The sequence below is a fragment of the Micromys minutus genome, assembly GCF_963924665.1.
Source record: "Micromys minutus genome assembly, chromosome: 6".
Lineage (NCBI taxonomy): Eukaryota > Metazoa > Chordata > Mammalia > Rodentia > Muridae > Micromys > Micromys minutus.
In genome coordinates, this window is record NC_137975.1 from 24,255,139 (window position 1) to 24,398,049 (window position 142,911).

The following is a 142,911-nucleotide window of genomic DNA, read 5'->3' on the forward strand; positions in this document are numbered from 1 at the left end:
GACAAAGATTGTCTTCCTTCTTCTAATGTCCCAATGGCTTCCAGCAGGAAGTATGGTGTACTACCATGCCTGGATTTGGAACTTGCTCTGTCCCAGGCTGGTCTTGAACTCAGGGATCTTTTGCTTGCCTCAGTCTCCTTGGATATGTACTACTTTGCTTGGGCCTAAGCTTTTCATGGTCACTATGCCTCAAGACCTGAATCAAAGGCATGTGTCATCCCATGTCGAGATCTGTGTCAGAAACATGTGTCTTCCAGCCTCAAAAGCTGGATCATAGGTGTGTCCTCCAATTCTGGATTGTAGTTCATTCTAGAGGTAGTTACATTGACAACCAGGAAAAGCCATAACAATGTCTAAGGTGTGAAACACATCCACAGGTCTTCTGTGTGTTTCATAAAGTCCTCTTTGTTTTCCTTCTTTTCAGGGTGAGCTACTGGGACTTGAACCCACATTTCACACATATTAAGCACATGTTCTACCACTAAACTATACCTCCATTTCTAAATCATGTCCAAGTTTCCTAGTTATTTGGAAATTGGGGTAATGGCTATCTGAGAGCATTGGGTGATATATATAATGTGTTTAGACACTGACTGGCACAGGGTTATAGGCCATGATCTCTATCACTGACGTCATGCATAGGATTCAGATAGGTCTCAGCCATTTCTGAATTTCACAAAGGGACATACTACATAAAAAATAATTGCTACTTCAAAGTAAGTTTAGGAATGACTTCATTGGAGAGAGACCTAAATAAAGCCAGCAGCAGGTTCTCATTGGCCACAGAACACAAGTAAGTACCTGAGATCTATACAACTTGAAAGTATTTTGGCCGACTGAAATTCTTTAAAGGATTGGATTGATGATCACTCTATTGTTCTATGTTGCTTTGAGAAAGCACAAGCACAAATTATATGTTTATATTTAAGGTAGGACAAGTTCTTGCAGACTTACAAAGAGGCTATGTTTGGGATATAGGAGTAGAATGTCTCCTTCTGTTTTGGCATATCTACTTATTATAACTAAATATGGTATAGTGCAAAGACTGCTAGTCATGTCAAATTTATCATTATTATTATTATTATTATTATTATTATTTTACTTATTCACTTTACATCGTGCTCACTGCCTCCTCTTGGTTACCCCCCCCCACAATTCTCCCTACCCCTCCCTTTTTTCTCTGAGCATGTAGGAGCCCCCTGGGTATTCCCTCACCATGGTCCATCAAGTCTCAGTAAGGGTAGGTGCATCCTCTCCCACTGAAGCCAGACAAGGCAGCACAGCTAGAAAAATATGTCCCACACCAATAACTTTCAGAATAGTCTCTGCTCCAGTTGTTAGGGACTCACAAGAAGGCCAAGCTACACATGTTATACATGTGCAGGGAGGCCTAGGTCCAAACTGTATATGTTCTTTGGTTGGTGGTTCAGTCTCTGAGAGCCTGTTGATCTTCCTGTGGAGTTCCTATCCCCTGAAGGGCATGTCAAAAGTTGTGTGTGAGAATTGTGATTCTGTTTGGCACAATAAAATCAATGAACCGATGTTCTCAACGGTAATTGAACAGGGGCAACAATATCCCTGGCTCTTCACATTGCTATTGTGAGGAGTCAGATGAATGAACATGCCTATGAAAGGCCTGTAATGAACATATTACTGGTGTCAGTAAATATGAATGAAGCAAGCAGCTTGTCCATTATCCTACATTGTAGGAGAAAGACAGACTTGACCTACTAAACATGATTTTTGAATAGAAATCTCAATTAGAATAATGAACAGTCAGTCCTCACTAGTATTACGTTTGTTAGCCTGATGAATTTGTATAAACATAAAGATAAGAGTGTGACAGTATCCTGTACCCTTGTTAACACCCAGGTCAGCTTGATGAACTGATTTTTTTTCCCTTTAGAGGTGAAAGTGCCAAGATGGACAGGTAAGTCCAGCATGCATGAGCTTTCCTCTTTGCTATAAAAGCAGTTAGGTCTGAGAAATAAAAAGGTTTCTTTTTCTTTTCTTTTAGAATTTTCAAGACAGAGTTTCTCTGTATAGCACTGGCTGTCCTAGAACATGCTCTATAGACCAGGCTGGATTCGAACTCAGAGATTCACTCTGCCACCTTAGTGCTGGGATTAAAGGCCTGCGCCACCACTGCCCCAGCAGTCCACTATTTGTAGTCAAGGATACCCAGACCTTCTTCTGATCCTCTTGCCACCACCTCCCTAGAAATACATTTCTAAAGCAACATTTAAGCATCAAAGGAATAATGTGTTACCAAGTTGTTGGAGAGCCATTCTAAGGTTTAGCATTCCAAGTGGAACATTTAGAAGGGAAAAGCACTCTCAGGACTAGCTATAATTTTGATCACTGTGTTTTTATTTCAGTGTCCTTGCAAATGTTACTTTGTTAATGCGGTTTTCTTCTCCCCTTTCCATTGGAGAATAACACTTCCACTCAGTGCTATCATGAGAAGACATCAAGCTCTTTCGGATTAGGAGTAAACTATGCAAACAACCACCAAAGGGATTGGCTGGAGTGTTGATGATGTCACCATCCCACCACCTAAGCCTAAGGTTCTTATTGGCTCTTGTAAGAGCCAGGGAGCACCGGGAAGGTTCTGAATCATTTCACAATTGCTGGAAGCCCTGAACCAATCTAAATTCACTTTTTTTCTGGTTTTCGTGAAATGTACCCAGAGCCTTTTACAGGTAAGTCTGTGTAGGCCTTTAGAACAATTCCTTTACAATCCGTCAAATAAAGGCCTCATGTTTTAACCACTAGCCATTTTATCCTTAGACCTCAAGAATTGTCTCAGTTTTCTTGCTCTTAGCTGAAATGCCTACAGAAATTCTGTGTGTGTGTGTGTGTGTGTGTGTGTGTGTGTGTGTGTACATTATACAGTTTCCTCCATGGCACAGACCAAGGACTAGGCAGATTCAGTGCTCTCGAAGTAGCCCCAAGATCCTAAGTCTGCCTCACTCCTAGGGGCTGGAGTATTTCCTATCTACAGCACAAAGCTGAAAGTTCATATATCTTCATTCAGGTGGGATTCATATTCTTTATTTAGGAAACTGGATGTTTTTCAGCAATGGGAGAAAAGTCACAATAATCACATGACCAGAGGAGATCTGTGGAGCAATAAGATCTTGGTTGTACTGTTCTATGGAAGTTAGGATAGTAAATGGCTTTCTCACCTCTAAAGAGAACCCAGATACATTTTTGGACAACCGGATTTCTAAGGCTTAAAATTCTAGACCTCAGAACAAAGGGAAAGGGAGCTGAGGAGTTCATGTGCTTGGCATACGAACACGAGGGCACCTACATCAAAAGGCAGATATGATAGCACACGCTGAGGAGGCAGAGCTAGGAGGATCCCTGCCCGCAGCTTGCTGGCCAGGCCAGCCTAGCTAAGTCGGTGAGCTCCAGATTCAGTGAGAGACCCTGTTTCAAAAACAAGGTGAAGAGTCAAGTCACCAAGGCCTGTGAAAGGCCCATGCTGGTCACATGACTAGTGCTGGTAAACCCTGGGTGAAGCAAGCTAAATGAACAAGTCCTTACACCTGCTGCCAAGCCTGATGACCCGTGTTCAACTTCCCAGAACTCACACGGTGGTAGGAGATAACAAATTCCCACAAGTTGTCCTCTGACCTTTACACATGTGCCCCACACATGTTTGAGTACACACGCACACGCACACACACACACACACACACACACACACACACACACCCAAGTGCGTGTGCTCATGAAACACACACAAATAGAAAAACACCCATTTTGCTCAGAAATAACCAGTTGTCTTAGGGTTTTACTGCTGTAAAGAGACACCATGGCCAAGGCAGCTCTTATAAAGGACAACATTTAATTGGGGCTGGCTTACAGGTTCAGAAGTTCAGTCCATTCTCATCTAGGCAGGAACATGGCAGCATCCAGGAAGACATGAAGCAGGAGAAGCTGAGGGCTCTACATCGTGTTCCAAAGGCAAACAGAAGACTGATTTCCAGGCAGCTAGGATGAGGGTGTTAAAGCCCATGTCCGCAGTGACACATCTTCTCCAACAAGGCCACATCTCTGAATATTGCCACTCCCTGGGACAAGCATAAACAAACCATCGAGTCAGTTATTGACTTTGCATCAAGAGATGGGTGTTTAAAACAGCTCTGGATACTCTCTCTGTCCTTTCAGGGGTAGTAAGAAGAGCCAGTGTCAGTCACTTAAACTTAACCATGGTGTTAGGCATTTTGCTAGAAACCCTGTAAACATTTTCTTATTCAATCCTCCCAACAGCCCTATGAAGTAAGAATTATTCCTAGGGAGGAAGCAGCTTGTGAGGTTATATAGCATTTACTCACTTTTTCCAGAGCTCAGGACTTCAACTGGTCATGACTGCATCTGTGCTACCTGTATGTCAAAGGATTTGCCTATGACTATTGGTCAGCAGTTCAATATGCGTGTGTGTGTGTGTGTGTGTGTGTGTGTGTGTGTGTATACCCATTAAAATATGTATTTGAAAAAGGCTTATCATTGCAAAAGATTTCCATGATGTTCATTGTGTTAGTCAGGGTTCTCTAGAGTCACAAAACTTATGAATAGTCTCTATATAGCAAGGTATTTGGTGGTGACTTACAATCTGTAGTCCAATTCCTTAACAATGGCCGGCAGCAGCCGTGAAGTCCGAGGATCTAGCTCAGTCCCACAGGGCAAGCAGGCAAAATCCCACGAGGCAGGCAGGCGAGGAGAGAGAGAGAGAAAGCCTTACTTGTTCCAATGTCCTTACGTAGGTCTCCAACGGAAGGTGTGTCCAAGATTAAAGATATGTGCCACCACACCTGGATCAGGACACTACCTGCAGTGTCTTGAAAATAAAAATCACTCACTATTTGGATACTACCAACGTTTTGTATCTTATTAGTGTTAGAAAAAGGTTTTTCTTCATTCTCGTTAAGAGAATGTTTCTCAAAGTGTGGTTTATGAACTAATAGCATAAACACACTGGAATTTGGTTATGTTTGTAGAGTCCCAGGCTTCATCCTTTTATTCCATAGAACTGGAATTTCTAGAAATGGAATCTGAAAATCTGCTTTTTTTTGGAGATATTATTAATATGCAATCTTCAATAACCTTCCACCCATTTGGAGAAAAAAAAAAACTTTCTCCTATTTTATATCTTCCCGTAGATCCTGAAGACATTTCTAGCTCTGCCAGGACTTTCTTTAATTGATACAGTTTATCCCAACTCCTCTGCACCCAGTTTGGAATGGAAGAACCACACATTAAAGTATAGGCTTTATTTCTAACAGACACCACACTTATTCCCCTTGATAGTGGGGAGATTCTATCCAAAGAAGATGATTTCAGTTTCTTGGGGAGGGGTGAAGAACTTCCGTTGATCTTATGACTTAATCAACTTAATCAAGGAATCTGTCTTGGGAATTGGGATCACACCGTCCCCTGTGAGATCTTATTCTGGAGTATGCATACTTGTGTCATAAAGCATCTTCAGGGAACATTGTAAAGCCCCAGGGCACGCCCATGCAGCAGAGGGATTCCACCCTGGCTTGCTTCAGAGCTCCCAGGAGGGTTTGCTGAGGGAAGATAGTACTGGATTTTGAGATACAGTGACAGTGTGGTCTTTTTGGAGGATGAGTTGATAATTATAGCTAGAGTCTTGTTGATTCTTGTAACCTTTTGCCTAGTGATGCCTCCAGGGAATTTATCTCGGGGAAATAATGCAAAAGAAGAAAATCAGGTATGGGAGCAACAATAAAACTATTTATAGAAGCATTATTTACTATAATAAAAATTATGAAACAAACTAAAAGGACCAGGAAGATAAGTAGCTATGGCAATGGTGTGGCAGAATGCTTTGCTGCTGTTAAGGTAAAAATATTAAGTGTATGGGGGTGGTGCGGGAGTAGGGGAATTGCCCAGTCTGGATGGTGGGACACAGTTTCTGATTCTGGAGCAGCGCCAGCAGGGCATAAACCTCCATAAGTATTGACCACAGCTCTGAGAGTATGGCTTGTTTATGTAATAATGTGCACAATTTACTTTATGTTTCTCCTTCAGGAAATGTTTTATCTGCCAAGGTTAATGGCTCCATAATAATTAGAAACAGTAAAAGTTCTGGAGTCGAGGATGTGTCTAATGTCCTTAGCAAAATGGGAAATGATGCTGTGATCTTAAAGCTATGGGAAAGAACTCAGAAAACATGAGTTTAAAAATATATAATTTCTCAATATGTAAAATATAAGGGGGCAATCTGAATTAAATGAGGAGTTTTGCAGACCTAGAAGAACAGAGGCAGCTTTGCTATGAGACAGCTTGTCAGAAAGATCCTGAGGAAGGAGATAAAGATATTTGGAGAGTGGCAATCACAGGGTAAGATCCCACTCAGCTGAGTTTATTGTTTGTGCCTACAAAGGCAGGCAGATCTCTGAACCCATTTGCCTTTTTTTTTTTTTTTTTTTTTTTAATGTATTTGTCTTTTTCTAAGAATCGAGGGGCTAATTCTGATTTATGGGATAATCAAAAAGGAACCTAGAGTAAATGACTGAATGGATATGTAAATAAAATACTGTCCAGTCTTTGGTCTGCAGGAGAGCTACCCAGAGAGAACTGCTTGGAGAGCTAACACAGCTCCTTTGGAAATTTTTAGCAGTATTTTTGACTTTAGTCAGAAAATTCAAGAATTTTTTTTTCTAGCAGCTTTTCTGACTTTGGTAGGAAAACCCATGAGATATCCAGAGAACTTTTAGAACTTTTTCTAGCATGAGAGAGCTGTGTCTAGTAGAGAACTGTCTCAAGCAGAAAGCTATCTCTAGCAGACCACAGAACCAAGAGTTATCTGTAGAAAGCTGTCTAGGGAACCATCTAGAACAGACTACAAGGCCGTCATCTTGCACCTCATCATGTGACTTCAAGTAATTTCTTTCACTGCTCCCAAACACACCTTCCTCAGGACCCCCTCTCCAAGCTGAGGCTGGTTCTTGGCAAGAAATCTACCTTTAGGGCCTCTCAAAATGGTTCAGTGTTTGCTCCTCTTGAAGAGGATCTAAGTTCAGTTTCCAGCATCTACACTGTGGTTCACTATCATCTGTAACTTCAATCCAAGTGGATCTTCCCTCTTCTGGCCTCTATGGGCACAAAGAACACACATTGTGCACATACAAACAGGGAAGACATATGCATGGTATAGTATTACATCCCTTTATTACCAGAACTTGGGAGGCAAAGGCAGGTAGATTTCATGAGTTTGCGGCCAGCTTGGTCTACATAGGGAGTTCCAGATTAGCCAGACCTACATAGTGAGGCCCTATCTCTAAAACAAAAACAAAACCAACCAACCAAACAAACAAAAACAAAGAAGGCAGGCATAAAAATAATAAAATTAAAATAAAAAGCAACCTTTAAGTAATGTAAAGTAACAGCATTAAAATAAAACATTGTATTGAGTTGGAAGAAGGGCTTTGGGACCAGACAAACCTATATTATTAGCTATGGTGTGTTTAGACCAATAATTAATGTGAATCTCAATTTTCTCAAACAGGGCTAAAAATATCCAGGGTCATTGTAAGAATAAATGACATAAACTATGTGGATAAAATTTGGGTAAACCATAGATAAGAACAGAGAGTTCTAAGAAATAATCATGGTTTATGCTCAAATATGTGACTGTTGAAAATGTATTTGTGGTATTGTTTTCTCTGATGTGTTAAACATATACTATATTTTCCCCCTTTATTCATTCACCATTAGACATCCTCATCCGCCTTGTTTAAAAGTGCATTCATATGATCTGGATACTTACCTGTAGGGATCAGTAAGTAGTGTTCTGAAAAGGTACTAGATCAGTCTTGAGCGTGATATGGTGATACAGGCATAGGTGAACATGGCTTTAGGTGGTATGTTCTGGCTTTTAGTGGCTTGTCAGTTGGAAGTTGCCTTGAGATTTGGGGGTAAGAGTGTCCTCAGACCAGGCACCATACACTAGCCGGTATGAGGCCCCAACACATATATAGCATAGAACTGCCTGGTCTAGCATCAGTGAGAGAAGATATGCCTAACCCTCAAGAGATTTGAGACTCCAGGGAGTGAGGAGGCCTGGAGGGGGTTGGGGGAGGCATGGGGGCATCTTCTTGGAGACAGGGGCAGGAGAAATGAGATGAGGAACCATGGAGGGTAGAGCAGGAGGGAGTAATGACTGGGCTGTAAAACAATAAAAGTAAATTAAAAGAAGAAGAATGTCCTTGTGACCATGTCTCTCTCATCTCTTTGCTTCAGAATCCGAACTCTCTTCTCCATCAAAACATCTCCTTATAGGACTAAGGTTATGAGAAATGGAAACTGGGAGAGAAAACAAAACACTGAATCAAATTTATATTGAGTATGCTGTTTGTGTCAACAATATGTTTCTCAACTGTGGATAGATACCTGTTTGAAATATGTTTCAGAAGTCAGGTTTCAAGATCTTCTAGAAACCTTCAGTATGATAATATTGACCTTGAAAAGATTGCTAATAGATCTGGCAAAATGATGCACACATTCAAGGAAGCTGAGACATTTGAATTTGAGGCCATCTTAGTAAGACTCTGTTTTTTTAAAGAAAAACTGTAGAGAAAATTTAATACAGCAATATAGCTGCTTTGACAAAAGATCATATTCAAAGACCTTATATGTTTGTGTGATCTGTCTGGAACATAACCATATGTTTAAGCCCAGAAGACAGAGGCAAGCAGATCTCTAAGTTCAAGGCTAGGCTAGTATAGAGCAAATTTCAGATAAAGAAAAGCTTAGGTCCAGGTGTGGTGGGATATGCCTTTAATACCAGCACTCAGGAGACACAGGCATACAGATCTCTGAGTTCTAGTGGGTCAGTTAGGTTCACTCAACTGAGTTCAGTTAGGTCAGTTGGCACATGTGGGAGTGCAGTAGAATTGAGTTTATGAAGTTCAGACAGATTGCAGAGAGAATACACTAGACACAGGTGAAGACAGAAAGAGCCAGAGAATGAGAAGGAACCAGAAGATTAGAACAGATTGCCCCAGTTAGTTTGAGGCCAAGCAGAGCAATTTACTCAGAAGCTGAGAGAAACCAGTTTGAATCAGTCAGCTTGGAGAGGAGTTTGGGCCAGAACAGCCGAATTCAGAAAGAACTAGAAAGGGTGAGCTTAATCAGCAGTAAGCCTTTGAGACAACAATTACTTCTGACAAATAAAAGATACTTTTACAAAAAAAAAATTAAAGATAAGAAAGGAAGAAAGGAAGAAGGAGCATGGCTAGGTTTTCATTTATCCATCTTTCTCTATTCAGGAGTAACTTAGAGAGTATATAACTTAGATAGCATTTGCATTTACCTTAGATGTCTTAGGTAGGGTTTTACTGCTGTGAACAGAAACCGTGACCAAGGCACCTCTTGGTTTTTTATTTTTTTTATTCATTTTTATTTATTTGAGTACACTGTAGCTGTCTTCAGACACACCAGAAGAGGGCATCAGATCTTATTACAGATGGTTGTAAGCTACCATATGGTTGCTGGGAATTGAACTCAGGACCTCTAGAAGAGCAGCTAGTGCTCTTAACTGTTGAGTCATTTCTCCACCTCTTGTAAAGACAACATTTAATTGGGGCTGGCTTGCAGGTTCAGATGTTCAGTCCATTATCATCAAGGCAGGAGCATGACGGCACCTAGGGAGACATAGCACAGGAGGAGTTCAACATGTTGTCCTGAAGGCAAACAGGAGAGGACTGGCTTCCAAACAACTAGGACATGGGTGTTAAAGCCCATGCCCACAGTGACACACTTCCTTCAATAAGACCACACCTACTTGAATAAGGTCACACACCCTAATAGTACCTTTCTCTGGGCCAAGCATATTCAAACCAGCACATTAGCTAGAGAAATAAAAACAATGTATTGGCTACTTTCTTGTTGCTGTGGTAAAATACCATGACCAAAAGCAACTCCAGGAAGAAACAGTTTATTTTAGCTTGTGGTTCCAGAGGGATGGGGTTCATAATGGTAGGCAGGCATGGCAACAGGGAGTCAGAAGCTTTGGAATCACACCTCCATCCACACTGGGGAAGCAGAAAGGGATCAAGTGGGAGGTGGGATGAAAGTGCTAATCCCTCAAGGCTTGCCTCCATGAGGCGATTGCTCCAGCAAAAAAGCCCCACTCCTTAGCACAGTGAACAACAGTGCTTCCAACAACAGTGAAAGAAGTGTTCAAAGACATGAGCGTACAGGAAGCATTTCCCATTCAGACAGATGGATTCCACTGAACTGTCAAGTAACACCGTAAAGAAAGATATAACAGTTTATGCTCATTTATTTTAAAAATGTATATGAATGTGTGTCTATGTGAGTTTATATGTAGTCACATGTAAATGCCCTCAGAGGCCAAAGGGAGGTAGAATGCTTGGAACTGGATTTACAGGCAGTCGTCAGCCCCTTGATATAGGTACTGGGAACCACTTGGTGGGTGGGGTGCTCCTACCCACCAAGCATCTCCTCAGCACCAGTATATAACCAGTGAGACTGGGAAAGATAGTGTTAGTGTACTGATGCTGCTGATGGAAAATCAATCATGGCCAAGCTTTGTGCAGGGCTTTTTCTAAAAAATTAGGGTCATCAGTTATTCTAGTTGGAATAAAAGAAAAAAAAAAAAGCTTTTAGAAACCCCTGTTCTTCCACTTGGCAGTAAAATAAAAGTGATCCCTGTTTAAGGTTATACCAAATTCTCTTTAATTGATTGCCTTCCTTCCCCAGGCTCTGCAGTCTCACAGCCAGGGAAGCCACTGATGAAATATTCAGCATTGAGATGATACTTGATGTATAATTAAGTGGGATGCATTTAGAAGTTCAATGTTATAGATCTTTCATCCTCAGGCTAATAAATATTCATGTCGACAATTTCATAAGCAAAACCAAAATATTCTTGGAAATACTATCCTCTTTGAAAAGAGTATATAATCCTGAATGAGTATAGTTCTTGTAAACATTGAGCATGCCAGGAAAGGGCTGACTGCCTTGCACATTATGACATCTAACTTTAACAAGGCTAAGGATTCAGTACTACTGCAGAAAAGAATTTAAATGGCAAGCAGGAGTCTTGGACTGTTGTAAGACCCCGAGCAGGTCTTAGTTAAGGAGCGAGACCCACAGAACACAATTAGATGGCAGACCGATGCAATAGGCAAGAGGTTTAATTGATAAATAATTGGTAAGTCCAGTATATGAGGTTGTTCTATAAGCAGGACAGAGATGAAGGATTCCGAGGTTTCAAAGTACACAATTTTTATATAGTTCTGAGGGCAGATTTCAGCAACAGCATTGGGTGGTGACGTTGCATTGGTGGGTTACAGTGACTCTTGGGTTCATTGGACATGGGGGTTGAGGCTGATGATGATGTATATTGAGTCTTTTCCATGAGACCTTGTGGCTGTCAGCCAGCAAATTCTGTGGGTTTTCTTCCTTGTTTTGTTTCTCAGAATTGGGTGATTAGAACATGAGCTAATTATGACATGTGTCAGGACCCTATCTAGGGCTTTCTAGAGGGCCAGGTGGCTATCAGTCAGTATATTCTGTGGTTTTTCTGAGAATTACTCTGGTCTATTGTTTTTATTTGTCAGGCACAGGTGGGATCTCACAGCCTTGGGATGACTGGAAAGTCTCTGAGCCTGACTTCAGCCATTTCTGTTTCTTTAGGGTCCCACAGGACAATTTGCCAATAAATTTGATCAGAAAAATATTGTTGGGGTTGGAGAGATGGCTCAGCAGTTAAGAGCACCGACTGCTCTTCCAGAGGTCCTGACTTCAAATCCCAGCAACCACATGGTGGCTCACAGCCATCTGTAATGGGATCCGATGCTTTCGTATGTGTCTGAAGACAGCCTCAGACATAACTCTAAGAAGCAGCATCATACTAGGGAAACTTCTTAGAAGCCATGGGGAGAAGGAAAGTGAAGAGTGGTACTTCTGAGATAAGTAGAATTTAGTTTCACTGAGTATATGTTTCTTTACAGCTTGATTGTTCAGGGATGCTTGCTCTTGAGGATCCCTTTTCTCATCAGAATGAAGGACAAACGGAGGATGCCCTTACCTGCCAGCTGCCCAGAGGAGAAACCTGGCTGGTTTAACAGAAAGCTGCAGCAAGTGCTTCTCAGCCCAGCGAGCGTAACCAAAACTGCACCTTCTTTCTGTCTCTGGAAAACCCACCCAATTGCCCAGAAAATGTAACTTGGGGCAGGAACCTAAAGAGCCACCTACAGATGAAAGCATGTGTTAAAGCTCAACTTATATAAGCTATGGAAGATTGCTCTTTGTGGCCGGATTCCCATAAGCGTTAGCCAGGATCAGGATGTGTGCTTTTATTTACAGGATTTTAATTTTTTTAAGATTTGTTTATTTTAGTTATATGAGTATACTGTTGCTATCTTCAGACACACCAGAAAAGGACATCTGATCCAAGTATAGATGATTGTGAGCCACCATGTGGTTGTTGGGAATTGAACTCAGGACCTCTGGAAGAGCAGTCAGTGCTCTTAACCACTGAGCCATCTCTCCAGCCCTGGACTTTTATTTTTAAACAGTAAAGTATACTATGGCTCACTTCATCCTCCCCAAACCCTGTGAAGTTGAATACTGTTCAAGCAACCCCCCTTCTGTTTTTCAAAATATTTATTTATTAGTTATATGTATATGAGTACACTGTGGCTGTTTTCAGACACACCAGAGGAGGGCATCGGATCCCATCATAGATGGTTGTGAGCCACCATGTGGTTGCTGGGAATTGAACTCATGACCTCTGAAAGCAAAGTCAGTGCTCTTAACCACAGAACCATCTCCCCAGTCCCTCCCTTCCATTTTTAAAAGGAGGCTAGGAGGTACTTTGATCGACACTCTCAGAGGTCTCAGTCATGGTTTTATGTACATGAAGCAAATGCTCTTGGAACTGAGCTACCTCTCCAGCCAGGTCCCATTGCCTCCAGTTTTCCTTAGTAAACACTCCATGTTTCTGGGTTCTCCAACTCCCTTGGGTATCCACTGCAACGTAGGCCTCACTCTCACAGCATTACAGGCCACCTACTATGGGGCTGCCTGCAGGGATCCTGACCTTTTCACTATTCCCAGCTTCTCAAGCCTTCCTTTGAAAAGAAAGGAAGTCATTATTGGATCTTAGAAGCCTCCATGACCTTATAATTATATTATGCCTGCACAACCAGCATCATGTGAATGATGCTTCAGCCTGTTACTGAATCTAACTGTAGCTGAGCTCCTTAGCCCATAGCTGCATTTGCCCTTGAGAGCCTGGTCAGCTGAGCATCATGGAAAGAATCTGGAGAAACAGCATATTAGGTGGGTTTGTTGGTGCTGGGCACTCTGAAGGCATTATCGTCCATACAAAGTTGTTTAAATGCCTTGGCTTTTTTTCGGCCCGTCAACCTGAAATGGGTAGGGCCAGTTCCTGAGAAATCTTCATGGCATCTTTCTCGATGCAAAGTTTGTGGCTTTTCTTCCCATGACATTATTTTTCTTTCTTTTAGAAGGCATGCCTTCCTTAACTTTATGTAACCGTAAGTTTTCCTGCCTTTCCCCCCCCCCCCAGTGGATCACATGTGTCCTACATCTTTGAAGCTGCCAGGTGGCTGTGGATGACCTTAAACTTCTGACATCCCTGTCTCCACCTCCTGTGTTCTAGGATTACAGGCATGCACCACCACGCCAGTTTTTAGAGCAGTATCAAGGATGGAACTTGAGTTTCATGCACGCTATACAAGCATCTCTTCGACTAAACTACACCCCCAAACTGCTGTCCTGCTTATTGCTCCGATTCTTACTGTAAATCATCAAAAAGGAACCATCAGTAATAATGTGCATGTCAAATGCTCCACTGCCTTGTCATTTTCTCTGCCAGGCTAATTAACCAATCACCTTTTAGAATGTAACTTTTAATGGAATCTAGTCCTTAGCTCTACATGGTACCTCATAAGCAAGTCTCTGTTGCTCAAATTCCTATCAGTCTTCTGATTTTATGAGGTCTGACCTGAATCATCTAAAGCTTAGTGTCACAGTTACTGTTGTACTGCTGTGAGGGGACACCCTGAGCAAGGCAACTTATGAAAGGAAGCATTTACTTAGCAGCTTGCTTACAATTCCAGAGGGTTAGTCTGTGACCATCATGGTGGAAAACATGGTGGCAGGGAGGCAGGCATGGTGGAATAGCAACTAAAAGCTGACATACTGATCTGCAGGTAGCAGCAAGCAAGTAGACAGGGAGAGTTGAAGAGAGTGAGGGAGGGAGAAGAAGGGGAAGGAGGGAGGGAGAGAGAGAGAAAGAGAGAGAGACTCATTCCTAGTTGGACTCTTGAAACCTTAAGACCCACCCTAGTGACACACCTCCTCCAACAAAACCACACCCTCTAATCCTTCCTAAACAGTCCGTCAAGTCAACTGGAATCCAAATACTCAAATGTATGAGCCTATGGGAGTCACTCTCATTCAAGTCACCACACTGAGCTTAGGCATTCCAGGCTTTCTTTAGCCCACGTCTCCAAACTTTTGCAAGTCTTGCCCACAAATCCCTTCCACAGTGTTCAAATCTAGTCACAGCAATGATCCTACTTCTCTGGTACTAATTTTCTGTTGGTATTTTCAGCTGTGCTCAACATAGTCAAGGCAAGACTTATTTCTGAAATCCGTAAGAGTTTCAACAGTTTCAGTTGACATCCCTAGCTCTGAAGGCTCTGGCTGCTTCGTGAGAATGGGCAGGAGCTTGAGGTAGAGGTTACTCATGGTAGATAGAGGAAATCCTTTTATTCTCTTTCTTTTTTATGTTTACTGTGTGTGTGTGTGTGTGTATGAGTGTTTGTATGTGTACCATATGTGTTCCAGGTGCCCATGGAGGTCAGAAGGTGTCCAGTCTCCTGGAACTGGAGTTATAAGAAATTGTCAGCTTCTATGTGGGTGCTAGGAATCAAACCCAGGTCTTCTACATGAGCAGCCAGTGCCCTTAACCACTAGGCTTAGATTTCCCCTTTCGATGGAAGTTATCACAAAACTAGCATTCGTTCCTAGGTTTATCATCACCGTCATCTGAGTTACTGTGGTGGTTGGTTTGAAGTCTGTTTGCCATAGATTAGAGTCACCTAAGTAGGGAATGTCACCCGAGGAATTGTCCTGATTGTCTTAGAAGATGTGGGATGATCCTCCATACTGTGGGTGGCATCTTCAGGTGGCAGCCCAGATAAATAGGCCACAGCAGAAGGCTGGTCTGTCTGTTGCTTCCTCTACCTTCTCTTTGGACACTGAGCTGGATGACTTGGCAGCAGCTGCTGCTGATTCCTCCAGTGATATCAGAACCAGCATTTCCAGGCATCCAGGCACCTCTGGGCTTTTGGTGTCAGATTGGTGTCAGATTGGGACTGCTGAGTCACTCACCCTCCCAGACAGAGTGACTACTTCTGGGTTTTTAGCCTTCAGGTGTGAGACAGCTTTTGCCACTATTCCAGTGTGAGCTGATTCAATAAATTATAAGTACACACACACACACACACACACACCAGTTTTGTTTCTCTAAAAGACAGTTACCTTTATTGAGTGCCTCCTACATGTAAGGCTCTGAGCTAGGCAATAAATGAGAACCCATGTGTGGAGGTCTGACTAGGAAAGGCCCCCATAAACTCAAATATTTGAATGCTTGGTCATTAGGGGGTGGCACTACTTGATGAGGATTAGGAGGTGTGACCTTGCTGGAGGAAATGTATGACTGGGGGTGGACTTTGGGGTTAAAATTACTCAAGCTAGGCCCAGTGTCTCTCTCTTCCTGCTGCCTCTCAGTTCAGAAGTAGAAATCTCAGCTACCTCTCCAGTACCATGTCTGCCTCTTTCTGTCATGCTTCCTACCATGACAAAAATGGACTGAACCTCTGAACTTATAGGCCAGCCCCAACTAATTGTTTTCCTTTATAAAGGTTGCCATGGTCATGGTGTCTGTACACAGCAAAAGAACGTTGACTAAAGCGCCAGTCGATAAAAATGGCTATCCTTCCTGGGAGTGGTGGCACATGCCTTTAGTCCCAGCACTCTGGAGGCAGAAAGCAGCTGTATCTCTGTGAGTTCCAGCCAGCCAGGTAATCTAGCTCCTGTCAGCCAGAATTACCTAGTGAGACCCTGTCTCTGGAGGAAAAGAGCAACTGTGTTTGTTTGTTTGTTTGTTTGTTTTTCTGAAGATAGGGTTTCTCCGAATAACCCTGGCTGTCCTAGTATTTTCTCTGTGGACCAGGTTGGCCTTAAATTCACAGAGATCTGCCTGTCCCTGCCTCCCAAGTGCTGGGATTTATGATGTGCCCCACCACTATGTGGCTGAAACTATTCCTTTAAACACATACTTGGATCTACTTTGAGAGTCTTGTTGCCCTTTTAAATACAATTATTTTATAAATAAAGTGTTATCGTTCCCATTTTACATATAAGAACTAGGACTAAAAAGTTAGTGGCATCTTGGGGGGAATATAACTTGGAGAATATAAGTGGAGAGCTAGGATTTTAATGCAAATGTCTGTCAGACTCATTTCCTTAACCCTGAGTCCTGTAAAGTACCTTTGTATCCTGGTTGCCCAAGCAACCATAAGGCAGTGACATTGGCACCACCTGGCAGGTCGTTATAATGCAAAATCTAAAGCATCTCATAGGCTATGACCCTAGTTAGCTTCAACTGTCAACTTGACATAGCCTAGGGTCATTTGAGAAAGTCTCAACTTGGGGATTGCCCAGATCAGGCAGTCCGTGGCTCTTCTCTGAGCGACTGTCTGGACGAATGACTGACATAGGAGGAACCAGCCCAGTATGGGCGGCCCCATTCATAGGTAGTTAAGCCTAGGCTATATAAGAAAGTTAGCTGAGCAAGTCAAGAGAGCAGATCAGCAAGCAGTGCTCCTCCATCGCTTCTGTTCCAAGTTTCTGCCAAGTTCCTGCTCTGATATTTTCCTCAGTGCTGGAGTGTGACCTTTCTTCTTCTAAGTTGATCTTGGTCATGGGGATTATTATCACAGCCATGGAAAGCATTCTAGAATGCTCACTGAGTTAGAAATCTCCACATGGAGGCTGGTGAGGTGATTCGATGAGTAAAAGCATTGTCATCAAGCCTGAAGACCTGAGTTCAATCCCTGAGCCCCACCAGGTAGAAGAAAAGAACTGTTTTCTGCTCTCTGATCTACACATACACATTCAGCTATAAATCCAGTTCCAGGAGATCTGATGTTTTTTTCCTGGCCTTCCGAGGCACTAAAAATGCGTATTGTTCACAGTCATACTTGCAGGCAAAACACTTCACATAAAAAAATCCTTTTAATTAAACATATTATCTAAGCAAAAACTTATACTAGAAAAGTAAAGTTAGGAAGACATATTTCTAAGTCTGTTGTGGTAGTACATGTCCAAAATCTAAGCACTTGATAGAAAGAAGCAGGAAGATCAGGAGTTCAAGGACAGCCTGGAATACAGAGTAAGACTGTGCCTCAAAACAACAAAAAGCCAGGAGCAGAGTTGCACACCATTAATTTATTCAAGAGGCAGAGACAGGAGGATCAGGAGTTCAATGCCATTCTTGGTTACATGTTGAGTTTGAGACCAGCCTGAGCTACATGAGACGATAAAAGATATATTAGCCAGGCATGATGGTAGACACCTGTAAATTCACCTCTGGGGAGATGGAACCAGGTCAATTGCAAGTTCAAGAATACCTTTGACCATGTAGTGAAACTTTGTCTCAAAAAAACAAATTGTCGGGGCTGGAGAGATGGCTCAGGGGTTGAGAGCACTGACTGCTCTTCCAGAGGTCCTGAGTTCAATTCCCTGCAACTACATGGTGGCTCACAACCATCTGTAATGGGATCTGATGTCCTCTTCTGGTGTGTCCAAAGACAGCTACAGTGTATTCATATAAAATAAAATAAATAATTCTTAAAAAAAAAAAAAAAACAAATTGTCAGGCTTGGTGGCACAGGCCTATACTTTCAGCTACTCAGAATGTTGATATAGAAGTTCAAAACAAAAGGTAAAGAGGTCTAGGGATGTAGCCCAGTGGTAGAGTGCTTCTTTTGCATGTGTGAGGCAGCAGGCTCAAATTCTAGTACCACAAATAAACAAAATCCCAAATCTATATGTACAACCTACTGGTTCTTTCTAGGTTGTAAGAGTCTTAATGGTTTTGTTTGTTTGTTTGTTTTACCTCTTCCTGATTTCCCGAATATCCAGAAACGTCAACAGCAATCACTCCCTTTAAAATGAATATCCAATGGCTGCCTAGAGAGCAAGCGTTGTTCTAGGTGCTTCAGGTATAGCAGTGAACAAGCCAAACAACCCTCCCCACACTTCTGTTCTGCTGTGTTGTGGGTCTTTCCTCACGAGCTGGTGTCAGACCCTTAACGAAAGCATCTCTACATTCCTATTTGCTGAGTTAAAACCTGGAGCCAAAGACCTGGCTGCTGGGTAGAGAGGGAGGACATGCAGCTCCTGTTTACTCACGTATGCCTCTTGCAGAGATGGAGAACTCCTTAAATCCTCTCTGGAGGATAACTCCTTTGGTCTTCTTTGGGCTGAAAACTTTAAGAAGATCCAAGGCTTCAATGGCTCTTATACAACTTTCAAAATCCTTTAAATAAAATGTTCATTCATGTATTTGTGTGCCTCTGTGAATGTATGTGCATGCTCACATGAGTGCCACAGTAAGGGTGTAGAAAACATAAGACAACTTATGGGAGTCTCTGTTCTCCTATTGTGTAGGTTCCAGGGATCGAACTTAAGCTTTCAGCCTTGCAGGCAGGTGTCTTTACCTGTCTGCTTCCTCATTGGTGCTTTAAAACCCGGGTCCTCTGAAAGAGCAGGCAGTGCTCTTAACCACCAAGTCATTCAGACCCTTGTTTAATTTCTGTTTCTGGCTTCTGAACAGCTGACACATCTAGAATTGGCATGAAAGTACCGATCTCTACCAACTTTTGACACTCGGTGGGCAGAGTGGTACTGACTGAATGCCGGGCCAGCCTGGAATATCTTGGAAACAACCTTGAGAGCTTGTTTAAAGAAATTGAAAAAAAAAATCTATTTTCATTTTAATGGCATTCTAGGAGGAAATCCAAGTAGACCTGAGTTCACGTTTACGGATCATTTAACTCATCTGTTCCATATATTAACTCAGATTCTTTCTTCTCATTCAATGTATACATATACATACATACATACATATATACATACATACATACATACATACATACATACATATAAAGGAAATATCTATCTATATCTATTTATATCTACATATAAAGATAATTTATTTAAATAATGTATCGGCTGCATTCCAACACCAAGGGGCATCTATGAATGGAAAGATCAAGCATCTAGTATTTGTACACACACACACACACACACACACACACACACACAGACTTAGGCACATTCGCACACATGCATGCAGCTTCCAGGAAGCTGGGTGCCTCAACTGGTCTTCTGTAAAATCTGGCATCCCAAAGAAGTAGGCTCCAGCGGATGTGCTGGCAAAGGGAGTGCAAGCAGACAAAGGTGACCTGGACTAAAGGCCTGTGTCATATGGCCTCAAGGTCTGGATCAAAAGCCTGCGCCTTCCAGCTTTAAGATCAGGATCACAGACATGCCCTCCATTTCTGGATTGTAGTTCATTTCAGATACAGTCAAGTTGACAGCTGAGAGTAGCCACCACGGTTGTTATATTTAAGAAGGGTTTGAAGTGCAGGCTCACTTGAGTGGGTGAACTTTTGAAAAGTGCAACAAGCTACAAGTTAAAATCACATTGAACTAATCCTAAATTGACATCATTTAGTTAAGAGCCCAAGTTACTCAAAATACAATCAGTGTGTGTGTGTGTGTGTGTGTGTGTGTGTGTGTGTGTGTGTGTAAAAGGTGAAGAGGTGACTGGTGTCAAGTTCTGTCCTGTTTGTGACTTGTGTGTCTTGGGGGTCCGTGGCAGTCTTGAGTCGATGGGAATTTGACCCACCGGTAGAAGCCTAGTTAAGACAATCAGCTTTAGAAGGCTACTGACTTCAACTTCACCTTACCCCTGCCGGCTCTACAAGAAACCAATTGCCCTTTCTTTTAGGTCTCACCCACCCTTTCACACACCCACCCCCTTTCCACATCCAGAGCGGGAGGGGGGTGGGGAGGGAGAAAAAAATAGACTGTAGCACAAAACAGGAGAGTTTTCACTATTCTCAGGGTATTTTCAACCAAGTCTCTATTATCTGTTGTGTCCATTTGGGGTAACCACAGAGATATTCTGGCCTCTTGTTTTCTCCTTCAACTATTAAAATCTTTCTCCTAGATTTGAAGTACCCCATTTCTGCCGGCATTAAGACTCCGCGGGCTCTGCCTTCCCTTAGGAATTCGTGTACAGAACAAGATACATCTTAAACGAGGCGAGTGTAAGCACAGGGATCAATCAGTCTGTCCACCCGCTGGTGCCCTTCCCCGTGGGCAGTGTGGCATTCCACATAGCCCAGACTACAAGTCCCAGGAGCCCGTGCAGCGACGGTGCCTCGGTGAGCTCTTCCCTCGCTCCACAGGGGAGCGGAGAAAGGTTCTGGCCGGAGCCGGGCGCTCTGGCTGTTCGGCCGAGGCAGTGACGAGGCTGGAGGCCGCACGGAGCGCCCGCAGGGGCGTCAGGAGGTGGATTCCGCCTTCTCTGAGCGCTAGGGGGCGGAGGAGGGGGCCGGGCCAGCGGCGCAGCCAGCCGCGAAGACTGCGGGCTGAGCGATGGAGGCCGACGGGCAGCCGTGGGCCGGCGAGTCCTTGTCAGGCCCGGGCCCGGGGGGCGGCGGAATGATCCGTGAGCTATGCCGGGGCTTCGGCCGCTACCGCCGCTACCTGGGACGGCTGCGGCAGAACCTGCTCGAGACCCAGAAGTTCTTCCGCGACATCAAGTGCTCCCACAGTCACAGTTGTCCCTCCTCCCCCGCGGGCGGCGGCGCGGCCGAGCTTGGCCCTGCCGGCGACGTCGCCGAAGCCCTGCTGCCAGCGGGTAAGGACAGGCCCGAAGGAGAGAGGAAAACTGGAGGGTGGCATCTCCGTCAGCAAAACAACCACAGGAGGCGGCGGCCAGTGGGAGAGGCCCGCGAGGTGGCGCGGGGCCTGGGCCTCGGGGATCTGAGATGAAGTGGGAGGATACCCTCGGGGAGAGGTGGCAAGGGCTGGAGGCCGGGAGGCAGAATCCGAAATGGCTAGGCGGAGAGTGGGAAAGTTGCTTTGAATTGGGGTGCTTAGTTTGGGGACTGAGCCCTCCCAGTTAGGCATTAGGCTCGAGTCCCTGGGCGCCTTCGGACTGCAGTGTTGTGTGTGTGTGTGTGTGTGTGTGTGTGTGTGTGTGTGTGTGTGTGTGAGCTCACAGGGTTTGAGTGTGTAAAGTGCTTGTAGTCCAGTCAAGAGGCAGCCCTGCAAAGATGTCCTCTAAGTAGGATTTGGAGTTGCCAAAGAAAAAGGTATCTAATGGGTGTCAGAAATTAACTGGTCAGACATGTTACTATACTTATGGTGAAGGAGTTAAGGAATGCTTTGTTGTTGTTGTGGAGTGGAGCGGCCCTGAGCCCATGAAGAACTTGCCCTTCTAAAAATGACCACTCCCCACACCCCCATGTGTCAAAGGCCCCAGATCCCTTTAAATACTGCAAGATCCTTGATCCTCTTTAATTACTTTTAAACTGCAGTTGGTGGGGAACTAAAGGGTTTAACTTTTACTGCTGTCTCCTTAGGAAGTTGATGGGAGAAGCCACTGTCATTCCATGTGGATAGGTATATGGGGACAACCGAACAGCAGATATGTCCTTGGTTTTTAATTAGTGATTCTCAAGCTGCAGTGTAGATTAAAATAACCTCAGAAGTGTATTAAAAATGCCATGTTCCAGGCTCTGTCTCATGGAATCCGGTTGTGTAACATCTAATTTAGCAGTCAGAAATGCTGGAATCTGATATAGGTGTTTTATTACCACTTAAGGTGAACTTTTGAGTTGGACCCTATACTCTTTGGTGCATGTTTAATATTTTAACTTTGTCTGAGACTACAGAAGGGCAGGTTTAAAGACATGCTGGTAAGTCCTGGCAATGATCCTATTCTGGGCATTGTTTTGGCACTCGAGCACTGGAGAACACACACACACACACAAAGTATAGGTTTTTTTTTTTTTAAGATTCTTATTTTTATTTGTTTTTAATTTTATTTTTGGAGACAGGGTTTCTCTGTGTAGCCTTGGCTCTCCTGGAACTAGTTCTGTAGACCAGGCTGGCCTCAGAGATCTGCTTGCCTCTGCCTCCCGAGTGCAGGGATTACAGGTGTTTGCCACCACCACCAGGCAAAAGATCTTATTTTACTTCAGGAGATAAAAAGCACTAGGGTGATAACTACTTTTCTGAAGTTGTGCTTTTGACACTTCCAGAAACGTGCTGTCTAGAGGTGAGCCTGAGGAACTGACCTGTGAGGCCATCAGAGAGCAGTTAGTGAGTCAGCTCGTGCTTTTAGGTGGACCCAGAGGGTATGCCCAACAGTGTTTGGCAGTGACTTCTTCCATCAGAAGAAGATTCGCTTTAAAAGCCCTCTGTTTATGCCCTTACTTTAAAATGAGTATTTCAGAGTTACTATTTAAAAAAAACAACTCAGAATATATTTAATTTAGAGTGATAGAGATTTTCAAAATTTGAAGCATCTTAGTTGGCTTTTGTTTTCTTTCAAGGCAAACCTAAGACATACAAAAACACCTTTGTATTTTGCTTAATTGGCTTTTCTGGTTGACTGCATCGTGATCTAATTTTTGCATGTTTAAACTTTCTTCACCCTGTGGAATGTGCCCATCTCTATAAAATCCCAGAGGACACAGATGAGAGGCTAGGGAACAATTTGATTTTGTTTCATACTAGCCTTTCCAGTCACCGTGGAGGGTTTTACATTTGGGGGTGAGGCTGTACCAGAGTTTTAAAGTATCTCTTTCTGTGTCTAATTGAAGGATGCTGTTGTCCTGGTTATTTCAGTAAAGGTGTTAGAAAGTAGAACCAGTCCTTCCTTAAAGGACAATTAGATCTTTGTCCTGGCTGGAGCTTTTTGGTAAAGTCAAAGTCACTTGGAGGTTGTCTCAACTTTCTTCTGTGAGTGTTGGTTTCTGATTAATAGGGACTCAGAACATGACAGAAAGAGGCACTCAGTTCTTAACCTAACAAGCCCTCCTCTGCTTGATGCCTTGTAGTATTTGGGCAATTAACGACCAGAGACTATAATTTGAAGTCGCAAAAAGATGGCAACCTTAGAAAGCAATTTATTATATTTCTTTGTATACCATTTGTCATAATATATAATGCCATTTTTTAAAATGTCACTTTCAACCACAGAGACCTGGGAAGAACTGCAAACTTCTTTCTTATTTTGATAGGTTTATATTCGCTCAAGTCAGTGGCTGAGATAGGTGGATTGTGTGTTCCAGCCTGGGCTGTGTAGTGGTGGTGATGGTAGTGGTTATAGATTAAATAGAACCCTTAAAATGTTGTTTTTGAGAGGAGTTTTGATTGTTCAAAGAAAACTGAACCATAAAAGAAGATTCCTTGGTTTGGTTCTCCCTTTGTTGTCCAAGTCCTTTTATGTAGCTGTGGATTAGAAACCCCTTGGTCTGTTTAGTTTTGCTTTGCTTTGTTGTTTCTTTCTTCTCCTGCTATAGCATTCAGAAGCAATGGGATAAAGGCTCTGAACCCTTTTAGGAGAGGCAGGGGAGAGTATGAAGGAAGTAGAAGGAAAAGTATTTGTCTTACTTTATGATCCAGTGGAGGTCCAGGCTATTGCAGTTTGTCTTAATCTTCTCCATTTTAAGACGTTGCAATGACTCATACGTGTCTGGTAGGAACCCTGTTTTTTGTGTTGCCTCCCTTTGGTCTTAACTGATCATAACTATGTTGTGTCACAGCTTCCTCATCTGGAGATGGAGGTTGTAATCGTCCTCACCTCTAGGATCATCAGAGTTAATATGGCACAGATTTAGAGCAGCCCTGCTAAGGTGCTAGTAAGTAGCAGCTGCCTTTTGCTTTTGATACAGCCTCACTGTGTTCTTCTGGGCTGGTCTTAAGTTCCTCTGTTAAATGATCCCTCTGCCACTGCATTCATTGCTAGCCTCACAGTAGCCATTGTTAAATAAACGTGTAAGTGCCTGGGATGTGCTGCTTAGTGTGCTCCATATGGGCGATAAAGAGTCAAGAAATTGGCCTTTTGTTGGGTGAGTGGATGTCAGTCCTTCCCTCGTTCTCTTCCTTCTCCCTCTCCTTTTCCTTTCGATGGAGTTTCAAAATGTAGCTCAGGCTGATCTCTAACTTGTAATCCTGCCACCTCCCGAGTGCAGAGATTGTAGGGTGCAGCACTACTTTTGGCCTACATGTTTCTCTTGAGAAAGACTAATTATAATTGTCATTACAGAGCACCTATGTATGTGTATTGGATAGTGGACAGAAAGAAGTTGGAGGCCTGAACTTGACCCTCTTCAGGGGTATAATCTCATACAGAATTTATGCACAGGCAGCAGATAAAGCTGAGAGGAAAACAGGAAGGTAGAGTGGCTAGGTTATAGGCCTATTTATTTTCAAGACGGGGTTTCACTACATAGCTCTGACTGTCCTGGAAAACTCTCTGTAGATTGAACTCATAGCAATCTGCCAGCCTTAGCCTCCCAAGTGCTGGATCTAAAGGTATGTGCCACCACATCCTCTTGGTTATGGGCCTTTTAAAATGAACTTTAATCCTAATATTTTTATAGCTGTTTGCTTCTTGTTTCCCATGAATGTGTTTCTCAGTATTCTGTGGCCTCTTGTATAGACTGGTTGTTGAAATTTTAGAAGCAATGCACTAACACTGAAATGCATGTCCTGGCCATCTGTATCAAAGTTTAGTCTGTAGTGGCACTGTGCCTGTGACCCCAGCACTCCAGGAAGCTGAGTCAGGAAGATCTTGAGTTCAATCAGTCTGAGCTGTGCATAGAGTTCCAGGTTAGCCTGGGCTTCATAATGAGACTGTTGCAAAAGTCAAAACAACAAACAAAAAAGGATCACTTGTATCTTATGTCTTACTGTGTGATGTGGTAGTTATAATGCTCACCTTACAAGGTTGGGACACTTAAAGGAAGTGTAGACACCTCAGCTTGGATCTAGATCTTTTTTTTTTTTTTTTTTTTAAGATTTATTATTTATTTCATGTATGTGAGCACACTGTCACTGTCTTCGGACATACCAGAAGAGGGCATCAGATCCCATTACAGATGGTTGTGAGCCACCATGTGGTTGCTGGGAATTGAACTCAGGAAGTCTGGAAGAGCAGTTGGTGTTTTTAACTGCTGATCCATCTCTCCAGCCCTTGGATCTAGGTCTTAATAGATGTGGCTCTAGTCTGCGGTGAGAGGTGGCGAGCAGTGGGTTAGCAATAGGAGCATGTTCTTGGAGGGGAGGGAGAGAATAAGGCAGAGAGATGTAGTGCGGGATGATCCAGCGCTGTGCTAGAGACTTCAGGCAGGCCCGGGTCTCAGGCTTCAGTTCCAGCTGTGCTTCCGTGGCTCCTGTGCTTTCCTACCTGGCTGGGGAATACAGTGAGTCCTCCTTCAGAGCCCACATTACTGCAGTAGGAGACCTTATTTAGTGAAGAAGTGGTACAGCCTCCTCAGGCCTCCTGAGAGCTGAGATTATAGATTTGACATGTCCAGCTTCATTATTTTTTTTTATTAAATCTCCTAATATAATGCTGGATACACTATTTCTAAAAATCTGTGGACCATGTTGAAAATATCATTTCCTATGTGAGTACACTATATTTACATTATTTCAACCCTTCCCTCTTCTTCTAGTACCTTTATGCTTCCCCCACATCCTCCTCTCAAATTCAAATTCATCTCTTCTTCTAGGCACCACACACACACACACACACACACACACACACACACCCTACTATAGTAATTAGTGTTATATGTATGTTTATGGGTTTAGGGCTGGCCACCTAGGCTTGGGCAACCTACCTATCCTGCTTGTCTCTGAAGAAACTGACTTATTAGCAGTGAGGCTGGGGTCTTGTAAACCTTTCCCCGTGTTGACATGTGTAGGTCTTATGCAGGCAGCCATATTGTTGAGGGTTCATAGGTGCAACCATGCCTAGCATCTGCAAGTACTTTGTGAAGAAAATGTGTATTCAGGTGCTGAAGAGATGGTTCAACAGCTAAGAATACCGGCTGCTCTTTCAGAGCACCCAGGTCTGAGTCCTAGCACCCATACAACGATGGCTCATAATCTTCTGTATCTCCAGTTCCATGGGATCTGATGCTCTCTTCTGGCCTCCTCAAGTACTGCACACAGGTGGTATACATACTTACACACATACGTGTATATCTACATACATACACTCATATAGCAATTAAAATTAAATAAAACATTTAAAAAGAAACCATGAAGTTAAATGAAAATCCAGTGTGTTATTAATGTTTGCTTGTGAACTCAGTCTTTCCCATATTCTGTTTGAGTAGACTGAGAGAACGTGTCAGTGCACTTTAAGAGCAGTCTTTTGGGGCTGAGAATGTTATACAGCAGTAGACACTTGCTTAGTATGTGCAGGGCCCCAGGATTGAGCATTAACACTATAAAAACGACATAACTATCTTTTAAAACTAAAACCTCAGAAATGTGTTATTGAAGTAAAGGAAAGCGGAAGTTTCACATTGTGCTCACTGTTTAATTCCTACAGACCTTGGTTGTAATTCTTTTTCCGTATGACAGCTATGAGAATGTTCATCATCCTCTGCCGACTGGACTGTGAGTTTCTAAGGAGAAAGACGGTTTTTGTGTCTGTCCTGGTCTAGTAGTGCTTATGGAATTGCTTTGTATATAATGGGCAAATTCCTATTAAATTGTTTCCATTTCAGATAGATACTACAATGATGCTATGACATCAAAATGCAATTTAATTTTCATTTCAGAAGAACATTTCCATACACTTGGAGATTTGGAGTTTTGCAGAATCATCTGTATTTTACTATTTGGATCCTATGTGTTTTGGATAGATGGTTATACTTGAGGCCCCCCTCCCCTCTTTTTTTTCCAGCTTCAACTTTTTATTGAACACGTTAGCAAAAGAGCTTTATTCAAAAAACTCAACAGGACCATGTCATCACCAGGCTCCTACATTTCTGCTTCCTTTGCTTCCACTTTCTCAGCTGTGGCAGCAGTACAGAGGGCGGGCCTGCCTGCTGGCCACAGTAGCTGCTGGGGCAGACCCACCAGTCCCTACTTACAGAGACTGTCTCCACTGTTCCTTGTTTGCTTTTGCTGAGGTGGATTCTCATTCTGTTGCGTGCTGGGATGGTCTTACACTAAGCTTGTGTGATCCTGCTTCTCCATTCTCCTGGATGGCTGGGACAATAGACATGAGCCACAATATCAAGTTGGGCTGAAGTTAGAGTTCATGCCCTATGCAAAACCAGAGTGCCAGAAGTAAATTCTTAATATTTATGCACTCAGCATCCCTTTATGGAAGCCATTTGACCTGGGGTCTGAGACTAGTCATTTGAGACTGCAGTTAGAAAAGGAAGGTTAATAACATTTCACCAGGCCCCTGTAGAGGATCTACAGATGTGCTGCCTACTTAACAATTACCTATCTCTCAAGGAATAGGGTACAGTATACAAACCTGAAGACCTAAACCAGGCATGGTGGCACATACCTTTAATCCCAGTACTTGGGAGGCAGAGGAAGGTATATCTCTGTGAGTTTGAGATCAGCCTAGTCTCCACAGAGAGCTTCAGAATGGCCAGGGCTATGCAGAGAGACTTTGTCTCAAAACCAAACCAAACAGAAGACTGAAGACCCAGACTCCATATGGCAGAAGGAAAAAACAATTCCTCCTACGCATGATGCATAAATAAATATTCTTATATTCTCTCTCTCTCTCTCTCTCTCTCTCTCTCTCTCTCTCTCTCTCTCTCTCTCTCTCTCTCTCTCTGTGTGTGTGTGTGTGTGTGTATGTTTCACTTACCCGATTGCAGAGCCAAGATCACTTTAAAAGGAGTTGAGGTACTTTGACACTCTGTGGGTAATGACTGTATCGTCCAGTGCAAAATGCATCCCATTCCATTCCCATTAGTGAGTCCATCTTTCTTAGAAGAACGAGGCTTCTTTGGAAATGTGGATTCCCTGCCATAAGGGTTACAAGACCCAATGTGAATTTACCCTGCATGTGGGGAAATAGTGTTCAGGACAGTGTACAGTTCCCATGGTACGGGGAGTGGGTACTGTATGTGTGGAAGGTGTCTTTCTTATGTCCCAGGACTGGCTGGAGTTCTTTGTGGGGATGCCCAGGCTCAGTACAGGCCCTTTCTGGGCATGAAGACTTAATTCTTTGGTGGTCTTTGGTTCATGGAAATTAAGACCTGACAGAGACCAAGCAGTGGTTGTACTCTTGTTTTGACCTGTATTAAAAGCGGTTTTTGTGAAAATCCCCTTATGTATAATGTTCCTCTGAAGTTTAGATGAAAACACTGAAGGAAAGTTAGCTACAGCATGTAGAACCATTGGCATCCCCTCTCCTCATCTGAAGGGCCAATCTTATGCAGCACACTTCCTGCCCTCCTGAGTAATGTGAATGGTGTGAGTGTACTCCCCAGCCCTGAGCCACGCGGCTGTGGGAATCTTTGGGCCAGGCTCATTTTGGAGCTGTGATTCTGCTCCCTGAGGCACTGTTCTCTGGGCAGAAGATGGAACGTAAGAACTGACTTGATTTTCACATGTCTAGCTAATTGATGGATCAGAATTGTTCTGAAGAACAATGTCTTGGTTATGTATTCATAAAAGCCTTTGATTTTACAATACATTTCCTTTTTTAAAGTGCCTTTTATCTCTTTACTTGGATGGATGTGAAATGTCTAAATTTAGATTAATCAGATTAAGAGCTTTAATGCCTTACTTATGTCAGATTGATTCCACTTTGGTGGCTTTTATCCAGTCCAGAGAGTAAAGAGAATTTCCCAAGATTCCCCTAGCCCTCTCCTCTCTTTTTCTCTCCTCTCTTTCTCTCTTTCCCTCTGTCTCCCCACCCCCACTCAGATGCAACTAGGTTGCAAGACTTGTTTCTGTGAGAACTCTTTCTGTTCAGATTAGAGAGATCATACCTTGACTTTTTTGAGCTTTCTCCTTAGGAATACTCTGTTGTGAAGATAGGAAGGAAAAGGAAGGCTGTGGAGAACAGTAGCTGGTAGGAGCACAGTCAGTCTCAGTTTTTGACATTCAAGACCCCTCTGAGAAAATGATTTTACTTTCTCTTGAAAGAACAACTGGCCTGCTCTCTTGTGCTTATTCCATTGAGAGACATAGACATTCCTACTAGTCTAACCTGGAAAAGCTGCCTTATAAAGTGTGGGAGGGAGGATACCTGTACTCCCCAGGGAACAGAGGGGCCACTTGCAGGCACTGTAAAGTCAAGTTTCTCTGCAGGCTTCTTTACAAATGAACTTATAAGTAGATCTGTTGGAGTACTGTTGACTTGGATCAGGAATCTAAGTTTCATTCTGAACAACTTAGATTAGTGCGCTGGAAACACCTTTTGCCTCCAAGAGGGAACAGTAAACCAAAGGAAGATCCCAGAGGGCAGGAGTGAGAACAAGGAAGGAACTTGGTTTATTGGTTTGTTTGAGACAGGGTTCCTCTGTGTAACAGCCCTGGCTCTCCTGGAACTAATTTTGTAGACCAGGCTGGCCTCAAACTCACAAAGATCCACCTGCTTCTCCCTCCCTAATGCATTAAAGTTGTGTTCCACCACCACTTGACTAACTAAGGCACTGTTATTAAGTTGTTTAAAAATATACCAAAACCTGTTGTTACTGTATTTGATGATTTTTTTTTTTCTGTAGAGTTAAAGTATGTCTCTTAATCTCTTATTTCTGGAGATTTAGACCTGTGTCTGAACTAGATGTTCTTTTGGGCATTTTTTGAAATAATTCCAATGCACATAAACACTTTAAGAACCATGAAAAGGACTCATATATTTGCTTCATACGGTTATCCAGTTGTTGAATTTCCCAGCTGACAAATGTTTCCACATTGTGTCTTCTCTTTTCAGAGCTTTTTCAGAGCGAGATGCAGATAGGTTGTGTCATCTCTAAACACTCAGTGTGCATTTCACCCCATCAAGGACATGCTCCCACACACCACCACACAGGAGTCACTGCCATCCAGTCTTTCCGCATCTGAGCTCTCTGACTCCCAACACATGTCCCTGCCATTTCCTTTGACCACATGGGGCTTTTAGTTGTCACTTCTCTTCAGACCCCCTTAGTGAGGAGCATATTTTTTGCCCTGCCCTTGATATCCGTGTCTTTGACAAGGTAAGAGAACAGGCTTTACATTGTGTAGATGACTTTAATCTCTGTCTTGAGCCCCCATCAAAATTTTCAGGGAAATGACTGGACAGTTCTACTCACAGAGCACACAATGCTGAGTCTGCTCTAGAGATGCTAAGCTTGCTCACAAGTTAGGAAAGTACCCTCTGGACACCTACCCTTTAACTTCATCTCTCCCTGGGCTCTTGATTAATCCTTTGTGGGGATGATCTTAGATATCACTGAAAGCCTGTTCCTCAAAACCCTTCTTTTCTCTAGGCCCACATTTCTCAAGGTCATAAGCCCTTTGGGGTAGAACAACCCATTCTCAGGGTCTATTGGAAAACACAGATATTTACATTATGATTCACAACAGTAGGAGGATTACAGTTATGAAGTAGCAACAGAATGATTTTATGGTTGGGGGTCAGCACAGCATGAATGGTATTAAAGAGCTGCAGCGTTAGGAAGGTTGAGAAACACTGAGGATATTCACTACCCAGTGGTAGTTTTCATGCTCATCATTCTTTCTGTATTTATTTGTGGCTGTTCTGCTGTGAAGAGGAACTTTCCTTTCTTTATATCAGTGTGGGCTTAGAGTTGGGATTTTTTTTTTTTTTTTTTGGGCAGGTTACAACTTTCAGTTCTTTTTATTTATGCATAAATTATCCTGTTTGGTTAGTGACTCCTCTTTCAGGCTGGTTCCAGTGTCCTTTTGGTATGTCCTCACCTTTGAATTGTTCCCAGTGGTTAATATGCTTTCTCACAGATTGCAGAATCTAAGACCTCTGTGAAGCATGCACCTGGCTTCCTTCGAGGAATTGGTTCCATTTCTGCATCCATAACAGCCTCTGTTTCTGTCTTTATCTTTTCACAGGGCCCCCTGGGTACCAGCTGCTAAAGAGGTCTCCTTTTTCTTTCCAGTCCAGGACAACCTCTGAGTTCAGAGGTCTTCCCATAGTATAACTTTAGTCATTCATTCTTCAGCAGCTGGGCGGGAGCTTTCAGTGGGAGCACAGGCTGTGTGCTTGCATTTCAGCTTTTCTTTTCCAAACACCATTCCTTCCATCACAGTTCTTGTGCCACTTGATCTCAAAGATTCTGAAACTTGGGCTCCGTAAACATGTGTTTCTGTAAGTCAGGTGTCTGCTGTATCATTCAGAATCTTTTGTGTTTAGTGGATACTCAGAGAGTTCCCTAGAAATGATAAATATGTTTCTTGTCTAGAATTTTTTCTTTAAGCTCCTGAGAATTTGTTTCAGATTTTAATACTTTGAAGACTCTTTTTCAACTTAGGATTGATCCTTTACTCTTGGCACTTATAGCTAATGTAATGTAAAATATCATTACTCATTTTGGAAATGTATGTTTGTGTCATAGATTCTTTTAGATAATTATATAATCTATTTAATTTGCATTTAGATAGGACATATGGTAGCTTGCCATAAAAGCACATATTATATATAGAAGTTAAGTTAAAATGAGATAAATAGATAAACAAAAAGAAGGAAAGAAAGATAAAAGAAAACAAAACAAAAACCCTGAAGTATGGTTGTGGTGGCGTACACTTACAACCCCAACAGTAGGAATGTAGAGGTAGAAGGATTGTTGTTAAGTTGGAGGCCAGCCTAAGATATGGAATGATATGGATATGGAGACCTGTCTCAACCAACTAACTAACCAACCAACCAACCAAACAAACAAACAAATGAAGTGAGGGAAGGAAGGTGTGCTTGGGTAGCAGCTGAATTATGACTTGAAAGACCCTGAAGTCTCCGTTAGTCAGTGACGCCTTTCCTTCTTCATCTCAAGGGTCACATAACCCAGTAGCAAAACCAGGTTAAATCAAGGTATAGTGGTGGATTGAATTAAGAGTTTTATGTGTACAGAGCTTCATAAATGATGGTCCCAAATCTAGGGAATGTGATTGTAGTGCTCAGGTTTGGTGAAGAGGGGACAGTTGTGTAGAAGAAGACTAGCTGGGGTATTATGTAATAGTATAGAGAATAGGAGGCCCAGCATGGCATGTCTATTCAGTTTTTATGTAGGCCTGTTTCCTCTTAGCATACAGCAAGACACTGCTGAAATCAAAAGAAAAATGAAGTATGGCAGCTCACATCGGTAATCCCAACACTCAGGGGTGAGGCAGGAAGATTGCCATAAATTCACGGCCAACCTGGGCTACTATTTGAAAGCTTGGCTCAAGAAAAGAAAAAAAAAGTGATTTTCTATCTTTTATGACTGGCTTGAGATAAAGGATTTTCCAATTTCCATGTCCAACTTGGGGAAGAAAATAGCGAATCCTATGAATTACTTTTGAAAAGGGTAGAAAACTGGGAGGCAGAAGAATCAGGAGAGGGACTTTATTTCAGGCCTTTCAGTCTTTAAATGGAAGCATTCAGCATGACAAAGTGCCATATTGTTTTGGAGTCTATTCTGGGTCTCAATAGTGTAAAAAGGTGAAGACAAGAGTCATGTTATACTAGATAGTGCCCTGAGCTGACGTTCTCTGTCCTTCGCTCACCATGAGTATATTTGATTGATTGTGGTGGAAAACAAGCAGGAAGGGGTGTGTGTGGGTACAGCCCATTTGCCATTTCTGCAAATATAACCCAGCATGCCCTAACAGGCATAAATTGCCACTTCTCTTTTTAGGCTCCGTACTTTAAATCCAAACAGTAATAAACTCTGGCTGATGGAAAGACAATTCAAAACTTCTTAGAAAAGCATTTGCAGCTTCTTTTTAGAAAAGGGATTCCAGAAATCTATAGAAATTACTAGTATTTTTGAGTGTGTATTAGTCAAAAGTAACTGCATATTTGTTTGTTTATTTATTTATAAGATTTACCAAGTGTAGTGGCACATGCCTTTTATCCTAACACTCAGAGACCAAGGCAGGTGGATTTTTGTGAGCTTGAGGCCAGCTTGGTCTACATAATGAGTTCCAGGACAGCCAGGGCTACAAAGTGAGACCCTGTCTTGAATCTTGCTCCCCCTCCCCCCCAAGGATTTACTTTCATTCCTGTACATTCGGTGTGTGCCATGAGTCTCAGATACCTGTGAAGCCAAGAAAGCTTGGATATCCTGGAGCTAGAGTTGCCTGCATTGCTTGTTATGAGTGGTGTGACAGGAGGGATTGTGAGATTGTAAATTGTCTGACAGGGGATGGGACCTGACCTCATGTCCTCTGGAAGGGTAGTAAGTGCTTTTGACTACCAGAGCCATCTCCCCAGCTGCTGTTTGTTTTTATACAGCTTCTTCTCATTACAGCCCAAGATGGCCCAGACTCCCGTCCTTACTGCCTCCACTTTCCTAGTGCTGAGATTACAGCATGAGCTACCATGCCGTGCCCTCGGCCTTATTCCTCATGGCCTGGAGAAGCATTCATAGGGGCTAAATCAGTTTGTTTTAAACTGAAGTTTTGTAATTACCAAATTTTGTTTGTTTAGCCCTGGCTTGGGAAATGGCCAAGGTTGGGATATTGCCTTGTGTTGTTGCTGAGACCAAGGTATAGCTCTGACAGCCTTTCTAGTTCCTCAGATAAGTGTAGAAGCCTCGCTGCCTTTTTTTTTTTTTTAAAGCCTGTTTTCTAATTTATAAATGAGGACAAAAATTATCTGGTAGAATCAAGTACATTGAGACTAGGCAAATAGAGATCAGTGTATAGAAAGAGCTGAGAAATACTATCTAGAACAAATAAACACGACGGCTTACTCCTTTGTACTTCTTCCTCCTCGTGTGCAACCTTTGTTACAAGGAAATTCAAGGTAGCTCTGTATTTAAGAACAACCACCACGAAGAAAAGCAGAGAGATGAAAGCCTTGGTTTGCACTTAGGACAATTTGATTTGAATTTTCCTGCAGTTAGAGTTGGCAGGGTTAATGTGTACCAGCTGAAAAACCTGCTGCTACCTTCTGGCAGCCCATATGCAGATGCTGCTGTATTAATTACCAGAGAAAACCCAATTAACTCACAAGTCCTGTAACTGTCTGCCATGTGGTTGCTGCAACACAGAAGCAGGTTGTCTTCCTCCCTCCAGTGTCAGCCACAGCTTTTGATCTGTTCTTTAGAGATATGCTAAGACTATTATAGGTCCTTAGAGCCCCTGGCTAGTCTAGTCACCTTTGATGTGTATTTAATAGTTCAGGAGGAGCTTTCATAATTAAATTTATGTACAATTTAAAAATAAAAACAGCCGGGCATGGTGACACAGGATGAATCAGAGGCAGGTGGATCTCTGAGTTCCAGGCCAGCCTTAACTACTCAGTGCCCAGGCTAGCCAGAGCTACATACATATTCTGAGACTGTAATAGCAACAATAACCAGACCAGTTAAAACTAGAATTTAAAACTGGAAAGAGTGAAAGATGGTCCAACTCTCTCTCAGTTCATAGATGAGCAGTGTGAGGATCAGAAAATCGCTGCAGGGCTGCTCCCAGTGCCAGCTGTGCTCTTTGCCTCAGAGGTACCAGGGAAGCCAGATCATCGCATCTGCTCAGCTTCGTTTCTCTCATGCACTTGCTCACATCTTACTGACAGAGAGCAGTGGAAAAGCTAAAGCTTCATGGGAGAAAGGGGAGGGCTTGCAGAGAGTTATGTTGAAAACCAAGACACAGCAGTGCCCATGATAAAGGCCTTCCCAGCTTAGTGGGTTGCACATGGAATCCTGGCAGAGTGCCTGGAGATGGGAGGCAGAACTGGGCTCAACCTCAGCCCCCTTGCCATTGCACTAATCTTGGGTGTTTTGACTGTGGCAGTTTGTTTCTGCAGACTATTTTTATAGGAGAGATGGAGCACAGGAAGGTGATGATTTGGGTCAGATGAATAATGGTGTGTGTCTCTGTGGTTTTGGCCGATGCCTCTTGCTTTATTGGCTTTTCTGTTGCTGATAGTTTGTGTCAGGGGTGTTCTCCTAAAAGAGGCTCCGTTGGCTTTATGATCGATCCACTCTGCTAGAGGGAGCAGCAGTGTTAGAACTGAGGGCTGTTGGTTTGCTTTACTTATAAAACAGCTTCTGTGATAGGGACCCAAGGCTGTCAGTCGGAACAGACACTTGTCACTTAAATGAGAGTCTGGCAAGGGCTAGGAGAAGAAGAGACTTGTGATCTGTAGGTGAGAGTGAAGGCAGGCTAGCTGACATCTTCTTTCCAAATTCTGCAGTTGTTTTCTTCACAGCTACTCTCTGTGGAAAGATGGAACATTTTAGGAGTGATGGTTCACTTGAAACTGTTCATCATGATGCTGTCTTTGCAAATGTGCTAGAGTCACTTTTGTAGATAACTCTTTACAACCAATGAATTCTGACACAGAACAAATATATAACTTTCAACACGGTTAGTCATTGTGTTGGGCATTGAGGATGCAGAGATTGGGAAATTTCTTCATGGTTTGATTCTTAGAAGCAGTAATAGAAGAACCTCTGCTCTGCACAGTAGACATTATGATATATAGTGAACAAAGGTACATGGGCCTCAAGACTTGCCCATTGTTCTTTCCCAAGTAATCACTCAGAGAAGTGTTTGTGCCTTCCTGCTTTTGAGTGTATGCCAGAGACTAGACCAGTAATTAGATTGGCATTCACTCTATACCTTACGAAATACTTTGCACAGAAATGGGCACTAGGAAATGCTCTCTACATTTCTAGAGGAGCCTGTCTCTTTCCCAAGGGAGTAGGTTTCTGTTTTAGTGTTGCTGATAGATGTACTGAGGCCAGGGTGCTGCATTCTTAGTAGGCATGAAACAGAAGACCATAATGCATGTAGAGAGGGACTTAGGGAGGACAAACCTCTTTTCTGGTGATGTCACTTGTGGAAGATAAGGAAGTATGAGACAGGTATGCTCTGAAGTAGAACTACCTTTGCAGTGGGTCATACCTCTTGCTTGTTGCTTCAGGAACAAAACAGCCCACAAATGATTTGATATAATATATTGTTAGGTGACTAAGACAAACAGTATCTCAGTATTACTGCCTTAAACTTAGATGCTGGCAGATCCCACTGCTGAAGCAATTTGAGAGTGGTGAGTACTTGCTTGAGCATTTCCAGGAACTGATTCCATATTCTTTCCCAAACAGGGTTTCAAGCTTTTGGTCTCTGTAATACTACCAAAATCTATTTGAGGAAATGAGTCCTTTAGATTAATGGTGGGATCCTCAAAGGAGATTAATTTTGAGATAGCATCTCTTAGATTTGCCTAGATTTTATCCTGCTGGGCAGTTTTGTCCCTCTGTTTTACTCATGGTCTTTTAGCCATCAACAGAAAGAGTATGGCTTCATTAGGGAGTATAGATCTCAATTAAGCATCCAGTGTCCTGAGAAAACTTGGCAGCTGGGAGCTGTCGGCAGCTGCCAGGGTAATGAGCTGCAAACGAGTTAGAGCTCAACCCATCTCGGAGAGGTTTCCACTGCCCCTCCTCCCATGTGTATTTATTAGCATTTGGGTATAAAGTAAGTTAATAAGCAGCATAAGCTAAAACTGCGAAGGGTGGGGATTTAAAAGGACTGTGCATTAAAACATTCTGCCTTCTATCAGAAGGAAGGTTTTGATTTTTATGCATTTGTTTCTATTTGGATTCAGACCCTAGTTATTGCCCAAGTTAATGATCTTGCATTTGTGATGGAATCTTTGTAAACTTCTTAAGATGTCTTTCCTCTGTACAAAAGAGGAGGTGCTATCAAGCCACTGCCCCCTTTTGTAGTATGCAGCTTGTTTTCTATGATGAGCTGGCCAGGTAACTCTCTGACATTTGAAGAACATTTCTAACTAGTGAATTTTCCCAATACCTCCTTTAACCTAGTCTCCTAGAAGTGTTCCCTCTAGGGCTCTGCCATTTTAGGTGAATTTCTGTCTTAGTTTCTCTATCCCCCTCACTCTATTTCTTTTTCCTCCACTTTCCCCATCCCCCAACCAGGCCAGCTGAGCTGCATTTCCTTCCCACCTACGGAAGAGAAGTATCTCCAGCAGATTGTGGATCGCCTTCCCTGTATACTGATCCTCGGCCAGGACTGTAATGCCAAGTGCCAGCTGTTGAACCTGCTGTTGGGGGTGCGGGTGCTTCCCACCCTCAAGCTGGACAGTGACGAGAGCTGTAAGCTTCGGCGCCTCCGCTTCACCTATGGGACTCGGACTCGGGTCAGCCTGGCGCTCCCTGGTCAGTATGAGCTAGTGCACACACTAGCTTCGCATCAGGACAACTGGGAGACTATCCCTGAGGAGGACCTGGAGGTTCAAGAAGACAGTGAGGATGCTGCTCATGTGTTAGCTGACCTCGAGGTGACAATGCATCATGCTCTTCTACAGGTACTAACTCGAACATGCCTGAACCTGCTGCTTTTCTGACCTGTTAGAAAAGTGCCTGGTGATGGATTCTGGGCTCTGACAGGAACATAGGATGAGAGGACTGTGATCTCTGAAGCTGGAGGAGGATGGGGTGGCAGTTTCATGCCTCTCTCTGCTCATCAACTTCAGAGCCCTAGGGAACATCTATCTCCACCAGACAGGAGAGGATATGTGATTGCTGCACCTTGACAAGGTCTTACGGGGTAGTTATTATCAAGTTAGGGGGCCCCTTTTGCTTTAGTAAGAAGAGATTGCTAGAACTGTCTGCAGCCATCTCTTTCTAAAGGGACAGCAAGTTGATGACTAGTTAATATTCCTCGTAGAACTGAGGCTACGTGAAAGATTACATTGCCTTCTCAGCAGTGCTAGCTGTCTTTGAGCGGGGCAGCTCATTTCCCCTGACCTGACAAGGAACCCACAGCTGATTCCATAGAAGGGAGCAGAGCTGCCCTTTTATTGAAGAATACCTTGGCTTCTTTTTTATGCAAACTCTTAAAGAAAGTACAGGTGCTGTCATCTAAGCTGTCGTTGTCTCTCTGTCATGCCTGCCTTCCTACAAAAAGGCCTCCCCTCTTTTTTCTTTTCTTTTTCTTTCTTTTTTTTTTTTTTTTGGCCTTCCGTTCCTACAAGATAGCTAGGAATAGGTCATGGCTAGAGCAGAATTGGGGTTGAAGAGGGATGTGATGGTTGGGCCACCATGGGTAGGATTAAAAGAGCATGACGCGCTCAAGATTGAGAGTCTGTCACCTTGTCTGGCTGTGATACTGTATGGGAAGTTTGGCTGGCTAGCTTGGGAGAGTGCTTCTGCCTTGTTTGTCCCTCTCTGCTTCTGTTCCGAGACACTTGGTCTCCTGTCAGTGAGTCTTTGGTGGAGACTGTTCTCATGGTTCTTCTATCTTTATGTGCTGGAGAGGAGTGTGTACAATCTCCGTGTTCTCAGCTCAGTTTTGGTGCTGGGTTTTCTCTGTTTTCAGGCACGCTGCTGCTGAGTTACACACCAGCTCTTTTGATTTATATTTCTGGGGTTTTATTTCTATCTGCTGTCTATGTATCTATGTATATGTATATGTATATATGTGTATGTGTGTATGTATGTGTGTGTATCTGTGTATGTGTGTATGTATGTATATATGTGTATGTGTGTCTATCTCATCTGTGTATAAGCCAGATGTCAGGTGCCTTCCTCAGTCACTTTCCACCTTATTTTTTTAAAGATCTATTTTTATTTTATGTGTATTCATGTTTTTCCTGTATGTATGTCTGTGCTTCACAAGTGTATAGTGCCTGTGGAGGCTAGAAGAGAGCATTGGATCCCATGGAAGTGGAGTTATATAGGGTTGTTAGCTGCTATGTGGTGCTGTGTAGCGATTGCCTATCTTGCCGGCAAGGAAGACGCGCCACAACAGGATCCTTCTACAGGCGTTTATTGCGGGCTTGATTGAAGTAGCGAAAGACCCCGAGCCCAGAAACCAGCCCTCCTTATATATGCTTAGGAGGACTGTGCCGCCACCTGATTGGTGCATTCTGTGCGCCCTAATTAGCATACTCAGAGTCACCATGATTCAGCAAAAACAGGCAGGCGTGCATGCGCACTTAGGTTGTTTATCTCAAAACTGGCCACTCTCCCTTCGGGCTGGGCGCCATCTTGTAATGGCGAATACAGTGGCTTCCCACAGTGCTGGGACTCAAGACTGGGTCTTCTGGAAGAGCAACTAGTGTACTTATTTCCTGGGCCATCTTTCCAGTCCTTCCTCCTTAGTTTAGAGACAGGGTCTCATTGTACCTGAAGGTTACTGTTCCAACTGGGCTGGCCAGCCAGCAAACTCCTGGGATGCCTGTGTCTCTACTTCCCATCACTGGGATTATAAGCCCTCCCCACCATGCCTGGCTTTACAGGAAGACCAGGGATTTGAACTCAGGTCTTGTGGCTTTCTCAGCAAGTACTCTTACCCACTGAGCTGTCTCCACAGACCCTTGGTTTTGGCTTCTAATGTTAACTTACTTTTCTTCCATGAATTGAATTATTATAACAAAGTCACTACAAGGAGAGCACAAATTGTTCCATGAGTGTATATACCTTAGTACTGAGAGCTCTCCCTCTCCCTCCCCCACCGTGTGTGTGTGTGTGTGTGTGTGTGTGTGTGTGTGTGTATGTGTGTGTGAGATACAGGATTACGATACCAGAACAGCATTTTCTTGTTATGGTTAAAATGAAAGTTCTCACTCCTGGGAACTTCTCTGGTTTCTCATGCTCTTTCCTGTGGTTGAGGCTTCCCTTAAGCAGTTTCTCCAGATTTACTTTCTTTTACAATGATTTTGATGTGGATCTGGGAGCAGACTCCAGGGATTCTAAATTTAGCCTCTTATGATGCTAACCCTGTGGGGGTGGAAGGTGGGAGGGGGTTGTGGCCTCTGTGGATTTGGCCACCACTCTTTTACCACAGGCTTTCATCTGTTGAATAATCAGAGATGTTTAGCTCAATTCTTGGAGCAGAGCACAGCTACCTGAAGAATGTGCATGCCCGTGAAGAGAATATTTTGTTCAGCTCCAGTTATATTTAGAATCAGTGAGTTCATGGCTTCTATTTGATTTGGAGAGGAGGTAGCAAAGAAAGGAAACATTTAGCTAAAGGAAACCAAAATTGAATTAGGGGAAATGGATGTCCCTTTGAGCTGCCAAACTATCAAAGCAGAATTTCCCCCTGCCTCTTATACAATGGTCATTCTTCTGACACGTTAAAATCCTCATAACCACCATTTTCAGCATATTTCATAATAGACCAACTTCAACTCACAGGGCATGGGCATTGCCAACCTGTTAGTTCATGATTTCCCCTGAGAAATCATGGCTTGTATTTCAATAAGAGGAACATTGTTAAGCCATTAGTATTTGAGTCCTTACCTAGTGTTCAAATGTGACATTTTTTTCAGTTGGCAGCACATTTTATAATTCCTCATACAAACTATTTTATATGCATAAGTACTTTGCCTTCCCTACCCCCACCAACTTTCTGGCATCTGCATCTACCCACCTCCTTTTAAAATGAGTTCTTATAGGGCTAATGGAATGCTTGTCTGCCTCATACTTGCAAAGTCTGCTGGTAGCAGTGAGTGAGTGACTGTGAGTGTGAGTGTGTGTGTATGTGTGTGTTTCTTTTGTAAAGATTCAATTTGCTCAACCTAGGATTCCCACACCCTCAGCAGTGCTTCCTTTATTGTGGCTGTTACATAATTTCATTTGCTCTGAAGTTGTTCTTCCTCTTTTTTCCTTCTCCCCTCTCTTCCTCTCTTCCTTGTCCTCCTCCTCCATCATCATCATCAGGTCTTGTTATTTATTTTGCACAAGCTGGCCTCGAACTTAGAATTCTTCTGTCTCAGCCTCCCACACTCTGGGATTCTAGATACGAGCCACTACAGACAGCTTGTTGTTCTGCCCTTATCAGTAGCTTGTCTTTCCCACCAAAGGTTTCTGGACCTTTGGGACATGCACTTGTCACGTGGCAGCCACCCCACCAGTATCGATGTTATTGTTTCACCATGATGTCCAGTGATATGTTTGAGAGAACTGAGGAACACTAATACTTCCAGACAAAGTCTTATTTACTTTGCAGCTATTTGTAACTAACCAGTTATAGCTACAAAATCTTTATAAACCTCAACTGTCAGTGGGAATAATTGTTTTTAATACATACACTGATTTTTATTATAATTTAGCAGTAATGCTTTCAAAGTCCATTTACCGCAAAGCAGCACAAAAATTTTATACAAAAATTTAACTCTGAAATTGCTTAAGATTTTTTTTCTAGGAAGCTAGCTTTTCTCAGGTTCTAGTTAGTTATTGGCATTTATTCTTGTGCCTAATAAAACAATTATTGTATGTTACCTTTCTTAGTTAGGGCTTGTATTGTTGTGATGAAACAGCATGACCAAAAGAGCAAGGTGGGGAGGGAAGGATTATTTGGTTTATACTTCCATATTGATGTTCATCATTGAAGAAAATCAGGACAGGAACCTAGAAGCAGGAGCTGATGCAGAGGCCATCAAGAGTGCATCTTACGGTCTTGTTCCTCATGACTTTCTCAGCCTGCTTTCTTATAGGACCCAGGACTAGCCAGTGCAGTGCCTTTAATAAAATGCTGCTTTGTCTGCAGACTGTAGTAGCTAGATGAGAAGATGAGTTGGTGGGTAAGCAGTAGAATAGAAGACTGTGGCAAGGTGCTGTTGGAGGAAGGAGTGCATGGAATTAGGTCCAGGTGGTTATCCTAAGAGAAAGATAGGGTAGTTAGACTATTCAAAGCAGAGATGTAAAGAGTGAAATTTCACACTTGATCTTAGCCAAAAGGCTGAGAAGCTATCAATACAAGTGGTATTTTAGATAATTGAAGAAATTATTTTATGGGTCACTAAAGGATAAACTGAAATGATATGTCAGATAGGATATAGGAAGTTCAGACTAACATTAAGCCATAAATACCTTGGAGACAGTAAGCTTGTGCCCTTTGCTTATCATTCTTACCTCCCTCCAGTACAGACCACGTATATAATGAAATGCAGCCATTCTGCTTACACTGTGTGCCAAGAAAACCAGGAACACCTATCATAGGTTAATGCACATATTACAATGAGTGGTTTAAAGGAGAATGGGTTTGATGTTCGTTTGTTTGTTTGTTTTCTTGTTTTGGGGGGGATGTTGGGGATTGAACCTAGTGCCTTGTGTATACCAAGTATGAGTCCTATCAGTAAACCTCCAGGAAGATTTTTGGTTTTTAAATTCCTTAACCAGGAGCAGGGATACAGTTTGTTTAGTAAATGTCCTAGCAAGTTTTTGTCAGTTTGACACAAGCTAGAGTCATTAGAGAGGAGGAACCTCAGTTGAGGAAATGCCTCCTTAAGATCTGCTCTAGGTAAGCCTGTTGGCATTTTCTTAATTAGTGATCAATGTGATCAATGCTGGGGGTTGTGGGAGGGCAGGCCACTGTGGGTGGTGCTACTCTTGGGCTGGTGGTCCTGGATTCTATAAGAAAGCAGGCTGAACAAGCGTCTAAGCAGCACTCCTTTATGGTCTCTGCATCAGCTCTTGCCTCCAGGTTCCTGTCCTGTTTGTCGTTCCTGTTCTGACTTGCTTTGATGATGAACAGTGATATAGAAGTTTGAGCCAAACAAACCCTTTCCTCCACATGCTTTTGGCTATGGTGTTTTATCACAGTAATAGTAATCCTAACAAAGACAGTAAAACACTTGCCTAGTATGCACAAAGCCCTGGATTCTACTCCAGCACAGCATAAATAAGGCATACCTGTAATTCTAGCACTCCGAAGGTAGAGGCAGGAAGATCAGATATAAAGGGCTGTCTTTGGCTGCACAGAGTTTGAGGCCACCTGGAATATATGAAATCCTGCCTCAAGAAAGTAATCCAAGTGCGGTGTCACACTCACTTAGTGCCATTAGGAGGCAGAGGCAGGTGGGTCACTGTGAGTTTGAAGCCAGCCTAGTCTACATATGAGCATATCTACAGCTATGTAGAGAAACTCTATCTCACAAAACAAAGTTTTACTGGTGCCCTAATGGCCTTGCTATCCCTTAAAAGAACACTTGCTACTGAAGCTGTCTTTTCTCAGCTCACTATTCATTTGCCTTTGGCCCTCCAAGTTAGCTCTTGGGGGTTATCTGACAGTTTGATGTCACAGTCTTCGTCTTTGATTGTCTCCCTTTACCACCACTATCATGCAACATACATTTTTCTTTTTCCGTTCAGAACCTCAGTTATGTCTCCCTCTGAGGAAGAGCTGGTGTAGGAGGAGAGTCTTCTCTAGTCAGCCTCAGGAGATGGAAGGGATTGTCAATAGGCATACACTTGAAAGTATTTTCTCTGTGAGTCTTTAGTGATACCTCAGCCATTCTTGGAGGATGCTATCTTGTTTTATATCTTGTTTTTGTTTTTGTTTTTTTTCAGACGGTATACTTTCTAAGCATAGAGTTAGATCTCTGCTTGGCATATTATGCCCTCTTTAATTCTTTCAGAACTTTCCTTACATCAAATCTGACAGTTTCTAATACATAGTAGGTCATCAGTATTGGATTAAACACAGCTTTAGTTGCTAGGTGATTGAGGAACTGTGTAGCAATCTGGGTTTATTACTTAGCTGTGTAAGTGTGTAAAATGGGCCTAGTAATCCCCATCTTTTGGGACTGACACTAAAATGAGACAAATTGTGTGAAGAACCAATGTTTGGCACATAATAAATCAGCTCCTTCTTCCATTTAGATATATAAATTAGTGGTTTGTTGCTTTTTGTTTTTTGTCTTCTTTTTTTTTTTTTAAGATTTATTTATTTACATATAAGAGTCCATTGTCGCTGTCTTCAGACACACCAGAAGAGAGCATCAGATCTCATTACAAATGGTTGAGAGCCACCACGTAGTTGCTGGGATTTGAACTCAGGACCTCTAGAGGAACAGTCAGTGCTCTTAACCACTGAGCCATCTATCTCTCTAGCCCTGTTTTTTGTTTTCAAGACAGGGTTTCTCTGTATAGCCCTGTGTAAACCAGGCTGCTCTCAGACTCACAAATATCCACCTGTTTCTGCCTCCCCAGTGCTGAGATTAAAGGCCTATGTCACTATGCCTGGCTTAAATCAGTATTCTTAAGAAGAGTTCCTTGGGCTGGAGAGGTGGCTCAGTGGTTAAGGGTACACACTGTTCTCGGCTTGGATCTGAATTCACTTCCCATTGTGCAGCTCATGACTGCCTGGAACTGTAGTGGAGGGGACCGGACGCCCTCCTCTGGCCTCTACAGGCACTGCACTCACATGTGCACACTCAAACAAGTATCTCCTCAGTCCTTTGTCTCTTCCCTGATAAGCAGCCAAATATGGACTTTTCTTTTCTTAAAGACTAAAGTCCTTGTGCCACCTAACTTCTAGTTATCCAGCTTGATTAGAGATAAAATTCTTCATAATTCATTATAACTTGCTTTTTAAAATAAAATGGAAGGAAACGTTAAGAAAATAAATAGTACAGAGGTGTATAAAAATTTAAGTCAGAACTTTTCCATCTGTTTCTCTTTGTCTGTGAACCTCAGAAGTGCTAGAATAAAGCTTTAGGTTCCTGTTGAGATGAGCTTCTAACCATTCTGTGTGCTTCTGGGACAAAGCTCTAGGGTAGCCTCCGCTTCTTAGGAGCTATCTCATGGCCTAGAAACCCATTTACTTGAAGCAACCCCCTTGGAGAATATTTGTACCAACCAGAATCAATATATTGCCCACAAACAACAAGAGTGAGCAGTATTTTCTTCAATATGTAGCTAACATTTAAAGTGAAGGGCAGGTGAGATGGCTCGGTGGAGGAGAGTGTCAGCTGAGCCAGCCTGAAGACCTGAAGTCGCTCCCTAGAACCCATAGTGGAGGGAGAGGACCAGTTCCCAGTTTTCCTCTGACCTCCATATGTGAGCTACAGCACATGGCCACCTGCACTCTCTCATACACATCACACAATAATAAGTAAGGCTAAATTTTAAGATAGTGGAAGTGAATTCAGCATCAGTCCTGAAAAATAATATATAAGAAAACTTTTCAAGTGCCGAGGAGAGGGGAAAAGGAGAACAATGGAGGTAAAGATGGGTAGGATTCTCTTAGTGACAGAGAGACCTTGAAGATCTGCCCTGTGGAGGACACCAGACATAGATCTCTCCAGTCCTTCCCCAAGCCACACTGTGTAAGCCGCTCTGGGAGGTGGGGCTACTACTAGATTAGTATGTTGCTTTCCAAAACTAAGACAGTGCCACTTCCCAACTTGACCCTCAATACACAATTGTTCCAGTCACAAAATAATTGCCTGTCTTAGTTAGGGTTGCTGTTGCTATGGTAAACACTATGACCAGAAGCTACTTTGGGAGGAAAGGATGTATTTCAGTTTGCAGTTCTCAAGTTGCACTCTATCACGTAGTGAAGTCAGGGCAGGAACCTGGAGGTAAGAGCTGAAGCAGGAACCATGGGCAAGTACTGCTTCCTGGCTTGTTCCTCATGGCTTGCTCAGACTGTTGTCTTATAGCACCTAGACCACCTGATCAGGAGTGACACCACCCACAGTGGGCTGGGCCCTCTCACATCAGTCACTAATGATGAACATGCCTCCCAGGCTTGCCTTTAGCCTCTTCTTAAGGAGACATTTTCTCAGTTGTGGTTCCCTCCCCTTAGATAGCTCTGGCTTGTGTCGGGTTGACAAGAACAAACAAGGACAGGCAACCAGGACACCATCCTTCATGTGACTGAGCTTCAGCAGTGTGCTGTGAGAGCCCCATCCAATAAGAAGAGGAATTTTAAGGACATGGTCAGTCTTTTTCAGTGATTGAGAGATTGCTGCTTGACATTTGTCTCTTTATGTGGAAAACAAAACCAAAGAGCTGTTATTCTGGTGTTTGAGAGTAACAAGCACCCTTCTTTTTCATTCTCTTAATCTGGTCAGAAAATTTCTGTGGGATCCATGTCTCTGTGCAGAATGTATTCTATGAGAGAGCTCTCCTGTTGTGATTCAGGTGGAGACTAAGAGATTCCATCATTCCCTGAGCTCTTTTCCTTGATTAAAGAGTAAAATGCTTACTTATTGCTCCCAGCAGCAGTTTCAGATAAATGTGTGTGGTGTGACCTGGAAGAAGATTTTATATGATGATGGCTTGTGGTTTTGATCAAGGCATGTGTTCCCTCATCACTTCATCACAGTTTCCTATTATGTGCCTTCTAAGTTATGGGCCCTGTTCTAGGTGCTAGGAAGTGTATAACCTTCATGGAATAGACAGAAGGGGTCAGACTTTGGACTCGGGACAGCTTTGGTTCATCCAACTCAGTATTAATTATTATTTTTTTACTCTCTGCCTTGAGAAGCCAGCACTGGCTTCCCCTTTTGTTTATACCCATCGAATATGAGTCATTCCTTAACGTTAGTCATATTACAGAATCACAAAGCACATTGCAGTCTCGGTGGTATTGATTGTTGCTTGAGTGGGAGCCTGCAGCTCGTTCTGCCGTCTGACACAACACGTGTAGGAGAGCTGAGACCAGCCGCACAGTGACCTGACTGGGGACGGGAGAAGAGAGCACTAGTTTGGTTTTCTGTCCAGTTTTGTTTAGTACAACATATATTTACAAATAGCCAGACATAGTAGTAGTACTTTTAACACTGAGGAAGTTAAAACTTTTTCCCTAAAATGAAACAAAACAACAACACAGAGGTTTAGGAAGGAGTAAACAGCATTTCTCAAAGGTGCCAGTATATCTTTCAAAACTTGTAGTCTGCCAGGTGTGGTGGGGTATGGATTATAGGTGGGGACGCTGGGCTTTTGGCTTAGAATAGCAGCTATGAATTCCTTCAAGTGAAAAATTTCTAAATAATACTTTGGTTTTGAAGTTTTGCCTTTTTCCTATAATAAAATGGATTGATTTGTACGTTTTCACTATATATCTAGGGGCTGGAATATAGCTCAGTTGGTAGAGTGCTTGCCTATCACGTAGGAAGCCCTGGGCTCACTTCAGCACTGCAGTAGGAAAGCATGGCAGCCCATGCCTGTATTGTAGCACTCAGGAGGTGGAAGAGGGAGGATCAGGAGTTCAAGGGTATCCTTGACAACATAGCAAGTTTGAGGCCAAACTGGGATACATGAGACCCTGTCTCAAAAGCTGGGGGGAGTTGTATAATTGAGGAGCTGTGGTTAAAAAACAAAACAAACAAACCACTACACATAACTTATCTAGCTTATGATCTAGAGATATTTCTCAGTGGGTGAAAGGAAGTCTAAATTAAATTCTGGAGCCCATGTGGCAAGCCAGGTAGGCTAGCAAGCATCCATAATCCCAGTGCTCCCATAGTGAGATGGGAGACACAGACAGAATGGAGCAGGTCATTTAGTCTACAGTATGTAGCACAGCATCAGAAACTAGAGATCTTGCCTCAGGATAATGAGGAAGGCACCAACTGACCCCATCATACAAACATCCTGGTATATATCCCCCCTCCCTTGTCCTTAGGATTCTTTTTAGTCTTTTTCTCATAGTTTTGCTGCTGGTATTTATGCAGTGTGTGTTCCAATCTAAAACTGGAAATTTCTTATCTATTAGCATTTCTGAAAATGCTTCCTGAGGTGAACACTCTCATTCCAGTGTGAGTAAGCCAGGGTAGTAAGGGCTGTTCTAGACCGCAAGATGACAGCCAGGCATGTTTCCAATTGGAACACACTCCCTGCATTGGAGGCGGAGATGAAACAGGATTCTTTTTGGCTTGGATTTGGGTAAGGAGTGGATGGATTTATGTAATATGCTCAAATTGCAAATGACGAGAGGCTAAAAGGCTCTTAGATTTCTTGGAATTCAAGTGACTAACTAGATGAGCATCTTACGACTTACCTGAAAATGGTTTAGTTCTTGGTTGGTAAGAAGGTGAAACCTTTGTGCTTTGCATAAAATAGAAAAGATGAACAGAGCAAAAATAGAGTTCAGGCTCACTGGTGTCACTAGAAGATGGGGAAGAGAGATGAATAGGCAGGCTTTCCTGGGCTTCTCATATCTAGAGAAGGAAAGACTCGGGCTTTCATTTTAAAATAGATTTTGGCAAACACAGATACCTCAGGGGTAGGCAAAATGCTTGGTGTGTGTGCAACTTGACCTGTGGTAAAATGCACAGCTCCTGTTAGTTGTCCTCTGATCCCACGAGCACACACAGTAAAATGTAAACAGAAGAAAGTTGATCCAGCCCAGAATAGTTATACAAGCCTGTAAACCAGCACTTGGGAAGTCGAAGGAAGATCAGGAATTCAAGGTAAATCATTGGCCACATAGCAAGTCTGAGAACCTAAGTGATAATATTGTTAATGCTATTACCGCAATTTAACTTGTCTGAGCCTTTGCAATATCTGAAGAATCTTGGAGTAGGATAGAAATGTTTGGTGACCTTAACTTTTAATTTGCAGATTGATTTCTTGGTTTGACAACTGATTTTATTGAGGATTTAGTTGTGTTAAATATTGGAATTCTAATAGTGAGTAAATATGGGCTCTGCCTTCAAAGGCTTTATGGACTAACAAGGAACAAAATCTCTTTTCTTCCTCTCCTTTCCCCTTCTGTTTCTTCTGTTCGTCTCATCAGTTTTCTTTGTTACTCTCCTTTTTTCTTTCTTCCCTTTCCCTTTTGAGATAGGGACTCTCAGTTCTAGCCCATGTGGGCCTGGATGGAACTCACTGTGTCTCAGGCTGGCCTAAACTTATGATCTCTTTGTAGCTCCCAAGTGCTAGCACTACAGGTATGTACCATCATGCCTGTCTGAACAAGACTGTTAACGTGTTGAATGTAGATCAGGAGAATAGAGTTCCGGCCATTCTATAACAGGAGGGACTGTAGGGAGTGACGTGCTTTACATGTGAACAGTGAAAGGATGCTGGAGTTAGCCAGGCCAGCAGGTGGGGATGGAGGTGAGAGGAGGGCAGGAGGGCCGGTATAGGATGAACCCCTGCTCCTAGTTGCCTTAAGGACCCATTTTCTTCCATTGTTTGTCTCCTTTCTATAAGGGAACCAATAGGGATTTACAAGCATCAAAGGAAGGCAGGAATTCTTTTCATCTGAAATGGCTGAAGTGACTGTTATCTATTTCTGCTGATTTTTTTGATATCTAGATGAATGCTTGCCTTTGTATGTCACAGAAGTGAGTATTAGGAACCAAGGAAGGAGGTGGACAAGTGACTGGGATACCTGTAAGTCCAGTTGCTTCATTATGCATCTGGATTTTGGTCTCAGGGTAGGTGAGGCTTAAGGAAGGCAAATATGGGTTCTGATTGTGAAGTGCTGATCTCCTTCCCTTCTAGGAAGTGGACATTGTGGTGGCACCGTGCCACAGCCACCGGCCTGCGGTAGATGTTCTGAGTGACTTGGCAAATGATTTCTTGCCTGTGGTAACCTATGCACTTCACAAAGATGAACTCTCTGAGAGGGATGAGCAAGAGCTTCAAGAAATTAGGAAGTATTTCTCCTTTCCCATGTTCTTTTTCAAAGTACCCAAGCTGGAGATAATCAGCTCTTCCAGTGGGAGGGCGGAGAATGAAAGATCACCACTGTATGGACAGCTAATGGATCTGGGCTATCTGAGCAGCAGTCACAGGAACTGTGTCGCCTCTGACCAGGACTGTAAAGCTCAGAGCATGTTGGTGGAACAAAGTGAGAAGCTGAGACAATTGAGTACCTTTTCTCACCAGCTACTACAGACCAACCTAGTGGATGCAGCCAAGGCCCTGAATGTGGTGCACAGCCACTGCCTTGACATCTTTATTAACCAGGCTTTCGACATGCAGCGGGACCTGCAGATCACTCCCAAACGCTTAGAATATACTAGAAAAAAGGAGAATGAATTGTATGAATCATTGATGAATATCGCCAACCGAAAGCAAGAGGAAATGAAGGATATGATTGTTGAGACACTTAACACCATGAAAGAGGAACTTCTGGATGATGCTGCCAACATGGAGTTTAAAGGTAGGCGCCGGTGAGCTTCTGGAGTGCTCAGACTGCAGAGCTCTCTGGTTCTTTAGGCTAGAAGTTGAATGTACTGATTCTTCAGGTCCAGCAAGAGAGCATTTTCAGTCACTTAGATGAAAGATCTTAGAAGATCTTTCACTTTCATAGATCTTAAGATTCACTTTCCTTCATTCCCAGGCCATCAGCTTAGCTTTTGGTAAATTCATCCTTCTAGCTGTCCACTCTCCACTGCCTTCCTGTATCCCTCCATCCTGAGAAGCTGTTGTACTTTCTTACCTTTGCTCTGTCAGCATGGCCCAGGGTGCCTCACTGTTGCTTTTTGTCCCACGATCTTATTTTTATCTTCAGGCTGCTCCTGAAACCTAGCTGGGGAAAAATCTCCCATAGCATGATTAGCTTTCCTGGCCAGTCTCATTCCTCACAAATGACTCCTAACAAACGTGGGGAAGCCAGGGCTTTGGTGTTTGAAGGTTCAATGCTGCTGGCTTTTATGCTAATGACTGTTCTACCTTACAGTAACTAAAATGACATATCAGACTTTCAGTCCTGAGTACACAGGGTACTCAAACCATCCATGACAGACTACTTTAGACTCTGTCAGTGCTGTTCTTTACTAGATGGAGACGGCTTATTTTCATTGTTCCTCATTTAGATGAGGAACAAAAGGCTTCAAAGGTCAAGGAATTTACCCGAGGTTCCACAGCTAGTAAATAGTAGAGGCAGGATATGAACTGAGACAGCCTAATTCTTGAGTGCATATATGTAAATACATATTGTATGTGTATTTGTTTGGCATGGTATCACTGTGTAGTTCCTGGATGGAACTTACTATGTAGGCCAGGCTGCTCTCAGACTCAGAAAGATCAACCTACCTTGACTTCCTAAGTACTAGGATTAAAGGAATGTGCCACCATACCTAACCCTTGAGCCCATATTTTATAGTTCAGTGTTTACTGCTTAAACCAGCTGTTCTCAACATGTGGTCATGGCCCTTTTGGGTGATCTAAGACCATCAGAAATATCAGATATTTACATTGCAATTCATAAAAGTAGCAACATTATAGATATGAAGTAGCAATAAAATAAGTTATGGCTGGGGTCAGCACAGCATGAGGACTGTATTTAAGGGTTACAGCAGTAAGACGGTTGAGAGCCTCTGCTCTTAGTTACTATGACCCCTTCTTCCTGGTACCCAACTTCTAAGCGTCAGCAGATCCTTTATTGTCTTCTCTCTAATTTTCTTGTTTAACTAGTTGCCAAGTACCTTATGAGTCTTCCACAATTTTATATCTACCCATACATTTGTTTTCTGTACACTTTTTTGAGACAGGATTTCATTGTATAACCCAGGCTAGCTGTGAACTTACAATCCATTTGTCTCAGCCTCTTTGAGTGTTGGGATATAAGCATTCAAAACACTCCTGACTCTAGTCTGTCTAAAGTATTTTGACCTAATCAGTCTCCCTGACTTGTTTCTTTTCTGTCTCTATTTCATCTTTATTGGCTTCATGTTCCTATAACTAGTATGGAGTACCTCAGTCTAGTGTTGAAATCCCTAAGTCTTTATCAACTTTGCCAACCTTATTTTCCATTCCTCACCTTCCTGCAGTTTTTGTTTTGCTTGAAATGGGTGTTTTTTCTTTTTTCTTTTCGTTTCTTTTTTTCTTTTTTCTTTTCTTTTTTCTTTTTTTTTTTTTTTTTTTTTTTTTTTGAGTAGCCTTTGCTGTCTCTGTAGACCAGGCTGGCCTCAAACTCACAGAAATCTGAGTGTTGGGATTAAAGATATGTACCACCCCCACCCAGTAGTTTTAATTGGTTTAGTTTTAACTGTTTCCTATCCTTCATACACTCCCTTAACCTTTTCTTTGCATGAGTCATGCCTCAGAGCTGTAATATCTCTTTTATTTTTCTGTGGAGTTTTCCAAATTCTACCTGCCCCTCAAATGCCACTTTTGGTTAGGTTCTGCCATCTGTCAGCTTTACTCAATAATGTCTCCCCTTCATTACCCACCCCCATTTCACCTGTAACTCTGACATTTCTCACTTTCTTTTAGTGTCATGTTAATGCCAGAGTTGAAGAATATGAACTTGGGGCTATTCATCATTTTATACCTTAGAGCAAAACCCCCAAAGAATCTCCTTCCATCTTCCCTTTCTCCCTCCTTCTTCTTCCTTCTCTTCTTTCCTTTCTTAGTAAAAATGAATGAGTACATCTTTAGTGGCTGAGAAATGCTCATTACTAGGAAGTTCTAGGGAGTCCTCTAACATAACACTAAGCACTCTAGAGCATCTTACCCATATGATGACAGGCAGGGTCAGGTGACAGTGTAATGTTGGATTGTCCTGTGGCAGGTGTACCAAGTTTAGCTTAAACAGATAAGGGAGTAACTGGAGCAAGCAGATCAAATGTCTGGCTACACTGCAGGTTTGTGTATCTACACACTTAGATAGGTACATTTTAGGTTCAATTTAATACCTGATTCTAGTCTTGTTCTGAGTCCTTTTGAGGTACCTTTGAAGCAATAATTGATTTAAAAGAGAGCTTGCATATAATCTGGTAGAACCAGATTTCTATTACTGTCTGTCTTTGTAAATTAAGGTAACATACTTTAGAAATATCTATGTTTTAATCTAGGTGTCGTGGCATATGTTTGTATTCTCAGCTCTCAGGAGACAGAGGCAGAAGAATCGTAAGTTTGAGGTCAGCATGGGCTATGTAGGGAGTTATGTGTCAAAAAACTTTTTTTCTTGTTTTATAGTAGTGGGAATTCAGCTTAGGGCTTATGCATGCTAGGCAAGCACCCTGCCACTGAGCTCTATTTCTCCCATACAGTAACAGCATACATACGCTACTTAATTCAAACTTATGAAAATGCTGTTTCCTAAACTTGTAGTTCCTCTCCTGAGGTTTTTTTGCATTTCCCCTTTCCACTTTTCTAATATAAAGCTCAGAGAGCTTTTTTGCAAATGTGCATTTAAATCTATCTCCTAATGGACATACCTTGCATCACTTTCAGCATATTGCTAAATACTTAGATCTTTTGTGATTTTCTTTTTGTTGTTACAAATGACTGAATTGGTACCATTGTGCACACAGTCTGATATTTGAGATCAGAGTTTTAGAAAAAGAATTTCCAGAGGCATAGCTATTCAGAGAGTGTACATAGTTGTAATTGTTGGTTGGTTTAATATGTCAGCAGTGTGAGATTTAACTAAGATTCTAGATTTGGAACCAGTGAGGCTTGTGCTTAAATTCTAGCCACATTGCTTCCTGACTGCACATCTTTTCTCCCAGTGTCCACTTTGTCTTATCCCCAGGCTGTTTCCTGGTATACAGACTAGATCCATTAATATCCACCTATAAAGTTATTGTAAAGGTGAAGTTACATACTATATAATGCTTACTATTGTACCTTTCAAATAGTTTCACTAAGGGAATGGAGTTCTTCTCCTCCTGTAACTGTGACCTAAAAGCTAATAAGATCAACAGACTTGTTTTAGACATAACTGCTCATTTTCAGGATCTTATATAACTTAAGTTACTGAACGTTGCCTGGCCCTTGATCATCCTAAGATTCAGAATTTGACAACCACCCATATCTTTTCATAGCCACCATCATGGTATGTCACTGGTGATAACTTGGAGGTGCCCTTATTTGGCATGTCTGCCCCTTTCTTTCATAGCTAACTAGCATAGTCTCTACCTCTGTAGATGTCATCATCCCTGAGAATGGAGAAACAGTTGGGACCAGAGAGATCAAATCCTGCATCCGGCAGATCCAGGAGCTCATCATCTCCAGGCTTAACCAGGCGGTGGCCAACAAGCTCATCAGCTCAGTGGACTACCTACGGGAAAGCTTTGTCGGGACCCTGGAGCGGTGTCTTCAGAGCCTTGAAAAATCACAGGATGTCTCAGTTCATATAACCAGCAATTATCTCAAACAGGTGTGAAAAGAATGGTTGTATGACACTGTATCACAGATAACATCTGGGATAATTCACAGACAACCCCAACATCAAATTAACCAAGGATTTCCCTTTGAGACAGTCTAGTTAAAACTTCATTTTGTTTTCCTACTACATGGCTACTGCCTGGGGGAGGTATTAATGAGTTGTAAACTTACAGATGATAAAAATGAATAGAAAGTAAAAGAGCCTATTTAGTCACAAAATGGGGGTGCGATGAGCTTGAGTTGATGTGTATGTGTGTGTGTTCATACACACACATACATATATGTGTACATACACATATTATATATACAATAAATCTGGAAACATTTGGACTACATTGTAATTCCTTGTTTGGGCAGGAAGAAGGAATGGGGCACATGAAAGCCAAGACTGGGGTAGCCTTGAACTTGCTGTTATGTTCAGGGCTAGCCTTGAACTAATTCTCCTGCTTCCACCTCTGAAGTGATGGAAATACTGACATGTGCTGTGTCTGGTTAGATTGTGGTTCTTTGTCTTTGTTTTTTGAGACAGGGTTTCACTCTGTCTGTCTGGGAACTTGCTATATAGAACAGACCGGCCTCAGCATGCAGGATTGGTTAAAGGTGTGCACAGCCACATCCAACTTGGACTTGTTCTTGAAGTTGTTTGGAAATGGCTGTTTGCATGTGCTCCTTCATGTGCTTTCTTTCAGATCTTAAATGCTGCTTACCATGTTGAAGTCACTTTTCATTCAGGATCCTCAGTTACACGGATGCTCTGGGAACAAATCAAGCAGGTGAGTGCTCCCCAGAGGAGTCATTTCAGTCCATGTTTGGCTTACTTACATTGTAGACTCTCCAACAGGACAGATTCTTAGAACATGCTGTTAAATTAGGGTGGTCCTTTTACTGGTTTGTCTCTGAGAGAATTGTTATATGCCTAGTTTGAATTAATTACTACCAATGTTCCTTTAAATCTTTAAAAAGTCGTGCATTTATATAACACTTGATGAAGCCACAAAATTCTACATTGTTAGGTTTCTTCATCTGTCTTATTCAGCCTAAATGTTTCCTCAAAACTAGGTATTGTTGGGGCTGGGGATGTAGCTTGGTGGTAGATGGTTTACCTCACATATGCAAGGCTATAGGTTTGATTTCCCAGCACCACAAGAGTGAACAAGTAAACAAACAACAAAAATGTAGACACTGAGTTGATGGTGGTGGCGCATGCACCTTTAATCCCAGCACTGATGGAGGCAGAGGCAGGTGGATCTCTGAATTCAAGGCCAGCCTGATCTACATAGAAAGTTTCAGGATGTCTGAAACAAACACACAAAAATCTAAACATTGCTGTTAGGGGCCAAGAGTGTGGGTCCTCCCCTGCCCTGTCCCTGAAGATAGTACACTGAAGGCTGTGAGCATTTATATCAGGTTTACTGTTCTTTGGTGCCTACTTTTGGCTGGACTGTGGGTTTGAGGTAGGCAGCGTTAGAGTTGAGGTTGGATTTCATAGACTCCTGGGCTTAAAGCTGTTCTTGGTAAGAGAGAACTCAGAGAAGGAAGGGCATTGTTGGAGCTGCCTGGGAGTTCCTTCTCCTTCCTTCAATGATCTTACTGTCCTCATCTTGGCAGATCATCCAGCGTATCACGTGGGTGAACCCACCCACCATCACTCTAGAGTGGAAGAGGAAGGTGGCCCAGGAAGCCATCGACAGCCTCAGCGCCTCCAAGTTGGCCAAGAGCATTTGCAGCCAGTTTCGTACTCGGCTCAATAGTTCTCACGAGGCTTTTGCAGCCTCCTTGAGGCAGGTGGGTATGTAAGAAAGGAGCAAAGGCTGGAATAATAAGAAAAGAGCCTCTTACTCTGTGCTGTCCTGTCCTTATAGTTTCAAAAAATTAGGTTTTTTTACTCTGTTAAAGAATAATTTGTTACAGTAAGTTTCATCAAATTTTTTATGTGAATCTTTTTCTAACCCTAGGAAAGTTAGAGGGAGGGCTGTTAATTTTTGTCCACATAACTGAGTGAGAAAGGAGCAGGAGGAGTACACACTTTATATACGTTCATGCAGTAGTTTAAGGATGAAGAAAGAGGAATGACTTGTCCGCTCTATTCTAGTTCACAGTTATGTGCACCGCCCCCACCCCGTGTGGAGTGTGTGTGTGTGTGTGTGTGTGTGTGTATGTATGTGAGAGAGAGAGAGTCATTCTAAACATGTCATGTCCATGCCTCTAGCAGTTGTCAGCATGAGAGGGATGCTATTATTTCTAGGTAATGGGTGGGAGGCTGAGGTGAGGGATGTGAGAAGTCTTGCATTGTCTTTTTCTGTTTCCCTCCTAGCTGGAAGCTGGCCATTCTGGCCGTCTAGAGAAAACTGAGGATCTGTGGCTAAAGGTTCGAAAAGACCATGCCCCCCGTCTGGCCCGCCTTTCACTGGAGAGCCGGTCTTTACAGGACGTCTTGCTTCACCGTGAGTTCCTGCTTCTTTTCAAGTATATTGGAAGTGTCCAGGAATCCCAGTGTCTCAGGCTACTACTTCTTTGCAAAGCTGCCTCAGTACTTAGTGATGGTTTTGAATTCCTGTTTGGTTCTGCTGCTTATGTAATGTGAATAACATGATCAAAATTTATTCAGAGTCATCCAGCTCAGTTAGGATACACTTGAATTTCTTCCTTTGCATGACTGCATAATTACAACTTCTGGCCTCTAGGCAAGGTTGCATCTAAGAATTTAAAGAGGATGCTTGGTAAGTCCCTATTCCACCTGTCTTTATATCTTATAGGTAAACCTAAACTAGGACAGGAACTAGGCCGGGGCCAATATGGTGTGGTGTACCTGTGTGACAACTGGGGGGGACACTTCCCTTGTGCCCTCAAGTCAGTTGTTCCTCCAGATGAGAAGCACTGGAACGATCTGGCATTGGAGTTTCACTACATGAGGTAGGCCTTGGTTTCCTTAATCTCTCCGGAGAAGGCTTAGAGAAGCTAAGAGGCTAGGATGTTTCCTACCACAGCTGCAGCGTCCTACCCCTCTATACACAGATTCCAAAATGTTCTCACTAACAGGTGATTTGGCCCAGATATGGTATCTTTCCCTAGTCTTTTCCCACCATAGTTGTCAATGTTTGATGCTGTTCTCTTTCGTTGTCACTAAGGACTGTCATATAGATAGTCCATGGGCTGTTCAGCCTTCGTGGAGAAGCAGCTCTCCTTCCCCTCTGTCTGGAGTCAGACCAAGTGTGGCCCTGAGAGTCTTTCTACATCCTGGGGTCTCATGAAGAATTAGAGCTAAAGTGTAGTTGCCGAAACCTCTTTTTCTCATAGGTCTTTGCCAAAGCATGAGCGGCTGGTAGATCTCCATGGGTCAGTCATTGACTACAACTACGGTGGCGGCTCCAGTGTTGCTGTACTGCTTATTATGGAACGGCTGCACCGGGACCTCTACACAGGGCTGAAGGTGACTGAGGCACCAGGGACAAGATCATGCTGGAGCCAGGCTCAGCCCTTCCTTCCTGGACTTCATCCTTTCCTGTTTATTCAGAACTTCTCACTCTCAGAGAAGTTAGAGTAATCTGGCTTTACTGCATTATGTATATGTGTGTATATATTTTATTATATGTTATATACATATATACTATATAGATGACACACACACATATAGTAAATATGGAGAGATTCCATACCCACACTGTCCATTACATGACATATACAACGTTTAAAAAATTCAAAGGAATTCAGATGGAGTTGGTTGTAGATACTGAGAGGCTCTGCATTCTAAACATTCTAACACAAGTTCCAGTAAAATTTAAAGTGAAATTATTTATATGGGACTGGAGATGTAGCTTAGTGATAAAAGAACTTGCTTGGCATGTGTGGTCTTGAGTTCAGACTATCACCAAAAACAGAGGATGGGGAAAAACAGAGACAGTCAGAGACAGAGAGGTACACAGTAGGGGCAGGCACAAAGTCACTTATTAGATCTTGTTATATGGCCTTGACTTTTAAAAATGATTGGGGCATACCTCTGAAAAATTTTGTTTGAGTAAAGTTGAAACTCTCAGTTGGCTGAGTTTAAGCTGTCATTTAACAAATTAATCAATAGGTAGTTAGGTTTCTCTTGTCTGTCCCCTGCATTGGATCTGGGTAGGAAGAAAGTGAGGCTGACCTCGGAGTGTCTGGCCTCCCCTGTATGAACTTACATGGAGACTTTCAGAAGTAAGGCAGAGAAAACTTAGAAGTGTTCCCAGGAGTCACAAGAATTAGTGACATGAAAAAGAGACTCCAGGTAGTTCCCTGTTACCTCAGGAACACACCTGAGGTTTTTCTGTAAGTGGGCTACAAAATCCCATTTGAGTTTTTGGAAAAAATTAATAGGACATTTTTAAGAATCCCAAAGGCCCTTAAGTAATCAGAATGACTTTGGAATTGGAACCCATAAACTCAAACCTAGGCTAACCAAGCCTATAAAAGCAGTGAAAGCAAATCTTTCATGAGGCTGTGCCAGAGTCATTTTGATTCTGGGAGTGAGATGCTGTTAGTCCTCAAACCTCTTCTGTTCGGGTCTGGGTGTGGTCCTGCTGACCAGTGCAACCTGCCAAAGACTTCCTTCTGCTTTGCATCCTGTGCAGCATGTTCTTCCTAGTACCTCCCACTCACTGTTCTCCCTTCTGGTGCCACCAGAAGTCATCTAGTTAATCACAATTGGAAGTCTCTGTTGGGTTAAGGAGTTGAGTTCTAATGACATCTAGGCTCTTTTGTTTTCCAGGCTGGGCTGGCCCTGGAGACACGTTTGCAAATAGCTCTAGATGTGGTGGAAGGAATCCGTTTTTTGCACAGCCAGGGGCTTGTTCATCGGGATATCAAACTGAAAAATGTGTTGGTAAGATAGAGCTATATTCAGAGAGGACTTCCTGCCTCCCTGGAGGGTTTGTGTAAAAAGCACGTTGATTCTAGGAAATGTCTACATGGGAAGTAGGAGAGTTAACACCATGGTGAGTGCATGGGGCCCTGGGCTTAAGGACCAATTTCATCAGACTACTTGTGTCAGATACTTTCCCTCCACTGTTGAGAAATTCTAACTTCACAGAAAGGTTAAGAGTGGCACATTGAAGATCCAGATACACTTGTATCCTCTGTTCCAGCAAGGGTGCCCACACAGTCATATTTTCTATTTATTTTCGTACTTCATATGAAGGTAAATATGTCAATGCGTTTCTCCTAAGAAAGAAGTCTCCTACATAATTAGAATGCCATTTGCACCCTCAAGAAGTCTAACATTGATATAGTAGTGTTATCAACATATATTCTGTTGTTGTCTCTTATATCCAGTTGCTCCAAATATGGTTTTTTTGGTATTTTGTTGTTGTTTTAAATTTTATTTATTTATTCATTTAAGTGGGTACACTGTCATGGTCAGACACACAGAAGAGGGCATCAGATCCCATTACAGATGGCTGTGAGCCACCGTGTGGTGGCTGGAAATTGAACTCAGGACCTCTGGAAGAGCAGCTAGTGCTCTTAACCCCTGAGCCATCTTTCCAGCCCGTTGTTGTTTTTCTTATCTAGGATCTAATCCAAGAGCTCTACTATATTTTGTTGTCGTGCTATTTCTGCTGTCTTTAATATAGAATAGTCTTTGCCCTTTTGTTGGTCTTTGTCACTGGTATTTTTTCAGTTCAGGTGTCTTACAATTTAGTGCTTTGTCAGAGATGCTAGATGAGAGCTGACATGCATAATGCACCTTACAAAGTTACATCACATAAATCATAAAGAATCGTTTGGCAGAGTCCTCTCGAAAACATCTATTAGGGTCAGTGACGTGGCTCAACTATGATAACATAACATAGCAGGCTATGGTCCTGTTGTAGTGGAAGGAGAGAACAGACTCCTACAAGTATCCTCTGACCTACACACACACAAAGGAAATAAGTAAACCGTAATAATTTAGGAAAAAATACCTTCCAATATCACATGGTAACATTCCATGAAGTTGCAATTTGGGGGAGAGAAAGATAGCCTGGAAATTGTAGACAGAAAGATAATAGACCATCAGGAACCAGAAGGGACACATTTTTTGTCTAGGATAGATTTTTGCATGTTTGTTTTTATATCATTGTTGTTCTTTCTACTGTATTAGGGTAGAGCCAAGGTCTTACTTACATGCTGGTCCAGGTCTCTTACACCGTAACCCTTGATGAGCGAGCAGTTCTTAATTCTTTACAATTAAAGAATTGCTTTGACTGATGAAAAAGAAAATCAAGCACCAACATGTTTCCCTTATTTTACAGACCTTCATTACTCATTCTTCCAAGATTATAGTGATCCCAGTATATGTCAGGGCCATAAAGAGGCCTTATAGGGAAGAGGACAGTGACAGGAGAGATTCTGGGCTAGTGAGGCTGGAGGCAGGACTTTCTAAGGATTGCTTTGAGGCTGAGTGTGCAGACAAAAGGTGACTCAGACCTGCTTTTTTCGGCAGTTGGACAAACAAAACCGTGCCAAGATCACTGACTTAGGATTCTGCAAACCAGAAGCTATGATGTCAGGCAGCATTGTGGGGACACCAATCCATATGGCCCCTGAACTTTTCACAGGTAAGGTTAGAGGGCAGAGTGGGTTTTAGCAGACTTCAGAAGTCTGACATGGAGCGCTTCCCCCAAGGGTAAGAAATAAATTCAGACAATGAAGAAACCAGAACAGAGGGAGAGTAAAGAGGGGGAGAAGACAGAAAGAAGAGTGTGAATGTGAATGGAAGTTATCAAGTATTCTTTGGATATGTCTCTGGGTTATTAGCATTCTATCTGCCATACTTAGAATTTACTTAATCACAAAGTATTGGTTGTATAACTTCTAAATGATGGAACCTGTCATTAAAGAATGTATCATCAACATGGAGGTATATCGAGAGGTACGATGATTTGGAAGTGCTGTAAGGCAACACTAAATGATAAAGGTGTTATGTTGATGCAGAGTGAAAGAATGAATGAAGGTTGAAATGCTGGATGGTTTTATGGTAGAAGTGAGATCTGGGTAACACTTGAGGCCTATCTGGAAAGACTGGCAGTGGAAAGGGAACCCGATTCAAAAGTACCCTCTGCAGTGGGCAGGACAGTTTATTTCTGGCCAGCCTGTCTTAATTGTACCTGGTTTTGCTACTTTGTGGGTCCTCCATTATCTCACCCCTTCTCCCCCTGGTTTCACTCCCTATCACTAGATAAGAGTGAAAAGGAGGAGAGAGAGATCCCCGAATCTAATTTCTTTCCTTTTGTTTCTTTGAGCTCCATTACTAACTGCAACCAACCCCCATGGACAACCAACAACCTCCGACCCTGCCTCTCAGAGTCCTGCCATTTATATACCCTCCGTAAAGTTCCCAGGATTTCAAACCACACAATTGCTGAAACTGTCTGCAGCTGGCAAACCATGCCTCTGCTAGAGCACAGGGAAAACCAGTCTGCCGCCTCGAAAAGCACAAAGCAGCTCCATATCCATAACCTGGGATTAAAATGAAAGCACATTCTTAAAATATTTGTGTGTGTGTGTGTGTGTGTGTGTGTGTGTGTGTGTGTGTGTGTGTGTGTGTGTGTTTAATTCTTGGGCTGGAAAGAAGGCTCAGTAGAGCACTGGCTGCTCTTCCAGATGTCCTAAGTTCAATTCCCAGCAACCACATGGTGGCTCACAACCATCTGTAATGCAGATGTTCATGCAGAAAGAACATTCATACATAAAATAAATAAATCTTTTTTTAAAATAACCCAAAACCAAAATTCTAGAGTTCTCACTATACTCGATTTTTACAGCAATCCTGATTGTGTTGCTATATTTTAATGTCAGGATTAGTAGATAAAATTGGGGCCAGATTGAAGAAGCAATTGACCCCCAAAACACTGAAGTGGAAGGTGATGGACCTGTGATTTGGACCTAGGCCTTCCTTTCTCTACTGTCCAATCATGTATCATGAGAACAGAAATATCTGAAGTCTGAAGAAGGGGAAATACTAAGGGAAATTGCAAAACAGCAAATAGTGAAAGATAAGGCCAGAGAAATCCAGAGATTGAAACCCTTGTGGAGGGTGAGGGTTCTTGTGCAAGTAAGGAGATGCCGCTTTTAAACATGGAGAACAGCAAAGTGTGTGTGTGTGTGTGTGTGTATATATATATATAATATGTGTGTGTGTCTATGTGTGTGTGTGTGTGTCTATATATGTGTGTGTGTGTGTATATGTAGGTAGGTAGGTATGTATGCCTGAACCAGCTTTGCAGCCATTGGTAGAGTGGATATGAGGGAGAAGAATCAGAGTGGTTAAGCCAAGGTTTGTATACAGCTGAGATAGACAGGGCTAGAGATTTCGGATGAATCCGGAAAACAATGGAGAAGCTTTTTTTTTTTTTTTTACTGCCCTGAAGTGGGTGTTGCATAGAGAAGAATGGCTGTCATGGAGACTGAAGCTGAGCCATAGCTGGGGGAGAGTGATGGCCCTGTGCCAAGAAAGATGGGAGGAAACCACAGGTCACTCACTAGTGTTGACATGAGAAAAATTTGCAATGCATTTCAACTGCTGTGCTTTATTTGGGTTTATTTATGTATATGAATATTTTACCAGCATGTATGTGTGTGTACCACAAGTGTGCATGGTGCCCGAGGTCAAAAGAGGTTATTGAATCCTCTGCAACTGGAGTTGCCAGTGTCTGTGAGCCATGTGGCTGCTGAGAATCAAACCCTGGTCCTCTGTAGGAGCTCCTGGTGCTCTAAACCACTGAGTCATCATCTCTCCAGCCTGTGAATTTCATTTGTTTCATAGAAGTTATCACCAGGCTCTTCATCGTTCCATAAGCAGAAAGACTAGGGATTAGTACATAGCTGTTGGCTAATCCTCATTAGAGCCAAATAGGAGAGCTGTTCTTTTCCTATGTTTACTTTGTTCTGGTTGCTTATTTAAATTCCTTTTTCTGTTTTCTACCCTATTGCTTCCAGAATAATATTTCTACAATATCTTGTTTTCCTTTCTGTACCCCTGCTAAGACCTTCTACTGCCCACCAACTCTAGATTCTTCTCTGCCTTTAAGATCTTTGTATGAGAGATGAGATCTTCCTGTGTATCCTAGACTGGCCTTAAATGATCCTTCTGCCTCAGTCTCTTGAGTGCTGGGATTACAGGTGTGCACCACCATACCTGCTAATCTTTATAATCTTTATTTTCTGGTTCCCACCCATAGTTCTCTAATATGGCCCCTTATAGAACTGGCCTTGCAGACTGTTCCAATAAAATGAAAGGCCTGCTTTTCACTCTGTTTTGACAAATTTTTATCTTAGATATCTTTGCATATAGCTTTTCATATTATAAAAAGGACACTACAGATAAGTTGTGAAGAACAGTAGATATTAAAAGCTTTTTGAAATTGTGTAAGACTCATAGAAGAAAGGTAGTAGCTGATGATGATGTCATTATGCAGCTAGGCGAGTCCAGCCTATCATTGGATGAGAAGGAACAGTAGCTCACTGTTGCTCGTTTGTCTTTACTGTAGGAAAGTATGATAATTCTGTGGATGTCTATGCTTTTGGAATCCTTTTCTGGTATATCTGCTCTGGCTCTATCAAGCTCCCTGAGGCATTTGAGAGGTGTGCTAGCAAGGACCATCTCTGGAATAATGTGCGCAGAGGTAAGACTCACCAAACCACTTTGCTTTAACTATCTGAGAACAGACAGCTTGTGCACCCTCATCTTCTGGCCACTCCATAGCAGGGCCACATCAGACAGACCATCACATAATGCTGAAAGGGCTCTATAAACCAGGCCTTTGCTACTGGATAGCACTATACCAAACTATTACAAAAATAGTTTGCTGCAATTTTTAGTGTTCAGTTTTCTAAGCCAATGTGTTCCAGTTTCCACCATTCCTGTTACTTTATAGCTGAAGTGTCTGCGGTGGAAACCTAAACCCTTTGCTTTCCCAGCTCTCTCTGACTGGCTTCACTTCCTTGCTCTTCTATCTAGGGACCCGTCCAGAGCGCCTTCCTGTGTTCGATGAGGAGTGCTGGCAGTTGATGGAGGCGTGTTGGGATGGCGACCCCTCCAAGAGGCCTCTCTTGGGCATCGTCCAGCCTATGCTCCGAAGCATCATGGACCGGCTCTGCAAGTGTGATTCTGAGAGACCCAACAGAGGACTAGACGACTCTACTTGAAGACAACACCCTTCTCTTCCACTGTTCCTTCCCTCTCACCTTTTGGTCAAGGGGAGAATTTGTCATTTGTTCATTAAGGGAGCTCCCAAGGAGACTGGTGCTTGTTGACAGCTCGAGGCCTTTGTGGGTAGAGATGGCTCCTGGGCAGTGAAGAACTCGGTGGCTGTCTTAGTGTTCATACTGCCTTACACCGCCCCTTTGGCAAAGGATTGTCTCAGATGTGTAAAAGCTGAAGAATGTGATGTTCTGGCGTGAGCACTGAGGAGGAGGCAACTGTTACCACTGTCTGTTCACAGTGTCTCTAAAGCAAGTGAGCCTGCAGTGCAGGCCATCAGTCCAGTGGTAGAGACCACTCAGAAACATGACCTAGCCAGATACACCTTGTGGTTGTCTGGTTCTTGTTCTTTATAGCCAGGATCTCAGGTTGTTACAGTCAAAGACCCAGGAGGAAGCTGGACATGAAGCTGTCTGTCCTCACAACCCCAGGGTGTTTACATTTCCAGGGCCAGGGAGCCCTGATTTCTGTGGGGCAGAGCTAACCCAGAACAGAATCTGTTTCTTGTTTTTCCCCACCCTCTACCCTTTTTTTTTCCTCAAAAAGGAGGGAATAAACCAGATAACATGGTACTTGGACTTAAGCATCTAATCAGAAATAGACTTTAATTTTGTTGTTTTTAATGGGATATAGCCCAGGCTAGCCTTAAGTCTATCCTTATGCCTCAGCCTCTATAGTGCTGGGATTATAGGCATGTGCTACCATGAATAGCTTCTAACTATATAACTCACTCCTTTCTTCTTCTGTGCTAGGGACCAATCCCACTGCCCAGATTTGCTGGTAAATACTCTCTCATGAGCTATGTTCCAGCTTCATATAGCTTTTAAAGATCACTTTGAACACTCTGCCCATGCTCTCTGATAATAGTGCAGTTGACCATGGTGGTCTAAACACTCACAGCTCTTCAGAAATGCCATGTAATATTTTCTACATGCAAACTGTAACGGACAAATGATTGGCCAGTGTCTTTGGGTTCCTTGGCTCTGGCTCATTTTGGCAGAAGGCTTAGTCTAGCTTTTAGAATTTTAACACCTACTTAACTATACTTAGTTACTCTACTCTGAGAGTTAACATGTTGCCCTCTAGAGATAGTAGGATGTACCAGAAGCCAAGGAGTCAAGAAAGAAGAAATGAGTCATCTCTGCTAGTTAGGTCTGTGGTGTGTGAACTTGAGGTCTTGGGTAGTTAGGAGGCTACTCCTTGTTCTCGAGTCTAGCTGTAATAAGGAGGCAGTAGGTAGCTCCAGTATGAAACTATATTCCTAACATTCTTTGGACCACTTATCCCATATTCAGATTCATAACTAGGAGGTTAGATTTTTGTTTCCTCATCCAGAATCTCTTCAGTTTCCTGTCAGATTACAGATTTCTTCTTTTAATTTAAAGCCAATTTGCATCAATTTCTGCCCAGTGGGAGGAGCAGAGAGCCACAAGGAAAGGAGTAGCTGTATAGTTCATTCATTAAAGAGTATCCAAGAAATTAGGAATTTAGGAAGGCCCAAGAGCCTCCTAAAAGTATATGGCAAGCCAAAGCCCATGTAGTGGGTATTTGGTGTTGGTATTTCAATGTTCAGCAGGCTGAGTATGTGAACATGTATGTCTAATTTGTGTGTGTGTGTGTTTTACTTTATAACATTGTAAGCTAATTTTGGATTCTACTTTTTTTGGCATCTATTATTTCGGAGATAAAATGCCATAAAATGTACTGTATTGTATATCACTTGGGAGGATGCTGGCTGGTCAGAGAAGAGTGGCAGCACTTGGGTAGTGCAGAGCTCTAGAGGGCCAACACTTTGAAGATTTCCCTCTGGGTTGGGGGAGGAAGAAGGGCGGCATGAAGAGTTACCTGTATTGTATCATCCACAAGGGCAGCCCAGCAGGGACACCTGGATGCTTCTTGGGAGTTGAAAGTCTGGTTTATTTTGCCTTGGAATGGAGTGACAGGCCTCTCTGCAGAGCAATCAGAAATAATGCCGGCAGTCTGGATGCTCATCTGTGCACACGGCACAGATAACTGGCTTTTTGACTGAGCAATCTTTCACTGTTCTCAGGAAGAGGACTATCCTGGTTGTTGCCAGACCAAAGAGAGTCACTTCTGACCCTACCAAGTTTAAGGGACAGGGCTAGGCAGCCATGGTTCTAAGTGTTAACACTAATGCTCAAGAAAACCAAGGAAAGGCCACATTACTGTTACAGTAGAGCAGGAGAATGGTAAACTCTGAACACCTGTCAGCTCCCCAAATGCACTTCTGTAGTTTTGCTTGAGCTGTTAAACAGGTTAGAGCACTCAGGGTGTGTGTAGTTCAGTGGTAGCATGTGCGTAGCCTGCACATGGCCTTAGGTTCAGTGTCTAGTACCAAAAAATAAAACACAAAGGTCAAAGAGAGAGTGGAATGTTTTTCCTGACAGCAGTGGCCTGGGGTAATAGGGCTGCACAGTGACAACTGCACTAAATGACACTTTATTGTTATTGTTGTATTATTTAGCACTAAGAAGCCCAGGGAATGGGTGAGTACAGTCACACTTAGGGAAACTGAGGCACCCTTTGGTCTTGTTCTAGAGAGGTGCCCTGTTTGTTTGATCTAGCTTACTGGGAAACCTCCCAAGACATGTCCTGTCAGGATGGAGTAACAGCCTTGGAAAACTGCATCCCAAATGTTCAGAACTAGCATTTTGTATTTGTTGGGTCAAACAGTCCACATATTCCTTAAAAGAAAATGAGGATTTAGTTTTCTAAATGTTGGGGTATGTGAGATAGAGCTGGTACAATATTAAGAGTGGATCAGGAAGGGGTGGCCTCAAAAGACACCTGGACTGCAAATCCCCTACAAGTTTCAGATAGTACTGTTGTTCCTGAGTTTTATTTGTAACTTCATCTGCCTTATTAGCATCTAGTGTAATTGTTGTTGTGGTGGAGAATGTACAAATACCTGACATCATCAGAGAGACCAAGTAGCCCAGAGAGCTGACAAGAAAATTTGTCTGGATGGCCTGCTGGTTTTTTTTTTTTTTTTTTTTTTGTCTTTATGTAATGTTTTTATTTGTCTTAAAGGACTAATGTTTATTACAGTGTTATATAAAAGTGTAACATATTAAGTGTATAGAATAAAGTGCAATAACAAATTTACTCCTCACAAAGTTTAGCCTCTGTGCCCTCCTTTCTTGAGCAGCGTGGCTCTTTCCATCGCAGTGTTTCAGTGGGACCATTTTATTAATTTGTTTGCTGAGAGATACAGCCCTAGGTTTTGTCTTAGTGTAACCTGAATGGCTGCACTAGGCTTTGTGGAGTCTTCTGTAAGTTGTTAGGGTATGATAGCAGGTGTGCTGCATAAGAAAGACCACATTCATGTATCAGTGTAACCTGTCTGGCTTCCCCTTCCCCTTGATTCCCTTCACATGCTCACAGGATGCTCCCAACCCTGCTTCCCTCCATGGTCCGCACTCCTTCCATGTTGGAAGATTGCTGAAATACTCCAACTCTTTTCAGCCTCATCGACTGCAACATACTTTCCTCTCTTGACCAGGGTCCATACTTGGTCTGCAGCTTTCCTAGGTAGGTGTCCCATGACTCTGGCATCTCCAACATTTTGGAGTCTCCAACACAATCCAGGTTTCACCTTCACAGCTTTACAAAATGATCTCTCTGGACCTCCATCCATACCTGCCATGTGCCTGGCATCAGAGGCTTTCCTTAGTTGTGGCAGGAGATTCCACAGCCCCTTTCTTGTGTCTTTGACTCTAAAGCCAGAATCACGTGGAAGTTGTCAAGTTCTACTGCTTGATGCGGCTGGAACTTGGCCTCCTGTTGAACTACATGTGTATCCACTTTCTGTCATTAATGGTTTCCCTCACTGCTTGAGCTTTTAATTCCTTTTCACAAGTGGGTGCTTAGCTAGGTGGGGTCTTGCCTCGAGGTTACCATCCCTTTATTCCATTTAGTGTTAGGTTTTTCTTTAAATTTGGTATCCCATGAACACTGGACTTAGCTCTGATGACACTCCTAGTGCTCCTTTTCTCTGCAAACTGTACATTTTGTATTTCTCTGTCCAGCTTGCACCTTTTCATTACAGACCAGTGTAAGAGTGAGTGCTAATAACCATGCTACAGTCAGTCCTAGACTGTCTTGTAATCTCCTCTGCCAGCAGCATTCATCCAACCTTCTTCAATTTAACCTTGGGCAGAGTTTTAGAAAAAGGGCAAAAAGCAGTCACATTCTTTGCCAAAATATGACAAGAATGTTCTCTAGGCTACTTAGTAATATTCTTCCCTTCAGAAATATCTTGAGCTGCCCTCCACAGTTCAAATCCCCCAATCAGCACGGTCTTTTTATTCCTACTAAGATGACTCATTAATCCCTGCTTAAAGCATCCAGCCTCTTTTCTAGTCCAAAGCCCCAAAGTCTTCCATATTTCTCCAACAATTAGCATAGTTAGGCCTGGCACAGCCCAGTCCCTGGTACCAACTTTTGTCTTAGTCACTGTTCTATTGCTGTGAAGAGACACCAAGGCCAAGCAACTCTTACGAAAGAAACAGCAAACATACTGATTGATTTTGGGCCTTAGGGATGGCTTATTTCTTACTATATGCTGGAGATTATATTTCAAATCAATGGGGGAAAGACTATTCAATAAATCTAGTTATCTTTTTTACAGTGAAAACCATAGAATGATTTATAAGTAGAATAAACTTGTTTCTCACAGTCTCAGAGGCACGGCAGTTCTGCTTCATAGATGGAGCCTTGTTGCTGTATCCTATAGAGGTTAATGCAGTCTTCATAACGGAAGAGCAGAAGGACAAAAAGGGACAAAGTCAGCACCCTCACATGAAAGAAGAGATGGAGCTGCAACAAGTGCCTAGCTATAAAATGAAACGGCTGACTTCTAGAAGCTGTGGGATTTGGTGGAGAAGGGTCAAGGAGGCCAGGTGGTGGTGGTGGTACATTCCCTTATTCCAGCACTTGGGAGGCAGAAGCAGGTGAATCTCTTGAATTTGAGGCCAGTGTGGTCCACAGAGAGTTCCAGGACAACCAGAGCTACACAGAGAGACCCTGTCTTGAAAAAAAAAAAAATCAAAACGGGTTGTGGTGGGTGGAGGGGTGTCAATAAAATATTCAGAGAGAGGGGGCCAGGGGAGAGCAGCAGAAATTTCACAAAAAGAACACTGAACCTGGAGAAGCGGGGGAAACAAATCAAGGGAGTCCTGATGACAAATGGCTGGTAGCCAGCCATAACCACAGGATGAGCCCCAAATCCAGCTGCAGGGCTGGCTGAAGCAGGTTTCCCCAGAGCCATGGCTCAGCAGTCAGAAGCATTCCCCTGTTTAGAGGGCTATGGCAGGTCACTATCCTGAGATGGTTTAACCTGAGCTACCCTGCTGGCCTGAGAAAAGGAATAAGTCATAAGTAATGGTGCCTTAATTAAACATGCTACAGCCCCAGGGCAAGAAACAGCCCTGGAACAGCTGTGGAATGCAGAAGGCCAGCTGTAAAGTGCAATTAGCACAGGACTCAAACTGTGGAGTGTATAAAGAATGGCAGCCCTTGCCCTGGGTGTGGAAGAAGACCCTCCTACCCACTCAGAATAACTGGAGTTTGAGAGTGTAAGCCTAGGGTCTGTAGTGGATCATCTTTTGGCATTCTCTGTAGTTTGAAACTCTTGCAGACCACTTGGTATCTACAGCCACATCTCTTCTGCAGGTGATCGTTTAAGGGCTCTGAAAGTATGGAGATAGGTTCACCAGTACAAAACTCAGGGTTGTGGCTAATTCTGCTAATTCCAACACAAAGGGAAGACACCCCCAGATAGAATACTAGCCACCGAAGATCTGAAGAGTCTGGGGTGGGGCTGTCTGGCCCTCAGACTGTAAAACTAAGTGTGAGGCAGCAGAGGCCTTTAGCACAAAGACCCTGCAGACTGATGGTGGACATTGCACACTTGTTCCATAGAAACTCCGCACAGATAATCACAGGGAAGATCTGAGTCCACGAGTTGCACTTGCCCCTCCACACACAGATATCTGCAGACTTCCATTTTGAAGACCTAACTAGAAAGAAGCTAATCCAATACACCAGCACTTTAAATACTTTCTTTCCTTCCTTTTGGGGTATGGGCTGTGTTAACCCTTCTTTCTCTCTGTATGTTAGTAGTGCTCTTACTTATCACCAAATGTTTTTATTCCTTTCATAAATTTACCTAATTTTATTTACAGGTTTTTATGCCCTTTGCCAATTTGCATCTTTTTCTTTCTGTCTATTATACGTTTGGTAGTATTTTGACTTTATTGTTTTCTAAAACCTTTATGTTTTAATGTTTTATTCCACTTCTTGTGTTTATCTAATTTGGGCTATGCATTTCTTCACTTTTGGGAAACCTTTTTGTCCTTTTTAAAATTTCGTGCTCTTTTCTCTTCCCCTTCATAACATTCTTCACCTTTTCTTTTCAAGTGATTTAAATTTCTTTCATCTTATTATGTGTATAAATGTTTCATCTGCATGTATGGTCTGCGCACCACATACGCCATGGAGCCCAGAAAAGGATGTTGGGTCCCCTGAAAGTGGAGGTATGGATGGTTGTGAGCTGCCATCTGGGAATTGAACCGGGGTCCTCTGGGAGAGCATCCAGTGCTCTGAAGCACTGAGCCGTCCACCCGCTCTTGCTTTTCCTTACTCATCCAGTCCGAGCCAACCATCAGCATGACAACACCCAATCGGTTTCTCCAAGCTGCCTTTTGACATGGAGGCCTACGATGACCTTCACCAAGGTAGCTTGCTTTTGAACCAGATAATCTCAGAAAATCGTCTTTGGACAGGTGAGAAAGTACTAGCATTTATGTAGAGAAAGCAGGAAATGGGCCATAGAAATGACAACACCAAATATCCTGCCAGCGCTGACTCCGTCCCCACAGAGAGGAACAACTGAAACCACAGCCATTCGATACAGTACGTGTAGTGTAGGTCGTCTAACCACATACTCCTCCAACCATGTCAGGCCATGGGTAAGTTCCTACTCTCTCTCTCTCTCCTCCCAATAAACAAACAAACAAACAAATAAATAAGCAAGCAAATAAATAAATACATGCAAATTTTAAGCAGAATAGCATGCTTTTGTCTAGCATGCACAAGGCTTTGTTTTGTTAATGTTAAGGTAAAAATGCCGAAATCAGAAACATTGAAGAAGGTGTAAAAAGATTTGAGGAAGGACAGGGTCTCTGAGAAGAACAAGGTCAAGGTCAGCAGGTTGGCTGGCTCCCAGTCCCATGGAATCCTTTCCCTGACACACGCACACTATTGCTGCACTTTCATAGACTCTAGACTCTTATCTCCAGTGCAGCTCATTCTAACACACTAAACTAATTAAGAATGGCTTCGAAAACCCTCTACCTATTCCAAAAAGAGACCACACCAGAGCACTCCAGGCAAGGAACTGAATGTTAGGTATCCAAGGTATGCAGCTAAATCTTGGTAGCTGTAGTGGGACTTAGTTCCCCATTATGGGAAAACACTACACAGTGTCTACAGAAGTATGAAAACAAAGAGCAGGCTAATAAGTGGATCGTAGGCCCTACCCAGGTCTGAGACCCATGGTACTCACAATGGTGGCATCTAATGAGTAATGGCCAGCAGATACGCAAGGTCAACAGTTAACAGAGTAAGTCAAAATATCCAGGACAGCTGAGACACAAAGATGTGTTTCTTCCTGACAGTCAGGAGGGAGAGAGGGCATCAGGACAGGAGAGTTTCATTCTGTAGGTCTGGAAAAAGGACCCCAAATATTCACAAAGGTTTTTTGTAGTTGAAATTATAAGGGAAAGATATTCAAGAGAGAAAAACCGATCCAGTAATAGAGGAGAGGATTTTTAATGCCAGCTCCTTGCTACCTGGGATTCTAATTGTAACTGTCTAGCTGGTTCCTAGCAAGAAAGCAAAGCAGTTTGAATGGTTCAAATGGATGAAAATCCCGAAGGGCTAGCAGCTGCTGAAAATGACTGATGCTTGGGAAAGCTAAACATAAAAAATCTGGGCGCATGAAAACATGGCAGCTTTCCTTTCCCTTTCTGATATGCTTCTCCTCTCCTCTCCTCTCCTCTCCCCTCCCCTCCCCTCCCCTTCCCTTCCCTCCCCTCCCCTCCCCTCCTCTCCTCTCCTTCCCTCCCTCTCCTCCCCTCCCCTCCTCTCCTCTCCTTCCCTCCCTCTCCTCCCCTCCCCTCCCCTCCTCTCTTCCTCTCTTCTCCCCTCCCCTCCCCTCCCCTCCCCTTTTCTTTCCTCTCCTCCCCTCTCCCCTCTCCTCTCCTCTCTTCCCTCCCTGATTCCTCTCCTATTCTTCCCCTCCTCAGATTCCCTTTTATTTTCTGAGAAAGCATCTTGCTCGATAGCATGGCTCAAATTGGTCCTGAACTTCAGGTTCTCCTGCTTCAGCCACCCAGGTGCTGGGTCTGCAGTTTGCACCATGCCTGCCCTTAGACTGTCTCTAAAAGCTTCGACATTTGCCACTGCTCTTAGGTTTTTTTCTTTTATTCCTCTCTTGATAAAATAGTATATAATAACAACAGAAAAAAAAAAACCTCACATTTTTCCTCCAGATTTCTAAAGCTTCCTGTGGCAGTTAGACAAAATGTTTCTTTCTGGTTTGGTAGTGCTGAGGATCGAACCCGGGGTCTTACACATATTTGGTCTGCAAAGGTTCTATGGCTGAGATACATTCTCAGGCTGGCCAGATACCGGCCAGGCTGGCCTCAAAGGCACTATATGAGCATAGGTTGGTTTTTAATCAGAAACCATCCTTCAATGGCCTCCTGAGTGCTGATTATGGTGGGTGTTTGTGTATGTGCTTCCATTGTTTTCCAGAAATGACATCCAGACCTACCTACATACTTTGCTTCCCTTCTCAATTTTCTTCTTTCCAGGGAATTCAGAACTGTGTTTAACTGTCCGTTTTTTTCCCCTCTTTAACCACATTAAATCTGTAATTCTCCTGACAGGAAACACTGACTACAGTTGTACACTTTTTCCGGGAGATGCTTTGATCCTTGTCTTGGCTGGTCTTTGTGATGCCACCACCTTGTCTCTCTGCTGGGAGCTTTCAAATGTGCTTATGTGCTCTACGACAGCTGCCCAGGGGAGTTCTTGGTGAACTGTGAAGCAGAAGTGTTCCAGGTAGAGAGTTCCCACTCCCATCCTCCTCCATGGTGCTTTAGAAGGTTAGGGCAAGGGCTCTACCATATATCCCAGGCCAGAATTTATAATTTTTAACATAAGAGAGGTAAACACTAGCTGACCCACTGCATGGAGGACAGAAAATATCTTACTGAGAGGGAAGTTCAGCCTGGCCAAAAAAACAACTTTTTTTTCAGAATGTCTGACAGGTACAAATTGCTCCGGGTCAAGAAGAAAAAAAAAATATTAAAAATTTCTCCCCTTCAGCACAAAACTTCAGATACGGTGTTTTGGCAATTAGTAGTTTTAATAAGCTCTAATTAATCCTCACAATTATAGTTTTCCATCAAAGTAGAATACATCGAAATACAAGGTATACAATGTATACTATACCAAAAGAAAAAAAAAAAAAAAAACCCAAAACCTCAAAACAAAACAAAACCACCACCACCACCAACCAATAATCACTGATTATTCATTATGAGGAGTAATCACAAATACGCTCTATCACTAATTCAGAGATTCTTAAAATGCAAAAATATGCATATATATAAAATGGACAAAATATAGTACATCTTTAACCTGGACTTCTTTAAAGTCCATGCTTTATCGTCTCTGGTCAACGTATCTGAGACGGACCTTGTACAGGCTGTTTATTAAAAACAAAACAAAACAAAACCAAAAAACCCTTTGCTATTCTGCTGCTTCCAATTCTGTCTCCCAATCTCTCTCAAGCTCCTTGTTTTTCTCCTTTACTGTAGATTGGATTCCGATCATTCTCATCGTCCCACAGGATCACTGCGGTAAACTCGTGGAAAATTTTCATTCCCTCACATGAATTTCTACTCAGCGGTGTCTTTAAGAGTTTGATTTTTAGGGCTAGGCTTATAGGTAGCCTCTGTAAGTAAGGTTTAGGTTCAATCACCAGTACCAGAAGAGCCAAAACCAAACCAAAGCAAACCACCAGCAGCAGCAACAACAAAAATCCCAACCCGTCTAATCTTATTTCTTTCTCTCTCTCACTCCAGGGCTCACTATACAGCCTAAGCTCCTTCCTGAGCACTGAGATGACATGTATGTGCTACAAGGCTGGGTAGAAATTTTATTTCTTATACCTTAACTTGATCATATTATTCCTTCCTTGAAAATTTTACAAAATGCATGTTCCATTAAAAAAACAAAAAACAAAACAAAACAAAAAAAAAAAAAAAAAAAACTGGCTAGGACACCAACAGACTACCTTCAGAAGAGAAAATAAACATGAATACATGCAAAAAGTTCATCACTATTACTAAATAAGTGAAATAATTTGGTTTTCTCTTTTTCACCTAGCCAGTGGGCACAGCTGAAGAAATTTGATAATAAGTCACTGTGAGAAGTGCAGAAATACTTCTATAAATTATTTCTTGTAGTATAATATTTAGATAGCTTTTCGGAAAATTTGGATAGGTGAAGGAGTGAAAATTGTCCAATATCTCTGAGCCTCAATTACTGTTATTGGGTTAAATTACTACAAGAAGGGGCTATTTCGGAAATAGTAACTGCTAAAAGCGGCTAATATTTGCTGTCAACTAATATTTTGCGCGCTTTGTATGCCAGCTCATTTAATCCTCATACTTTTCCGAGTAGTAGTATTATCACTCCCATTTTACGCATGGGTAAAGGATTAAATACCCATAAGGGGTGGAGTCAGGAGGATAGATAACTGTCATTTTGTCTACACAAGGGAATCTAGCTTGACTTACCTACCACTTCTACAGTTGGATAAACAACTCCCACCCCACGGCCATTATTTACCATCAGCTGGTCTTCTCTGATTGCTGTGTACATCAAGTCTGACAGACCTGTGGGGGCACTCAGTCCATTTCTCTTGACAATTTTCCTGTGCCCTAATCGATGGTATGCACACAATAATGCCGCAGGAAAAGGCCTAACAAATGCTATCGTACCCTTTTCTGTGATGTATGGCATATTTTTAGAGACGAGAAATAATTTCACGAAACCAAGTCAGACATATAGTAACTATAGTAGGCACAGCACGGTGAGCCAAGCCAGCACGCGCTCTGACCACGTTAAAGAGCTCTAACACTCTGGCACTAGGGGCCGACCTTTCCCGCTTTCCTGCCTTAGAAAGAATCGCCCGGAACCATTCTTGTGGAGTCTCAGGCAGCCGCCGGGACAATCAAAGAAGCACACAGCACAGTGAATATTAGTGGGTTAGGGATATGCCTGAAATTTCTTGCTCATTTACATGGTCCCGGAGAGAAAAGCTTTACATTCTTATACTTTTTGGAGTTCTAACTGACTATGACACTTTTTATACCTCAATAATATTATAATTGGTTGATTTCAAGAGCGTTTAATCTTTTTTTAAATTAGGGATAAATGTGGACAGCTACGTAAAACGAACAAGGAAAGCGGAAGCCGCGGGGCCTTCTAAGTCCGAAAGTCTCCGGAGCTTGCGCCAGGCTCTTCGCGGCGCCCCCCACTTGGACGTAGGGCTTCTGAGCGGGTGGGGGAGAAGGAACTGTTGCCGGTGCGGAGACCAGGCGGTCAGCGTCTGCAGGGATGAACCTCGAGTTGCTGGGTGAGGAAGGCTTGGCTGCGTCTTAGCAAACCCTTTAGTACTGGGAAGGAGGGAACCTGGTCGGGAGGGAACTCAGGCTGCAACCTTAGGGACACTCTTCTGAGATGATTCATTGAGTGCTCATGATGTGGAGTTGCAGCAGCAGGAGTAAGATCAGCTTCTGTCCGAGAAGAATGCCTTACTTTCCAGAAACCGCTTTCAGATCAGTTGTGGAGTCATTGAGGCACTTTTTGTCCGAGCTGTGATTTCGAAGATCGCAGGTGCTGAAGTAACAGTGCAGACAGGATCAGAGTTTTTGGAGATGCAATCTGAGGAGAGTGACCTGACCTAGGGTGGGTCAATTTCGAAGACCTGTCAGGGGATGGGATGCCTAGATAGGATAACTCTTACTGGAAAGGTGTTTTTTAACTGTATTTTATTTTTAAAAAAGAAAAAGAGGTGGGCGGTAAGAGTGTTGTAATTCGGCACTAAGTGGCGTAGTTGGCATTTGGAATCCAGTCATTTTGACTGCCCGTTTTTAAGGTCCTTAATCGTAGAGAGGTATAGATCCCCCGAAATGTGAACCACACGGGAGTACACGAGAGGTTGTTTTATTCTTTTTTTTTTTTTTAAATCATTGCCTCCTAACCCTATATCCATACTGACCTTTTCTTCTGGCCTCATGAGGTAATGTTTAGCATGATGATTCTGTTTTCAAGAGCTCCTACATGACCTGGCTGCCTTTAATGGTTGTATTTATTGAAAAGGGATGGAGGGCTACAAAGATAATTTTTAAGGTGTTCTTTGTCTTTTTTTTTTTTTTGGAGCATGCATGTATGCGTGCTTGTGGATATAATCCTGACAAAGTTTGAAAGTATGTACATCTCTGAAATAAAAGACACCAGTGAGAAAAAATTTTAGTTAAATTATCATTTTGTGGGTGTGAGTGTTTTGTCTGTTTGTATGACTGTGTACCAGTGCTGTGCCTGCTGCCCACAGAAACCAGGAGAGTCAGATCCTCTGCAAGTGGAATTACAAATGGTTTTGAGCTACCATGTGGGTGCTGGGGATCCTATCTGGGTCCTTTGGATGAGCAGCCAGTGCTCTTAGCCACGGAACCATCTCTGCAGCCCCTCAGTGAGAAAATTTTTTCTGCTTTGCCAAAATGTGGATATTGTAATAAAGAGATAACTTGGAGTTTAGATTGGTGCCATTTATTTTGTGGAGGCTCATGGATGCCAGGTTGGACAGTTTACTTTTTAAGGAAGATAGGGCAGATCCATCGACAACTCAGCTGGTGCACCGATCTATAACGTTTTTCTGATAGTAATAATGTATAGTTGAATGTTGAGACAGTATGAAACCAGTCTGGAGGCCACAATGTATGAATAAGGATCGTATGAACTGGGGTATGGAAAGAAAAAGACATTGAGGAGGCTGTGTTGGCAAGATCTGAGCATAGTAGTGATGAGAAAATGAACTACAAAGTAATGGTGCTTGATTAATAAAATGTAAGGACATTTGAAAGGTAGCTTGGATTATGTTGAATGTAGACTGATTGCTTAGGAGACAAGTCTTGACTTATGATCACTGTTTGTTTTGGCTTATTGAAACCCTGTGACTAGGTATGACTAGGTAGAAGGGAAAAGATGAGAGGGGCAGAAAATTGTCAGGGACAAGATCTTTGGTTATTTACCTGGAGGGAAAAGAATGAGCAAATAACGTTAAGTTCCCTAACATATGCAGTGCTTCTGTGAGTTAGGCACATTTTCAGGTACCTTCCATATATTTCCCAAGTATAGCGGCTAGTAGAGGATACAGGTTAGCAGTTCCTTCCCATACACACCAATTGAGTGTCAGGGCAGCACTTGAATCTGAAAACTGAGAGAAGCCTGCTGCATTTCAACTCTGGACAGGTTGTACTCCTTAGCAGCCTAAGAAGGTGGTTTGAGGAGGGTGTGGGAGAAGAGAGCAAGAGAGATGATCCTTATTTATAAGAGGGGAAGGGGAAAACTATCACAGTAAGTCTTTTGACAGAGTTCACAGCATCATGGAGAAAGCTCTTTAGAGTGATACAGAAGGTTCATAAGGGGAAACTTAGGAATATTTAGAATTGGCTGATTCAGCAATTGAACAGTGGCCTGGGTGTCCAGATCTCGTAGAAATGACCGAGTTTTAAAATGAGAAAGTTGGTGGTTATATATAAGCAGAAAATGGGAACAGAACTGATATGATTGTGGGAATAATTACACAGTGAAGGAAGGGAAGGATAGGATAGCACAGCTCTCAGGTGGCTCCTAGGCAGGGTACCAGTTTTACTTCTGTGACCATCTGACCACTTTTTGAGATGTTGCTGTGTAACAGGTAGGCTGCACTGGAGACAAAAATTACTAAGACAGCCTCTTACATCCCTGGTCCTGTGCACTTAGGCAGGTGCTACATCACCAGCCTGAGATAGTTTTCAAACTCATCTTTTCCTATCACTCATAGTAAAAAATACATTTTGTTTTTAAATTTTAATTTTTAACTTATTTAATGAGTGTGGATTTGTGGGGTGGGGGTGTATGCATAAGCTCACATGCAGATCAGAGGACAACTTTGGGCAGTCACTTCTCTCTCACTACATGGGTTCTGGGGCTCTAACTCAGGTTCTTAGACTTGGCAGCAAGCATCCTTAGCCACTGAGCCATCTCACTGGCCCAAGTTATAAACTATCTCAACCCCTATGTATGTACATGTGTAATTAGACTATGTCTGGAATGCTGTATCTGTGATGTATGCCTGTGTTTGTATGCATGTGTCTGGGTGTTTGTCTACTCAAGAGGCCAGAGAAGGGAGTGATGTATCGTCCTTTGTCATTCCTTGCTCTTTTCCTTTGAGGCAGAGTCTTTTCTATCACCCTAGAGCTCATAGTTTTCAGTTGGACTGGTAGCCAGCAAACCTCTTCCTACCTCTGCCCCCTTCAGTGCTGGGGTTACTAGCCTGTCCAGGGCGGTGCTGGACTTCTGTGGGTGCAGTGATCTGAACTCCAGGTTCATGCTTTTGCAGCAAGTGATTTTAACCAATGAGCCATCTCTTCAGCCCTAGAATTTTTTAAAAATTTGTTTTTTTTTAATGGACTATGATGATTTATTTATTTTCAGTTGATTGAATTATACCATCTGAAAACAATATGATACTGCATTTTGCCCTGGATAAAAAACACAAACAGGAGAGGAGAAACATAATTCTGTATAGTACAGAGTTACAATATATTACTACAGTGTGGGAGATCCAGATGAAAGCTGCTCTTTTGATGAGATTGATGGGAAGGTTTTACAGAGTTCCTGAGATGGAGATCCACCAACCAACAAAAAGAGTAGGAGCTTTCTGTGAAGCAAACATTCCTAGGCAGAAGTGAGTGTTTGGCTGAGTATACATAAATGAATGAGTACAGGAAATGATGTATTCTACAGATGGTACTCAGGGCATGGTTAATTTAAGTTCTGGCATAGGTGCTCACAGTACAAAGACAAAATCCAAAATGAAAAGTTTTGGCCAGGGCCAAGCTGAGCTTGCTTTTCAAAGTCATACTTAAAGTGAGTGATGGAACAATTGTGGGTGGAGTTAGACTTGCAAGTAGTTTGAAAGACTATTCAGGGAGGCAAGATGAGACCCAAGGCAATGTCACAGGTGTGGCCACGTTAGACAGGTGGGATGGTGTATGCTGTCTAGACACCTACAAATTGAATTTCTCTGAAAAAAATACTGACAGAGTCATCACCTGTTCAAGGCAGCAGAATGGTCTAGATAGACCAGCTACTATGGTTCCAAACTGGTATGAAAGGGAGGAATTTGTTGGCAGTTAGAAAACAGGACTATTGAGAGAAGCTTTCATCTAAGGATGAAGTTGGTAACACCTGTGTAGTAGTGAGGTCAGGGGATTGACTGGGGTAAATGTAGTAGCCCACTCTGGCCTGAACCCTACATACAGCTTAGGGCACCCTCAGACTCAGTTCTGCCTCTGCCTTCCAAGTGCTGAGAGCATGTAAAGATGTTCATAACTATTTCTTTCTTAATGATTTTTAAATTTTTGTTTTGTGATTAGACATTTTATGTGTACATGGTACATGTTCCTGTTTGTGTGTGTGTGCAGGTGCACATGTTTGCCTTTGTATGTAGAGGCCAGAAGTTGATATTGGGTGTCTTCCTTTTTGACATGGTGTCTGTCATTGAACCTGGAGGTCTCTGATTGGCTAGACTGTCTGGCCAGTAGCAGGGATCTGTCTGTTCTGTTCCCCTGTATACACATGGGCCTTTTACATGGATTTTGAGGCTCTGAACTCCAATCTCTAGCCAAATGGTTTTAAAAACATTAAAAATACATGGGGGAAGGAGGCACTGGAAAGATGGCTGTGTCTGCTCTTCCGGAGGTCCTGAGTTCAATTCCCATAAACCACATAGTGGCTCACAACCATCTGTAACAGGATCTGATGCCCTCTCCTTGTGTGTCTGAAGACAGCTACAGTGTGCTCACATACATAAATAAATCTTTAAAAAAAAAAGTGTATGTGCATGTGCGCAAGCATGCGTGTGCACATATGGAGGTCAAAGAACAACTTGTGGGAACTGGTTTTCTCCTACTTTATGGGTCCTGCGGATCAAACTCAAGGCTGCGGGTATGACTCTCAGCTCCTTTCCCTGCTGAGCCATCTTACTGGCCCTGGTTTTTGTTTTGTTTTTTATGTTTGAATGGGTATGCATTTTTGTGTACTTCAACCATGTGAATGTACTCTATTGATCGGGAGAGAGACATTAGCTATGTTAGTAAGTGAAAGAAGCAGGTCACTTTGTAACGTCTGTAGTGTTTTCCTTTTCAGATGGCTCTCGGTGCCACCCTGCAAGTGGTTTAGCCACTGAGACACCGCTCCAGCCTGTATGCACATCTGTGAAACACTTGTTCTACTTTAGAACTTTAAAAACAGTATTTAAGAACTTTTCTTGAGGGCTGGAGTGGTGGCTCAGTAGTTAAGAGCACTGGCTGCTCTTCAAGAGGTCCTGAGTTCAAATCCCAGCAACCACATGGTGGCTCACAACCATCTGTAATGGGATCGATGCCTTCTTCTGGTGTGTCTGAAGACAGCTACAGTGTGCTCATACACATGAAATAAATTACTAAAAAAAAAAAATAACTTTTCTTGATACAGTTCAGTATTTGCGTTCATTCCCTTTCACGGTTGTGTGTGTCATTGGGACTGGCTGGAGGTTTTTATCAAGTAGGAATTTTACAAGAAAATGGCATAGACTTTGAGGACAGTTGGTGATCTGCATTCTAGTAGCTCAGAGTGTTCTGAACTCAGTTTTATAGTTCTAATGCTTGAGATCTAGGCTTATGGCTGCAAAGTTCAGAGCCAGAGGCTTGTTGCTCAGGTCCTTAAGCAGATGCTTACGGTAGGCTCACCTTGTCAGCATACCAGTAATAACCAGCTGTTACTGTATTACAGCCCCACTAACACTTTACTGTATGTTCATGAAATGACAGAAATAAAAAGGCAAATGCCATCTGCCTATGGTGATGAATAGTGTGATCTCATGGAGTCCCTAAGCATGTGTCACCCCTCCACCCCCACTTGGCCAATGCTGCTGTGTCGTGTTGATGTGGGCCCATGTATGTGGCTTGTGTTTCATCTGCTTTCTTTCTTTGCCTTGCTGCAGAGTCCTTTGGGCAGAACTATCCAGAGGTGAGTTTAGTTTTGTTGTAATATATGGGAAATGGTGACTGCCTTTTATTTGTTTGGTGACAAATAATTAAATCTCTTTCTCTCATACACATTGCCATGGTAAAAATGGAGTATTTAACTTTGAACAAGAGGTAATGTACAAGTTTGACTGGAAATCTCTAAATCTTAAGGTTCACAACTTAAACTGAAGGACTTTTTAAACAAACTGCACCATCATCTCTACCGGAACTTCTTTGTGAGAGCTTTATAAGTTTTGATGAGTGTATTTACATGGTAATAATGATCACTATGTGTAATTGTACACATGTAACATTTCCTGTGCTTCATTGTGGCCATTGTGGCTATTTTTAAAGGCTTGACATTGATGTAAGATAATGTAATTTCTTCATGTCAGACACATAGTCTATTTCATAGCTTTTATAATTTCCTGTAATCAAAGAACTCTTCTCGTAACTTCTATAACACTTTGCCCATTGGCTTCACAGTACAGAGGTCCATTTGAGTAAGAAATGAATCACGACTGTGTCCAAAGTTTTTGGCTCAGTTTTATAATTATTTGTTCATTTTAGCCAATTTAAAAGGTGTATGAACACTTACAGAGATCATTTCTATGTGTATTGTCCTTTATGACTGAGAACCCCTGTGTATATTTATTTTCTTATAGGAAGCTGATGGAACTTTGGATTGCATCAGCATGGCCCTGACTTGCACCTTTAACAGGTGGGGCACACTGCTTGCCGTTGGCTGTAATGATGGCCGAATTGTTATTTGGGATTTCTTGACAAGAGGCATTGCTAAAATAATTAGTGCACACATCCATCCAGTCTGTTCTTTGTGGTAAGGAATTTTGATTTGATTTGATTTACTTGTGTGTGTGTGTGGGGGGGTGGGTATTGGAGATTGAGCCCAGGACTGTATTCTGGGTAAACATTTTACTACTCAGTTTCCTAAATACCTTTAGCTCCATACTTCTTTTCCTTTTTTCTTTTTTATGTACACGTATATAGGTATGTTGGCATGTGTGAGGCCTCATGTATATGTATGCCTATGTGCTTAGGGCCCTGGTGTTAATTGCAGGTGTTGTTATAGATAACTGGTGGGAAAGGCACCCCAGTTTTTCTGTGTATAGACTTGAACTTAGACCCTCATAGTTAAACCCTTAGTTTAATTCTACCATCATTTGTCCTCAGAGTCTAGAATCTAGGAATAAATTTGCCTCACTCTGATACAAGTGATTATCATCAATATTTCTGAACCCTTTTTATGTGTCAGGCTTAAGAGCTTTATATATATTAACTCTGATTTTCTCAGTAGTCCTCTATAAGTAAAGGCGTTATCCTTCCTGTTATAGATGAAGAATTGAAGCCCAGAAGAGCCATATACTTCCTTAAGATCACACAGCTAGAGGGTTGTAGTATCTAGGTTTGAGTGGAAAAGCCATATGCTTCCCTAAGATTACACAGCTAGAGACAGTTGTAATGTCTAGGCTTGAGTGGAAGTCTGATTTGTGAGCTTCTATTCTTGCATTGCCTGCTAAGTTCTTCAATAACAAGCATTTTTCATCCCAGAGTTTGGGCTAACGTTTGTGTTTCCTTTATGTTTCTTCTATATATCCTTTCTCTGATTCCTGCCTTCCTTTGGGGTCCTTGAACAAATTTAGGGTTTCATATTGATTGACTTAAAGTGCTTCCTTGTGTACCTTCTAGGGGTTATTAGATACAATGTTACATACCTGATTTGCCACAATACCCCAGGGTTGACTTTGTAACATACAGTGCCCTGACCATTCTTTCTGTTGCTACGTCTAAAATGTAATTAGTTCATACATTTCCTCTGCATACACTGTAGTTGGCACAAGACAAACCAAACATATAGTGGTGTGTTTAACTTTTTCTTTCTGTCTAAAGATCTTGGTTTAACCTCTGTCTTTTTTTTTTTTTTTTTTTTTTTTGAGACAGTCTCTCTACATTAGCCCTGTCTGTCCTGGAACTCACTATGTAGACCAGGCTGGCTTTCAACTCATAGAGATCCTCCTGTCTCTCTGCCTCAGGAATACTGGTTTTATGTCACTTTATTTATAGATGAGGTGTCATTTTCCTATTACCACTTGTTTTATCTTGTTTTGTTTCTGTTTTTCCAGACAGGGTTTCTCTGTAGCCCTGGCTGTCTTGAAACTCACTCTGTGTACCAGGCTGCCCTCAAACTCGGTAGAGCTAGGTCAGGTAGAAGTCTAGCTGTCTGCTGTTGCTGGTGAGGACAGAGTGGATGCAGGGTTTGTGTGTGGCGTTTGACTGGAGCGGAGGATTAGTTTTTTAAACATTCACATGGATCCTCTCTCTCCCTACCCCACTTGACTGTCTTTTCCTGGTCCCTCACCTTGGGAGAGCAAGGTCTTCTTAAGTGGGGAAAAGTGGAGGATTGTTTGTAACCGTTGGTATTATCCAGGTGTTAGCTTCTTCATCCAGTCCAGGATATATGGCCAGCAAAAACTTCAGAAACTTAAGTCTACTTTCTCCCTCCAACCCCTTTGAAAAAAACAAAACATTATTTACATCCAAAAGGCTGTCCCCTCTCCCAGTACTCCCTCATAGATTACCTCCCTCCACCCCCTCCCCTTCTCCTCTGAGAAGGTTCCCCACCACTACTGATGTGCAGTGTCCCCCAACCCTGGAACATCAAGTCTCTGCAGGATTAGGTACATCTTTTTCCACTGAGACCAGATAAGGCAGCCCTGCTGGAGAATAGGATACCAAAGTCAGGCTCCAGCTATAGGGAGAACCTCTGTGCTAGTTGTTGAGACCACATAAAGAGTCAATCCATCTTTCAGTCTTTAACAGGATGTCTAGTATGCTTAGCCACATTTAAGAAATGAGTATTTGTTTCTTAATTTCTATTGTTTTGCCTTTGAGATAGTTTCACTCTGTAGCCCAGGCTGTCCTGGGACTCAGGTTCCTCCTTCCCCCACGTCCTGAGTAGGGTATGGTAGGGTAGAAGGCTAGCTGTCCAGACCTTGTGGTGTTGGTGCTGTGAGGGAATGACTCCTGAAAACTGAGATGCTCTTCAGCTCTGAAGTCCCCCTCAAGCCTCTTTTGTGTTTCATGGTCTTAAAAGTCAACTGATGTTTATCTGTTATTTCATAGTGCTCACTGTAGTAACATTACTGTATGTAAAGGCAGCACAAGAGCCAGGCATAGTGCCACATACCTGTAATCCCAGCACTTGGGAAATGAGTTAAGGTCTGTCTGGGTGTACTGAGACTTTGTCTCAGGAAAGGGACAAAAATAAAAAAAGTCATGGAAATAGTTATTGATTAGTTGAGGAAGTTTAAATTGATTTGGCTGTATTTTTTTAAATGTTGACCTGTGGAATTAGGTCAACATTTTATTCATAGTAATGGTATGAACACTTTACCTTAGACCATGTACTAAATCCACCACCTCTGTTCTTTCCCTAGTTGGAGTCGAGATGGTCATAAGCTTGTGAGTGCTTCTACAGATAACATAGTGTCACAGTGGGATGTTCTTTCTGGAGATTGCGACCAGAGGTTTCGATTCCCTTCACCCATCTTAAAAGTCCAATATCATCCTCGAGATCAGTATGTTTAAGACATTCCTTTCCTAGGGCGGGGTCTCATTTCTGAGTGGATTAGCTCTGGGCTATGATATCTTCAGATTAAGGTTTTAAGAGGCAAACACCTTTTCAAGCCTATATAAAATCTCTTTCTGTCTAGGTTTGTTCTGGATGTATTGTAAAGAAATTGTAACTGATTGTTATTAAGACTTTGGAAATGACCAAAGGTGGGAATAATGTGATAGAGGGCCCTGGCCCCTTCATTCATTAGATTCCTTTAGAATGAAGAAACAGTTTCATATTAAGACTACATTTAAAGAAAAGTTGTCTAGTATTCTGTTATGCAGACACAGCTTTTATTTCTTGGGGATCTCCCATAATCTATTCTGTGAGTAGGACGCTCATCATATGTGCCTCAGACCTGGGCCATATTTGATATATATATATATACACATACATCTGCTAACATAGTTAAAAATCAGTATTTTGTTTTTACTTTATTAAGAATCTTACTGGTTTACTAAATATTTTTAATGATCAGCCTTCATTTGTCAAGATAAGCTTTGAATCTGTTATTAAATTGTAGGTTGTATGTGTTTTTACCATTTTATATTTGTTGGAGCTGGGAGAGCCAGTGAGGAAAGTGGTCAGGGATCAGGGAGGAAGGACAGGGACTCAATCTGCTGATACCAAAGCAATAGCCAATATGTGTTCATATTTTTAAACAGGAACAAGGTTCTCGTGTGTCCCATGAAATCTGCTCCTGTCATGTTGACCCTTTCAGATTCCAAACATGTTGTTCTGCCGGTAGACGATGACTCGGATTTGAACGTGGTGGCATCTTTTGATAGGCGAGGGGAATATATTTATACAGGAAATGCAAAAGGCAAGGTAAGCTATGAGGTTAGTGAGGAAAGCCGGTGTCTGCCTTGGCACTTGTTCACTCTCTCTGCTCTTCGTTTCTGTTGACCCTGGAATAATCTCTCGCCTGAAATGTAGCTAAGTTTTCTTTCATGCCTTGGTAATAATTTTTGTACTTTGAATTAAAGTAGGTAAGTTATTTGATCTAGATAAAGAAGATACATACAAATGTTAGCCTTGTAAGCATTTTAAAATATTAAGTTCAGCAGTACTCCATGCCCATGCGTATAAGCCTCACTACCATCCTTGGCAGACCTCTTTTATCTTGCAAATTGAACTGCCATCAGGGTGTCCTGTTGCTTAATTTGACCACTTTATAGGAATGGGATAATACTGTATTTCCCCATTTGCAACTGGCATGTCTCATACAGCATAGTGTCCTCAGGGTGACTGTTGTACTGTGCATCAGAATTTCCCTCCTCTTCAGAGTTCAATTGTACCGTATTTATGCCACAGTTTTCCCATTTGTCTGTCTCTGGGTTGTTTCTACTTGTTAGCTCTTGTGAGTAATGTCAAACATGTTCTCAGAATAGATGGTTAAGACTCTGTGGTTCATTGAAAGAAGTAAATGATAGTATCAGCTAGTAGATTGAATACATAGGAATAGAGATAATTGAATTGTACTAGGTCTCTCACAGTTTAAAAACAAGTCAAATCTAATTACTATTAGTCATAAGAATATTTACTTTTTATTTTTGTTTTGTAAACTTCAGATCCTGGTTCTAAAAACAGACTCTCAGGATCTTGTCGCTTCCTTCAGAGTAACAACGGGAACAAGCAATACTACAGCCATTAAGTCAATTGAGTTTGCTCGGAAGGGGAGGTGAGTGAGGCCTTGTCCTCTGTGTGTGGAACTCTTACAGTAGAATCTCACTAAAAATAAACATCATATGATAAAGTACACAATAGCTTAGTGATGCATGAATAGTCCTACTGTGTGTGAAACAGACCAGATAATGAAGTATGTAATTATTGACTATTACATAGGATGTGGATTAAGCAGGCTGGTTCAGAGGTCTTGGATCTTAGTTAAATCCAGACCATGTTAATATGGGTTTGAGGATACTCAGGATAAAGCACTTGTGTTTTTGCTTTATTGGTTTGGAGTAACAAGAAAAAATATATGGGCACTGAGTCTTGAACATTCTTTGTTTCTCTCCGTTTAAGTGGTCTAAGAAGTAGCAGTAGGAAATGTTAACAGAGACAAGTTTTTGACTTGTCTAAAACCCCTCTCCATTCTGTAGTTGCTTCCTGATTAACACAGCAGATCGAATAATCAGAGTCTATGACGGCAGAGAGATTCTAACATGTGGAAGGGACGGAGAGCCTGAGCCTATGCAGAAACTGCAGGACTTGGTGAATAGGTAGGTATTGTTGCCAGAAGCGTGTGGCCGGCCTTCCCTGGGCTCCTCTTCCAGTTTCTCTTGGGGATGTTCTTTGTCTTTTAGGACTCCATGGAAAAAATGTTGCTTCTCTGGGGATGGGGAGTACATAGTGGCTGGCTCTGCCAGGCAGCATGCACTGTATATCTGGGAAAAGAGCATTGGCAACCTGGTGAAGATTTTGCATGGGACCAGAGGGGAACTCCTGCTAGACGTGGCTGTGAGTAGAGCAGGATATTGCTTTGGTGGCACACTCTAGAATGGCTTGACTCTGCTCTGACAGACAATTCTTCTCTCTTAAATTACACTTTAGTGGCATCCAGTTCGACCCATCATAGCTTCTATTTCTAGTGGAGTGGTTTCCATTTGGGCCCAAAATCAAGTAGTAAGTATTTTTCTGGTTGATTTGCTTTGAAACTAGGTATTTCTTTTATCAAAAAACCGTCATGCAGAATACGCTAAATACTACTTTAATTTGTTTTGCATCTGATCCATGCAGCCTAATTAATTAAGTTCATTATATTTAGTGCACTTCAGAGAGGCGTCCTTAGTTCAGAGTTGGTTTCCAACTTTGTTTCCATGTATGTACACTTTCTACAACTTTTTAACATTTCTTTTGCTTTTTTATTTGAACACTTTTAAACTACCTTTATGAAGTACATTTTGAAAAGGTTAAAGGAAGTTGTGCTTTAGAAAAGAAATGCGGTTAATAAATTTGAAGTGTTTATATAGAAAAGACATCAAGATGGCAAAGCCTTAGATACTTAAGATTGTGTTCTCTTAGCCCAGGTTTAATCTTAGAATGCTTAGTCTATTTCATGCTGAAGATAAGTTGTCAGAATTTACATTGTCACTGATCTTTCGCTGGGTGACTCTTCTGTTTTGTCATAGGAAAATTGGAGTGCATTTGCACCAGATTTCAAAGAGTTGGATGAAAATGTAGAATATGAGGAAAGAGAGTCAGAATTTGATATTGAGGATGAAGATAAGAGTGAACCTGAGCAAACAGGTGATGCCTCCGTAGAGATAATGCCCCAAAAGGAATGATCATTTTACGTAATACTCTTTTTAAAAGTAACTATTAATTTGTGTTGTAACTGTACTTCAGAGCTTCACCTGCCACCTTTCCCTCATGAGTACGTAGTTTTCACAGTGTGTGAAGACTCTTAATGTATGCACTACTTAAGGGCTCACATAGATATCAGCAGTGCTCTAGCAGCTCTCCTGACCTTTCGTCTGTATTTCTTGGTGAGTCACTGGTGATTCAGTGAGAGTGCGCAGATGTGCTCAGGCTCAGTTGATGCTGTGTCTTCTGTTAACCCCTGTTGTTAAGTGATTGAATGAAATGAACTGTTGGGTTATTCTTAGGTAAAAGGCAGTTTTCCATTTCTTTTCTACCCTCCCCAATATTCTCTCCTACAGGGGCTGATGCTGCTGAAGATGAGGAAGTGGATGTCACCAGCGTGGATCCCATTGCTGCCTTCTGTAGCAGGTGAGCAACTGCAAAGACTGAGTGTCATTGCTGTGTCTGTGTACTGCCCAGCTTCCCAGCTTTCCCTTTGCTCCCACCTGCTTACTAGTAGAACAGCGGACAGTCCCTTGGGGAACGAAATGTAATACAGATTTTAAGTAACTGAAGTAAAACCAAGTGTGGTGGAGCTCACCTTAATCACAGAACCCAGGAGGCAAAGGTGGGTGGATCTCTTGAGTTTGAGGCCAGCTTGGTCTATGGAGTGATTTCCAGGACAGCCAGGGCTATACAGAGAGACCCTGTCTCAGGGTCTGAAACAAACAACAAAAAACAAACAGCAGTAGCGATCTCAGTCTACTTATGGTTATCAGTTCCCTGTCCTCTCACCTGGTTTCTTTCCTTCACTTCAGCTTTCTTAAAGTCCTGAGCTGTAACTGTTGTGTGTACTAAATATAGGCACTAGAGGAAAGGCTGAAGGGCTTGTGGTTTAAGCAACTATCTCCTCTTTTTTCCAATCCCTTGTCTGATCCTGTTCCAAATAGTGATGAAGAGCTGGAAGATTCAAAGGCTCTATTGTATTTACCCATTGCCCCTGAGGTAGAAGACCCTGAAGAAAATCCATACGGCCCTCCACCGGATGCAGTCCCAACCTCCTTGATGGATGAAGGGGCTAGTTCAGAGAAGAAGAGGCAGTCTTCAGCTGATGGGTCCCAGCCACCAAAGAAGAAACCTAAAACGACCAATATAGAGCTCCAAGGAGTGCCGAATGACGGTGAGAGCCACCTCTATTCCTGGTGTCTGTAGGTTCATTACTTTATGTACAATAGGTAACTTCCTACGTGAGCCATTTTTTAGTAAAGGAGTTTTCCATGAGTCTTTGTCTACATTGCTTTACAGTTCTGTGATGATTGTTTGTGTTCATTTTTTAAAATGGGGACATTCTGCCCTCCAGTGTCTTGCCTAACATGGCATACCTTGTCTTCTGACACATGTCTCAGGATTTGTTTCCTTGAACTGTTCATCCTCTCCCATCCACACTTTATCTGACTGATAAAGTGCCAGTCAGAGCTGCGTGGTCATTTCTTTCTTCTGCTTTTACAGTGGTGTTGGGAGCTTCATTACCACAAGTTGCAATGATTTCATAAGGGCGGGTGGTATCACTTAACATTAGGCATCTTCCATTCTTTTTTCTTATAGATAACAGTAGACCAATTAATCATACAACTGTATGGTCTCTGATATGCCTGCTTTATCCCAGGCACCATTGTGTAGTTCATCTGCCCTGTAATTTAGTTTATTATTATTGCTTTGCAAAGGAGAAAAGTTAGACCAAAGTTGCTTAGCTTGTCCAAGGTCTCACAGAAAATGGTGGACTCAGTCCTCTTTCCCTGGTCTGTGCATCTCTTTTTGACCCTATGTTTCTGTGCTGTGTTTGTGTCCTACTCCTGTTCAGGCTTGGATCACCTTAGTATGAGTGGGTATTTTAATTGTTTTCTAATTTGGAGTTGCTATGGTTTGGTATAAGCCGTATAGACTGTAGACCTTTGGTCTAGCAAGTATTTGTCAAGTTAGTAGACAGTCTTTTGTAGTTTTAAAAATAATCTTTTTTTCTTTCTTAGAGTAGTGATGTGGGACACAAAAGCAAAGCTCTTTGCAATCAAAGGTCTGATTGGGATACAGGACCAGGGTGGTATGCACTGTATTTTTCATGGCTGTCTGTCCCTCTGCAGAAGTCCATCCACTACTGGGTGTGAAGGGGGATGGCAAATCCAAGAAGAAGCAAGCAGGCCGACCTAAAGGATCTAAAGGTAAAGAGAAAGATTCTCCATTTAAACCGAAACTCTACAAAGGGGACAGAGGTTTACCTCTGGAAGGATCAACGAAGGGTAAAGTGCAGGCGGGACTCAGCCAGCCTTTGGCAGGTAAGGACACATTGGGAGCACCATTTGGCTTGCTTTGTGGCCTTGCTTTGTTCAGCTCCTGACTTCCTTTAACTGCAGTGGGATTTTCCCTCCCTGTCTTCCTTCCTTCTCCCCAGCATCAAGTAGTCTCTGGAGTTCAAGCTGCTAAGGGCAAGCTAAACCAAAATTGACTTAATTCATAGGCTTTCAACCCTAGGTCCATAGTAGATTTCAAGGGTCCCAGATACATACAAAGTGTTCTGTGAGTTTAAGAACCCCTACTTTCCATTAGATTCCTATAGGAAAACCTATGACCCAGAGTCTCTAGTTAATACATCATTTAGTCTATATCTGCTCTTGGTGTTTTCTTTTTACATTTTTAATTGTAGATTTTTCTTTAGTTTATTTTTTATTTTTGCCCTAAGAGATGTAGCCAGAAATACAAGCTGGTTTGATACAGCACCTGACTATTAAACTTCAGCACCTTCATACTGTTGAGATTCTCCAAGAAGTAGGGTTCTTCCTGGACAATCTAAAGAAAGGAGGAAGTTTCCTATCAGTACCATAATGTTAATGTTAAAGAAGAAAAAAGGCTTTGAGGTTTCCTCCAATATTTGACAATAGGAGGAAATTGCCAAAAAGACACAGTGTAGCTTTTTAACTTGTAAGTGTCCTTTAGGTTGTAAGCTTTAGCCTTGAACATCTGAGCCCTTTTAGCTCCTAATATATGATACACGATTGAGGGAGTTATCAAGGAGTGGAAATACCTGTGAACCAGTTAACTTGTGCTTATTTGAAAAATAATGATCAAGTTAGAGCGCATCTCCACTTAAATGTTCTTGGGATTTAAAAGTCTGTATCTATCCATTAGATAGACATACACACCTCTCTCTCTCACTCACACACACACACATAAGTACTTTGTTAATAATCTTTTTTGTATCTAATTGACACAGGTTAGATGAAATGTCATTGGTTATATTTAGTTTTTTTACCTTCCACTTTAAAATTTAATTTAAATGTGTTAAAAGTGCATGTGATAAGTTCTAGAATACAAAGTGGAATTCCTTGTTCAGTTTGTACCTTTGCTAATTAATAGTTGCCTATAAATAGGAATTATTTTCTACAGAGAAATTGAAAAGAAGACTTGGTTATTAGTCCCCTAAGTTTGGTATATCTAGGCTTCAGATTTTTATACTGCAACACTGTACGCCTGAGTCTGATAGTTACCCTACACAGTGAGTATGGTTATAGAATCACACCTCCATGCAGGGCCCTGTGATTGCTACAAACCAAGATGGTCTTTCTATAGCTCATGTGCATAAGATTAACAGTTAAGAAGAAATCTAATGTGAAGCTTGAGTGAACTTTCCTGGCACAAAAAGTCCAGGTGCTTTAGCATGATTTAAAGTGTGGCCAGATGTATACAATTAATCAGAACACTTTAGGACAGAGTCTTGGTGCTTCTGCTTTTTTTTCTTGTTTTAAATCAAAGAGAGTGACTCACTATGCCTCAGAGCAGGCTGACTTGGAACATGGAGAGATCTTCCTGCTCTGTCTCCAGAGTGCTGAAGTTAAAGGTGTGTGTGAGCATGCCTCATTTTCCCCCTCTAATTCTTCACGACCATTCTATAAGGGCTCCGGGAATCTGTGGTGTGGCTCCATAGAGCAGCATTTGCCTAACTCGGGCAAGGCCCTGTGTTTGAGCTACATCACTAGAAAAGAAAATTAGTTAAAATTAATCTGTGCTTTCACTAGTAGCCACAGTAACTAAGTGTCTAAATGAGAGCCAAGATCAAAATGTTGGAAAATCTATTCAGTCCTGGAGAATGAGTTTTTTATTCCTCAACTTCCATAAATACTGAATCTGTACATTAGTATTATTGTTTTAGCAGCAAAAAAGAGTTTGCAATAAAATTCTGAACTGTGTGCGGTGCCTACTGAGCATTCATGCAGGCCAGCATTTCACCTTTTCTCCTAGGAGTAGGAACATCTCCTAGGGTCTTTGTGAAGTCAACATATTCATTGTCGTCTAGTTTAGTTTCCAGGTTGCAAGAAGTGCTGAGGCTTTGTAGGTAGAACCATGTCTTTAGGAGCAGGGTAGCTCCTGCTGGCTTACCCCAGATTTTGGTAAGCATTGAAATGGGTGAGCCTTCAGAAGAGGTAACTGTTTACCAGCTCTGTCCTTAAGGACTAGAGAACTGGTCCCTGCTGGAGTGAGAGGATGTATTTCTCTGTAGAAAATAATTCCTATTTATAGGCAACTATTAATTAGCAAAGGTACAAACTGAACAAGGAATTCCACTTTGTATTCTAGTACTTATCACATGCACTTTTAACATGGATTCTGTTTATAAGGGGCAGAGCAGCTCCTGTCCTGCAGCTCCTCCTGACTGCATGCTTTGTGTGCTTCTCCATGCAACTCTGTGTTCTTCCTGTGTTCTCCTTCTCCCACCTTAATTCATTGATCTTTTCCTAAATGGAAATCTCCAGAATAGACTAAATACCACAGTGCTAAGGAACAGAACCTTTGGCCAAACCTCAGCAGGGAGCTTGAGGCATGGTTCCAAGACGTTCAGAGGGTTGCCTGTGGCTTTACTGACAGGTCAGTACAGTTTGGAACTTTATGAGGCTGCAAATTTGTCCCACATAATTCTAGAAATATTGCTTTCAGAGTAACCTATCATCTGTGTGGGGTTCTTTGGTTGAAGCAAGGGCTTCTTTATTAAATAGCATGATGGTTCTGTTCTGGAGGTTCTTGAGCAAACCTGAAGCTGCCTTGCCTGTGACCCAGGTGTCTCTAAGGAAGCTTATATTTTTAAAAGTGACTCATTATTTGATACTTTAGATATTTTCAATAAAAGATAGTATATAGCAATTGTTTTCCACCAGATATTAGAAAATAGAACTCATCTAGAATGACTGTGGCAGAGATCTCTTTGAAAATTGCCCACAATGCTGGCATGTAGGTCAGTGTTAAAACTGGTCTAGCATGTGCAAGGTTGTAGGCCCTACTCTCAGCACCGCAGAAACAGAGCAGCCTGCTCTGAGGATTGTGTTAAAGGTTCATTGCTGTGGCCTCCCCCTTCTTTTTTGGGGATGAGGGAGGAATATCAGGACAGGATTTCTCTGTGTAGCTCTGGCTGTCTTGGAACTCATTCTGTAGACCAGGCTGGCCTTGAACTCACAAAGATCCACCTGCCTCTGCTTCCTGAGTGCTGGGATCAAAGGTGTGAACTCCTTTGACTTAATAATTTTTGCATTAGTGTCAAAATTTTGAAGGCAGAATTGTAGGGGTGAGCTGTGTTATGCTCCAGCAGGATAAATGATAGCTGTTTATTAATATGTTCAGTGGCCAATTATTACAGAATCTATTTTGTAAACCGTAATGACTCTCACAAAAAACTGCAATTACCTGCTATATGTTACAGCAGATTAAGGATTAGGGGATTGGAAGGCAGTAGACCACTGTCGATCAGTCTGGGACTACTGAAATCCTTCCTGTCACACAGCTCATTAGTGTTGGATCGCATAGGAGGGCCAGCACTTGTGAGGATACTTCTCAAGGAAGCCTGATAAAAGTAACCCTGAGCAGGGATTCTCCAGGTCAGGCCTGCTGACACCATTTTTCTAATCTCTGTTTCTGTTACCTTAAATCTATTTCCGAGCTTGAGGTGAGAACACAAGCTTTGTTTTCTTTGTTGTCCAAGACTTAAGGTTTCTCATCAGCACAATGCCACAAAGGACTGGTCTGTCAAAAATATTATCTTACCCTGCCCCCCATGATGGACACTAGTGTCTTGTTATACACCTAGATCTGTTGAAGGTGCCAAAGACCAAAGTGAGCAGAAGATCTGCTGCGTAGAAAAATGGACACCATACAGATTGTCCTACTTTGGAGCAATTATTCACTGCCTTCTAGAACTAGACCCATCTAATCACTTGCCATAACACTGATTAAATATGCCAGAAGTGAGTTAACTGCTCAATTGTCCTTTCTCCCCCCTTTTTTTTAGAAATAATTCATCATTCAAAGAGTAATTTCTGGATTCTACTAAGACTTGATAGCTAGTTGGATATTATGTCTCATTCTGTATGATCCTCCTAGCTGACCAATGAAGGATTGGAAATCATGTCTGAATATTCTCTTTGACGATCCTGAATTAGGCTCTACTGGGAGAGACCAAAGATAGTTGTGAATCTCAAGCTGACTTTTTCTTAATATTATACTGCTGGAGATTTCCTGTATGATATAACTAAATATCGTTTCTGTGAGCCAGATCCTGCAGGCCTTGTGCAGCTGTTTTCTTATGTATTTCCTTGCTAGCAGAATTGCTTGCTCTGATTTTAGTTTGCCGCCTAATGCCTCAGTAAGCCAGTATGTGTAACTGTGCACAATGATCTTTCTTAAGAGTGGGGATGATAGAGAAATGTGAACTATTTTGGACAGTAGAAGGTACTTATTACTTGTCTGCAGTGCCTGTTATTAAAGGTTGTCAACTTGTAATCAAAACACTTTTTTCCATCACGATTGATGGTTAGATCAGCAGTGCCGTGTTAATTTGTAACCTGAAAACTCAGTTGGTCAGGGTACCTACTGGAGCAGTCAGTAAAAGAAGTAAATGAACTAAGTCTAATAGACTGTATTCTTTTAAATTTTAAATCAACTCAGGAAATTCTTTGTGTTTTGTATTGAAGGAGACTTGAAAAACAACTGCCAAATACAAATGTATCTTTTAAAATTACAAAGTTTTACTTTGAACAATATAGCATTCAGTAGAAAGCTTGTCTTAATTTCAGTCTGTCCTTAGCAAATGTGATGGTTTTTATTGTCAGTTTTCATTTATATATTAGAACTTCATTTTAAAAATAACATTCACAACAGCTTTATAAATGAAAACCTTTCTTTTATTATGCAATTAATTTTCACCATTTTACAACTCCAAGCATTGTGTGACCCCTCATTGAAGTCATATCCAGGAGGCTTTTCTTCATCTTGTTCTCTTTTTATACTTCCTAGTTAATAGTTCACAGCAGCTCATTTAAAGATGTCCCTCAGAAGTTGAACAGCTTCTATGGAGTTATCAGGGAAGTGGTTATTTGATCTTATTATTCAGGATTTTGTTCACTTACCAGTTCCTGCATAGAAACACAAATAGTAGCTCTCATCAGCATCACACACCTTATCTGGGGCTCTAAACTAACAAGAATGAGAATGTCACTTAAGCAACAGTGAGGCTCGAACAGGGGATGTCTTGTTCACTATTAATCTTTAGTGACTGGTTAATCTAACATGAAGGACCGAAAGGGTCAGTACCCTTATTTTTCTCTTTTGTGGTTGCCAGCGAGCCTTGTTATCAGCTTAGCAGTTGTGTCGAGCTCATCCATTCACACTCCTTTGGAACATACTGGGACAATACTGAAACAGTACTGGGTAGGGATTTGGAGGACAGATGGCGGTTGCCTCAGTAAAGAGCGATTGGGAGTTGGGTCGTGCATTTTTCTTCAAAGGGAGATGTCCTTAGCCTATGTGTGCCTGTCTGAAATACTAAAGGAAATCTTTTGGTGTCTAATCTCTTTAGCAGGAGGAGCAATCTCAGAACTGCTATGAAGACCGTGAGACCTTTGATTCTCCTCACTCTGACGTCAGGTAGCCTTTGGACAATGTGGCCAATCATTTGAGATTGGCTTTAATTGAAAACAAAGGCCTCTGCCTCCTACCCAGGAGGTGAAGAGTGGATTTTATGTTTGAATGAAGAAGTGAATTATGGAAGAAGAGCACACGCCCCTGCCTTCCCTTTCAAGCATAAGTCCAAATAGGCTCTCAGGAACGAGGATGTGTGAAGACATCAGGCGATTTGACCTCTTCAACTTCACATGAGGTTGTGTTGCTGGTGAAGAATGCCTGTGTTTTGCTCACCTAACTGTTGAAGTCACATCTTTGGACATGTTATTTCCCATCTCCTGTTTGCCTTCCATCCTCAATGCATGTCCTCGAGTGACTTGTTCTTTTCTGAAAACTTGCTACCAGTACCTAGGAAAACTGACGCATTCTCTGTTTCTTTCATTCATAACTTTCCCCTCCCAGATGCTTCCTGTATTTCTATATTGTGTATAAAGGTTGGGCAGAGAAGCAAGTGCTTGAAAGAGTTCAAACTGGCAGGAAGGAAGCTAGAAGGCCCTATCACTCTGTCTTACGTAACCTTCGCTCAGGAGGCTGGGCTCTAGAGAATCAGGGGTTTCCCTTGCATTGCATGTTTTCCAGCATCAGATCTGTTAATAATCATGGCTTTGGGATATGATTAGTTTTATCCGTCTCCAGCTAAGAATCATCAGTAGTTTGTGTATTACTTTACCTGTGTTGACTTCTGGAGTTAGAAACAAAGCAAGGTACGTTTCTCCACAAGGTTCTTTTTATGGGTGTGGGGCACTGTGTGTGCGAGGACTGACTCGAGACCCCCAATCAAAGCAACAGCAGCTCACTTCCAATCAAAGATCAGGTTCGCTCGCTAAATCACTGCCTGTGGAGAGCCTGTCCCCAGCAGCCATAGTGTGCCCTTTCCTGGAGCCATGTCCCTTCACTGTCTTTCCACCCACTTCCTTTCTGTGAAAGGTTGCTTAGCTTTTTACCCTTCTCTTTCTCACTCTGGCTCTCTCTGTATTTGCTGTTCTTTTAATAAAAAGAGCAAATTGAATGGACTTGTACAATAAGTGTTTGAGATTTTCTGAAAATCCAAAGTCAGAAGCCAAGTGTGCAAAGGGTCAGCAGCGCCTCTGGCGACAGCTCTGGCTCATCCTGGGTCATGCTCTCAGCACTAAAAGGTTTAAATACGATGCCAATTGTGAAATTTCTGTCAGTTGGTGGAGGCTCCTTCAGATAGCCAAACCCGTCGGTTACACTGTCCTGTGGGGTAGACGTAGCCAGGGACACTGCAGGAAGTCTCCAGTGTCATACTGGTGCTGTGTCCTCAAGTGTGAGAGACCAATGGCTGTGATCAGTAAGTAGCTCACAGGACATGTTTTTATTTGTAAACATTATATCCATGTCATGTCCGTACAGCATGCCGCAGTGGTGTGTGAGCTGGTACAGGGGTTCTGCCTGCCCTGTGTGAAGCAGCTTGCTTTCCTCCGTCTGCATGCTGGTGCTGTGTCCATTTCCATTAACGAGCTACTGAGTACATCGGCTCTAACCCTGCCAGATTGTCTCTGGCAGCAGCTCCTAATAATTATTTATGCTTTTGGAATCTTTTCATCAGCTTCTAGAACCTTCTGTTCACTTTCAGCCTGGATTTTTGATTTGTGTAATATATGTATTTTCTCTTCTTCCTTGCTGTCATCTTCCCTGCCTCTCCATTTTGTTTCTTAAAATGTTCTGTAGTTTTGTACAAGATGAGACTTAGCCTTGGTTACTTATTGCTAAAGCTTTAATGCTTTGTAAATAAAATTGGATGTTTATTAAACCACAGTATATATATGTTTGTTTGTAAACACAGCCTTCTTCTGGAACTCAGCAGCCACCTTTGTGTTTGTAAAGTGCGCGTAGATTTTAGATCTTTCTCTGTGGTCATTTGGATCTGGAAAGGTCAGGCAGTTTGGCGTTCTTCCATTGTACATACTAGAAATAAATAATTTGAGCCAAAAGCTGATGTTAATGATAACCGTCACATAGGGATTTCTCTTCATACTCTTCATCTATATAAGTGTTGAAGAGGCCATAGTGCTAGGCATTCTGGAAGGATACATTAGTGCACCCTAGAGGTTCTAGCCTTCCAAGGATCTTTGTTAGTCTAAATGAAATTTTTCTTTGTTAGTTCTATTCTCTGATGAAATAACTTTAACATCAATGCAGAATAGTTATTATCTCATAAAGAATAAGATGTCGCAGAGACCCAAGTGGTATGGTTTTAATGATTACCAAATCTGTCTGCTTACTAATCTGTCACCAAGAACCCACCTTTAACATCATAGCTGTTTCATAGCAACCTTTATGATGCAAACAATGAGCTCCTCTGTGCTGCAGGGTAAAAAGAGCAGACTAGAGTCAGACAGCGTAGCTCACACTAGCCAGGTCCTGATTCACCTAGAAGAGTCTCCCCGGAACAGGACGAGCTGCCTCTACCATAGCGTCCTTACTTGCTCCTTTGGAACGGTGTGTTGGACTGAATTCTCACTTACATGCCCTGTAGTATTTCCAACTGGCTGGTCTCACAATTGTGCGTAGCTGAGGATGACCTGAAACTTGTCTTCGTGAGTGCTGGGAGAGGGCTGTGCTACACACTCGGTTTGTGTGGTGATGGGGATCAAACCCGAGCTTCCTGCATGCTTGGCAAGTGTACCGCAGGTCTTAGAGTTAGCCCAGTTAGCCCAGACTGGCCTTGGCTTTGCCAGCAGTCTTGCCTCTTCCAGGCTGTTGTCACCATATTTTGCTTTCCATTCCTTTGAGAGTCTGTGCAAATGAAGGTGGTTAACACAGGGAAAGGGTTTTCAGTGCAGTGTTCAAAGTGACTTTCCAGAAATGGACGGGAGGGCGGAAATGGAAATTTGGGGAGTCAAGTGACACCAGTCTGAAGTTTTGTTTTGTTTTTTCCAAGACAGGGTTTCTCGGTGTAACAGCCTTAACTGTCCTAGAACTCACTCTGTAGACCAGACTGGCCTAGAATTCACAGAGATCCCCTGCCTCTACCTCCTGAGTGCTGGGATCAAAGGTGTTCACTGCCATGCCCAGCCAGAGTTTTAATAGATGTGGTTTAGGGATATTCATAGTAAATTACTCAAGATATTCAAATTAACACCCTAACCCAACATTGCCAACCCTTTTGTAAGACTAGCTTTTGTATTTGATCAGATTTAGCATGGGACTTTGAAACTCTTCCATCGTTTGGAAGGGAGGAAAAGAGCTTACACACCTGGGGTAACATGGAAAGTCACTTCAGCTCCTGAGGTCTTTTCCTTTTTTTTTCTTCTCAAGCTTGTGGGTTTAAGTTCTTTAGGAAGTGACATGAATTGCACCCGGGAAGATGCCCCCCGGCAGGCTTAAGCAAGCAAACTTAGAGAGTCAAGCGACAGTGTTGTAAAAGTGTGGCCTCACCTGAGAATATGGACTGTGCTTCGGAACACATCTGTGCATGTGTCTGTTTTGCTGATACTATACATTACCGTCACTCAATGCTCGGCCATTCCAAGCTGGAGGATCTGTTCTAGTAGATAGAACGTTCATCTGGAATGCCTGCTGGTAAAATACTTAGAGTCATGAAGGCGGGGGCCACCGTTTTTATCCTTGGGAGCCTGGTATTGGTAACCTACCTGCCTTTGGGGTTGACGTCACCTCAAACACTGGCCATCCCTGAGAAGCTAAAACAAGCTGTGGGGAGAGTCGTTGTCAATACCACAGCATGCAGTGTCACGTGTGGCCCTGGCTACAAAGAGGAGACGGACTGTGAGGTGGGCCCTGATGGAGTGAGGAGGGACTGCAGATCCCAGCGTTTGGAGTGTCTGACCAACTGGATCTGTGGGATGCTCCATTTCACCACCATCCAAGGGAAGCCATTTGGGCTGAGCTGTCTCAGCTCAAACATTCTGAAGACAAGGCAGGAAAATTTCCGCTTCACCTGGAAGCTTGCTCGGGGCATCATCTCTACTAACGATGAGATTTTTAAATCCTTCAAAGCCAACTCCCCCTTTATACGATTTAAACGGGCCTATGAGCATAACTCTGGAACGTATCGATGTGACGTGCAGTTACTAAAAAACTTGAAACTTGTCAAGAGGCTCTATTTTGGGCTGAGGGTCCTTCCTTCCAATTTGGTAAACCTGAACTTCCTACAGTCCCTGACTGAGAATCAGAAGTTGGTGAATGAGGGCTGGGAAGTTAATTTTGACAACGATTCTGAGACTCAGGTCCTAGTGTGGCAAAACAAAGTGACATCAGCCTTGTGCATAGGGACTGCTGCTGGAGTGGTTGGCACTGTAATGGTGATTGTTGCTGTCTTCAGGATCCTGGGAGGGACAGATAGCACTAGGATCCAACCGTAGCAGCTTATAGTATATGCCTTCCTCCTGGGAGGCTGGCTACTCAGAGAGCTGAGCTAGCTTGTATGTGAGTGTCCTGAAGTCAGCCTGAGTTGGCTAGGAGGCTTCGAAGCTCATGACGGTTCAGGGCAGCATCTGCCACTGTATTTGGGTTTCCTTGATACTAGGTGACCCCCTGCAGACTTTGCTTCTGATCCCAGGGAGAGTGCTGTCTTCCAAGCTTGCTTTTATGCTCTGTTGCCCAGTGTGTGTGGACCAGAATGTACTAGTCACAGCCTTTTATTTTGGGAAGCTTTTTAAAATTTTTGTTTAATAAAAATGATAATTCACAGGAACTGTATGGCAGCCTAACCCTTTGTTATGTTACATAAAATTTCTTGTGCATAGAAATTGCCCCATAGTTGTTCTGGTCCTCACTTTCCTTGGGTTTTCTAGAACATGCATTGGACAGATTGCTCTGTATGGTCCTGTGATGTAAGGGTTATTAGCAATGACATCAGAGTCAGCTGATAGACACTTCTAAGTGTTAATAGGTTCTCTGTCCTCCCTAAGTAGCCCTCTGAGTTCAGTATTAAATCGAATGTCCTGAGAAAACACTGGCTCCCGGTCACCGCAGACTTTCCTGTGCTCCCCGTTTTGCATTATCTGTACCTGGAGTTTGTGTTCCTAGAAAGGTCAAGTGTTCTGGTTTCTTACAGCCGCTCATGTCCCCAAAGGAGGACCACTGCCTTCATTTCTCTTGAGGAAATCCAGTCTTAAACCCTCAAGGGTCATTCAGGGGGAGTCTGAGGTCACTGGCTTATGGAACCCATGGAGAAAAGGCTCCTGGGCACCAGCTGAGAACAGCGTGACATTTCTCATAGTCTCCTGAAGCTGCAGGAGTGCCAGGACCCCGAGACCCCACACTCCTCTTCCTTAGCTGTGCCAGAATCACCTGGATGGCTTTGAAAACAACATTTCTGAGCCCCAACCCGGAGATGCTAATTATAACCAAATTATAACCAAAAGGATGATTAGTGTTTTCCTTTTTAAAGGTTTGGTGATCCCTCCCTGGATTAGTTACATTTCTGTTGCTGTGATAAAGCACGAAAAAGCAACATAGAAGGTTTATTTGGGGTTTATAGTTCAAGGGGACAGGGTCCATGGTGCCAGAGGACTGAGAGCTCATTTCTCAAAAGCAGGAAGCAGAGGGAGATAAACTTCAAAGTTCACCCCCAGTGGCATAACTTCCTCCAGCAAGGTCACACCTATCCTACCCAAACAGCCACCAAACTAGGAACCAAGTGTTCAAATGCTGGAGACTTACAGAGGCCATTCACACCACCACCTAGCCATAGACTCATCCAGAGTCATCACAAGAATGCTTCTAGATGTATATTGATTTTGTGACGTGTGTGTGTGTGTGTACACGTGTATGTGGATGCATGGGTGTGGAGGTCAGAGGCCTGAGGTCAGCCTGGGTGGTTGTTCCTCAGTTTCACACCCTGGGGAAGAGGCCATTGTTTGTTTGAGACAGGGTCTTTTGCTGGGACACAGGACTCACAGATAAATATAGGCTGGCTGGCCAGTGAGCTGTAGGAATCCGTCTGTCTCTGCCTCTCTAGTGCCAGGATTACAAATGTGCATCTCCAAACCCAGCTTTTTATGTCCATTTGAGCTTTCTCCTGCCTAGCCATGTGCCTTTATCACACCCAAGAAAACGAACAGTTGCCAGGCTTACATCCATCGGCTTCTGTTCGGGTTTCCATTTTTAAAACCCTTAAAGCTTTTTAGCATAATCTTAATCTAGCATCAAAGATGTGCGTGGTCCATTCGGGGTTTTTCTCTTTAGTCTCTTAGCAAGCCCTTCACTTTGTTTCTCATGGCACCAGAACTCTGAAGATTCAGGCTTGTCCATTGTCTCAGTGCTGTTCCTCAACCCAGACTTGAGGTTGGGCTCAGGAGGAATGGCTGTTCAAAACTGTAAGATGAGCCCTGCATAGATGCATATTCATGTGTCACACCAGAAGGCTGAGATGTTACCCCTGTCTGTCACACCCTCATCTTTGACCCAGGTGTCTGGAGGTCACTGTTAATACCGTGCTGTCAGGTCTAAGCCGTCTGCTGAAACACTCAGGGATAGCTCACTGTAAAGGCCTCTGTGGTGGAGTCTGTCTTTACGGAAGGGACTTGGTAACAAACACACTGCTGAAGGCTCCTGCTTCACATTTTTGTAGATGGAAACCACAGAGGGCCAACCATTTGCCAGCTTACGGTTGCAGACCAGTTGTCAAGCCCAAGATGGGTAGCTCTTGTTCATAGCTGCCTCTCTGTGCCTTGGGATCTTGAATTTTGACTCAGGATTTAAAGCAATTGAGCAAAGAAGAGAATGAGACTTTCTGATGGGCTTGTAGAGACAGTAGTGTAGTTCTCACAGGTCGAGGTGACATATCCCTGTAATCCCAGCTATTCAGAGAGACTGAGGCTAGTCTAAGCTACATAGTGAACTCATGGCCAGCCAGGGCAACTTTGCAAGATCCTGCTTAGCATCTTGCATGGGTCTGGTTTCAGCAGGAAACCCCCCCACCATTCAATTCCCCGAATCTTGTGTATATAACTACCCTGGGGGGGGGTGGACGACCTGCCATGCTGAAAGGGCTCTGGTCAGAAAGCTAAGCATTAAATATAGTGGGCTCCGTTCGCCTTCCTTTACTTCCAAAAAACAAACAAATGAGCAAAAAACTGTGACACGTGTCCTACCTACTTGACAATGAAAATCCAAACTGCCAGCATGTATCCCTGTGCGTGCTCACCTGTAATGGGAGTCTGATGTGAGGAGTGTCAGAGCTGGAAACTGACTAGGAGTTCTACCACTTTGTGCCACCCTGATGGAACAACAAAGGTGACGGTCACTTCCTTACCCATTGAGAACATTAATCTCTTCACCGGGTGACTCTCCTTTGGGACCAGGGAGTCAACACTTGAAATGTATTGAAATCAGAGGACCTGGTAGGAATGGCTCTGCCCATCAGCCCCCCCCTACCCCCTCCAGCATGTTGACCACTATTAGGTGAAACCGCTCAGAATGCCAACAGTGTTCAGCCTCTGCCTGCAAGTCTTTTCCCTCTGGTTGGAGGAAGCACTATGGACTGCGTGCACAGCTCCCTCAGTGGGCCATGTGAGGGGTGGATGTACTGGCCAGATAACAGGCCCAGGAGGCAGGCTCTAATGAGGTGGAGACGCACAGCTGCCGCCAGCTTCCTGGGCAGGCTGAGAAAACATCTTTATTTAAGAACTGCTTGCTACCAGTCAATAAATAACTACTGTAAGAGTGAACAGTGGGCTGGGGTGGAGGAGCTGCACTTAAACAAGAACGGTCATCAGTGGTCCAGTGAAGCCCTGAGCTCAGAGCTATGTGGGCTCTGAAACGGGGCCTAAGTTGGAGGTATCTGGTGCCAAGGCAGGTTGCGTATCCTCTAAAGAAACTAAGGGCCCTAGGCCTCTGAGGCTACCTGGGACTCTGAACAGAGCTGTTTGATTCTCTCTCTCTCTCTCTCTCTCTCTCTCTCTCTCTCTCTCTCTCTCTCTCTCTCTCTCTCTATCTATCTATCTCTATCTCCTGCTCTCCCTCCCTCCCTCTCTCTCTTTCCAGGTTTTCTTTAATGCCCTGTTTTCCCAAAGCCCGGGGCACAGAGTATACTACACTCCTAGTTATCAGCACTTTTTTCCAGTGAGCATCTTGAAGTCTTTCTTACTTCTACTCTGAGACTCCCTGGCAAAGTATGGTCTCAGCTAGCAAGACCAAACACCACACTTGAACTCATAACAGGTATGAGGATACTGCTGTCCCCCCCCCCACCCCCCAGCATGCAGGAGTCCTATTGGCTATTTGACAACTAGGAAAAGATGCCTCTGGCTGGGAAAGGCATAAGGGGAGGACAGCTTGGTTAGCCACGCTGAGCTCTTGGCTAGAGTACAGGCTAGGATGGCACTGGGGAAGGCACTACTTTGTAAGGACTATTCTGTGGATCAGTCCCACTGATGGCTTTTTAAACAAGCTGTGGGGAGCACAGCAGATGGTACCTCTTATGGCTTCCCTGTGCTAGGCATTTTGATTCTAAGATCTCAGCTCTGGAAGGACTCAGCACCTCCCCACTCCTCAAGTCAGGACTTCACCCAACCGAGATCTGAAAGAATCCTGGAAATACCTCCAAGGCTACCCAAAAGAAGCCCCTTCCTTATTCCCGAAGGCTGTTCTGACCTTGGCTTCATTCTCTCCCATTCCTTGTGGAGCTTCTCATCTGGGCCCCATCGCCTCCGTCCTCCCCTACTGTCTGCGTTACCTGCTGCCCTGGATGGCAGAGCTGTTCTCATTTGGACCATCAGATGGCAATGAACAGATAGCTCGGTGTTGGTGGTACAGGCAGAACAAAGGACACCTTCCAGTCCCTCGAGAGGTGTTTATAGGCAGTGTTGTCCCTAGACTTCGGGGCATTTCCTGCCTGTTAAGCCTAGACAGAATGCTTGCTTATGGCTGTCCCTTTCACCCCTATTGTGAATGAATGGAATCTCAGTCCAATAGCTTCCCCAGCCTGTACAGAAGTCAAGAAGACCCTTGGCCAGGAAGGGACTCTGAGAAGCCATTTGATTTAGCTCTCCCTTCCAAGCCAAGTTAAGGTCCAAGTTTCCTCAGCAAGAGGCCTTTTTTTTTTTTTCATTTACGAGTTCACATGTTGACGAGTCCCCCTGTGGGCTCCTCACACCTTAGCGAACACTCTACTTGAAGCCCCAAGCTGGAACAGCCTCATCTCCCCACAGCAAATGCAACCTGCACAGGGCTAAGGTTTTCCTCTTCTCGGGCCTCCCAGCAGCTTGCCTGCTTTTCATGGACCTTGTTAAGAAGAAAAGCTTAGGGGCTGCAGCCTCCCACCTCCCTAACTAGGTTCAGTGCCAAACCAGCCCTCCCTGCCCAACCATTAGATACCCATTTCTTTGGCACTCCTGAAGCCCAAGGCAGTGAGAAATAAGTAAACCTTGGAAGGTTTCAGGTGCCCCTTTCTAGGGCTAGCTAGGGTTTTCCAGGGCTAAGCCTGAGCCAAATCCCAGCCAGCAAAGGCATGAGGAGGGATGCTAGACCAACTCTGGGGTCCACGTAAGGGAGAATGATCACATGGCTGAGCCCCTAGCACCCTTGTGTGTGCGGTGCTGGGAGCAGAAGTGGGTGGGTTTGATCAACTCCAGGGAAGCAGTCCTTAGCTAGGGGAAGGTTTGGAGGTGGTCGGGGAAAGGTATGCAAGTGTATACATCTTTAAAAAATTGTAGTGGGTAGATACATAACATAAACCCGCCCAGAAAAACAGAGCAAGGCTCGAAGTTTAAAAACCCATAACAAAATAGAGCTCTAACTGTAAACTACAGAAATGGCCGAAGGAACAGCAGGGCAAGTGCCTCTTGGAATGCCTGCTCTGCTGCTCCTGTGAGCCAAGGGTGTGGACGCTGGGGTTTTATGATCCGGCTGCCACAGAGTCCTGCTCTAGGGAATGCTGCCCTTCCTTTGGCCTCTTCTTGAAATGAGAGAGCCCAAGAGGCTTCCAGCCAGCGTTCCCTGTCGAGTTCCAGCACACTCATCCATGTTGGTCTCACCAGCCAGAACCTCTTGAAGCAGAGGGCTCATCCTCCAAAGTCCTTGGCCATCCTAGAACCAGGCTGTGACTAATCAGCGCCACACCTCCCTCCTCCACAGAGCCTCCCACAGGTGAGGAGGAGACTCTGGTGCTTGACAGAGTCTTGTCACTTACAGACCATGTGACCCTAAGAAGTCCCTAACCCTTTCTGGACCTCCATTTCCTCATCTGTTAAGTGCAGGGTATGGATAAGTCAAGCTATACGGCTTCTTCAGCACCTGTAGTCTGGTCTATCACAGATAATGTACCCAGAACTCAAGGCAGGCCACACCCCTCTTATTAACCCTTTCTCTTCTGGGGATTTGAGTCCAGGCAGTTTTATGGGGAGCAGGTGTGGCTGGGTGATGGAAGGTATTCCTGGAAGCAGGCGGGGCCACTTTGATGCTGGCCCTATTCAGATGCCTCTCCATCCCAGGACAAAGAGTGGATATGTTTTGAGAGCTGGTCTCCAGGGCCTGCAGTTATGGGAGGTGGAGACAGGCACAAGTCTGCAGCAGAGCTGAAGGGAAGAGAGTAGCATTCAGATGGACATCTCCTGCCCATACCCTGGAGGGTCCATGAGGGAAACATCTTGACGAAGCAAGACAACTCCTCGAGACAAGCCCTTTAGTCACATAGCCACCTGAAGTGGCCCTGTCACTCTGTCATTTCATCTGGAGGATGACAGGGTTGGGTTGGCAGTGCTGGCTGAGAGGGCAGTGCCACCAGGATGGTGAATGGGCCTTAGGCTGGTGCCTCTTTCCATCAGGTGGGGTAGCCTCTCAACCCTTTTGAGCTTCTATCATCCCCAGTCACCCAGGGCCTTGTTCTTGGCTACTGAGCAAGCAGGACTGCCAGGGAGCCATGGAAGGCCTTGTCGGGACCAACCATGGTGCTTCTCCAACGAGGACTAGAAGCAGTCCCTCTGCTTCACAGAGGGAAATTGATAGCCCACTGTTGCCCATGTTCTTGCTGGGCCTCTGATCTCAGATGGCAGTGCCCAACTCCTGGCCCCAAAGGACCATCGGCTTAATCTGAAGATGTATATTAAAATCCTTCTATCCAAAGGCCTTGTTCCTTCTGTCCAGGACCCCAAAGGGTCCAGGCATGAGGTCTAGTATTATCATGGAAGTCACTGCCCAGTACCTCTTGATTTAAAGAAAATTTCCTTTCATGGTTCTATCCTGTGGCAGAATAGAAATATCCTACCTCCTACATAAAGGGTTGGGAGTAGGTGTCTAAGCCAACCACTCTCAGGCACAGTGCTGGACCACCTTGGCTTTGGAGGGGGGGCTGTGGCCAGCCGCTGTGTCTGTTAGGGTGGGTGTCCAGCTTGGGTGTGGCAGGCAGTGTTGAGATCAGAGCTTCTGGCAGCCAGTGAGCATCAGTATCACCATGCAGGAGAACATGGGTCCAGGGTGGGCAGGGCGGACGGCGCTACTCTCTACCATCATGCTCGTGCCTGAAACCAGCAGCAAAACCCGCGTGGGCTGAGTGAGCCTCCCAGCCCTACCCTTCCAACAGAACCCAGAGGCCTCTGGAGGAAAGTCATACGGCCTTACCCATGCAATATTAACTTTTGCTTTTGGTCTCCAGCCCCTTGCACTCCATAAAAGAAGTGCATTCCCTCCTGTACCTTGGGGTAGCTCTAGAGTAAGGAAGGGACAGTGGTGTGGGAGCTATTCGTTGCCTGTCTTTTCCTTTCTCCTTATGGGGTGTAGGTTAGAGTTACTCTGGGGACAATCCCTTGACCAGTATCTGGGGGACCAATACCACTGACGGGTTAGGTAGAAGGGGAAGGGAGGGGCAGTACCTCCATTTCTCACAATGTGGACTTCTGCTGGGATCCCATCCCCTCCAGGCCCTGTGGTTCGAATCTGTACTAGAGCATGGCCAATGTCTTCAGGGACTGGTATTTCTATCCAGTTCTTGCTGGTGAGGTGGAGCGTAGGAGTTGGGTGCAAGTCGTTCTGATACAGCATCTGTGGGATAGAAGTTTCCAGATACAGCCTCCTGGACCCTTAAGAGGTCCTTCTTGCCTCCTTCAGTTTCTCGTTGGCCAAGCTTCTCACTGGTGAGAGGTAAGTGTGCCAGCAGCTAAACTGTCCTGTCAGACCCCTAGCCCTGACCTTCATGCAACCGTGATGTGGAGCTGTTTTTATAGTCTTTTCCACGAACTACCCAAAGCCCCCATGCTCTATATCTCTCCTAGCCCCAGATGCCACATTCTAGGGATTCCTTGTGACCACTGGAAAGATAGGCACCATTTCTCCTCATGGCAGGCCTGTGTGCCCCTTTCTCACCTTGTAGCCTGTGACTGTAGATTCATTTCGGAGAGGAACCACAGGGTCCCACTTAAGGCTGAGACTGGAGCTTGAGAAAGTCCAGGAGATGTTGCCAGGAGGTCGCCGTGGTGCTACCAGGGGAGGGGAGATTGGGGACACTGCCATATGCTTCCGTGGGCCACCCTTTTCCTCTAGCCAGCCCCTTTCTGTTGCCCACCCATATGACAGGAATTCTCAAAACAATCTGTCACCATGGAAATCCAGAAGATACCTCAGAGGCCATCACCATGTTAGTAGGTCCTCTGACCTGCTGCTGCCTAGTGCTGACCATGTGACAGGAATAGTCCCTACCCCATGGCACATGCCCTTCTTCATCCCTGGCACTCACGGGGTTTCATAGTCATGGCATCAGCCGAAGGGCTAGCTGGCCCAGTGCCAGCCCGGTTGTAGGCCCTCACAGTGACGTGGTACTTGGTGTTGGGGTACAGGCCAGTGACTCGGGCACTGGTGTCTAGCCCTGCTGTCCTCACTCGGTCAGCGGCTGCTTCTTTGTCTCCAGCTTTCCAGTAGCGAATCTAAAAGGGTCAGGATGTATTAAAGTGCATGGCAAAGCTTTCGGCTACACAGTTTCCATGTTCCTCTCCTGCTCAGGCTGGCCCCGTGATAGACTCTAGTTTGATAACCTACACTCTAGGTCAGGTGACCCAGAAAGCTTGGCCATGTGACTACGAGTCCCTGCATCTATGGCTCTTTAACAGCATCTAACTCCAAGGAAGGTGTCCAGGATGTAGGAGGAAAGAAGAAATAGGTGGCTAGTGGGGAGACAAACAGAGGTGAGAAAGGCCCAGGCTGTCGGCATCTTCAGGCCTTCCAAGGCTTCCCCATCACTTAGGTCACGCTCAGCAAGCTCATTCTAGTACCAGCGGAATGTCAGGGTCTACTGCAGACCTGTGGCTGCCTCTGCCTCCTACACATCAGACCCGGGATGCCAGCTCTCGATGCAACGTTCATCTCATTCCCTTAGACGCTGTCCTGGAACATGCATTTGCTTGTAAGGTAGCTCAATGCTTAGTGCCCAGTAAACACAACTCCAGACACCAGTGCAATATCAGACCCTAAACAGTCTTCAGTCAAGGGCCAACAGTGGAACTAGCTTCTTCTCCCAGTAGTCTGTCAAACCTCTTGTGCTAAAATCAGGAGCCAACCTCGGGAGGCACAGGCTAACAGCAGGCACTCTCTCTGACAATATTGGGCCTGGGTTTTTCCATCTTCCTTCCCTCTTGACCCTCTCGCTGAGGAGTCAGTGATCCCAGGAGGAATGACTGTAAGCTGTTGCCACTACTCAAGCCCCGCCTCTTTCCAGCCCCAGTTGATGCTCACCTCATACCCCAGGAGAATGCCGTTCATATCTTGTAGTACAGGTTCCCAGCTCACATTCATCTCTGAGGATGAGGACCCCTTGGCCCAGACCTTGGCAGGGGCCACCCTGGGTTCTAAGGACCAATAAAGAATGGGAATACGTTGCCAATATACCTCTGTATCCCACAGAGTGACTGACCCTGACTAGGACTGTATCTCTTAGGATTTTGGGGGAATCCCAGGGCCCAAGATGAAGCTCAGTGCTCAGGTTGAAGCCCAGGGTATACACCCAAGGCTTGCTTCTCCTCCCATAGGACATCCCCTCTCCTTCCCTGTGCCAGGGAGTCAAGGAGGGTCAGACCCCAGGCCCCACAGCACACCTTCCTCTGCTGAGTACACTAACGCAGTGAGGCTCTCAGGCCCATCCCCCCGACGATTGTAGCCTCGGATCTTGACCTCAAAGGGTGTGTAGGGCTGGATGCTGTCGTTGCTATAGACGAAGTACTGGGCATCAGCACCAGGCACCTGGGCAGTCTGCCAGCTGGAGCTGCCTTTTCTGCGGAACGACAGCCGGTAGCCGAAACCGTCTCCATTCTGGTACTCCCGTGACATGGGCTGAGGGCAAGAGTATGGCATGGACCAGGGGCCATGGGTATGTGTTCCCTACCCATCCATCTGGTTCCACCCAGTCTTCACCCAGATCCATGGCCCTGGGATGCCTGTGCCTTCTCAAAGGATTCCTGAGAGGTTCGGGGGTGGGGTGGGGGGGAGGAGATGGGAGGGAGGGAAGCTGCCAGCTTCCAAATGAGACTCCAGTGGTCCTTTCTGTTGCTGCCACTGTGTCTGGAGACAAACTCTGATGGGAGGGGAAGGGGCATGATTCCTGAGAGGCCTGTCTCTCTGTCCCTGTCCACTTACAGTCCAGTTGATGATGAGTTCTCCAGGGGCTCCTCCCCCTCCACTGAGTCCCGATGGTGCCACTGAGGGGACTGTTAGAGACAAGGAACACAAATGTGTCGTGTTAATGGGCAGAAAGTGTGTGTGTGGGGGTCATCTTAGGTGGAGTGTCCTAATTTATCTTCCCATAGCCCTGTGCATGAGTTAGAGTCAGAGCAGCCCGAGGACAATCCTCATCTTTGCTGTGCTTTCTCTGCCTAGCCACTTAACCCTTTTGGGCCCCGATTACACGTTCTATAGGAGGATGATGATGTCTCTGTCAGACTGAAAGCAGAATTTTAGTGAGAGGCCAGGTAGCATGGGATGGCTACTCTTGTATGTTGTCTTTACCCCTGCTGGCTTAGCTAAGCCAGAAACCCACTCCAGTTTGCTTCAGTCAATGGGAATAAGGAATTTTGAACAGCAGTTAATGAAAACAACAAAACAATTTTGTTAGAGGGTATTTCAGTTACTTTACTGGTATTTTCTCTCTCTCTCTCTCTCTCTCTCTCTCTCTCTCTCTCTGGTGGTAGATTTAATTTCCCCGTCTTTAGTATTAAATAATACCGAGATGGCTTCTGTCAGCTCCCTGAGCACCAGGGTAAGACAGAAAGCCCGAGGTCCAGAGCAGTTAAGCAACTTGTCCAAAGTTCGCACAGCTAAAGCACAGCCCAGCTAGAGCGTGATCTCCGCTCTAACGACTTTAAAGATCCTCACTGCCCCTTTGCACTGTGTTTGTCTGCTCATCAGTTCCTGAGGTGCTAGAATCAAAGACCCAGCCCTCCTGGGGAATGATCAGAGCACAGCGGGTGCCCCTGGGCGGGCGAAGACCATTTCTGTTTCCTTCCTGGTTCTCTCCTCACACTCTTCCCTGGCTCTGACAAACATGTGCTTTCACCGAGGGTTGCAGGCAGATTATTATCCCTCCTGCTCCAAAGATACTAACTAAACAGGGCCTGAAGTCTGGCTGCCTCTCTAGCCCCCTGCAGAGCACGTGTGTGTACACGCCCACACGAATGCACACGGACACACTCCTTCCTCATTAGCTGATTAGCAGGTTGTGTACACTTAGAAAACAGTTTACGGTTCTTGTCCTAGGTTTGAGACCAAGCTCTCCCGGTGTGCATCCTCCTCCCGTGTTCAAATCAGCACTTGTGGGTTTGAGTACTAAGCTGAAACTGGCTAGAGACCTGCCTGCAGGCCTGCTTTTCAGCAAGGGGTTCAGCTCAGGCAGTTTGTCCGAACAGCAGCTTTGCTTCTAACTTTTCATCTTTTCCCTATTTACTCACCAAGGGGACCCAGGCCTGGTAAACAGATTGGGATTTTGTTTCTGCTTCCTCTGCTGGGGCTCCCTTTGTAGAGAGTTCCCTTCAGAACCCCAGACACTCACCTGCTTCCTTAGTGCGGATTCTGCTGGAGGGACTGCTGGGCTCCCCAGTGCCCAAGATGTTGCTAGCTGAAACCCGAAATTCATAGTCCATCCAAGGCATGAGACCCAGCACCTGGGCCGTCTCTGCATTGCCCTCGATATTCACAGGATCTGCAAGGTCCCAGGCAGTTAGTGGCTTGTGTTCATTTATGATGAGGGCAGGTTCTGGGCCCGCGTGACCTTTTGTGCTCTGCCCCTTATCCTGGTCCTATCAAACACTAATCCCTCAATCACTCTTTGACTGAGAAGCTAGTGAACTCTGACGTCATGGGGCCTTTGCCAACGCTGTGTTCCCCCCACTCCATACATGTTGAACATGCTGGCATTCTCTAGCAACAATTCTTCAAAGGCTTCAAGGCTGCCCCCTCCAGCCCTCCCTCTTCTTACCTTCCTGTCTATAAAGGCTTCCCTGCCTGCCTAGATGCTCCCTGGATGCAAGAGAACAAAACTTAATTCTCTTTGAAGCCTTGGGTTCAGCCCCTGACCTTCTGACCCCCTGGCTTCTGCTGTGCACACAGTGGGGGCTTTATTAATACTGATCCACGTGGTGCCTCATACTTACTGGTTCGAACCTGCTTCCATTTCCCGGAGGGTGGAGTTCGAGCCTGCAGAGTGTACTTGGCAATGGGGCTGTGATTGTCAAAGCCACGACTCCAGCTAAGCTGAACGGTGGTTTCTCCAATGTCTCTCACCACCACACCCCCTGGGGGACCTGGGGGACCTGTACCAAGAGGCAGAGCATGCTGGGTCAGAAATGGGCAGCTCCCAATTTGAGTCAGTTTTATCTAGACTCAGCTTGGGGCATCAGAGGGCAGGAGAGATTGGGTGGGAGGCCAGAGGATGGGGACAGAGGAGAACACTGAGGAGCGATGTGTCTCAGATATGGAGGCTTACAGAGGCTGTCCATTGTACAGATTTTTCCCTGCACCGAACCTGAAACTCCTGAGCTCATGAGACAAAGTCTTGCGGGTGTTTAGGGTACATTTTCTTTCTTGTATGGCTTTGGAAGAAATAGTCTACTCATTTAGGAGCCACCAAGAATGACATAAGCACTAAACAGACGCGTCTGTCTCTGTGGCTTCTGTCAGCTTTCAGGGAGGGAAGACATGTTGGGCCTCCCTTTGCTGGGGCTCCCTCCTGATGGAGCTCTGCTGGGGGTCCCTTTGCTGGGGGCTTCTCCCCCACTGGGGCTTCCTCTGCTGGGCTCCCTTTGTAGAGAGGAAGCCTGTCTGAATGGGGTGGCTGAGGCCCATTACCTCGGACCAGGACTGTGGCCTCCTTGGATGCGCCATCTACCACTGTCTGGGCCTTGCATGTATATTTCCCACCATGGCGTAGCTGAGCATTCAGGATAGTCAGGTCCCCAATGGTCTCCTTCTGTGCACAGGGAACAGCAAGATATGATAAGTTAGGAGGAAGCCCTGACTTGTATAATAGGCCATAAGACAGAATGGAGCCTGGGTTCCCTGGCTGCACGGCATCCATGCCCTCTGTGCATCAGTGTTTCTATCTGTTCAAGGGGAAGAATGAGCTACTTGGTGCCACTGGGCAATAAAGTGTGTCACATAAGACAGCCTTCATGAGCCAAGTTGACGATGGCATTTGTACTGTGGGAGAGGAACAGTAGCAGAGAGAATCCCCTGGTCCACTTGGAATACTAAAGCTAGATTCTAACTCAGAAGGGCGGTCCTTGGGTGGATCCAGGAAAGGTGGCTGTGGGTCCTAGGATGATCTTTCTGGGCATGGCCTCAGGGGTTGGGGTAAACTCTGGAGAGCCTGAAGGTGGTAACGGTCGAGGCCATCTCATTCTCTGGCTTATCAGGAAGGAGGGAGATTGTACTGGTGCAGCTTGACACAAGCTGGAATTATCACAGAGAAAGGGACATCAGTTGAGGAAATGTCTTCATGAGATCCAGCTGTAAGGCATTTTCTCAACCAGTGATCAAGGGGGAGGGCCCAGCCCATTGTGGGTGGTGCCATCCCTGGGCTTGTAGTTCTGGGTTCTATAAGATAGCAGGCTGAACAAGCCAGGAGAAGCGAGCCAGTAAGTAACATCCCTCCATGGCCTCTGCATCAGCTCCTGCTTCCTGACCTGCTTGAGTTCCAGTCCTGACTTCCTTTGGTGATGAACAGCGATGTGGAAGTGTAAGCTGAATAAACCCTTTCCTCCCCAACCTGCTTCTTGGTCATGATGTTTTGTGCAGGAATAGAAACCCTGACTAAGACAGAGACTTATGAGGCCTCAGGCCTTACCGCACTGGCTCTCCGGTAGTGACCACCAGGCTTATCAAAGTCAATAGGGAAATCATCCAGGGTCCAGGTGAACGTGAGGTCCATAGTGGGGTCGTGCGAGGCGTGACACTGTAGGGTCAGGTTATCACCCACATTGATGTCAGCACTCGAAGGAGCTAGGGTGATCTTGGTTGCATCTACAAAGCAAAACAGCAACAACAAAACAAGGCTCTGTAATGGCAAAGTCCCATGAAGGAAAGAGACTCTGGCCTATACTCCAAGAAGAGATACATATTCATGCACAGCTAGATTCTGGAGGCTGGCCACAGGTGGTCCCAAGAGAAATTGAGTTGTGAGGCAGCTTTGCAAGAACGATAGGGAACCAAGAAGGAATGGTTGGCAGAACAGCATCCCAGCAGCTGACCACTGGTCTGAACAGTCCATAGTCCTTACCACGCACAGATAGGATCCCTGTACTGTTGGCTTTGCCCATGAAATTCTCAGCAAAGCAGGTATATTTGCCTTCATCCGACCGACTGATGTTTCTGATAATCAAGGTGCCATCCAAGGTGACAGTCACTCTGGAGCAAGGACAGAAAAGATCCAGTCATCTCGGGGACACACCGTGATCATTGGAAGGGGACTGGCCTCTATGAAGTTGTGGCACACAGAACCTACCTGGTACTGTTCCCCAAAATCTCAGTACCCTTGCTCCAAAGTATTGTAGCTTTTGGAGCTGCGCGAGGCTGGCACGGGATGCTGATCTCTCCACCTCGAGCTGCAGGGATCAGCCGTCTCACGGGGTTCTGCCTGAAGTCTGGGGCCAGAGCTGTGGAAGAAGGGGTACTCAATGGCTCACCCTCAAGATATCTACCCGCCCACCTTAATTAAGATGTCACCTGGCGGCTTCGCGCTAAGCGTCTCAAGTGGCAGCAACGTCTGTCTCTAGAACTCAAGTCTATTCCTGTATCATCACATCCTTCTCTATTCATCCCACACACACGCTCCAATCATCTGTCTTGCTTTCTTTTGGTTTTTCTTCCTTTTTCTTTTAAAGATTTATTTTTGCTTTATGTATGTGTGGGTGTTTTGCCTGCGTACCACCTGCATGCAGTGCCTGAGGAGGCCAGAAGAGGGCGCAGGGTTCCCTGGAACTGGAATTACAGGTTGTTGTGAGCCACCATGTGGGTACTGGGAATGGAACCTCAGTTTTCTTAGCCAGTGCTCTTAGCTGATGAATCATCTCTCCACCTCCGCACCTCTTAGCTTTCCTTTTAACCCTTTGAAGCTGCCAAGTCTTTCCTCCTTTAGGATCTTAGTGTCTGCATATATAATATTACCTGAAACCTCCCCAGATTTTTACAAGTCTGTCTCCTTCAGATCATAGTGCAAGAGTATTTTCTGACCACCCCATCTAACCGACTCACCTCAGCACCACTGCTGTCCTGGATTTTTTATACCATATTTTTAGGATTATCTGGAATAAATTTTGTCTTAATTTGTTCCTCTCCCTCGATTCTTGTACAGTATTTAAGGCAGATCTTTTGTATTTGTTCCTCAGGAGAGGTTGAGTAAGTATTGGTTGAATTAGTGAATGAAAGAATGAGTCTTGGGGCTGGAGAGATGGCTCAGTGGGTCAGAGCATGGACTGCTCTTCCAGAGGACCTGAGTTCAATTCCCAGCACCCAGTGGTGGCCCACGACCATCTGTAACTCCAGTTTCAGGAGAATCAACACTTTCTTCTGACTTCTATAACATGGGATAGACATACAAATACAGGCTTCATACAAATGAAATAAAAACATAAATAAAAAGAGGGCTGGAGAGATGGCCTAGTGGTTAAGAGCACTGACTGTTCTTCAGAGGTCCTGAGTTCAGTTCTCACCATCCACATGGTGGCTCACAACCATCTGTAATGGGATCTGATGCCCTCTTCTGGTGTGTCTGAAACAGCTACAGTGTACTCATATATGTAAAATAAACAAATATTTAAAAACTTAAAAAAATAAATAAAATTAAGAGTCTTTGTTGAGCCATATCAAACTTAATAACGGCTTCTAATGTTCATCTCGCAGCAGAGAAAATACACCTTGTAAGCTCAAGTGGCTGGTGTTCTTTGTCCCAGTCACATTACACCCTTTGTTTTTCATTTCTTCTCAAAGCAGTGTTCAAGTACAGGGTGAAGCATTTTTTTAAATTGAGAAACTGAGGCATAGAATCAGGCCACAGAGCCTAAGGAGCTAGATTAAATAAAGATCAGCTCTTTTCACTGCTGCGAGTGTTGGCTTTATTCAGACACGTCTTTGGAGAACTCTCTGTGTCTGAAAACTGGTGTAACCGAGGGCCATCGAAAAACAGAAGAGAATGTACACATGCAAGCACGTGTTCGGAGAAGCAAAAGCTCAGACCCAGCCAGACACAACCTTCGTGCTCCGGGGCTGTCTCCTGCCTCCTTTACCTTGTACAGCCAGCTCAGCACTGGCATAGATGGTGCCATGCTTGTTTTCCGCCACACACTGGTACATGCCAGAATCTTCCAGACTCAGCTTAGAGAATCGCAGGTCCCCAGCCAAGACATCCACCCGGTTCTGTGCAGAAGAGCCAGGGCAGGACAGGGAGGGACATCAGGACCATTGGAGGACAGGAAGGGGCCAGGAGGTGGTGGTGATGGTGGTGGTGTGGTGTACGTTAACTTTTCTCAGAATGAGGGCCTACTTTGGGGTTGCCTGGTACTTTAGCCTCCTGGAGGCTAGGTTTAAGATGACATCCCTGGTGATGCTGGGATCCCAGATCTGTGACACAGGTGACCCACCTGTGGCCTTGTGTCTCTCCGAGAGAAGAAGCACCAGAACTTCCCAAAACCTTTTGGTTGGCCCCGCAGGGTAAGAGGGACAGGCAGCAGAAGAGGGTGGTTGTGTGGGAGGAAGCCCTGATTTCATACCTGGGAGGCCAGAGGCTCCCCATTTCTCAGCCAGCGCACCATGGGCCGGGGTTTGCCTGCTGCTGCACAGCCCCAACGTAAGTTGGAGCCAATGTCAGCTTCTGTGTCTGAGATCACCTTTAGCCACTCAGGCTGAGCTGTGGGGGAAGAGAAATGGGGAATTATGCGGCTGCAGTATTTGTACGTGACAGCAGATGGCGCTGTTGGTACTCTGGGATGGAGAGGACAAAGAAATGGGGGCAGGGAAGCTGGTACTTTATGGTTGTGCCAGCTGCTGCTTTAGCATCCAAATCTTTTGAAAGACTTGTGCGCTTTTTGTATGCCCCTGCTGAGCTCCGAGATGGCCTCTCCAACTATTCTTAGTAGTCCTGGCAACAGTCAGAAGACTCAAGCAAGAGGCCTCTCAGTCTCTTGGATTTTCGCACTGTTTCCTCAGGGAAGAGGGAGGTTTCTCCAGCTCTGTACCTTGCACGATGATGCGTCCCTGGACGGTATCACGGCCCTTGGAGTTCTCTGCCTCACACTCATAGGTACCCTCATCCTCAAAGCTCACACTGGGGATCTGCAGGGTGGGCTCTGCTGTGGCCCACTGGGGGGACAAGGAACCATCCACTTTGCGCCACTTGATCCTGGGAACAGGGCTGGCAGGGGAGAAAGAACCAGAGGGGATGAGCTGAGCCGAGCATGCTCCTCATGTGTTTGTAGTACCTATGTTCACACTCGCAGGCCCTCCTGAAGCACTGGACAAGGTGAAGGGGACTCCTGGGAGGGGACAGATGGGAAGAGGCTAGGAACATAGGCTTTGACAGGTCCCCTTTATCAACACCTTGCTTTTCCAAGGCATGTTCATTATTAGTAATTTATATATTAAACTGGCCTAGGGAACCAATGGGTCAAGGGGGTGGGCATGTTACCCTGTCAAATGCTCCTTTATAGATGTTTCCCGGAAGCTTGATAACTTCCCACATAGCAGTAGCCAAGGAGCCCTGCCCTAGTGGGTCCTTCTTCCGGGAGAGCAAGAAAAAGAAGCAAGCCTTCCTGTTGTAGTTTGTGAAATGCCTAATGTAGCATTTAACATTCATACCTGTTAAAGTGCCAAGTACTGCTCTCAGGGCTGGTATCCATTCACTCATCTGATCTTTGTAACAATCCTACAGGGCAGGCACTGTTACCATGACTGTCTATCAGTCGTACAGCTGAGCCTGAGATGTTAGGTCGCTTGCCTGAGGTCTCCCAGCCAGCGAGTGTTGAAGCTGAGCTTTGAGCCAGCAGGGTGGTTCATATTGTTTTTTTCTGCTGCTGGGTGCTCCTCAAACTTCCCAGGACCACCATTTACTATTGGAGGACCACGTGACTCCCTCATGCTCATAAAGCCCTTGTGTGTGATGTCTCACTGGCAGAACTTGTTTCATAGGTAGTGGGTGATGCCTGTTTTGTGCCCAGGACCCTGTTAGTCTATTGACTTTGCTCTCGCATTCTGGGATCTCTCCTTCCCTTGAGGGGCTTTGAAATGAAACCCTGCCTGGGCCCAGGGCACTCTTGTCCTATGGTACTTACTTCCCAAAGGCAAAGCACTCCAGGGTGACTTGCTGCCCAACCAGTGCGTAGGTCTCTGGGGGAAACCGGGCTTTGATACTGGGAGCAAAGAGACGGGGATCTGGGGAGGGAGGGAGGGAAAGAAAGAGAGAGAGAGAGAGAGAGGTTGTGTGAATCACACACAACGGACTCGAGGGAGGTGCTCTGTATTAGAGCCCATGCCTTCCAAAGTTCACAAATCTCCAAATAAATGTTTGGAATCCCCAAACATTCCCTTTCCCATGGCGGCCTGGGGCAAGGGTCTGAGACTTGGCATCAGAGTCTCATCCGCTCTGAGCTGTCGTTCTTAGGCTTGGTGGGATACTGTTTTCCCCCGAAGCCTATCAACTCTTCCAGCCCCTCCATTACCCTAGATCCTGACCTTCAGCAGCCAGGTTGAGCTGTGCAAATTTGCTGAAGACACTCTTGGTGGAGAAGTCCATGTGGCTGGTAGCCAGACATGAGTAGTTGCCCAGGTCTGAGGCATTGGTTCGGGCGATGTACAGGTTTCCTGTAGTCTGGGACACGAAGTGACGCCCGTCCGTCGGGATGAAGTTGGGGAACTCATTGAGGAGCCAGCGGTAGGACAAACCTAGAAAGGAAGGAGTTTGAGGAAGCAGGACCCCAAACATGCTGCAAGCTCTGTCTTCTCATGAGAGCTTGCAGCTCTAAACAGGGGCTGGAGGTGTAGCGGGAAGAGATGACGTCAGCTCTCTCCCCATGATGCTAGATACTGTGAGCATGCTCTCAGTCCAGCTAGGGAAATGCAGAGCCACTTGAAGACTTACCACCTCCTGTTCTGTTTCTCCTTTGTGGTGCTAGCATCCGAAAGTTCTTTCTGGTACACGCCCCCTCCCAGTCTTGCACTGGCCCGGGATCCCCACTTACCTGGGTAATGGGCAGGTGGGTTACAGGGCAGCATCACCCCCCAGCCCTCATGGGTTTTCACAGGGTCTCTCTCCTCCTTGGAGAATTCCTGCAGAACTGGAGACAGAGAGCAAGGCTCAGGCACTGTCTTCAAGCACGCAGCTCCCCAGTCCCTCCTCCACGGGGAAGAGGCAGTCTCGAACATGCCATTTGCTGGCAAGAAAGCCTGGCTGGAGGCTGCCACCACCTGTCCTTCCTGGGCACCTTTTCCTGGCCCCATCTACCCACACCCAACATCTTGGCTCCCATGGATCTCACAGCCAAAGCGGAGGACAGCCTCCTTGCTGACGACAGTGCCTACTGGGTTGGAGGCTAGGCACTGGTAGACGCCAGCATCCTGCGCCTTGGTGGGGCTCATGATGACCAGGTTGCCCCCCATCAGCTGGTGACGGGAGCCAGGTTCCAGGTTCATTTCTGTGCCGTTCATCTTCCACCTGTAGCAGGGGTGACAGTGGGGATGGGGCTTCAGGCCTACCTGGGTAAGGATAATGTAAAGAATACCTGTATGGTGCCCGGGGGCTCCCAGCATTCATGGCTAGGACCTCACCTATAGGTGGCTGGTGGGCTAGCTCGGGCACGGCACGCCAGTGTCACCTGATCCTCTGCAGACTCCTCTGGAAATAGCAGGCCAACAGGTTGCTCTTCAAAGATGGGTCCAAAGGTAGCTGGCGTTCCCTGGGCAAAGCTCCATCCTGCAAACAGGGAGTAGTACCACTGTAGCCTCAATGCCTGAGATGGAGTCCAGCGTCGGGGGAGAACTCAGTGGGGATTCATCCTTTTCTGCGTTGGCCAGTAGGTGGCCATGGACCACTGGTGGCTGTTGAGGGTTTGGAATGTGTCTAAGGAACCACAATTTAAATTTAATTTACTTTAAACAGGCTGGGCAGGTCCATTAATCTACATTGGAGTATTCACTCGCCTACCTACAGTCACATAGTAAGCACGTGTTGTATACTTAGGGCTGTGAAAAATGAATCAGACACATGGTCCCTTTCTTTGAAGGGCTTTGCAGTCCAGGGGAGGAAACAGAACAGACAGTACAGGGTGCCATGTCGAATAGTGCTTTAGGGACAAGATTCAGTTAGACTCTCAGGAAACCTCACACAGCTGTGGCACGTGAGAAGTCACCGGCAGGAAACAGGGGCAAAGGGTGTTGTGTGTTTCTGGAGTCCAGTGCTCTCCTAGGGCAGTATAGCCTAGTGAAAAGTGCTTATCTGGGGGCTGAGCTGGGGTTACCTTGGGCAAGCTATAGACCCCCCTGTATATTGATCTGATGTTTTCCTATGAAATTCACTTCCATAACTATTCACCAGGTCCATAACAGGGTCTAACAGTAGAAAATACCAAGGGCCTGGCACAGGATGCAAACCCAGCAACTAGCTGTTAGACCCAACTGGGGACAGGGTGCAGAGGACGTCTGGATGTTGGCTGTGTTGGCAGGTTGAATGGTGACAGTTTTATGAACTGTGTCCCTTCTCAGGAAAGAAAGACCCAGTGGTCATACAGCCGATCTGTATCGGGCAAGCCATGTTGCTTAGCAAATGGGTTTCACACTTGCCTTTCCTGGCCCTGTCTCAGCCATGGCCTTGCTTTGCACACACCATTGTCCTATCTCACCAGCACAGGGTCAGCAGTACTTCACACCCGCATAGGCACAGTGGGGGCTCTGCCACTGCGGGATCAGGTGGGAGCCAGGCCCCCTAATTGGCTCCAATCTCTTCCTGCAGCTGATTTCAGACCTTCCTTGTTGGGTGGGGGATGGGAGGAGGGAACTCCATTAACCAATTAGTGCCTTCTTTCTGGGCACATCCAGCTGCTAGTCCTCTTCTGAACGAGCGTGGTCCCTCTGCTGCAGCTGAGGGCCAGCTCTGGCCTCTTGGGAGTTGGGGCATCTGCTAAGCAGCCCTCTGAATGAGGAATGAGGCAGGAGGCAGGACTTTCAGAATGGTCTGGGGAGGGCTTCCCTGGAGTCCTGTTTGAGTCCTCCACCCCTCCCTCCCAGTCGCTTGTCACTCTCCCTTACTGCTGCCTGGGGCCTCAGAGGTAGAGTCTGACAGCAATGGCATCATCTCCCCCTGGAAAGCCCAGCTTAATCCGGAGTTAATGATGGTGGTGGAGGGAAGGGACCCTGTCCCAGCTGGGACCACCTGGAGAGAGGGGAGGAGGAGGATGCAAAGGAGGAGAAGGAGGGATGGAGAAGCTGCCGGGAACAACTTTAGACAATAGCAGCTTCCAGCAACTCTGGGTGTGGGGCCTGGACACCCTGGTACTTTAAGACCATGTGCACACCCTTACACTCACCCCAATATCCACATGCACACACCTTCATGTCTCACCCGCACAGGATCCTACTGTGTTGTCACAGCACACAGATGTTTGTATACAGCTGTCTCTCTAAGCCAGTCAAATGGGTAGATAGGCAACTGCACACACCTCTCTGCCAGGCAGGCCCAGCTGCCCATAGCCCCGCCTGCTCACTCCGTGCACATGAACTCATAGGTAGCTCTACTCACTGACAATAATTAAGTCATGATAAGAATTGTGCTGTCGGTCCGTTCGCATATATGGCTGTCTGATCCACATTCCAAATTCTTCCTCAAAGTTCTCTAAGAAGCAAGGTGCTTCTTAACTCTTCAACACGGAATCTGACCCTTAGGAGAGCTCGATAACTTTCTGTACCTCAAAACAAAGCAAAAGGTCTACCCCCGTCCAGCCTCACCTTGCAGCTGACATTTTTGAACACGGTGGCTACAATTTCTGACTTCAGGTTTTCGGGACTATCTGAGGCCCCGGCCCCACCCAGAAGGCCTGAGAAAAGGAGTTTTGGGGGTGAAACCCAGAAATCTGGGGAGTAAGAGATGCTTCTGAAAGGAGCTGGAGTTGAAGACATCGAGGTCTAAGCTGTGTTGCACTCACACCTGCACCCCACAGCGTCGAACTGGTCCACAGTCTCTCACACAGCCCACACCACTCCCTGGCTACACACAGGCCTACAGGCGAACCTTACACACAGGTGAGCACATATGAACACACACACTCGCAGGCAAGGGCCGCCCTCTCTGTGGCCCCTGCCCCAAGCACCTTCATTCTTTTCCCCTGTTGCTCTTTTCCCCAGGAAAATCTCTTGATGGTGCGCCTCGCCTTGCACTGGAGTGTGAGCGGTCCAGAGGTCTATTCCAGGATCAGGTGAGCAAGCCAAGAAACACTTTCCAGGTCTCAGTAAAAAGCAGATCTAGAATCAGGTCACACTGGGAGATAACAGCCCAGGTCCTGGCCTCGGACGTTTGGCAATTACCTTCTGACCCATTTGGTTGCACCTTTTGCTTCCCAAAGGAGTTGCCCCCAAGAAAGGGGATGCTGAGGACCCTCTTCTCTAGCCTTTACTCAATGGGAGTAAAGAGCAGGAAGTGGATACCAGAGGAGACGGTGGGAGGAGGAGGGGCATTAGATTCATCCTCTCCCCCTCTCTCCATAGCAGGCTGATACAGTGTCTCATTCTGTGAAGCGAGAGCCTCTTATCCAGTCTGGAGGAAACAGCCAGGAGTGAGGTGTAGGAGTTAGCTTTGCTTCTCAGCTGCCCTACGAAGCACCCTGGGTGCAGGGTAGAACAGAGCAACAGGGACCTGGGGCGAGCTTCTGAGACAGCAGAGACAGGGTATGGCTGTGTCTTGAAGGGTCATGGGCAAAAGATGTGGCCTAACCTCCAGGACTGCAGAATGTGTGCTCCTTCTCCCTTGGAGCTCATTAGGGGAAAAAGAGACTCCTATCGGTTTGGATTTAGGACCCAGACAAAGCCAAACAGTAGCCAGCTGGCCCCTTAGCTGCAAGCCTTGGAACAGCCAGCTCCAGGGCAGGACCTCTCCAGCTCTGCTCCCTTCTCTGCCTTCTTGCTGGATCATGGAGCGCACCATGGAGACTGGACCCTCTGTCCTCTGTCGGCAACCCTGCTCTGCCTCCTCTGCTTGCTCTCTGCCTGACCCATCCAGACCCCCAAAAGGGAGCCCCCAACATTCTATGAGGTAGCTGCTGTTCCCTTGGGTCCAGGGTCCTGGAGCATTCTTTAGGACAAATGTGCATATGCTGGAGTTGTCCCATAGAGCGCTTGACAGGTGGCTTGACATGCCACTGAAGGCATCGTTTTCATTTGAATCACTCGTTAGCTCAGGACTCACACTTGGCGATGCCTAGCACACTGTGCAGTGCTGTTCTAGAGGCCACCTCTTCAACAGATAGCGTGGGGACCTGGCTGTGCCACATTGCACTGTGTGGCAGAGGGTAAAGCACTCAGCCTCTCTGGGTCACATTTTTCTTCCTCTTCAACACAGTAGAGATTTATTTCCTTTCCTCCCAACTTCAAAGGTAAGGCAAGACCCCGTGTATGGGAAGGATTTAGCAAGGAAATGGCTTCAGCAATGCAGAAGAATTGCTTCCTAAGGGATGATATGATTTAACCCTATAATCAGCTGCTCTTACCTGGAGAGGAGACCAGAGCCACTGTGGCCAGCACCAGCAGCAGCAAGCTTGCCTTTTTCCTGGCGGGTGTCCCCATGGTGGGTGTTTCAGGCAGAGGCAGAGTCCAGAAGAGAGGAGCCGCAGCAGCTTAGCTCCAGGAGAGTCAACTGGAGGCTGAGACACACCTGAGAAGACAGGATGAGGGTGCTGAGCTGCAGTGCTCTCCCAGCTGCAGGCACATCTGGTGAGGACTTGCCTTCCTGCCGGGGCTGACCTGCACTTATCCTCCTCAGATCCCAGAGGAGGGAGGGGCTTGGCTATCACCATGGAGCTGTTCCAGGGCTGAGTGCCTCCCCATAACCCCTGGGAGTCTGGCTCTGCCTGGTGCCCCTCCCTCCAGCCGGCAGGTGCTGATCAGGAAGTGAAAGCGGAACTAATTGGGAGGCAAGAACCCACCTGCCCGCTTGCTTGCAATGGTGAGTCCTCTGTATCAGGAGAAGCCCTTAGAGAGCGGGGCCTTTGCCTGGGTGAGGAGTTAAGGACTTCTTCCTCTGGTGCCCGGGGATGAAGACTACTCTTGTTCTGCTCTTCCTCCAGTAGCTGCCTGGGTGGGGCACTAAGCCCCTCTGGGGCTGTACAGTCTCTGAATGGGGACTGATTTTCTCAAAGTAGGGGAAGGTTTATGGGTTAACTCTGCTCCAGCCTGTGGTGCCTAAGTAAGGCACCTAGGTGATTTGAATGGAGACATGACCTTGGTCCTATCAGCCACATGGGTCCTGCAGCTTCCTGTACTACAAGCCTTAAGATAACTTTCAGAGGGGCCTCTGTCTTATACAGGGAAAGAAGAGACTTGGTAAAGTCAGTCTGGGTAGATCACAGGGAGTAGGATAGCAGCTTGGGAGATGAAGACCTCATTCAAAGAGCCAAGGGCAGGGACAAGGTCACCTCCCTATCTATTTCTCTCCAGGGAAAAGACTTCCTGACTTCTAAGGACAGGGACTCCCAGAAGCTGCCTTGTAGGTGTTGGGGTGAGCCTGGTCACCACAGCCCATTTCTTTGTTCCAAAGCTGCCACAGGACCAGAGCACCTGGCTGCAGATTCTAACAGGCCACCCTGCCCTCCCTCCTGCTTGCAGAAGACCCAGGGCAAGGCAGGTTTGTCCCCACTGACTAGCTCTGCAGCCCTGCTGTCTACTTCTGCTGTGAAACTGCTCTTCCAGGTCCTTCAGCTCTGCCTCCCTGGTGCTTCCTGAGACAGCAGAGTCTGGACCCCTGCCGTGTGGGCTGAGAAGACTGTAGACAAATGTGGGCTCAGGATGTGCCTCACCTTCCTCCCACTCCACTCATAGGAAACACCCTCCATCCCTCTTCCACCTGGGCTCCCCCCCACCTTTTCTGCTCCCAGCAACCGAAAGGCAAGGGAAAGAGTGACAGAGTCTGCAGGGAGTGGGTGGCAGGGATGCCCGGGGTCATCAAGAATCAAGAAGCAAGGGTTGGGGTCCAGAGCAGGAACATTCCCTTCCCACATGCGACCCCAGCCTCATACGCTCTGCTTCTTGTCAGGAAGTGCATCTGGTTGTCAACCCCCCAATTGCCCACCCCCATTCTTGCTACTCTCAGTTCTGTACCAGATACCAGACATTTGGCATCTCTAGATCCCCCATCATCCACAGCATCCCTCTCCCCACACCCCAAATAATTTCTCTCTAGGCAAGGTGTGCTCATGTTGTAGAGCGCTGTTCACACCTCACCTGCCTGGAAGTGCCCAAAATATTTCAGTCAGAATACAGAATTCAACCCTTGATCATCTACAGCTCCTGCCTGTGGAACCATTTGTCTCCAGTGGTCCTCTAGCAGGAGAGGCTGTAGTCTGTCCATCTTCAGAGCACCATACTTAGCAAAGTGTCTGGCACATAACATATGCTGCATTCAACTAAATGAGAACCGTTGTGGTCATATGCCTCCAGGAGCCAGTGGCACACACACAACACATATGAGCATACTCACAATGGAACTTAGTATACAACCTGACCAGGCTGGAAGTCTTTGGTACTTTGTGGGGCAGCACAGCAAATGGTACATATGCCCCGCCCCCGCCCCTCCTCCCACAAGCACACCAAGGTCTCCAGGTCAGCAGGGCATCCAGTCCGAGGAAATCTCACAGGTATACCTCTGGCTGCCACATAAATGCCCTCAGCACAGGGAGGTGCTGGCTCAGTTTGGAGCCCACCCACCTGAGGATTGCAAAACCAGTGGGCAAGAGTTGGTAATACTGCCTTCATCTTTGTTTTCATAAGGATTGATTTTACTTTTAATGATGTGTACTTGTGTGGGTATGTGCATGTAACTGCAGGTGCTCACACATGCTGGAAGAGGGTGTCAAACCCCCTGGAGCTTGACACTGGCAACCTAGCTCAGGCCCTCGAAATAGTAGTTCACACTCTTAACCACTGAGTTTTCTCTTTGACTCCCTGACCTCATCTCTTTACAGCTTCATGGGCTGTAAAGACAAGTTACCCTCCCTGATGGAGCCTCAATTTTCTCATCAGCAGAATGGGCATTATGTGAGCATTGCAGAGTGGTTCTGTGGCTACATCTGTACTGGTTATCAAGTGGCTGTGTTGCCTCAGAGCCCTCTGGACCTGTATCAGTCTACTGTGGAGAGGGAGGAAGAGGATGGCTCTAGTTGTCCCTGCCTCCATCTCCTCAGGTTTCCACTTCCTGCTCTTGACTTTCCTAGGAGTATCCCAGCTTGAGGAACTTGGAAACCATCGCTGGGGCTGGAGAATTGTGAACTCATATCTGGGCATGGAGAGGCTGCTCATCATTTTGTTCCTTCCCTTTGCCAGCCTGCCAGGGCTGGAGCTCTCACGTCCAGCACAATGGCTGGCCTGGGAGGAGCGTGGGCAGTGAGCATTTATCCTGAACACACCAAAGCAAGGAAGAGATGAGGTCACAGCGGTCACCTCCACCATGTAGCGGCCAAGATTCTGTGTTGTCTTTTTGGTGAGGTCTGTAGATTAGGAATAATCCAATCCCACGGCATACATTAAACTTCAGTTTAATCTTGGATTTTTATCATCCACTGGCCTGGCCTAAATGCCCTGAGTACCCTCTGGGGACCAAGACCTTAGAGGAGACTTTGGAGGAGATGTGTGTGGGATCAGGAAGATATGAGGTTTCTCCTGGGATGAACTGTACACCAACCAGTCTGATCAGATATGTTGAGTCCCATCATCCTGGGTAAACTAGGAAGAGCCCATATGTAAGTCTGGAGTAAAGGTTGGAGCATTCTGCTTCCATGAGGGTGAGGCAACCAGAATCTACCATTCTTGAATTCATTTCCAGTACTGTGAGTGTGTACATTTGTAAGTGTGTGTGTGTGTGTGAATGCATGTTTGCTTCTGTGTGTGTGAGTGTATGTGTGTGTGTGAGTGCATGTATGTGAATGCATGTTTGTGCCTGTGTGTATAAGTGCATTTCTGTGTGAGTGTATGTGTGTGTGAGTGTTTATGTGTATGTGTGTGTGAGTGTATGTGTGTGAGTGCATGTGTGTAACTGCATGTCTATGTGTGTCTGTCTATCTATCTATCTATCTATCTATCTATCTATCTATCTATCTCTTCAACCCATAATCCTCCTGTACCAGACTCTCAAACACTGGGATCACAGGAATGTGCAACTACGTCCAACCCCATCACAGTGTTCAGTGACCATGGACCAGGCATTGTGTTGAACACTGGGGAAGCAGTAACTGAGACACTCCCTTTATAGCACTCCCTGGATGGCTGAGAGCAGGCTTCAATGTGATTTCAAGTTCAGAGATCAGTCCTCTTCCTGGCCATCTGCTGTATGACATGTTCTAGAAGGCCCAGGATGGAGAGGGCCTTTTTGTCAGAGTGAGGCCGGAGTGGAGTTATGCCAGGCCCAGATTGGCCCAGCTATCTCTGAGCCAGCCAAGTCTTGCCCAGGACAGCTGCCCTGGTACAGGGGTGCAGGCACAGGCTGTCACAGTCGAGTACAGGCTGTCACCATCAAGGGGCTGGGTCTGTGAGGTACTGGCACATGGGAGAATAGGCTGTTGGAGGTTCAGGGGCGATGGTTGAAGTTTCTAGTCCAGGAAACAAAGAGTGAGGGAAGGACAGCTTGGGAACAGCAGACTATGAGGTAGACTCCAGCATGCGACAGGACTTCCTGGCTGAGGATCTCTATGTGGAGCCAGTTAAAAAAAAATGCACATAGTCCAGCAGGCATCTTGCTGCCTCCTGGGATGTCCAGCTCTGACCCCAGCTCTTCCCTTTACTAGTTGAGCAGATCAGAAAATTAGAGGGTATGTTCTTATTACATACAGTATGGTGGAAAAAGGAGCTTGGAGCATGGCATAAGACAGAAAGAGATCTACGGTCGGCCTTTAAAATATCGCAGGAAACTCTTGTATTCGCCTCAGCCTTGGCCATGTAGTGTGTCTCGAGTTTTACAGGGCAGGTTATTGAGCCAGTGAGATCTAGGATCCCTAGTTATACTCCGAGGTACTGCCTTTGGTACTAATCTCTTGTACCTTAATCTTCTGTAAAATGGGGACAAAAAGGTCACCTCAGGGGATGCTTGTGAAGTCTGAGCCATACCTGGGCCACTGCCTATGCTTGGAAAAGATTGGACCTTATAACCAAGCTCCCTCAACCCCACACCACCCCCAGGATATGCACACACATTGCACCTGTGTGAGTCAGGTGTGCTGACATCATTTCGTGCTAACAGCCAAGACACCTGCCACTTAGACCTTCTCCTCACATTCCACAGATGCAATGTAATGAGGCAAACTCCAGAATATGGCAGGAAGCTATCCTACTGGCAGATTCGCACCCAACACAACCAGATTTAGGGGATACAGCCTGGGTGTGCCCGAGGCTCTCTCAGTGATTTTTCTCTCGTGCACCCAACTCCTGCCCAGGGCAGATGGAGACTGAGCTCAACATCTGTTCTCTGCTTAGGATCCGGTTCACTATCTGGCGGGACCAACGAAGCCCAGAGGGTCTCAGTCACCACAGCCTGCTTGGAGGATGGGACTCTCAGCAGAGGTGTGAAGGATGTTGGATGCCCAGTGTGCCAGGCCAGACACCATTGGACAGAGGGAAGGGCCTAGAGTTAAGAGGTGTTTGGGAGAAATGTGGGTAAGAGAGGGACCTACAGCTTCAATTTAGAGAGGCTGGCAGCCCTCAGACCCATTTCCTTAGCAGGCATGGCTCTTTGTGTTTTAGCTTCTGAGGCATCAGTGCTGTTAAGTCTCATGTGGATACTGTGATTCCCCAGGCTCAGGAGTCTGTCTGAACCTTCAACACTGAGTTGGGGAGTCTGGCTCTTGGTCTGCAGTCTGGAGTCTACAGTGAAGAGAGACTCTTCAGAGTTAAAAGGCCAGACCGTGAGGGGACATAGGTCTTCCTGGAAAGAAGCATGAGACTAGGGTCCAGTCACCCCACACTGTCAGCCTCTCCACCCCATCAATCCTTCTCTGTGTGTAATTTGGGGCCACAAGGGAGAGCCTTGGAAGACAGATCTCACACCATACACATACGCACACGTACACACACACACACACACACACACACACACGTATACATATTTGCCATGGCGGGGATTAAACCCAGAACCTCTCATATGCTAGACAAGCACCTCTGCTTCACTATACCTGCACTCCCTGGGCAGCTTCTTTGTGAAACCAGAGGACATGAACAATTGCTTCAACTGGTTTCCAAAGTAGGGAGGAGAGGATCTTGTGCATCGATCAATCAATCAATCTTTGCATGCCTGTTCCTTCTACTGAGAAGAGACTCCTTATTCCCAGCCCATGACCCCAGTTCCCAGATGGTTTTCTGCAGGCTGGTGGAGGGCAAAAGCCTGTGCAGTGGGGACTTCAAAGTCACAGTATTGGCAGACATTGAGATGCTATAGGGTCCTTCTGGAGGAGACTCTGGTTTTGAATCGGGATGGTGCCTGTAAGCAGGGCAGGAGTTGACTTCTACAGGTTAGAAGGGGACTATATGGTTGAGATGGGCACTGAGGTATAATCTAGTATGTCCTGGAATGGATGATGCTCAGGTTTAAGGTGAGGATGACTTTGCAAACCTTTTCTTAGTAGACAAAGAAGCACAGACTCATTTTGTAGCAGGGACTCATCCAACCACAGACGGGACTCTTCCAGGAAGGTGCAATCACCCCTGTGAATGTTTCAAGTTAACAATAGTCCTGGGATTTTGGTCTAGATGAGAGGCAGGGGTCCCCCTGGAAGAACCAGAAACGCTAGCATATGGAGAGATGAAAAAAATGTCATCATCCTATGCTGGAAGAAATGTACCTGTGCCCAGCCTAACTTCTACCTCTGGCATGATTGTCTCAAGTCTTAGACCCAACACTGACCCCAGTTCTGCAGCCATGGTTACAGAGTTGTGACTGGAGGTTGCCCTATAGCTCAACCTCCTGCTCAGAAATATCGTCTATTGTCTAATGTAAATCTCTTGTACTCCAGTGGCATATTCTTTGCGTTGGTTCTCCCCTTTGTGCTGATAAACCACTTCTTCCCTGATGCTCCGGTTCCATTCTGAGTCTCTCCAAGAACACAAATACCGCCCATATCCATGCTTAGAGATTGGCTTTGAAATAGCCAACAGTCGCTACCATCATCTGGCTTGAGAAACTTCCTGGCAGAAGGACCTTGCACTCTCTAAGCCCTCACAAAGGCCGACAGCATCAGCATAGCGGCTGGTTCAGGTGCATTTCAAAGTTTACACACTTAGGAGTGATCTGGAGTTGGTCCAGGGCAGTACATGCAGCTTTCTGGTGGCTCACGGGTACTCAGAGCTAATGTACATGCGTCTCCACTTAAGCAGTGGCAGGAAGTGAAGGTGCCCATCGGAAGGTCACTAGAGACAGTCTGAGGGTGGCCTGAGGGTTGAAACCTGAAGCGTACATGCTTTGGGAGAGGATGTGCAAAGAATGGCTTGGCTTGTTGGAGACTGGGGAAGGGAAGAGAGCGGTCCCTTCAGTGGCCCTTTCTCCCCAGGCAGCATGCCTCTCTTCCCAAACCCCTCGCTTCTTTTGGACAAGGGCAGTGAGTTCTGAAGGAGGCAGTGGGGAGTGGAGTGTCTTTGATACCATCAGTTCAGGAGCCCCTCCTATCCGTTTGTCTCATCCCCTGCCTGCCTCTAAATTAGCCAAGATCCCCCTGGGACAGTAGGAAGGACTTTGACCTTGCAAGATGCATTGAGTGGTTCTGCCAGAGCCTAGCTCTCCAGAGTTAGACACTGGGGCCCCTGGGAGGAGCTGAAAGCTCCTGACTGAGGCAGCCCTGAAACATGACACCTGTTTTAACCTCCAGATCATTTCCCTGCCCCGCCCCTGGAGCCTCTTGCCCCTCCCACAGGTGGTCTGTCTACTTTTGGCTGCCCGTGCCACTTAGTAATGTATCTGGTCCTTTAGAGCAGGACCTAGGACAGGTGGTAGATCATCTCCGAAGCTAAGTGGATCATGGGGCATCTGAATAGAGGTTTGGGGGAATGCCCAAAATGCCTAGATGAGCTCAGGACCAAGATATGTGGACAGTTCCTTCTCCTGCCTCCTTGGCAAAAGGGATTGGTGCGCAAACCTACCCTTGTCCAGGACTGGCATCACTGCATGCACAACCACTCTGTGCTGGTCTCACTAGTTCAAATGTACTAACAACTTTAGCAGCGTTACTGTGAAGACAGGAAGAAAGCTCAACTCCCCGCTACCTCCCAGAGGAGGGAAGGGGATGGGGAGGCAGAGCTTCAGGGTCCAGACTGCCTGAGCATCCTGAGACACCAGTCTACAGGCATGGCTTCATCTTAGACACTTGCCCCCAGTGCTGCAGCCAATCTTGGAGGTGGCGACAGACACTCCCTAGCTGGTGCTGTCTCCTCCTGTAGCCCATTACATAAGCTATGGGGCTAGGCAGAGGGGTTACCCCCCTCTCCCTAGAATCCCCTGGAAAGCCAAACTTTGAGCAAATCCTTCCCTCCCACCAGGGAGGCTGAGGGGGAGGGATCTGAGGAGAAGACAAGGTTGAGGAGGGAGGAGGGGAAAAGGAACTGCCGGTTACATTCCAGCCTCACCCTTGAGGATCTGACTTGCCTCAGTTTCTCTCCCAAGTTCCAGCTTCTGGACAGCCTTCGCCCAAACTTGTGTTCTGTTCTCCCCTCTCTTCGGTAGCTTCCCTAGTCCAAGACTTCACAAAGAGGTCATCCGGCAAAAGCAGCCCCCCACATGCACTCAGCATTTGGAAACTCGGGTCCAGGTCCATCTGGGGGTTTCCAGGGACAGAACAGGTCCTGGCCTCACAGAGCTGCTGGGCACTGGCTAGGGTCCAGGGCAGGTCCTGGAGCCCCTGCCCTTTTGGCAGGTAGTTGCCACTGCCTGTGCCTGCTCAGATTTCTGGACCCTCCCAGGGGCCAGCTTCCTGGACCGGTAAATCAGGCCTTACAGAATGCCACCCACCTAGACAGGATGGGGAAGAGCCTGAGGGGTTGCTACTGTGGGTCTGGGGTGAGAGGTCAATCCGGACCCAGCCTGCTGCCTGTCCCTGTCTCCTCCCAAGTTTCAAGAAAGGCATTTATAAGGGCTAAGCTGGGAGCCCCTCTTGAAACAGCGCCCAGGGAAACCTCTAGACTGGAACAGACAAAAATGATAGGCACCTACCTAGAGTGCGGGAAGGGTGTTGGCTGGAGCAGCGCTGCGGCCGCCTGGTGAGCAAACCCTGCCACCAGCCTCGGGGCTGCTTGGCCCCGCCGGCCTTAGCCACTGGCTGTCCTGGCGTGGCGGCAGCGGGCGAGGGTGCGTATGTGTGTGTGCGCCCCGAGCCACTGCAGCATCTCTGCATCAGGATGCGCTCCTCCCTCTCGCAGGCTCCGCTCACTGGCTGGCTAGGCTCCTCAGCCAACGCTCGGCCGGAGATGGCTTCCTCTGCCCCCTCCCACCCCGCCGTCCCCACCCTCCTGGCTCTACCTCATTTGCTGTCATTTAAGGACCAGGGAGTGAGCCAGAGAGCTACCGTCTTCCATCAAGCTTGGCCAGCTCCGCACCCAGCCCAAAGCTACAGAGGGGTGCTCTGAGAAGGCACAAAAAAAGTGTCTCTTGCTTCTGAAATGCTGGAGACACATGAGCATCAGGCTTCTCGCTTCTCTCTTTCCCTAGTCCCTTGTTAAAGAATGGGATACACGGCAAGCCTCCAATTTTCTGTGTGGGGCAGCTGTGAAGGAGGGGTCAGCCTCCATTACCCCCTGTCCCCTCACCCATTACCTTCCTTTGCCTTGTATTTGCCTACAAGTAATGTGGAATTTTGTTGCTGTCAAAATGGTCAAACGGTAAAAGAAATTAAAAATAGATAGCAAAAAGTCTCAGATTCTAAATCTCCATTCTTAACAAATTTGAGTATCTGCCTCTAGGTTTATATTTTCACTTGCATTTCATGGGTTATGAGAATTAATTTATAAAAATGAGATTACAAAACACAACATAATCTGCAAAATATATTAACTGTACAATTAAGCTTGGACACCTTTGTACACCAGTACTCCCAGATCCAACCCATTTTCAGCCAGCAAATGGTATGATTCCATGAAAAGCTCATGAGCCTGGAGTCTGAGTATCTGATGGGTCCTCTGAGCTTTGCTATCAATAGGATGGATGTGTTTGGGTACGATGTCCCCTGAGCCACACTGGTAACCTACAAGGGCCAAAGATGGCTAAGGCATCTGCTAGCTCTGAGATTCCAGGGGTTCACCCTGGGTAGTAGTAGTAGCATACCCCTCCTTCCCTGCTCCTGTCATGTGACAACATGCTCGGGAAGCCTGAAGGCAGAGGGACCAGCCATCTGCAGCACTAGTCAGCCCTGACAGGCTGTCACTGTCATCTTACTCCATTCGGGTTGCCTGCTGTCCAGGGCCAAACTGGCTAGTGGCCCAGATGCTGCAACAGCTGGCCAGCCTCTGAGTTTTAAATGCTATACCTGTCAAATATGAACACAGCTCCTGTCTTGCTGATGGGCCAGTGGCTGTGGGCCTGAAGAGGAATAGGGATCTTAATGCCCTACAGAGACTTACACCTCTCTTCTCTCAGTGCCTCTCCCAAGGGCGGGCACACCACCAAAGCGCAACTTCTTTGTTCTGATGCAGAGATGCCTAAACTCAACTAAGCTGTTTCTCAGGTAATTTTGAATTAAGTTCTTGACAAGACAGGCACATCCACCTCCTCCAGGGTGGCCTGCCCTCAATATCATGGTCCTGTCTGTCTGTCTGTCTGTCTGTGGCAAGTATGCTGTCCTCAGGGTCCCGAGGTACATTTCATAGCCAACACCTCCCAAGTCAAGTCAACCTTGCTCTATCCACTTAGAGGATCTGCAAGGTGAATCCAGCAGAAGACAATAGAAACAGGTCCTTGCCAAACAGGGTGATGTGTCTGCTGCTATCAGCTGGTGAACTGTGGGTCTGGAACTGTTTGCAGAATTGTTTTAGACGGAGACAGCTGTCTTTGTGACTCTATTTTAGAACAACCGCTGCCCTTGTGGTAGGGATCACACTCTGGGAGGGGAGTTGTCATTGGTGTCAGCAAATTTGTTCTCAGAGGCTCTCTCAGATCCTCTTCCTGCCAACCTGCCCACCGAAGGTGGATCCTGATCAGTAACAGAAACGAGTATTTACTAAGCCAGGATCTCAGCTTAGAAAGACCTGCCTTCCCACTTGTACAGAGTGATCAGCTGAGTTACCAGGTGGGCACTGGGGGTCTTCAGTCCCAGCCTCCGGCATGCTCTCATCCTGGAGAGGTGCTTGAGGTAAGCACGAGGATCCAGGCAGGGCTTTGTCATGGACTCCATTAGTCTGATAATAGAAGTGTTGTCTGTCTCCAGAAGGCCAGGGGCTGTGCTAAGAGCTTTACGTGTGTGTGTGTGTGTGTGTGTGTGTGTGTGTGTGTGTGTGTGTGTGTTACTCTCCTCTGCTCCTCCCCTCCTACTCCCCCCTCATCTTCCTCCTCCCCGTTTCACCTGTGATGCTGGCCATATACAGCTAAAGGAGCAGAGTGGCCTACCTCTAGCTCCTGGCTTAACTCTTTGTCTGCTTTTGATGGTGAAAGGGATTCGAAATAGAGGGCAGGATCATTTCCTAATTAGTCTACCTGTCAGAACCTGGAATTCCCAGCACGGCTGACCCTCAGGGGCAACAGTTTTTAACATGGAGGATCCAATTCTGAGATGTCCAGAGCACCCGATCTGCAAGCTGTGTCTCCACAGACCCCCAAATGGGGTGAGAAAGGGCTAGCTTGGACTGTAAGCATGGTGTTCCCTGGAGAAGAGGTTCAGGAGGCATCCTGAGGAGCATCCTATCTTTCTGAGGCCATCTGCTCTTCTCTGTGTTAGCCCTGCTTAATCAACAGCACTGGAGTCCAAGGGAACTTCACCAGCCCACAAGGGCCCAGTCCCAGGGACAAGGGAGGAAGTTGAGACCTTACTATGGCCTCTTGACACTGGCTGCTTTGTATTCTCTCTCCTTACCAGCACCGTTTTTTTCTATCTTCTCTCTTGGCTTCTCTAAGCCAACAGCATAGCTGCCTCTGGTTTTAAATACTATACCTGCCCCCCACTTTGAGCTGCCTGGAATGGCAGGGCATCAAGAGCCAGAGAATGCTCTATCTTCAAAGTACTTCTAATCTTTGTAGAAGCTGTCTGCTGCAGAACGTGACTGCTCGTCCATAGCCACATCGATGTGGCAGCAAGACACTGAAGATGGACGAGCCTGGCTCTCCACCCTGCCTCTGAGCATCTGTGTGGCCATAGACAAGTGACCCTCACACCGATCTGAAGATAGAGAGTTAACATCAGCACAGAGGTGCAGAGGAAGGAACTAACTTGGTAGGCTTTCCTTTGGCCTTTCTGCAATGGAGCCTGCCCACCTGTAGCACAAGTGCCCACAATGAGGTCTGTCTCCGCCTCCTCTCTGCTGCAAATCATAGGGTGGCTACAGCTCTGCCACCTAAGAACAGGCCTTCCCGGCTCAGTACCTCCTACCTGGACCACTTTAGGCAAGACACTGAATAAGACTTGATTGCTCCCAGAGCCAATTCTTCTTTAAAACCAAATAAAGAAATTAAAAACAAAACCCAGGGGTCTCTAAGCAGTCCTGCCTATCCTTGAACTGCACTGTCACCTACAGTAACCTTGGAATGTGATTCTTCTGCCTCTACCTTCCTAGTGCTGAAATTACAGCTGTGCACCACATCTGATTCTATTTGGTGCTGGGGATGGAACCCAGGGCTTTGTGCAGAGTAGGCAGGCACCTCCCCAGTGGAGGCACACTTCTAGTTCCCATGGCTATAATCTATTCAGTAGTGGGAATGGTATGGCTGTGTGGTTAACCAGTACATTTTCTCTTCTCTTCCTTTCTCTTTGTGTCTCTTTGTTTCATTGTTTCTTTTTTGAAGACAGGGTCTCACTATATAGCTCTGGCTGTGCTGGAACTAGATCTGAGGACCAGGCTGGCCTCAAACTCACAGAGACCCACTTGCCTCTGCCACTCGAGTCCTGGGATTAAAGGCCACGCGCCACCACTGCCCAGCTTCCAGTATCTGGATGGAAAGGTCATCTCACCCAGCCCCCCATCCTCCTACCTAGCATGGTGCCTGGTACATGGCAAAAACCCAGTAAACATAGCTGGCTGGGTGAAGGCAGGAAAGTGGGGTTGGAGCAGACAGAGGTAGACAAAGGTTTCAGTGGGATAGAGAGAAGTACCTCCTGGATTGCACTACACAGATGAGAGAAAGTCAGGGATGCTTTCCTGGCATGGGACATGGGGGTGGGAGGAACCTGAACGTGGGGGTCTGTGCAGGGGAAGAAGTTAGGTAGTGCCAGGAGGAGTTAGGCCGACCCGAATAGGAAATCTCCACATGCCATCCTCCCATTCGCATTCCTAATTTCACTCAAGAGCCTGGAGGGGTCCATGGCCCAGAGGAGTCTAATTATTCTCTTTGCCATTTCAACCCTGGGCTCCTGAAGCTTCTTTTTAAGGCTTATAATAGACAATGCTAATGCCATTATTAATATTTAATGGTGATGATGCTAATAATGCCCGCATTTATGTGGTCTCTCCACATAGCTCAAAGAACCCTGAGTTCTTTATTCTTTTTTTTTTTTTTTTTTTTGAAACAATTTGGCTATCATAGGCATAGGCAGTGGGAGGGAGCAAGGCACTAGGGAGCTGGAGCCAGCAAAGGGTAGTGACTGGCCAGGGTTGCAGAGTAGTGGGGTGTAGCTGGACCAGGAAGGAGTAGTGCTGGTGTACCCTGCCTGAGATCTGCCTTGTGTTGAGATCTGAGGAGGAGAGCCCTGATACAAGGAGAGCCCTTTTCTGGCAAGAAGCATACCCTCTGGGGTTGGGGAGGGAATGAGGGAACAGGTTTAGGAGTAGTGATGATCCTGAAGTAGGCAGGTACCCCTTAAATATTCTTTTTAAAGATGCCTTTATTATCTGTATCAATTCTACATAGTAACAGTTTTATTATGGCATTGAAAAAATATCTATCTATCTATCTATCTACCTATATATCTATTTATTTAATATATAAGTATACTGTAGCTGTCTTCAGACACACCAGAAGAGGGCATCAGATCCCATTACAGATGGTTGTGAGCCACCATGTGGTTGCTAGGATTTGAACTCAGGACCTCTGGAAGAGCAGTTAGTACTCTAAATCACTGAGCCATCTCTCCAGCCTCATTATGACATTTTTATACACGTGTATAATGGATTTTAATCACCTCTTTGTTAACTTCTCTTGTCCCCCTTCCATTCCAGGTAATCTCTTTCCTTCCCTCAACTTGCCTTTCTTCTACTTTGATGTCTTCTCTTTTCTTCCTTCCTTCCTTTCTTTCTTTCTGTGGTGACCCAATGTGTTTCATTAGCGTTGTTTACAGGCACATAGTGAGAGTTTGTTTACAAAACTTGGGCATCTTATCACGGCTATGTTAATGAGATGCCTCTCCTCCCAGCCCATTTGTCATTAGCACCAGTGTAAATTCTTAAGAATGACTGAGTTCCATGAGCTCACCCTCTCCTGTAAAAGGATGTTGATGGCTCTATCCAGTGCAGATCAGGTAATCACAGATGCTGTAAGTTCAAGAGTGTAGCAGCTGAGTCATACCCAGAAGTTAGGGTTCCACAGCACTCCCCTCACCCATTCCCGAAACTCTTACATTCTCTCTGTCCCTTCTTCCAGGATCTTCTCCGCACTTTGGAGAGGGTGATGGAGATGTTCCAGTATGCTTGGGCATTCACCATTTAGTCTTAGAACTGTGACTTTGGCAAATTCATGGACAGGTCATGCAAAACAACAGCAATAGCTTTCACACCAAGATCTGTAACCTCCCTGGATGTGTTCCACAGGAGAATCTAATCAGGACAGCATCAAATCGAATCTGAAAGTGATTGTTAACCCACATAACAGACCTGCCACTATAGCACTAGTGGGATCATTGCTCTTGCCAGTTGATATTGTTGCCTACAGAGTCCTCAGCTAACTAAGACTATTATTCATAGCAATTCTTCCTCTGCACTTTCTATCACTATGAGGACTAGCCAACAGGAAAGAAGCTTCCCGCCCGGTTCCAGCTGATGTCTTTCCGTACTGCAAGCAATGTTCATGGCATCTTCAGCAATCACTCACTATCTAGTTCTGATGAGCAGATAGTGTCTGTGACAAGTTGCTGTATTGTTTTAGGAGCTTTAGGAGATTCCTTGAGCAGCTACTTGTAGAGAGGTAGCCCATCTAGGCTCTAGGATTTTCATATGATAACCTATGCCTTTTGATCATTTTTATCCACCCATACGGATAAACTCTTTGTTTTGATTTTATTACTTTTATTTTGGGAGCTGGGCAGATGGTTCAGAGGGATAAAGTGCTTACTATGCAAGTATGAGAGCTAGAGTTTGGATCCCCAGAATCCACATAAATGTCAGGCAAGAATAGTGGCCACCTGTAATTGCAGAACTTGGGAGACAGAGGCAGGGGATCTCTAGGGCAAGCCACCTAGAGTTGGACTAGTTGGAATTGTCCAGCTCAAGTTCAACCACAGACCCTGATTCAACAACAAAAGTGTGGAGAGATGGGATCAGGGAGATGGATCAGGGGTAGAGATGTTTGCTGTCAAGCCACAGGACCTGAGTTTGATCCATGGGACCTGCATGGTGGGAGAATAGAATCAACCCCATTAAGCTGGGCCCATATACAGATACACACAGGCACACATGCAAATAAATAAGTGAATGAATTTAATTTAATTAAAGAATTCTTTTCAAGTGAAGAACAGCTGAGAAAGACACTCAACATGAGCCTCCACATACATGCATACACATATCAATCTACATTCCCACGGGCACATGTGTCAATATGAATATGAACACGAGTGCATGCATGCATACCATACAAAATACATATAAAATTATTTTTGATTAGCTCGTCAATATCAGATTTCACTTTGGCTTGTTCACACATTGTTAATTTTGGTTGACCCTCTTCTCTCTTCTCCTTCATCTCTCTCTCTCTCCATCCGTTCCTCACTGCATAATGCTCTGCATCCTTCCACTTTCACATTATGTCTGTTTCACTGCTCTCCTTCCTTTGAAGCATCTTTTCTCCTCTCATGGCCTCTTTTTAGCTTTCTGTGCTTTACACATACGTGTTCCCACACAATTGCTCACATAGGAAGTCAGAAGCTAGGGTCCAGCATGAGAGAAAACATGGTATTCTTTTGGGCAGGGGGGCTTGGGTTACCTCCCCTGATGTTTTCCAGTTTCATCCATTTTTTTTGTACACTTACTTTTTCTTTACAGCTGAACAAAATTGGGTTGTGTATATATTCCACACTTTAAATTTTTTTAATTCTTCAGATTCATTTCATTGATAGACATTTAACCTGTTTTCCATTCCTGGCTTTTGTGAAGATAGCTTCAATGTTCATGGATTCAAAATACAAATGTCTCTGTGTAGGATACAGAGTCTTTCAGTTATATGCCCAAAAGGGGTATAGCTGGGTCATATGGAAGGTCTATTTTTACTTTTATTTTAAGATTGTATGTGAGTACATTGTCACTATCTTCAGACACAGTAGAAGAGGGCTTCAGATCCCATTACAGATGGTTGTGAGCCACCATGTGGTTGCTGGGAATTGAACTCAGGACCTCTGGGAGAGCAGTCAGTGCTCTTAACCACTGAACCATCCCCTCCACACCAATTTCCACCGTGGATGCACCAATTTATGCTCCCACCAATGGTGAACTAGCCTTCCACTTTCTTCCCACCCTCCCCAGCACTTGCTGTCCTTTGTACTTAACTAGGCTGAGATAAAATCTTAAAGCAGTTCTAATATCCCTGATGGTTGAGGATGTTGAACATCTAAAGACTACTTACTGGTCATCATATTCCTTCTTTTGGGAGCTATGTGTCAGTTTGTTAGTTGTTCCATTGGTTAGTTGGGTTGTTTGTTTCTTTCTTTATTGGCCATTTTTTTGTAAAGAATGGATCCTCTGCCAGATGTATATCTGGCAAAGACTCTCCACTCTGTAGACTGTAACTTCATGTGATTATTATTATTATTATTATTATTATTATTATTATTATTATTATTATTATTTTGCTGTACAGAAGCTTTAAAATTTTGTGACATACCACTGGTAGATGGTTGATCTTTTTCCTGAGTGATGGGGGTAGCCCTCTTGAAGGACTGTTCCCCTTGTCAGCATAAATGACAGTCTTTATTTTATCTCTTCTCAGTAGCCTTCATTGGAAATCTGTTTTGTCAGCTATTAGAATAGGTACACCTGCATGTTTTCTACTTTCATTTGTTTGAAATATCCTGTTTTCATTCTTTCTTAGAGGCAACAAATGGATACATCTTGTCTTTTAGTTCAGTCTGTTTTCTGTGCCTTCAGTTAGAAAAATGAGACCATTAATATCCAGGGTTATTTCAGGAAGGTATGCATCATTTCCTGTCATTTGGTTGGTTTTGTATTGTTAGGTGTTTTCCCAATTCTTTACTTACTGATCAACTATCTTCACTCCCTGAAGCCTATTTAAGGTGTTTATCATTTCTTTGGTCTGAAGAATCCCTCCCCGTTTTCCCTATAGAGCTATCTTAGTGGTCATCAACTTCAGCCTGCTTTCATCATGACATGGTTTTCTTTCCCCTTAGATTATGACAGATAGTGTTACTGGTTATTATCAGTCTAGGTTTGCAGCTGTGGCCTTTCGAAACTTGAAACACATCATGCGGTACCTTTCTGGCTTTCAAAGTTTTCTGTTGCAAAATCAGCTGTTGTTCTGACGGGCCTGCCTTCTATGTGTTTTGGTGTTTCTCTCTCACTGTTCTCAAGACACTGTTTTGTATGCTTAGTGCTTTGATTGTAATAGGATGAAGGAAGTTTCTTTTCTGGCCCTGCTTATTTGGTATACAACGTATTTCTTTACCTAGGTGGACCTCTCTTTCCTTAGATTCGAGAACTTTTCTGTGACGATTGTATTAAAAAATATTTTCTGTGCCTTTAGCATGGAATTCTTCTCTTTCTTCATGCCTATGATTCATAGATTTGTTCTTACATTGGCATACCGAAGAGCTTCCCTTTTCTGTCTATAGCTTTAAAAACATCATTGCCTCAACTGAATGTACCAATTCCTCTGCCTTGTCTCCAGGCTCTGGTATTCTGCCTCCCTTGAACTACTCTACTGGCAAGGCTTTCCACTGCACTTTAAATGCATACTGCATTATTTATTTTGTATTATGGGGTATATGTGTGGATAATGGCATATGTGTGGAGGTCAGAGGACAACTTTCAGGGGTCAGTTCTGTCTTTTTACCACATGGGTTCTGGGGACTGAACGCAGGTCATCAAGTTAGGAGACAAGAGCCTTTACCCCCTGAGGCATTTTGCTAGACCCTCTTTTGAGCTTTTTATTTGACTTATTGAAATTTTGAG

The 142,911-nt window shown here is 44.7% G+C and overlaps 4 protein-coding genes across 6 annotated transcripts; 3 read left to right on the forward strand and 1 right to left on the reverse strand.

Annotated features, from left to right (window-relative positions):
• Positions 1 to 20,667: 20,667 nt before the first annotated feature.
• Positions 20,668 to 67,519, forward strand: DSTYK (dual serine/threonine and tyrosine protein kinase). Its single transcript, XM_080917906.1, has 13 exons — positions 20,668 to 21,040; positions 37,296 to 37,684; positions 49,569 to 50,232; positions 53,948 to 54,180; positions 54,878 to 54,961; positions 55,797 to 55,973; positions 56,503 to 56,632; positions 56,945 to 57,101; positions 57,486 to 57,618; positions 58,927 to 59,040; positions 60,640 to 60,754; positions 63,686 to 63,820; positions 64,156 to 67,519. The coding sequence occupies exons 1-13, from the start codon at positions 20,776 to 20,778 to the stop codon at positions 64,341 to 64,343; spliced, it is 2,784 nt and encodes a 927-aa protein (XP_080774032.1). The 5' UTR covers positions 20,668 to 20,775; the 3' UTR covers positions 64,344 to 67,519.
• Positions 67,520 to 75,996: 8,477 nt separating this feature from the next.
• RBBP5 (RB binding protein 5, histone lysine methyltransferase complex subunit) lies at positions 75,997 to 98,504 on the forward strand. 3 transcript variants are annotated; one of them, XM_080918363.1, is made up of 14 exons: positions 75,997 to 76,135; positions 81,809 to 81,834; positions 82,499 to 82,671; positions 85,289 to 85,429; positions 86,133 to 86,295; positions 87,039 to 87,148; positions 87,570 to 87,689; positions 87,774 to 87,927; positions 88,021 to 88,092; positions 88,599 to 88,716; positions 89,130 to 89,199; positions 89,721 to 89,950; positions 90,909 to 91,100; positions 96,662 to 98,504. In XM_080918363.1, exons 1-14 carry the CDS (start codon positions 76,117 to 76,119, stop codon positions 96,688 to 96,690), a joined length of 1,617 nt encoding a protein of 538 aa, XP_080774489.1. In that variant the 5' UTR covers positions 75,997 to 76,116; the 3' UTR covers positions 96,691 to 98,504. The 3 variants fall into 3 exon arrangements, with proteins under 3 accessions (XP_080774489.1, XP_080774490.1, XP_080774491.1); XM_080918364.1 differs by having other exon boundaries at positions 96,665 to 98,504; XM_080918365.1 differs by having other exon boundaries at positions 90,909 to 90,986.
• Positions 98,505 to 100,328: 1,824 nt separating this feature from the next.
• On the forward strand, positions 100,329 to 101,111 carry TMEM81 (transmembrane protein 81; the record flags this gene model as incomplete). Its single annotated transcript, XM_080918147.1, has 1 exon — positions 100,329 to 101,111. The coding sequence occupies one exon, from the start codon at positions 100,329 to 100,331 to the stop codon at positions 101,109 to 101,111; it is 783 nt and encodes a 260-aa protein (XP_080774273.1).
• A 6,997-nt stretch (positions 101,112 to 108,108) lies between these two features.
• CNTN2 (contactin 2) lies at positions 108,109 to 125,048 on the reverse strand (the record flags this gene model as incomplete). Its single annotated transcript, XM_080917759.1, has 22 exons — positions 124,908 to 125,048; positions 120,982 to 121,126; positions 120,693 to 120,868; positions 120,396 to 120,491; positions 119,890 to 120,099; positions 119,490 to 119,589; positions 118,398 to 118,573; positions 117,933 to 118,069; positions 117,450 to 117,579; positions 115,670 to 115,820; positions 115,445 to 115,572; positions 115,013 to 115,188; positions 114,016 to 114,136; positions 113,322 to 113,480; positions 112,721 to 112,870; positions 111,313 to 111,383; positions 110,775 to 111,009; positions 110,416 to 110,528; positions 109,424 to 109,610; positions 109,054 to 109,166; positions 108,564 to 108,732; positions 108,109 to 108,212 (listed from the first exon to the last, which is right to left on the reverse strand). The coding sequence occupies exons 1-22, from the start codon at positions 124,981 to 124,983 to the stop codon at positions 108,109 to 108,111; spliced, it is 3,123 nt and encodes a 1,040-aa protein (XP_080773885.1). The 5' UTR covers positions 124,984 to 125,048.
• Positions 125,049 to 142,911: the final 17,863 nt, after the last annotated feature.

Bases quoted from the DNA above. Each gene is read 5' to 3' on its own strand.
- DSTYK (XM_080917906.1), top strand. From the start codon at position 20,776: ATGGAGGCCGACGGGCAGCCGTGGGCCGGCGAGTCCTTGTCAGGCCCG. The intron at 55,974-56,502 runs GTGGGTATGTAA...TTTCCCTCCTAG, and splicing joins TTGCAGCCTCCTTGAGGCAG to CTGGAAGCTGGCCATTCTGG. The intron at 57,619-58,926 runs GTGACTGAGGCA...TTTGTTTTCCAG, and splicing joins ACCTCTACACAGGGCTGAAG to GCTGGGCTGGCCCTGGAGAC.
- RBBP5 (XM_080918363.1), top strand. The intron at 87,690-87,773 runs GTAGGTATTGTT...TTTGTCTTTTAG, and splicing joins CTGCAGGACTTGGTGAATAG to GACTCCATGGAAAAAATGTT. The intron at 89,951-90,908 runs GTGAGAGCCACC...GTCCCTCTGCAG, and splicing joins CCAAGGAGTGCCGAATGACG to AAGTCCATCCACTACTGGGT.